This window comes from Sylvia atricapilla, chromosome 6 (genome assembly GCF_009819655.1).
Source record: "Sylvia atricapilla isolate bSylAtr1 chromosome 6, bSylAtr1.pri, whole genome shotgun sequence".
Lineage (NCBI taxonomy): Eukaryota > Metazoa > Chordata > Aves > Passeriformes > Sylviidae > Sylvia > Sylvia atricapilla.
This window is the reverse complement of record NC_089145.1, coordinates 36,666,289-36,809,081: the sequence shown is the minus strand read 5'-3', so window position 1 is coordinate 36,809,081 and position 142,793 is coordinate 36,666,289. Positions and strand designations below refer to the sequence as shown.

At 46.2% G+C, this 142,793-nt stretch overlaps 5 protein-coding genes across 5 annotated transcripts; all 5 read left to right on the top strand.

The window, feature by feature from the left end:
* The first annotated feature begins 38,646 nt into the window (after positions 1–38,646).
* On the top strand, positions 38,647–40,362 carry LOC136363102 (inositol 1,4,5-trisphosphate receptor-interacting protein-like 1). The gene has a single exon (XM_066322191.1). It carries the CDS (start codon positions 38,647–38,649, stop codon positions 40,360–40,362), a length of 1,716 nt encoding a protein of 571 aa, XP_066178288.1.
* Positions 40,363–41,921: 1,559 nt separating this feature from the next.
* LOC136363101 (inositol 1,4,5-trisphosphate receptor-interacting protein-like 1) lies at positions 41,922–43,637 on the top strand. Its single transcript, XM_066322190.1, has one exon. It carries the CDS (start codon positions 41,922–41,924, stop codon positions 43,635–43,637), a length of 1,716 nt encoding a protein of 571 aa, XP_066178287.1.
* A 1,558-nt stretch (positions 43,638–45,195) lies between these two features.
* On the top strand, positions 45,196–46,931 carry LOC136363200 (inositol 1,4,5-trisphosphate receptor-interacting protein-like 1). Its single transcript, XM_066322278.1, has one exon. The coding sequence runs from the start codon at positions 45,196–45,198 to the stop codon at positions 46,909–46,911; it is 1,716 nt and encodes a 571-aa protein (XP_066178375.1). The 3' UTR covers positions 46,912–46,931.
* Positions 46,932–48,471: 1,540 nt separating this feature from the next.
* On the top strand, positions 48,472–50,207 carry LOC136363199 (inositol 1,4,5-trisphosphate receptor-interacting protein-like 1). The gene has a single exon (XM_066322277.1). The coding sequence runs from the start codon at positions 48,472–48,474 to the stop codon at positions 50,185–50,187; it is 1,716 nt and encodes a 571-aa protein (XP_066178374.1). The 3' UTR covers positions 50,188–50,207.
* Positions 50,208–77,388: 27,181 nt separating this feature from the next.
* DDHD1 (DDHD domain containing 1) lies at positions 77,389–140,456 on the top strand. Its single transcript, XM_066321532.1, has 12 exons — positions 77,389–78,088; positions 91,998–92,171; positions 104,252–104,380; positions 106,054–106,201; positions 117,032–117,138; positions 117,464–117,570; positions 127,200–127,462; positions 128,824–128,899; positions 133,568–133,717; positions 135,460–135,712; positions 137,603–137,782; positions 139,909–140,456. Exons 1-12 carry the CDS (start codon positions 77,398–77,400, stop codon positions 140,088–140,090), a joined length of 2,460 nt encoding a protein of 819 aa, XP_066177629.1. The 5' UTR covers positions 77,389–77,397; the 3' UTR covers positions 140,091–140,456.
* Positions 140,457–142,793: the final 2,337 nt, after the last annotated feature.

Sequence of the window (142,793 nt, the reverse complement as noted above, 5' to 3'; positions counted from 1 at the left end):
AACCCATTCAATGCATCTTCCATCAGTGGCTCATGTTGCAGCTCTCTTTGTTGGCTGAAGATCTTTTGGAGATCCCACCTGGACCCTCAGCTAGCTGGAAGCTTTTCTGGAACTTTGTCTTCCTGGCATCAGGCAAGTGATTTGAATTTTGCCTGATTTCTTATTTCTAGAATAAGAATCCTACCATTTAAAGGAGCTGTTTTCCAACAGTTAAGGTGTGTGAGGTGCTCCTGTGAGGATTTTGGGTCAGGAAAGCATCTTGGCTCAGGGAGCAGAAACATCCTCAGCTTTTGAAGTGTCACTGGTGTGAATACACACAGTAGAGCAAAGGGGTCAGCAAAACCCACATGATAAATAACCAATAAATACTAGAGAGCAGCAGGTACTTGTGCAGAAGCAGAAACCAATCCAGAGGCAAGCAGACAGCTCAAATTCATGAGCCGAGATAAAGCCAATGCAGAGCTTGACCTGCCTTGATCACAACCCAAGGAAGACTTTTATCAGATGTGTTTAAACAAATCCCTTCAGCGATTCCTGACTTGTGTCAAGGGAAAAATATATTTTGTCCCTGAAAGAAAACTCTTACAGTTCCTCCTAAACTCACCAGTAAATCAAGACAAGCTGGAGATCTCAACTTGGCAGCTGCTGGTCTTCATTCTACTCGCTCAGCTGAAGGGGTGTCTCAGCTTTTGGGGGGCCTGTGCTTGTGCAAAGCAGCAGGACCAGCTCTGCACAAGGCCCAGGCAGTACAGAGGCATTTTGAGGAGCAGACTGACACTGCCTGAGGTCCCAGAGTGCGTGGCATGGCCAGGAGCCTCTCTCTCCACGCTGCCTGAGGTCCCACTGACTCCAGCAGGGAGCACATCAGCCAGGGGCTAACCTTGCTCAGCAGCAGATACCAGTGTATTTTAATATAAAATTAGTCCCCAGGCAGACTGGAACACTCTCAGACACTGGCAGGGAGCCAGACCAGTTCCAGATCAAGCTCCATACTGGAACAGAAGTTCTCTTGACTCAAGGAGCCCAGAAGATCAGTCAAGACCTAAAATACAAACTCAAACTCTTACTCCTTGTCTTCTGCTGTGGAGACTCATTCAGTGAAGTGCCAAGAATCTGGAGTGGAAGGGAATCATCTTTACAGATGAAGTGAATTTCTTCAGGCAGCAGAACTGGTGGCTGCAAAGAGATTTTCAGATATGGTCACACAAATGGTCTGAATCACCTCTGGCCTGGATCAGGAATAGTGTGGAAGCAGAACCAGGGCGGTGACTCTCCCACTGTTCTGGGCACTGATGAGGAACTTTGAATAATGGGGATAGTTCTGGGGTCCTCACTGCACGAAAGAAATTACAGAATCATAAAATGTTTTTTGAGGAGCTGGAGCATGTCCAGAGAAAGGAATGGAGCTGGGGAAGGGCTTGAGCACCAGGAGTGGCTGAGGGAGCTGGGAAAGGGGCTCAGCCTGTACTGAGGCTCATGGGGGACCTTGTGGCTCTGCACAACTCTCTGACAGGAGGGGACAGCCATGGGGATTGGGCTCTGCTCCCAGGGAACAAGGACAGGACAAGGAGAAACAGCCTCAAGTTGTGCTGAGGGGGGGGAGGTCAGGATGGGCATGAGGAAGAATTTCTTCCCTGAAAGAGTGGTCAAGCACTGGAATGAGCTGTCCAGAGAGGCATAGGATTCACCACCCCTGGAGGTGTCCAAGGAATGACTGGACGTGGCACTCAGTCCTCTGGGCTGGATGACAAGGTGGAGATTGTCCACAACGTCTACTCTGTGATCTTGGAGGCCTTTTCCAGCCTCAATGATTCTGTGATTCCAGGAAGTAATCACCCCTGAAACACAGAAGGGGAGGAGCAACAGCACAACCCTTCCTTGTGTCAGCACAAAGCCCTCACCACAGTCACAACCCAGTGCCCTGACCTCCCGTGGGGCCACATCCATCCCACCCCCTGCCCCTCAGAGGATGTCACCACTGACACTGATGCTCTACCCCTCAGGCAGGATTTCATCTTCCCAAGATTATCCCAGACTCCCATTTGGCCACCCCATGGCTCCCATCCCCTGCTGGGTACGTTCAGCCTGTGTGATTTGTCAGAGGTCAGCTGTTGCACTCCGGCAAACTCCCGCAGCCTCCGTCTGGAGTTCACAGCTATAAATAGGGGCTTTCATAAGGCAGAGCCTGCACAAGTCCTGGCACAAACAGTGTGGAACACTCTGAATGAGCAGGGTTTGATGGGAAGAGCCTGCTGCCTGCCTGGCTTGGCAAACCCCACAGCCCTGTTTGGGATTAAACACTCAGATATCCAGCAGAACGAGCTGTTAGCCTGGCTGAGGCCATTCCAGCTTATTTCATAAGTGACTTAGACAGATGTTTAAAGGATTTATGTAAGGTTGGCTGAAGTCAAACACAGGTGTAAGAGATGAAAGGGGAATGGGAAAAATGCACTGTGATGATCATTTTTCCATTTCTCTTTTTTTTTTTTTCCCTGGCTGTTGATTCTAGTGCCCTTTCCATGCAATGTCTGTGCTGTGAGTCACTGAGAAAAAAAAACCCAACAAAACCAACAAAAAACCAAAAAACCCCTATTTTTATTTACTACCAGTAAGGAATGAGGTTTTACACAAAGTTGTGCTGTAGCTGTACTCTCTTCTCCTTTTTCAGCTCTCCAGTTTATTTTTGCTCTACTTCAGCCACTTTCTGCTCACAAGATGTGCTGAGCAGACATTGCCACTCTGAGGAAGGGGAGAAAATTAAAGATGTGGAAATTCACTGCAGCCTGCTCATTATTTGCCTTTCCCAGCATGTAATACAAGAGTTTCATGCCTGCCTGTGCCAGCCTGGCCTCTGGACACCTCCAGTGGTTATTGGATAAGCCTTCACATCTTCTTGTGTGGTTCTGGAACTCGCCAAGGTGGGTCAGCAACAAAGGAACTGCGCTGTGGTTCTTTAAGACCCTTCATACATCACTTGCAGCCTTCCCCAGAGCACTGCACAAGGATTTTGTCCATGGGGTGAAAGTCCCACCTTGCACCAGGTTTTCTGTCTTAACCCAACTTGGCACCCCCCAAGGGAAGCTCTGGTGCAGGGGGATGGAGAGGAAAGTTTCTGTAGCCCTGGGGTGGATGGCAGTGGGTGTGTTGGAGCATCCCTCTCCAAGGAAATCCCTACATGTGACTGAGAAGGGATTGTAGGACAAACACAGCCCAGCCCACTGCTTTTCCAAACAACATGGAGCATCTCATCTCATCCTACTGGGCTCTCTGTTGATTCTAAAGTTTGCATTGGGATCAGGCCTTGAAATAGCACTCACAAATCCCTCACAGGCATCTGTGATCCCATCCAGAAAACAATTACTCCCTCTCAGCTTTCTAGGTGCAGGAGTCAGTGTTCCTTGGCATGCTCTGGACACATCTTGGGCACAGTTCAGGTCTGGAGCCCTGAAGTGATGATGGGTATTTCTAGGGGATATTTTGGTGATCTATCAAACAGTACCCAAGAAGGAAAGGCAAATCCCTGGGATCCACTCGGGAGGGGTGAGCCATCCACCTGTGTTAGCTGGGAGCATCCAAAGGGTGGATGGCTGAGGGACAGTGTCTGCCTTTTCCAAGCCCCATTTCTGTGTCTCCCCTGTGCATTTTGCATTCTCACCTTTACAGATAAACCCATTCTGCAGTGGTGCAAAGCTTAAGGAGATGCAAAGCCCAAGGAGGAAGATGGAGAAGACTTTGGTCCCAGAAATACTTAAAGGAGAAGCAAGGGAGGAAAAGAGCACAGCTCATGGGCAAATCCACAGGAATCATCCCCCCTTGTTAATTCCAGAGCCTGAAACCCACAGGTAAATGCAGAGCATCCCCATCCTGCAGCTGGCAGGGAGGGCTGGAGGCACCGGCTCAGGCAGCCGGGGAAGGTCACCGGCGGAGGCGGCGGCAGCGCCAGGAGCTGAGCTCACATCTCCCAGCTCCCCAGCCAGTCCCCGACCCACAGGGCCATTTTTTCCTCTCCGTTCCGCCTCATTAGCACCAGTAAGCACTTCTGTCATCAGGGACACGCACACTCTGGTGGGGAGTGTAACAGAAATGCCTATTAATAAATGAAATAATACTTTCCAGTTTTCAAGGCTCTTGGTGGCGGCCGCTCAGCAGCCCTGGCTGAGTCAGGCTCTTTTATTTACACCCTCAGCCCTGCCAAACCTGTTGTTTGCCATGGCCTGGGCTTGTCCAAGGACATACCCGGCTGCTGAAGGATTGCCTGGAGCTGGCCGCGCAGGCAGCCCCAGATGGGGACCTGGGAGCCAGTGATGCCCCTGGTGCGGCGGGAATGGATGGAAGAGCAGCCACTGGGGAAGGGGCCCTGGGCTGGGCTGTTCCAATGGGAGGACAGGGGCAGCTTCATAACAAATGTTTTGTGTTAGCCCTGTGAGCCTCCAGCCCCATGGTGGGGATTCATGTGCCGGCACGGAGCTGGGGCTGGGGCAGAGTTATTGCTCCATTCTCCTCACAACAATGTCACACCACGGGACGCGTTTTATGGGGACATTAATCCACACAGCAATGGCCTGACTGTGTCTCACCACCCGAGGTGTGTATTAGCTGCCTCTATAACATAGATTCTAGTGGGTTTTATTGCTGTTCCAGGATAAATCCTGGGGTTTAGAGCCTTTTAAAACTCTCCTGTTAAGCTCTATTCTTCCAGGTCCCAATCCAGGTAATGATGGAAAAGCCCCAAACCTCCTCACCCTTATCCTGTCTCTCAGTTGATGCCCAAGTCAGCTCAGGCTTTGCAGACATCAGAGATTTCTGTATTTCCTGGAAGAAAACAAGGATAACAAAGGGATTTGGTATGCTCCTCCTTCTCTTCTGTTTATGCTACAGCTATTGAGACCCAGTGCAATGAGTTTATCTTGTTGGCCAGGACACCCATAACTGCATCCAAGACCTCTCTGCAACCAACACCTGAACTGCCATCACCTTTTGTATCCTGAGAGTCAGCTGGGAGCTGCTCCCCTTGTCTCTCTAGTCCTTGCTGAATCTATTACTACAAGAAGAAGGATTAACAGGAAAGGAAAATGTTCTGCCCTGAGGAGGTATTAATTTTGTCAAGATAGAAAGAAATGAAAAAATGAAAAGCCCAAAGCAAATGTTTTGGCTAGTGAAACAGAGCTGAAAATCATCAGGAGCTCTCATCTGGCCTGAGTGAGGCATCTGTGAGGTACCTGTGGCATCACTGTGCCCCAGGGCCACTCTGCCATAACACAGGGGGCCGAGCCATGACTCTGTCTTTTAGCTACAACTGCAAAAGTCCTCTTGGGAACTGCCCCCACAATCTGTTTAATTTCCCTTTTCACCAAACTCCCCCCATCCACTGCCTGAGGATCAGGCATTTGCCATCAGTGTCCTTGTTCTTTCCCCCATGCCCAGCCATCTCCTTTGGGAAGGTGACACACTGTGGTTGTAGGGGGTTGGTTTTCAACTGCCTCACACTCTTCCTGTGCTCATCCCACCCAGCTGGATCCATCCTCCCCCTTCTGGAGGAACAACCCAAAGCATTCTGCACACCAGAGACCTCCTCAAAGAGAAGTCATTTCCTTGCTGAGGACCAAATTGCATTAACTCATTAAAGGCTGCACATCTTGACCCAGCTGCCACTATTGAAAAGGTCTCCACTTAGCATTTGAGAGGAATGTCAGCAGTTCAGATGCCTAGTGAAAGCAGGGAAGGGTTTGTCACTCTAACCATGCCAATGGCTAAATTCCCTGTCCCTCTATACTCCAGGGAATGCCAGGCCACAGAATGCTGCCCTCTTCCTGCAGTGCAGGGTGAAAATGGCACCAGCCATGGGATAATTTGTAGATAGGGAGAAAAGACTTGGTATTAGGAAGGTGATCTTGGAGAATTTGTTATTGCCCCATCCCTGGAAGTGTCCAAGGAAAGGTTCGACAGGGCTTAGAGCAATCTGGGATAGTGGAAGGTGTCCCTGCCCATGATAGGGATTTGGAACAAGATGAGCTTTAACATAGCTTCCAATCCAAACATTCTGTGATTCTATGATTTGACCATTCTGCCTTGGACTTCCCAGATGAGCAGGACAGACTTTTGGGATCCCGCCATCATCCCAAACAGAGACAGTGACAGTTGGCCTTGAGTCATCTCTGACAAACACTGGCATGAATTCTTGGCAATTCTCTGTCACACTGAAGGAAAGCTTTAAGGAACAAAATGGTCACCCATTAAACAAATACCCTGGAGATCCTGACAGCAGGGGCTTCTGCCTGGGAGCAGAATTACTCTTATCCCAATATTCACTTTTAGGCTGTTGGTCATTCAGCTCAGAGAGGCCAGATCAAAGTACCAGAAAACCATAAATTTTAGGACAATCTGTTTTTCATGTTTATGAGGACAGCCCCAGACTAAATCTCTCCTGGGCAGTGTCCACAGGGGCATTATGGTTTCCTTCTTAGGACTTTCCATCCTGGATGATGGATTCAGTGATCACACGTGGGGTCTCCAGGAGATTGGCTTTTGGGGAGGTGACCAGCCAGGGGGGTGGTTATGTTTTGTGCCACCAGCCACAATACTGGTGACCCCTGCTAAAGTGGTGGCAAGAGATCCCAAAAAGGGACATTTTGTAGTAGGAACAAGAGGCAAGACAAACTTACCAGTTCCAGCTTGCGTGGCTGACCAAGAACAGAATTTCCACTGGAATTTTATTTGGGATACCTCCTACATTAATGCAAACACTTTTTCTCTACACAAACACACTGGATTTCTGAAATTCTGTCCATTAAGAGCTTTCCTGAGCATGGAAACTGGACTCAACCAAATCACACCTCTCTGCTGTCCCCATCAGGTTTAGGAGATACTGTTTGAGGATCCTGTGGCACAGAGGGAATGTGAAACAGATCTGATGCCTGAAAGCTCTGTCAGGATTTCCTCCAGAGGTCAGTAAGCCTGGCTCTGTATTTAACTCTTATTTAACAATACTCCTGTGGAGAGGAGCAGCACACATCTTTTCCCATCTGTTCTTGGAGGAGGTGGAACTGCCAGTGTCATGGAGAGATGTCCCACCAGCTTATGAGCACAGGCTGCAGAGGGAACCTCAATACAATAGTATTCCAAGAATGAGAACATTTCTCCCACTGCTGCCCCTTGGGATGCAGAGGAGTCACCATACAAAATGCAATTCTTTTCTGGCTGGGAAAAAAATAAAAATCCTGAACAACTGCAAGACAATAGCTGGGCCCCATTGTCTCCCCTCGCTTTCAGGAGACATGTGTGGGAGATGTGTGAGGCTTCCCTTGCTCCACACTGAACTGGCAGTGTCACAGAGAGCTGGATTCTCCTCTGCTTTGTGTCCAGGGATGATTATGGAAGCTGAAATCTCACTTTAGCCATGAACAATCTGTGAGGGTTAGCTTGCTCTACTGCTGGGTGCTTATCTGGTTTGGTTATCGGAGGGACAGGATTTTTCTCCCTCATGGAAAAGTCATTGACAAAGGAGAAAGGAAATGAAGCTGCTGTTGATGATGAAGCTTTGCCTGCATAGTGGTGGGTTTGGCAGCTCTGGACTTGATGGACTCAATCTCAGAGGTCTTTTTCAACCTTAAAAATTTTATAATTCCATCCTTCCCACCTCAGTCTCGGTCACTGGCCTTGCACAATGATCACAAGATGACACTGTCTTGGCTTCCAAATAGTCCCAGATGAGCCATTTCAGCTGGTTGCATACTTGCATCCCTCTCCCAAATGGCCACACCATGCACATTGCCCTTCAGCTTTTTGCCAAGTTTGCTTCATACAGGCCAGAAAAACCAAAGAGAAAAATAGCTCCCAAGAGCTTCATCCTGCTCTGCAAGTGTGTCTCTAGTTTCTAAAGTAAAGAAAACCTCCAAGAAGCAGGATAAAGTGAGGAGAATTACTTCCAAATTCTGGACAAAAAGAAATTTTGGGCCTTGAGGTAAAATAAAAACTGTTCCAGGATGTTTAACAAGGAGTAGGCTTGTAGAAGACCACCAGCACCAGTGATGTGGGAATGAGAGCTGGGTTATCCCCGCAGGAATCTCTCCTAGCTGATCTCTTTAGTGTTCAATGAGGAGGACATCACAGTTCTCTTGGTATCCTTGGATAAAACCTTCTCCAGGCCTTGGACAGTGGAAGAAAAAGGATGAATCTGAATTAAGCAGATTTCTAACCTTCTGCTGCAGGGGAAGGGTTAACTTTAACCCTCATAAAGCAAATGGAGTCACATCAGTGACCTCCTGACCCCACCAGAGGGTGGGGAAAGGAAGGTCATCCAAGAGCTGTGTTCTTGAAGCATGCTCAGCTCTGGCAGTGCTGGGGTCTAATGAGACTCTAAATGTAGCAGAACCTAAACCTTTGCCAGAGGAAGACTTTCCTAAATCCCAAAGCTTACAGGGTTTTCTAGCACAGCCCAAGCCCAAGGCCATTCCAACTCATCATCAAAGATCTTTGGTGCAAGAAGTACCAAGAAGGGGTGGAATCACCCTTGCTCTATTACTGACCACTTCTCAAACCCTACCTTGGTATCAGGGAGTTGAGCCAGGAGATATTTAGCTTCAGGACTGGTTCTGCCTGAAGTTCAAGCTCAAACCACTCTAATCAGAGAACAGCATCATTTAAAGCCCAGGTTTGGATGGGCTGTGGTTCAAAATAAAAAGTCCCCACTCCATGTTGTGCTTCCTGTGGAATGTGGCTGCTCTTGCAGCACATGGGATCCATGGGATGTAGAGGTGGATTTGTGGGCCACTTGTCTGTGAAAGAAGGACTGTGCAGTTTTTGTTTAGTCTGGTTATAAATGTCATACGTTATATATCCTTCACCATTTCCTCGTAAGACCACTTTGCTAATGGATATCTGCACCAGGAAACTTCTGTGGCTAGACAGCCAAAATTTTACCTTCTTCACTTTCAGCCCTTCCTTATAACACTGTAATTCCTCAGGATTTATGTCATTCCAATATTTGTTTCATTCTCCCCCAGTTGCTGCTCGCCAAGCCAGTGATATTTCATTTATTTTAATCTTTCTTCCAGAAATTCCATTTTTCCAAGCAGAACCTTGGTGCTGGTTTTTTTTTATTCCCCTGATGTTCATCTCATTTGCCAAGGGAAGACTAAGGCACTTCTGCATTATATTCCAAGTGAAAATTATTTTGTTAGTACAGTGCACCAGGCTAAGAGAAGAACTTGTCTTAACCAGAGCTAAACACCCAGCTCGCTTTTTAACTTTGGTAACTGTGACATAAGAACTGAAACTGCTGGATCTGCTTGGTTTCTTTTTTAAAAAAAAAAAAAAAAAAAAAGAGAGAGAGAGAGAAATTAATAAATTGAGAGATTTGGGGTTTTTTGGTATTGCTGAAACTACTCACATATAAGCACCAACAGTGTCATGTAACACAGACAAATCTATTTTTTGTGGAATAACGAGAAGGTCTCTTTTTTCAGGATCACATAGATCAGTTACATGCATTCTCTACTCGTTGCCATTTATAATTTTGTGTATAAGAAATTTAAACTCTGGATTGTGCTGCCCTGTGTGGAGGGGAACACTTGGCTGAATAAACCTGACAAACTGTTACATCAGACCCTCAACAGGCAATTACTAATTATTGAGGGAAATTGCTTCATACATCAGTCGATACATCATGTTGAAATTATTTTAACATTAAAGGGGGAAAGATCAGTTTGGATAGGTGTGCAGCCATATTAATAAATTATTTTGGGGTGCTTCCTGCTCCATTTGCATTAGCCTTTCCTCAGGGGGTAAGATTTCCCTTTGAATTTTGCTGAAATATTGTCGAACACACCTATGCTTGCAAAGGATTTGACTAGTGAAAGGGAAGGGGGAAGTCAAGAACTGGTTATGCTTGTTAGCAGATTTAAAAATCACTTATCGCATTTAAAAAAATTACTAGCAGAATTTGATGAAATAAAGAGTTTGCAAACCTCTCCATAAAACTGTGATTTTCTTTGCATGGTTAATTTTGCTCACTGGAAACTGAGTTTTCTGTAAGACAGATTTTTTTTCTAGAAGCAGAACATTGAATCTTGACAGAGTTGGGAAAATAAAACAGATAAAACAACATCATGTAGGTCTCTTTTAAGACACAAAAAATATGTGCTTTAGCATTTTTTTTAAACAGGTTTTGCCTTTTTTTTTGAGCAATCTATAATCCACTTTCCTTTTTTCTTGTCAGAAAGAGAGAACAGTCAGGAAAACTCGTGTTTTAAGAAGTTGGATCTGAATTCCTGGATGGATTCTCCTCAGAAAACTGTACTGACAAGGAAGGACATTAATGACCTCTACAGAGTGATAAAATTAACTAAATAACTTTATCCTTTCTTTTGTAAATAGGATTGTGACTTTGGTTTTCACGCTTGGGAATAGGGTAACTCCACCAAGATGAATATCCCTGTTAAAGGGGAAGACCTGAAATTCCACAGCAGGCAAAGGAGATCCCTTGCCAGGGAGGTTCTTGGTTTGTGGCATCTTGGCACAGTACAACTGGGCTCCAGGTGTGAAAAGGGACCTCAGAGTTTCCCCTGGGGTGGCTCAGGGTGAGTGATGGCTGCACAGCTCCCCAGCACTGCTTCCCAGGTCTGCCCAGAGCCGTGTGTCTGATTTTCCATCTCTTCTGCCCTTGGGAATGCAGCCATTTATCCTCCTGCTGCAGGAGGCTATTCAGCCCTTCCCTCCTGGGCAAAGAACCCTACACACAGCCCCAGCCCCACATGTTCCCCCTGGGCCCTCACCCCACACCACGATTTCTCCATCATCTTCCTGCCCCTCCCTTCAGCTCCGTTCCTCTTTCATCTCCAGTTTCTCCTCCCTCATGGGCTACCTTTCATTTTCAAATGCTCATATTCCAGTCCCTCCTTCTCTGGTGGAAACTTTAACAAATGCACCAACATCTGCTACAGTTAGTCATCACACTTAATGTACAGGATATTCCAGCTGGCTTCACTCTCCTTTTATTATGTATTGGAAAGAGGTTTCATCTGTGCTCCTCTGGCTTGGCCAGACACACACCCAGACTCACCTCCACGTGGTGTGGACACAGCTGGGGGTACCATGGGGTGTCCCTTGGCCACCTGCCCATGGTCCAACACCCCATCTGCTCTCCTGTTGCCCACAGTGGGACGTGTTTGAGTAAGTAAGGTGCTTCTTTGAGAAGATGTGATGAAGGCAGCCTGAGTTGGAACAGCGGTAGAGAGAGATAGACTGTTCAAGCAGTTCCTGATGGCTGGAGATGGCACCAGCCTGCATGGCAAGAGCTCCTGGCTTGGGGTTGGATATGGAAGCTTGTGATGCCTGCAGGCTTTCCAGGCAAATCATTAAAAGCTCACATTAGCAGGGAATCAGTATTTTTCCAACACTGAGTGCAGAACAACCACCCTCCATCCCTGGCCCAGGGAAGATGCTCTGTTGTCTTCGCAAAAAAAAAAAAAAAAACACAAACTCAAAATGGAAGAAACCCCAGTCAAAGACAACATTTCATGTAAAAAATAAACAAGAATGACCTCAGACACCACCACAGGGACTTTATCCACAACAGACTGAGAACACAAAAGCTGCACAACTGCGTTGTTGGGAGCTGGGGTTGCCTGGAGCATCAGGTGAGGGCAGCTGAGAGGAGAGGAGAACAAATACATACCTTCATTTAAAAAAGAAAAATATAAAGAAAAAAGAATTTATGAAAAATCTGGTGTTTGGGTTAAAGAACCCCAAACATATGCTCCCCTTTTTCCTTCCAGCAAGTGTTCACCAGTTTTCTCACAGCACAGTGGTTAAACACTGCCAGCCATGGAATGCTGCGTGAATTTTGTTCAGAAAAATACATTATTAAAGGAAGTAGCCCCAAGATAAGAGCAGAAAGCACAAATTAAAACAGAAGAAGGCACTGAGGATTTAAAGACTTCTAGGTGCACGTCCTGACATGGGGGCCTGGCTGGAGAATGAGCAACTGCAGAGTGCTTGAATGACGTTGGTCCCATCAGGTGTGCGCTGAAGAAAAACACAACAGCAACACACTGAGGCCATGAACACCCCAAAACGAGGCTTGCAGCTGACTTCACACATGATTTTTATCCTTGGGAGTTTCCAGCTAATTCCCTTTGCAAGATGAGTGGTTTATTTGCTTTCCTAGATAAATATGGACCCACATCATGCACTTGTTCCCCCGACAACACTTTACAAAAGGAGCATTTTTCTCAAGTGTTTGATCGTCCTCAGAAAAGAAATAGCAGATGGTTAACACAGTTGCCGGCTTTCTCTAATTGTAGGTGAAATCCCCGGGTCAGGAGGATTTCCAGCTGCTAATGGATTTTCCTCATTTTGGTGTGAAATCAGTAAGCGTAGAAACTGTGCTGCCAAACTCTGCTCTATGCCTTGGTTTAGGGTCTCTAAATGTTACCCTGGGTAAATAAAAGCTGTGTTTTTAGTAGATTTGAGGGCAAATTTGTATATTCTTGCTAAAAAAACCATTTTTCAGTCATATTTCCTTTCATTGCCCAAGAATTTCCCATCTCCTTCAGAGACCAGCAGGTTACATTTTCTTCCCCGTGAGGGTGGGAAGGCGCTGGCACATGGTGCCCAGAGAAGCTGTGGCTGCCCCTGGATCCCTGGAAGTGTCTAAGGCCAGGTTGAGGCTTGGAGCACCCCGGGATAGTGGAAGATGTCCCTGCCTACGGCAGGGGTGGAACTGGATGGGCTTTAAGGTCCTTTCCAACACAAACCACTCTGGGATTCCATGATAAAATCAAAAACGAGGGTGATATAAAAGCAGCATCTTTAGTTACCAGATACAATTCAACCTGTTGAAAATGAGCAGGCAAGAGACAGACTCGTAGAATTGTTAAGGTTGGAAAAGATCATCAGGATAATCAAGTCCAGCCATCAGAGCAGCACCACCCATCCCATGTTCACAATTAAACCATGTCCTCAAGTGCCACATCCAGATGTGTTTTCAACACTTCCAGGGACAGTGACTGCAACACTGCCCAGTCCGTTTTAATGTTTTATGACCCTTTCCATGACAATTTTTTTTTTCCTAATAGCCAATCTAAACTTCTCCTGGCACAACTTAAGGCCATTACCCCTTGTACTGTCCCTGTTCCCTGGGAGCAGAGCCTGACATCCCTTGCTGCACCCTCCTGTCAGGGAGTTGTGCAGAGCCAGAAGGTCCCCCCTGAGCCTCCTTTTCTCCAGGCTAAAACACATGGTGGAGTCCCCATGAGGTCTGGGCTCACATCATTGATCTTTGCTGGGATCTGGGGTACAGTGGAGAGGTACAAAGGAAGAATTTCTTGGCTGAGCTCAGACTGACATGTGCAGAACGAAGCTGGAAGAAATACCATTTCTTTATTCCAGAAGACTGAGACTGTGGGACAACAAAATGATGGAGCTTATCTGTGTGATCGATGAGAAGGGAATCCAAGTGAAATCCATTTATGTTTGAGCTTGGTGCTTCCCATTTGAAATATTGACAATAAGTGGAGGAGTCATTCCATTTAGAGAGAGTGACATCATCACAAATGGAGCTTAGGATGTGCTCCATAAATTTCTCTGCTTGCTGCAGGTGACAGACATTGTCTTCTAGGAAATGGAGGGTGTTCAGGGAAGCCGTAAATAACTCCTGCACTGCTATAACCACAAAGTTTGACACAACAACATATAAAATAGTCCAGAGAGAAAATGTTGGGAAATGGCTGATTTAACCATGAAGAATTCTAGATACTCCTTCAAAAGAGTAAAAAGTGTTTGAAACATGCAATGGCAAAAAAGATCTTCCAACATATTGAAATTCAAAAGTGAGAATAATTTCCATGTGGCTAAAACAAAATGGGAAAATGAAGATAATTCCACCAGAAGAAAGATTTATCTGTTCCTGAACTCATCTGTACGATGAACATTGTCTGACACTTGAAATTTGGTAAATGTTTGGCAATCACCCAGTTTATTTTTGAAAATTCAAGATATTATTAATTCAAGTGTGCTGTAGTAGTGCCTCAGGTGTCATGATGTGCTTCACTTAATTTCTTGCTTTAATTTGGTGCTGGAAAATGCGGAAAAATGCAAGGAGAGTTTTATTTTTACTTCATAGTACACTTGAAAACAGGTTGCTGACTTAATGCTGTGCAGTCAAAATGGATCTATTTCTTTAAAATAATCTTAATATGCTTAGTCTATATCACTACCTAAAGTCTGGTACATGGTAGAGCAAATCACAACAATATGAAGATTTCCAATTTCTTAAAAAAAATAGGAAGCTGATAAAACACATTACGAGTGTTGATGTGAATCTGCCACTAAACAAGTTGAATTTAGCCTTCCTCCTCTCCAAAAAGAAACATTAACTCTCACATACAAGGAAACCTTGCTTATTTAAAAATAATTTTAAAAAAAGACTGCAAAACTTAGCACTGTGGAATGAATGTCTTCTTTTAGCAAAAACAACCCAGCGAGGCCTGGGAGAGTGACAAACCCATGCAGGTTTTAACCAGATGACCTCTGAAAATGCCTCCTAATCCAAACCACTCAATTCCAGGTTTGGAGGGGCAGCAGAACGGGCTCAGTCATTTGCTGGTGTATATCAGCTGCTGATCTGCACCAGCTCCTGCCTCCTCCCTGCACTGCCATTGTCTGCACAGACACGCTGTAATTTAAGCCAGCATGTTACTGTAATTAAAAAAATACACAAATGACAGAATTTGACTCAAACCCCACCACCCTTCATGGTTTACATTTCCTACAGAGGGAGTTAACTGGTAAGATGTACATGTTTATTGGTTTCCTTCTTTGTGCTTTTACAAGTATTTTTCTCTTTGATGATCTAAACCATATGTTGAGGTACTTTGGAGGATTATTTTATCAGTTTCTCTGCAGTATGAGAGAAATACCAGGGCAGAGCCCATAGGTTTGCACACATTCAGGCCACTAAATCATCCCTCGTTCCTGAGCAGTCCAGCTGCCATATTGATAAATAGTCCATGTCACATTAATTTAATTCTGAATCACTCTGAGGCATCGTTTTGTTACAAATATAAATTTTGTGGTGTAATGGAATGTGTTAAGCCTTTAACAAATGAACATTTAATGGCCACTCATGAAAAAACATAAATAATCAGGAATAAAATTAGCAGAGTTGGTAATGAGCGGATGGAGCAGCATGGCCTGGCCCTGGGAGCTGGGATAGGTGGGAGCACCATCCATGTTTGCTCCTTCCCCTTTGGAGGCTTTGACAGGGATATAAATACCTGAACCTGACATGCAAGGTTCTTTTAACAAACTAAAATCTAAAAAACAATCTGCCGCATGACTTTTGGTAATAACTGAAAATACCTGTCCTTCCCTTGATTCCTCTCTACCTTTAATATACTGTACATATTATTCTATATTATATGATTATGCATTATTATAATACTTTCCAATAGATTTTATTGCATTATTGTTATATTATTACGTAGGGATATGATTTAGTGATGGGCTTGGCCATGCTGGGTTAATTGTTGGACTTAACAACCTCTGAGAGCTCTTCTAACTTAGATGATTCTATGATTCTACAATTCCATGTTGCCTTTCAATTATTCTCTTCCACTGAACCCTGCCAATGTCCCATAGTCAGAAAGAAATTAATATTCTCATTTTATATGTATAAATACATATATAGGTATTTACTCTCTTTTTCACTGAATAACCTATATAATTTGGGTTTTATTGAATATTTATTATTTTTTATTGAATTATTGCAGCCAGTACCTGTTAGAAGCAGAGGCTTTCCAGCTGCTCCAGCTTTACTGGACTTATGCACATACCATTTTTTGGGGAAGCCACAACCTCAGTGTGCAGGAATGGAGATCCAATGGTCCTTGGGTCAACTTGAGGGCAAGATGTTAAGCACAAAGGTGTTGCCTGATTAGTGGCAGTCACTGGAAAGAAGTTTTAGCATCTGTGACTGTAGGCAGTGTGTGGATTTCAGCCAAAAGGCTCTCTTTAAATATCAAAAAAGTATCCCTAAAATTGCAAGCCTTCAGAGACCACGGTGCTGCACAAAATGCCAAGAAAAACAACACATAGTGCATAAATCTGGAACAATCAATTACTCCAGCCATGAAGGGACCCAATGACAAAACACTTACCTAAATGCTTTTTGTTTGCATTAACATTTACTCAGGAATGATCTGAAAGCCTCAGTCACTTTACCTTTATATCTGTGTGCATGTGTGTATTAAGGGTTCCTGCACGGCTCCTGAATGGGAATTCCCATCTGTGGGATGGTGGGGTTGGTCAGACTCATAACTTCTGGGACAGGAAAAAGGGACAAAAAGGGGGACATTAAAGCACCCCTTGGTTTCTCTGCTGCTTCTCTGCCCACCAGGGATGGCAATTTGCATGTGGCTGAATCCATTCCCTGGGCTTAAACCCAAACATTTGAATGCTGAGGAGACCTCTCCTGATTTTTAATTCATAATCATTAAAATTCACATGTGTTTGAGTTGGAAATCACCGTGGTTCTAATTCCATCCTCTGTTTGTTTGGTACCATCCTCCTCTGCACTGACTTGGCCAGAAAGGTGATCCTGGTCCTGGTTCTGGTCCTGGTGAATACTTCCTGCTCTGTGTTTTCCTCACTGGAAGCATGTGATGGTGATATGTTCTCAAGCTCCACTGTAAATCAGCGAATCTCTCTCCCAAGGATTTGCTCACGATTTGAAAATCTGACTTGAAACAATCCCCTTTCCCCCAGGGCACCATATGCAACTTCAATATATTGGTGGCGAAGGAAAATATGCTGTGCTTGGCGTTAACAATTCCCACTCTAATTTACCAGACAGGTGTTTCGGAGGAAAAGCTCATCTGGCAAGGAAAAGGAGGGTCACTGGGTTGGGGATTATTTTTCCTTCCTCGTATTTTCATTAAGGGGGCAGGCTTGCAAACAGTTGGTAGAAGGAATTGCTCTGGGGAATGTTGTCCCCCAGATGAAGAGAGGCTCAGGAGAAGATGGCAGTGCTTGCTCAGAAAGGGCCCAGCCAAAATTCCTGCTTTTGTATGAAAAAGCTCCCTCATTATCAGAGGTGACCAGTGAACCAGACTGGCTCCAGTGAGCACCAGGATCTTGCCCTTCCCCAGAGAAGCAGCCATTTCTTGAGACCTTCTCCAGGATGAGCAACAACTTTACTGGTCCTGAAACTTGCGACTTGCATTCCCTGTCAGCCAGCCAGCCAGCAATTTCTTCCTTAGAGAGAAAAAAAAAAAAAAAAAAAAAAAAGAAGAAAAGAAGAAGAAGAAAAAAATTCAGCTAAACTAAATGAATCCTGTTCTGAGAGCTAAATATGGTCAGGACATCTGTGACCTCCCCCAACTTCACCCTGGCTGAGCGAGGACAATAGCTGCCATGTGCCACCCTTTGTTGTTGAGCCTGGAAAAGATTCCTAATCCCAGAATAACACACGCGTGGACCCATGCACGTAGGCACACACAAAAACACACACTCCAGTACTGCTAAAACTTGGAATTCTCATCCAGCAGGGAAGAGCTGGCAGCAGGGCAGCGTTGGGGGGATGAAAGAGCCCCCCCTTTGCTCCATAAAACCCATGTGTACACTAGGGGTTTCCTTTCGTCTACAGATGTCCATTCCTAGTGTTACAAGGTGCAAATTCCGAGGTTGGGCAGGCGCTGGGAGCTGTGTTCTCATGTTGAAATGCCGGTATGTGGTCCGCGTGCCTCTGATCTCCAGAGTTTCCTAGCATGACATCTTTCATCATCATCATCAAGCCAGAGGACGCAGATACATGTGGTCACCAGATTCCCTTTCAGCAGGAAGACCTGGCCGCATCCTTCACCTCCCTTCTTTCCCCCATTCTTTAAAGCTGCTTTTTCCCGGCTTTGCGGGATACCTGGGCTCACGGCACTGAGCCAAAAGCTCCACTGTTAAGGGCTGGAAGGAGGTGGTTTGGCCAGCACAGCTCTAACCTCTCCCTGCTCCTTTAAAGGGGATGGGCGAGGGTCTCCCCGCCATCCCCTGCTGCTCGGCTCGGCTCATTTTGCTCCACGTCAGGAAACGGTGGCCTTTTCCTTGGTTTTTTTTGGAAGGAAGTGGTTAACTCTTCCTTCACCGCCCCACGATGGGATTCATTTGCAAATGCCCTCTTCAATCAAGAGCAAGGCGACCACAGAGATGGTTTGTGTGGGAGGGAACCAGGCTGGCTGGGAAGCCTGTGGAGAGCGGCCATGACCGCCCGCAGCGATGGCCCCCTACCATGGGCACTCCCTCTTAAAGACATCTCTGCCACCCCACTGCTCCCGGTCCTACAGGTGCAGGGTTCCCTGTGTGGGAGATCTCCCTCCAGGGCTATCACTTGCGTTCAGGGAATGTTTCTGATTCACATCAAAGTGAAAGCTGCAGCAAGCGTGCATCAAGTCAGCTTTGGCAGGACTCATGGCCCTCCCTTTATTTTTTTTTTCCCAGTCCTTTTTCTTGTTGCTGCTCAGCCCTGCAGAATGTAATTAAAAAATGAGCCATTTATAAAACAAATGTTTCCGGGAGAAACTCCCCTGAACACCCGTGTCATAAAATTATTGAACACAGCGTCTGAGAGCGTTCAGGATCCAAGATTTCCTCGGGGCTCACCCTTATCCATTATTCTGTCACTGTTTCAGCTGGGTGGTGACATTTTACTGGCGGCACCCTGTTCCTCTCCAAAAGAATTTGGTCTTTTGGCTGTTCTGTTCAACCCTTGGTGTCCTCCTCCACCTGCTAAAACCATGGTGGGGATGCAGTGAACCTGGGACCGCCTGGTTTATCTCTTACTCCCCTTCCCAGAACATCCAAAGGGACAGAGGGGGATGATGATGTTCCACCCCACCCCCACCCCCCCACCCCCCCCACACACACATACATAATAGTGACATTTCAAGGGCTGAGCAAAGCAGTGTGACTTTCCCAGCTAGGATGTCCTCTCCTTTTAAAAATGCTCATAACTTTTGCTCAAGGTAAACACTCTGAGCTGGAAAGTCCCACATTTCACCCTCCACTGGGACCGGTTTTGCCCAACGCCTCAGTTCCCACCAGAGCACCATATAACTCGCCAGAATTTCCAACACATTCTACAAAGTGCTTTGAGATCCCTGCCAGCTCCCTCTCTGGTCCTCTGGAGCAGTCCAAGAGGCAGATATTAATCTTAACAGCTATATGCTGGCCAGGCCCTGGTTGCCTAAGAGATTCTCCCTGAATTTATTTATTTGGATTTATTCAAAAGAGCATAAAAAGGAACACTCCTCCCAGACTCCAGGCTCACCAGCCATAAATTACAAAAACAACTACAATGAAACCACCCACAGCACCTCCCGCCCCTGACACGACTGTTTTCCTCCAACACCCGGCTCTGCAGCAGCAGCGTCCAGCTTCCCTGCAAGCCTCAGCATTCCTGCCTGGAGATGTTGACTGCAGGTGGCCCAAGGATTGGTGCTTTGGGAAGTCCTGTCCTCACTCCTTCTTCAGAGCTGCTGGGGTAGCACTTATGTGATATGTGGAAGAAGCTGTTGATGTGATTTCCAGAGGACAGGATGATTGCCCAGCACTTTTAGAAATCCCCATGAACAAAGCAAGAGAGAATTCACGTGGGGCAGGGTTGGCCAGAGAGACTTCAAGAGGTCCAATCCCTGCAGGTCTTCTCATCCACCAGTCTGTCCAGACACATGGCTAAATAACTTGTTCTTGAAAACCTCTAGTGATGGAGTTTCCACCTCCTCCCACACTAGGAATCCTGGTTTTTGCCTTTGGAAAATGTTTCCTGAAGTCTGACCTTGGTGAACCTTGCCCTTGGCCTAATCACTATATCTGCTGGCCCCAGCAGACACAGATGAACTGCTTCCTATCTCCCATGCAGTGGGGAAATCCAAAATACATGAAGGCTATTATCATATTTTCTCTCCATTTTCTCCTCTCTAGACTAAACAACCCCAAATTTCTCAGTGCCTCCTCACAGGTCATGTTTTCTAGAGCTCTGATCCCCTTTGTTCTTCCCCTCTGGATCCTCTCCAAGGACTCTGCATCTTTTCTCAAGTGTAGTGCCAAAAGCTGGATTCAATATCCCAGCCGAGGTCTTCCTGGAGCTGTGTGGAGCAGATGGATAACTTTGCATGTTTTCCTGCAAGCCTGATGTGTGTTTTGCTCACAAAAGGCAGAGCACTGCTGGCTCCTCTTCAGCCCATGATACCCTACGCCCTCCTCCAGTGCACCCCAGCCCCAGACAGGATCTGTTCTTATCAGCAGAGTCCTCAGTGACTGAAGGTTTTTTGGCTCTTTTTGCCACTCATGCTGAGCTTTGGCACTTTCAGCGATGTGGGAGCAGTCCCTGGAGGTCTGAGTGTCCCAGGGCCATGCTCCTGCTGAGGGAGGGCAGACAGCCTTTAAGCATAATGTCATGGATTCCCATCAAACATTCCTTGGAGCAATCTGGTTTAGTAGAAGATGTCCCTGTCTATGGCAGGGGGTTGGAACAAGATAGTCTTAAGGTCCCCTCCAACTCAAACCAATATTTTGCTTCAAAACCCAAAGGTTTTGCCCAACAGGGTAAGAATTTTCCCAGGCCTTGTTTCCTTCCCTGGTGCAGCTCTACCCAAATCCCAGAGGAATGCTATGGATGCTATGCTGGCTTGATTTTGGGGGCTGTACTCATCTAGTCCATGTTTTCCATGCCATGCCAACACATCTTAAGGACTACCTTCAGCCCTGGGATGTGGAGACCCCTTGGATTCTGTCTGTTCTTCCCTCCAGGCCCATCTTTGCCTTAGACAGCTGTGAATGAGGAGTGATGGGATGGCCACCATTGGATGGGAACCCTGACCTATAGGTCCAGATGCCCAGGGAAGTTCCCAGCTGGGACCAGGGCACAAGATGAAGTTCATGCACTTGCTATGTTGGACTCCACCACATTTAGTGACCAAGCTGAAGGTGTCACAGGGCACATCAGCTGTAGGTGGCCACATGGTGTGGAAAATTATGGAACCACAAAATCTTTTAGGTTGGAAAATACCTGGAGATCATCAAGTCCAACCCATTACTTGATAAAAACAAATCCACTTGGGCTGAAAGGAGCATCAGGAGGTCCCTAATCTGACCTCTTAGCTCAACCCAGACCTTCATCCAGTCAGTCTCAAAAAACTCCAAAGGAGACTGCACAACCTTGTGCCACTTACTCTGATGGTTGACTCTCCTCATCATGAGGAAGGTTCTTCTATGTATCCAGTAATTATATTTGTGGATCACAGTGTGTTCTCTGTGTGATTTATTCAGTCCTCAAACCTAGACACAGGCCTAAATGAATCCTAAGACCTCAGTTTTAGCTCTACTGACCCTTCGGCTGCCACTTTTATGCAGACCAGAGGCACAAAGTGGGATTTAGTGACAGGTGGGAATGTGCATGGTCCAGTGGCATCCAAGTCACCAGGACAGCAGAAGGATGAAGCAAAGAGAGGGCACTGAAGGAATGGTGTGCCTGTTCTTCCACAGTGGGGTTTGGTCCTGGGTGGGGGTTGGGATTTTGGGGCCCTGAGCAGCTTGATCAAGTGGGTGGCACTCTTGACCATGGCAGGGGGATTGTAACAAGACCATCTTTATGGTCCCTTCCAAGCCAAACCATTCTGTGATTCCCTAATTTTGTTGCAATTTTGAAAAACAAGCAGTCTTAAACAGAGATCCAGGCTGAAGTGGAAGCTGCAGGTGGAGTAACACCATTACAGAAATGTTGGCCTCATCCCAAGCCCCAGGAGCTAGGGTCAGAAAAATCAGAATTAAATTGCAATGGGAAAGAAATCCAAACCAGTCCAGGGTGTGTTCATTCAGGATATTCTTTCTTTAACTCTGCCCTACAGTCAAGAAATAATGACGCAGTTATAATTCGAGCGTGGTTGTGTTTGTAGCCCTTGATTAGATTCAACTAATTAGATTCAACAAAGATTTTTCTTTCTCTCTTCTGTTTTCCTTAATGTTCTTCTAAGTTACAGTGTCATTTTGGGCAGATGAAGGCTGCCAAACAGTTAATAAACCGACCAGCAAATTCTCATAAAGATCAGCTTATTCTGCCATGTGTTGTTCCCAGAGCTCTGGGAAGGTGGAGCAGGGCAGGAACAACATCCACCTTGCTGACAGCATTGTCTAAATCCCCTGGATTTGTGTTTGGGTTTAATGATGGACCCAGGAAGTGAATTGCTTTTTTTTTTTTCCTGCTATGTGATGTTATGATCCATTTTTCGTACCAGAGTCCAAGGAGCTTAGGGCTGGAAATCCCAGCCCCACTGGATGCAAATGCAGAAATCGCCTGACCCTGTCCAACCAAGTCTCAGCTTGCTGAAATTAAAATTAAAAACATGGTCCATAAGATAGAAAGAAAGTCTCAAGAAAGCCTCTTAAGCAAGCGTGGCTGCACTTTTTATTCAAGAGAAAAGCAAAGTTCAGGAGAAAATAAAAACACCTCAGTGTTTTGCATGGCTGATCAAAGACATCTGGAAGATTTAGAAGAAAACCCAACAAGCTGCTGCAATTGATAAAAAAAGATTAGTGGAGAGCAATTTTCTTGGAGATAGCCAGGAAACAGCAGAATAACAGAGAGCAGAGAAAGGGATCCACCCTGAGGTATCCATATTCATGACTGACTCCAACAAATCCAAGAATATCCTGAGCTGGAAGGGACTCACAAGGATCATGAGTCTGACTCATGGCCCTGCACAGGACATCCCACCATATGTCTGATAGCCTTGTCCAAACACCCCTTGAATTCCATCAGCCTTGGGGCTGTGACCATTCCCTGGGGAGTCTGTTCCAGTGTCCAACATCCTCTGGCTCAAATCTGATGAAAACTCCACCAGGTCAGAGTCCAAACCTAAATGCTAAGGAAAGTCAGGAGACCCACTGGGAATTAGAGGGCAGCTTAATACACTGAATGTCACTGCAATAGATCCATGGTTCAGAACGGGCAATCATCAATACAAGATAAACTATTTACAAGAGTCAGAAATAACTTGAAGTGATATAAATTCAGGGGTTTTGTCTCACTGAAAGGTGCAATGACCACAAGGTTTCAACTGAGGACTCACAGGAAGAAACGTTAGATTTCCTAAAAGACCATTTGAGGTGTTGGAGGAGGGAGTCCACCGAGACCTCCAGAAGTAGGAGAGGGGCTAAAAGGATGAAGTCAGCAGGGACAGAAATGGGAGAAAAGCCGTATGTGCTAAGGAAATTCCAGGAGCAGTGATGGTAACAGCAGCATTGGCTCCAGCTTCCTCAGCTACTTCTTTAAGGTGGGAAAGAAGGAAAAGTGGGGGGAAGATGTTCTTAGAAGAAGAGAAGGCTTGGCACTGATGGGGCTGTGGACTCCTCACCTGAAACTCCCTGAAACCATGACATTCACTCAAAGAGTAGCATTTTATAAAAGCTAATTTTCTGGTCTTGATAGCAAAATTTTGAGTCTTGAAAGTGATCTCAGGCTTCACATCTTATTTGAGAAAAGTTTTTACACAAATACTGAAATTCTCAGTCACATGACTCCAAGAACCGAGATATAATGGTAGGCATTGAGAACTCCTTGATTCCCCTGGATCATAATGCATTTTATGATCAGATAATAAATGGATTTAGGTGCTGGCTCAAGGCCAAAGTTCATTGATATTTGTGGATGTGGATGTTGTGCCTGCCCCATCCCTGGAAATGTTCAATGCCAGGCTGGATGGGCTTCAAGCAACTTGGGATAGTAGAAGGTGTCCCTGCCCATGGCAGGGGTGGGACTGGATGAGCTTTAAGGTCCTTTTCAACCTGCACCATTATGGGATTCTGGGATTCCATGAACCTGTCAACACCCAGCCTTACTCCAAATGTTTCAAGTAGGGACAGGGGGTTGGCAGTCCCCAAATGACAGTGGACAGGAAGAGATAAAACTGGCACAGATTAACTGAACTGCTTTTCCCAGAAAGAGCAGCAAGGGGGATTCTGAGCCAGGACCAGCCACAGACGGACACCAGGTCTTCTCTGGATGAGAGGGTGAATGCAAACAAGAGGCGTCACACATTCTTCTGTGCATCCCTCACCTACAGCTGGGCCCGAGGTGGCCAGCTTGCCGCCGAAGGGAAGGGTGTGTTTGTGCAGCATCCCAGCTTCCATGTGGGCCATCCCAGAGCCAAACTACTGTTTGATTAATCAGCCCTTCGATCCAGCTCCCTGCCTCCCTCCTCGTGCAAGGAGCACGATCCGAACAGCACGCACTGCTGGCCTTCAAGGGCTGGCTGAGGCAGCTCCTGATAGCGCTGTTTATACAGCTTCCCGATGGAAACAATGTGGATTTTATTAAATGATCCCATTAGTGTTTCTCCATGCTGTCATTGCAGACTTCAAACGATGATTTATGTTGGCTCGTAGGTCTTTGTCCTCGCACCGAGAGCGGCATCCAAGGACAAAGTGTTCCGGGACAAGGGCGGTGGGAATCCTGCTGCTCCGGCTGTGCAGCCATGCCGGGGTCTGAGCCCCCTGTGCCACACGCCAGGCAACAAAGGGGACCTCTGGCCAGCCAAAGACAGTAACATGAGGTACAAGCGGACACCTGGGACCGTCCTTCCACTGTGTCAGTCTCCCACACGGATGACTTAAAGGGAGAGAGGCACAGCCCATGGAGACTCAACCGCAGGCAAGGTTTTTACACTATTTGAAGTGGGACAGATCCTTTTATTCCAGAAAAATTGTACCTGTTTGTCACCTGCTGGTTCTTAGCCCTAAGAACTACATCTATACTGCCAGGCTGGTTTTCCCACTATTTTTTCCATTTTCCCACCCCATTATTCCCTGGCTGATTTTATCCCCCAAACCAAATTTGCCTGTTTTGCATGCATGCCGCTTTTCACCTCAGGAGTGAAGCAAAGAATCCACTCAGTGAAGAAAACACAGCTATGGAGTGGAGGACTGTCCCCTTTGGGACATAAAAGCCACAGACATCCACACTTGGACAAAGCAAGCTGTGGCAATGCCAGGAGTGACTGTGCAGTCAGTATGGATGGAGCCAGGAGTACATTCCCCAGGGAATCCTTTACATGAGCTTTGAAAAGTTTCAAAAATGCAAAGCCCATTCTTTCCAGAGTACTCTCCTGTGTTGCTCTGGTGTGTGCTGAGTTTGTGTTGAGGTTGTGGGAATGACCCAATCCTGAAATGCATCTTCCCATACTAAAAAAATCCAAGGCTTTTGCTGGCAGACACCACTTTTGTATGTGTGTCCAAGGACTTTGCTCTCAAAGCTCACCTTGAAGATCCACCAGATGACTTGGTTACTTGCTCTCTCTGCCAAGTGGGCAGAGAGCTCAGTGCCCTCATGCTCATCACCTCTGGGTAAGAGGGTCACAAAAACACATCCAGCAACTCCATGGCCCTGTGAGCTGCTGAAAAATCAGGCAAGAAGGTCTGAAGCTGCTTTTCATGCACATGGGATGGCTGAGTGAGCCTGCTCCTCACCCTCCTGTTTAAACACAACCTCTGCCCTCAGCTGCAGCGAGAGTATTTCACCCTGTGGGATCTCCCAGGGAAGATCTTCCTCTTTAGGAAACTGCAGTTGGACTGGATATTGTGAAGAGGTTCAAACCTCCTCTCTCTCACCCATGTAAAGTCACTGTAACCACTGTAAAACAGAGCTTTCAAGTTTTTGGAGCCTAGCCTGTGACTTTCCCACTGTTTTTGTCAGCACCTGCACACACCAAATGTTTCTGTGCCTAAAACATCACTACTGAGAGCTGCAGAGTGAAGTTGTAGAGGGGATCTGGGGAGAGCCTGTGCAGGATAGTAAAAGTGCAGTTCAGTCTCTAGCATATTTTTGGTTTAAAAATCACCACATGCTGTAAGCAAAAGTCAGAATTGAACCAAACAAAAATGTATTTTATCATCCACAGGTAAGTCTAAGATCCTGAAGCATCAAGAGGCTTTCCTTGCCCAGTTTTGGAAAGATCACATCTCTGAGCTAAAACCCCTCTTGTGCTTCTTGTTTCTTCTTTATTTCTTAGTTTCTTTTTTTAAAATTCTTCTCAGGTCTTCAGTTTATCAAGCCATCATCTAGCCAGGCAGGATTTGACATCCATAGCACTGCAAAAAACCTTGGACCAAACTCCAGGAGCTTGTGGCAATGCCCAGAGCAGCTCTCCAGAGACTAGCTGACGAGGAACTGGGCAGAACCGTCACTTTGCACACTGTGTCACCTTGCAGAGGACAGGCACCAGCACAGAGCTGCTCGGCTTCCCTCCATGCTGGCCACTCAGCTGAGTGATGTGTTTCTGCTTCTGGTTGCAGACAACGAGGGTCCAAAATCTGGCAGCAGTAACAAGAAAATGGAACAGCCTTGCCTTTCTTCACATGAGGCCTGCTGTGTCTGGATTTCAGCAGCACTTAAAAGACCACCAAGCCAGCACATTTCCTGCCACTCCAGTGAGAAATAGAATGAAAGCCCAACTCTAAGATGTCCACATGAACATGCTCGAGTGGGGACAAATCACAGAATCACAGAATAGTTTGGTGGGAAGAGACCTTAAAGATCATCTCATTCCACCCCTGCCATGGGCAGGGACACCTTCCACTATCCCGGGTTGCTCCAAGCCTCATCCGACCTGGCCTTGGACACTTCCAGGGATCCAGGGGCAGCCACAGCTTCTCCGGGCAACCTTCTTCCAAGAGCTGTATCCAAAAAGGTCACAGAAGTGCCCACATGCACTTTGCAGGTGAATCCCTCACCTGGGCAGGGAAATGAGCTCTTCTCCGATGGGTCTTGCAGGGAAATGTGTCCCCAAAGACAGCATAAAGACTGCCTATGTTACTACGGGCTAGAGGAACCCCTGAAAAAGCGAAATACAGCTGAAGGGAAGAATGTATTGGGAAGGGAATCATATGGCCGGCTGGGAAACGCAGGGCTTTGAAAGGGGACGGGGCGGGACAGGAAGAACATTCCTTTGTCACTACAAAAGCCTCGAGCCGCTTGGGAAACATCCGCCGAGGCCGCCTGCTCGCAGCCCGTGGCCGGCAGTGCGGCTCCTGTCACTGACGGATGCTGCGCCGTGCGGCCGCAGGCTCACCCCAGACCACCACTATGGATGGAGAGGGATGAGGTGCCCGGAAAGAGGCAGCCTGAGCCCCAGATGCTCCGGCTGGAGATCGCCACGTGTGCCGGGTGGAGGTATCCGCAGGCAGCGGGGTCACCTTGCCCTGTGGTCACCTTGCCCCGTGGCATGGAGAAGGAGGGAGAGGGGAGTGTGCTGCTGCTGCTGCTGCTGCAGGGGTGTGTTTTGCAGGTCCATAGGGTGCTCATTTCTCTGCCCTCGGAAGATGGGCAGAGAAACTGCAGTTGGTTCGTGCTTTCAGCTCAAGCAGGGTTTTACAGCTCCCTCCTACCTTGCCGTGGGGTACAGAGGGTTGGCACCAGCATCAGAGTAGGGCACCTTTCCACCACCCGGTTGCTCATCCCCCTGTCCATGCATCTGCTTTGCCACGCTGTTTAATTAATTTGTCTGTTCTTCCCCAAATTTCTGAATTATTGTCAAAACCAAGGCTTGTGGATACATGGAAGTGAAGAATTAAACCCCTCTTCTGCATCTCAGGCTGGCAAAATTACTTGGGATGTCAAGGCCAATTCAAATGACCAGTTGAGAATAGGAACTGCTGAGCCAGCCCCTGGCTCCCCCTTAAGCAGCACAACTCCCTACACTGACTTCTGCAGACACCCAAAAGAGGGGACCAACCCTGCTCCCTCACTGCTGCATGTAATGCCACCAAAATTGGCATCAGGACCATCGTGCAGTGGGTTGGTTTTTCTTATTATTTACAAAGAACTGGCTCTTCCTTTTGATAATTATCAGCCCCCCTTTGAAGTCTTTTGTCTCCACAGATGTTTGCTGCTACCTGGAGACACGTTACTGTCCCAAATTGCTGAGGACAACCATGAAGAGTCACAGTAGAGAAGTAAGCCCACTGCCTCCTCCCTGGCACTAAACCACACAGGAAAGGTCTCTGCTCCTTCCTAAACTGGGACAAAACTCCCAAGTGCCAACAGAGTTTGTGTCCTGCAGGAACAATATTGAGTGAGTTCTTGTTGAGAAAGCATTAATGTTCTGAGCCCCAGGAGACCCTGATTGCAGCACAGGTGGGAGCAGGGTTTCATGCATCAACACCACCTGGGGCTGAGTTGAGTCCAGCATCCCCAGAGCTCAGTCTTTCCCACATCTGGAAAAAGGAACTGGAGAAGGTGCAACAGCTGCCAGTGGGGATGCAGGCAGAGCATATCTCACCCTTGGCAGGCAACAGGTAGGAAGCAAATTTCTCCTTTTGTTTTCTCATCCTGACCAGAAAGGAAGATTTTTGGAGCTGGTGGGAGAGGCGTGATAGTTTAAATCAACAGTTTGCTGTTAGCATTGCAGAAGCCTGCTCTGCACATTACCTGGTAAACAAACCATGCTCTGAGAAAGAAAGGCCTGTTTATAAAAGCTCCTCTTGACATTTGCCTCCTCAAACATAGCAAAACATGTGCTAGGAATAGATGCATGAATGATCGAGTCTGTTTTGAGTCTCGTCTCTTCAACAACCAAGGAAATCCCTATGTACAAACATTTAAACTGGAACATCTGGAGCACAGTAATTTTATCTTGAAGATCCACATCAAACAAACCTGCAGCTCAGCCCAAGAAGATCCACAAATACTTCCCCAAGGAGACTCCAGTCTTACAACTCGGGTACCAGGAGACCTCAGATTTGAAAGAAAGATAATTCAGCATCTCTTTATCCACACCTGACAAGTATTCCTTAAGAAGGCATTAGCATGAAATTACCGCTCTTAGTCAAACCTAAAGTGAAAGAGATTTGTCCCAGTTATCTGGCCCAGACCTTGAAATACCTGCTTTTAAATTTACAACTCAGAAAGCCCCATGCATCATTTGCAGGCAGAACTTTACCGGAGAAATCTCACTTTGGTTGCACTTTTTCTGTGCAGCTGAACTGCTAAAATAAGCACCCAGCCATATATAGCACAGTACGCTGGCACACACAGCGGTGGGGAATGACTGGATTCAATTTTCCATGGAAGATGACAATTAAAATTGCTTTCTTTGGTATATCCCATCCTTTCTGTTGTTTTTTCTGTTCCCTCCAAGCGCAGAGTAAATTTAGGACTCTGAGCTCCTTTTCCTTCAAAATCTCACTTCCAGTTTCCATCTTATTAAAGACATGACTTAACTTTAATGTGTGTAACATAAACGGCATCGTAAAGAGGAAGAATTAAAACAGCATGGGAACACTGGTGGTTTCAAGAGGGGGGAAAATGGCACAGCTTCTTTCCTTTTGGGTTGTTGTTGTTTACCTAGTGGATAAACCTCGGCGTTCTCGCTCCTACCGAATGCTTCGCCTTGCCTTGCAATAATTGGGAATTCCACGTTTTTCAAAGTTGTTACTTTATATCCACAAATAATCCATCTTGTCAAGTCCATCTCATCCATCGAAGATAAAGTTGGAGCTGAGTCACTGCAGACATCTGGAGAAGGTTCATTACTTGTAATTGCGAGCCCCTCTGTTAATGCACCCCATGAGAAAGGAGCTGACAGGCTGCATATTTCTGCAAACTGTTCCCAGAAAGAACCAATTTCCTGACTTCCATGTGGTGTCAATAATATAGGCATGAGATGGAGCAGTGCTTATGAAATATTAAATCTGCTTACAGGACCCAGCTATAAGCAAATTCAGACCACCTGGGAGATGGAGGTTTGCACTGGGTATGTGGAGTTTGGCACTCACCTGGTACATGAGATGGGCTCTAATCTACACATTATGGCTTATTTACCACAAAACTTCCTGACAGTAGTGCAGGGGGAAGGGAGAAAAAAGGTAGAGGGTGGAGGGGGTGAAACACATTTCTTCACGTTTAGGACTCAAACCTTTCAAATCACTGACATTATTAAATTTACTATCACATGCAGCCAGAGATCTTATTATTCATCGGCAAAAAAAAAAAAAAGGCTGATATTTCATGGCTTTTGAGTTAGATCATTTTGGTTCATGCCAATGAAAACAAAGCATTAGTGTTTTGATGTTTTAATATAATGATTTAATTCTCTCATTGATATTAGAATCCAGAAACACAACAAACACGAAGACCCCTTCAAAATCCTTGAGTCAGAGCAAAGGCTCTTAAATCACTTCAGCACTCTGACCTCCTGTTTCACAGAGTGGATTTTATGCCAGGGACTTGGAGAAGAAGGGGTCCTTCCCAAACGTGCAGCATGACAGTGCTAACCTGCCTTTGGCGAGCTTGCCTGTGTAAATTGAAAAACATCTGGGCTCTTTTTGCTGGCAAAAGCAGCAGGTCCTTGACTTCAGAGCAGAGCCATCAACTTGAGCTGCAAACTGAGCCTTTTTCAACAATTCACCCCCAATTTTCCACTCTCTGGGCACTGCTACTCAGGAGGAAACCCAGCACCCCTGGGCTGGGAGCAAACATGGAGATGTGGGCATGAGGACAAAGAAATTTTAATGGCATTAGTCCACCACCTATGTTTCACTCCCCTGTGCTCAGGGCTCGGGATTAAAAGTGGTCTCCATTTTCTCCAGCAGGAAATAAAAGACAGTTTTCCTCCAAGGAAGATGAAAGGAAGAATCAGAGCAGGAACAGGCTTTCAGCAGAGCAACAGGAAGATGCTAGCAAGCCTAATGGGGACATTTTGCTCTGTGCTACAAGAGAAAATCACAAAATATTAAGATCATAATCACAGAATGATTTGGGTTGGGAGGATCATCTTGTTCCAACCCCTTACCATGGGCAGCAACACCTTCCACTATTCCAGCTTGCTCCAAGCATCCAAGCTTGATCCAACCTGGCCTGAAACACTTCCAGAGATGGGGCAGACACAGCTTTTCTGGGCAACTTGTGCCTCTCCACCCTCACAGGGAAGAATTTCTTCCTAAAATCTAATCTAACCCTGCCCTCTGTCAGTGTGAAACCAAAAATATGGGTAAAACATCACATGGGACTTACTAGAAACACCTTCCATGAGGAGAAGCTCTCCGAAAAGACAGAGGTGGTGGAAGATGGGAGATGCATGTGGTGCTGCAGGCTGGGTAATACAGTGATATTACCCACTGTAATACAGTGGGTAGATACAGGACTTGGGTAATACAGTGGGTAATACAGTGGGTAGATACAGGACCCAGCCAAGTTGGCATCTTTGCACCAGCTTTGCCACATCCACCCCATTTCTGAGAGGCCACAGGGAGCACCCCTTTCCTGCTGCTGAGATCCTCTGCTGGGGCACAGCGCAGGACACAGAGGTGTGGGTGCACGTAGGCCTTCCCATCTATTCATTTCATGTGTGAGGAATGGGGCTATTTTTGGGTTACAGCCTCTTTGCTGCAGCCAGGATCTGTCAATGGGACGTGACTTACAGCACCATGGGACAGCTCTGCTCCCTGTGCTCCCCTCACACAGCAGGAATGTCTCTTGTTTTCTCTCCTCCAGACCATGTCAGAGCTGAGAGCATCCAGCCGGGACAGCTGCAGGCACAGAGAAATCAGGCAGCTGCCCAAAGCAGCCAGGGCCTCCCCGCCTGTGCTGGAGTGCAGGAACACTGCTGGGCTCCTGCCACTGAGGGAGAACTAGGAATGAGCATCATAACTTCCTGCACCAGCAGCCACCAGGGCATGCACAAAGATCTCCCATTCCCCGTCCTCATCCTGACTCTCCTCCTGAAGACCACCAGGCACACATTGAGAAACTCTGAGCTGGATTTGTCCCTTGCCACACTGCTTAGACCTAAAGGTCTGGAGCTGTATGGTGGATTTTTTGGGTTTTCTGCCATGTCCATGTCCTTCATCCTCCATCCATAGGTTATTTCTGGATGTAAAGCATAGAGTGTGTTTGTGATGATCAAGGCTAAAATCTCTCCCACGTCACATAGGCTGAGCCTGGGGTTGGACCCTATTTTTGGCCTGGTACAGCTGTGTTAGAGCTGGGCTGAGCGGGTGCAGGACCTTGTCCAGCCCCTGCCTCTGGCTATGCACAGGAGCAGGTACAGGTCAGGCTTTGCTCGTACACTCTGGTCCCCTGGGCTTGAGGTAATACTGAAGTGAGCACCTGCAGCTTTGTAGTCACTGGGATGCTCTTCTTGCATGCCTCATCCCTGGCTTTCCACAGAAATTCCACTGACATCATCCAAAACCTGCAGTGAATAGCACTTGCTGGGGTTTATCCACTGAAGCCTCCACTTTTTCTATATTGACCACCTCAATCCAAATTATCAAAGTGTTCCCCCAAACTAGATTTCTTTCCATACTGGCCTTCGCCCTCTTGCTACCACATTTTCCCAGCAGGACACAGGGGATTCTCCCAGTCCTGCCTCCAGACCTTGGCTGTCCAGCAGGGCTGTCTCTGTCCAGGGCTCAAAACCAAACACTTCTGCTCCAAATTCCATCCGAGGTGGTGATGCCTCCTACAAAGCAGGATTTTGTCTGGTGAGGACTGGCATTGGTGCCTGAAGTCTGGAACAGGTCCAACATACTCATGGAAACAGTCTGTCTCAGCCTGTATCAAGCCAAAGGCAGAAAACACAGGAGCAAGGCTTTGCCTCATTTTGTGTTTTTAAAATCAGAACACATACAAGCAGAGTTGTTTTTACTCAACAGGGAAGCTCTAGCCATTACCTCTGTCATCTTCTGTGTCTTTGTAATGGCCGTCTCCCATCTCCTGCTGGTCACTAAAGAACCTGGGCCTGTGACTCCTGCATCTCCAAAAGAAAATTCAGCATTTAAATTTCATTGCCACACACTGGTAACGTCTAATGTTTCATGCTTCTCATGCAATGGGTGTCCTGCACTACCTAAATCAGATTGTTTAAAAATGTTAATACAATAAATGCATAAGGTCCTTTATGTTCCTCAAAATAATAATAATGATAAAAAACAAGTTCTGGTTTAATAAAAGGTGGAATCTGTTGCTCCTGAGAGCAATGATTCACAGCTGGAATAAAGAGAGTTGAGCCCAGCTGTTTCTACTATGAGGCCATATTTCATCCTTCATGTTTCCACAGACAACTGTCCTTGCAAAGCCCAATAAATTCCATCACCTCAGCTGGCCAAACAACCACCATGGTCAGGTGGGGTCTGGCCAGCTTCCAGGATACTAGCCAGCTTCTGGAGCTTCATTTTACCTTCTCTTCTTCCAGTGAATACCCACCACCACCATAACTATGAATCATTGGCCTGGTCAGCCCAGGGCTAATTTTTGCATCAGCCAGGAGGAGCTGCTCTGCCTGACTGTCCATCTCAGCCTCAGCACTGAGACCCCAAATCCTCCATTCTGGCCCAGTCCTTTGGTGCTGAGCATAAAAAAGTTGTCCAGACAGAAACGGGGAGGAAATCTTGCCAGCCATTTATCACCTCAGCAACACGAACTTGGTAACAGGCTGTTATCTTTGGTAGAAAGCAGCAGCAGAAAGGAGACACCAGATCACCAGCCCCAGGTCATGCCCCTGGTGGGTGTCTTCACTAGTTATCAGTGTCTGCAGCTCTCCAGGAGCTCAGGGAGCAGGGATGCTCCTCCTCACCTGCAGATCATTATACCCATCCACCCAAAACCACAGCCAACTGTGTGCTCCTGCCCACCAGAACCTGCCAAAGTACAGGGTGGAATTCTTGGGTAGGCGTCTCCTGCAGGGCCAGGAGCTGGACTTGATGATCCTTGTGGGTCCTTTGCAACCCAGGATATTTCATGAATCTAAGGCTTTGGCCAGCCCAGGTTTGAGCCACCTCCATGATCCATGCTGATTTACTCCAAAACAGGCCTTCCTTCTGTCCACCCTCCCAGTGCAAGAAATGTGTTGCATCAGCCCCAGCCCCCCTGCTTGTGTCTGAGGATCACGGTGACCTTCTCAACATATTTCATGGAGTATTATAAAACATTATCTGTCAAAAAAACCAAAAAACAAAAAACCCACCAAAAAAACCAGCCCAAACCAAAGCAATTTGGGCAATGATGGCCTTTTGTTCCAGTTTATCCTGCACCAAACTCCATAAATGGCAACTCTGAACATTTCCCAGACCTTCACAGTAGAGCTTGGAACTGTCTCTCTGATTTATCAGTTGGTTGTTTCATGACACATGCATTTCTCCTATATAATCCCAGTGTTTTGCTTATAAGCCATATTATAACTGTGAATCAATCTTCTTTATTTGAACATCTAGGACAGATTCACACATCATTTCACCATTAACTAGGATAGACTCAGCCTTGCAGATCTTTCAGGTTTCAAGCCTGGCTGTGTTGTTTCAGTTCTTTCTGCTGCCTGTGTTTTGTGGGGGAAAAAAAAAAAAAAAAAAAAAAAAGCCAAAAGCCAGACTTCGGGGCTTTCTGTTGCAGCTTGAAGAAGAACACAGGTTATTTCATCACTGGTTGCGAGACATGTGTTACCCGGCTCATTAATTCACACAGTTCTTGTTTTCTCTGCCTTTTTCATGCTGATGTGATACATTTGTGAAGTCCAGGGTTGTACTACATATGATTAATGCTGCAGTAAAGTCTAATAAACTGAGATTCCAACAAAAAAGTGTGAAAAATGTAATCTCTAAAGTTCTGAAAGCTCACATATGACAAAACCCATAAATCACCCCAGAAGTAGTCATTATGGTGAGTTACTAACTAGATTATACAGCTGCATTTGTCATAATTTCCCATTACGTAGAGAATAAACCTATCAGGCTGATTTATGGCAGAGGGCTCCACAATATGGGAACTGGGACCTGTGCTGTTCTGTGGAAAACGATGAGAAATGTTGTGTCTACTCAAGCGCTGAATGGAAAAGGAAGGAGGGGAGATAACTGTCATTTGAAAGCACTGATTCAGGGCCAAGGACTTCAGAGAGGAGTCAGGCTTACACCCATGGGCTGGCAGGAAGAGTATCCACCAACCTGCCCCAACACCACCAGCAGCACCAGAATGTGCTCTCCACAGGTGGAGGGAAGAGGGGAGATAGGACATATTCTGAGGGGGCCAAAGTCAGTCATGGAGAAATCACAGAATCCTAGAATGGTTTGGGTTGGAAGGACTCTTAAAACCATCTTATTCTAACCCCTGACATGGGCCGGAACACACTAGAGAGCTGAATGCCTGGCTACTCAGGGGATACTCATGGTTTTGACTGTGGAGCAATATTGGGAGCAGATGGTATTCACCAGACCTCAGACCACAGGCAAAAAGGTGGGCAAATGTGGGACACATCCCAATGGCCTCCCTGGTGCAGCAGCCACTGAAGACCATGGCAGCTACACAGATGCTTTTTGCTCTGCAATCCCTTTGCACTCAAACGCCATGCTGGGCATTTCACCAGGACTGGCAGGTCTGGCTGGGCAGGAACGGGCAAGAGGCACTGCTCTTGTAACCTCTATGGGTTCACTGGGGACACAATGAGGATTCTGTTCATCTCAGACACAATAGGAGTGGCCAGTCCTGGCTAAGACAGCTGTGTGATTATTATGCAAAGTTGCTCAAGTTCTCTGCCAGGACCATCCCTCTGCAGCTTCTTGATCTGAAGGAGACGGGAAGTGGTTTGGCTACACTTCTTTATCTCTAATATCCAATGAACAGGTTTCAGAGAGGTCTTAGGGTGGTGGGAACCAGGCATGGTCAATCAAAAAAAACTGAGCAACCCTCACTCAATCCCACTCACAGAAGAACCAGTCACATTACAAAAGCATCTCTGGTGTTTCATAGTTGATATTCTGTATTATATTTCATATCATTGATTCTGTTCTTTTCTCTTTGACAAGAGCTCAGCAAGGGCTTCTGCCTGCCTTCTGAAGGGAACCCTAGAGGGGCCTTTCCCTCCCAGAGGGGCTGCACTTGGTGGGTGCCGGGGCTTTCATTGCTGGGCCCACTGGGAGCCCCTGAGCTGGGGTGGGGACAAAGGGCGGGGCTGGCCCAGCTGTGATGCCTCAGACCCATGTGACATCAGGGGAAGGTGTCACAATGACAGGAGCTGTAAAAGGCCCCCGCAGGTAACGCTGGCCCAGCACAGCCTGGGCAAGCAGTGAGTGCACACATGGCGGGGCTGAGCTGGGCCAGGGCTGGGGCACAAGTGCCACACCCGGGGCTGCATTGTCCCCCTGCATCCAGGGCCAGCCCCCCGTGTCAGCGCCTTGGGTAGACCACGGAGCTCCTGCTGGCCCACGGGGACAGGCCTTGCTGCCTGCCAGCTGCCTGGGGCCCTCTGCTTCCTGCCCTCACATCCCTGCGCCTCCAGGCCTCGCTTCGGCCACCACAAACTCCCTTTGGTCTCCCCACTGAAAGCCTTGTCTCTCTCCTCCTGCAGACCATGGCGCACAAATCAGTCCTTGCCCTGGTTGCACTGCTCGTCTTTGCATTGCCACAGGCCGTGGACAATGGTTTGGATGAGGATGCCAAGATGAGCGCTGAGGACCTGGAGCAGGCTACCCCTGAGCCACCTGACCCTCCATGGGGACCCGTGCTCTCTGCAGCCTTTCAGCAGGGGCCCTACTGGGCTGCTGCTGAACTGCTGCTCCTGCCTTTGTGCTTCTGTTTCAGGCGTGCAAGAACAGCCATGAGGCAGAGAGCAGCAGCCCGGCGAGCTGAAGCAGAGGCGAGAAGGCAAAGAAGGGAAATGGAGGAGAGAAGGCGAAGGAATGAAATCGAGCAGAGAAGACTTCGGTTTAAGAAGAGGTTCAGAGACTTGAAGGAGATGTGGAACACCATGAAAATGATAAGGAGGAATATGGCCAGGCTGATTGGAATAATTAGGAAGGTAAGCAGGAGAGTGAAGGTAAGCTGGGCAGGCTTTTGGAGGAGCCCACACAGTGGCCTGTGTGAAGAAAAGCTTCCTGCTGGAGATGCTCTGTGGGCTGGCCAGGGTGAGCTGCACATCTTTGTGAGCAGCCAGCGCACAGAGCTGCGCTGGGGCAGAGGCTCAGGGCTCCTGCCAGAGTATGCCCCTCTTCACTGTGTCTCTAAACTGTATCTGTATTAACTGCATCTATTAATGCTCTTCCCTGCAGAAGCCTTTCAGTTACCCGAGGATAAAGCCAAGTGAAGGACGGTCGGACAGGACAGACAGAAATTGATTTAAAGTCCTGATTAGTTTAGAAATAATTTAGATACTTTAGTAATTCTATTAAACATGACTTCAATGTGTAGTACAGCTATTGTACAATATAATAGTAATACTAATAGGAACAAATACTAATTCTATTAGAACAAGAATACATTCTAGTCTAATAATTATAATTCGTAGTAAAAATTACTGCAAATTATGTGAATGAACAACAGCTGAAGTGAGTTAAATTTTTGTAATATGAAGTAATTCTGCAAAATCTTCAGTATTCAAAAAACATCATCATTGCAATAATTACTATATATTTTGTAACAGTATACAAATGAATTGTTAATGTCACGATGACTATAATTATTATTTGTGATTGAAAATATTTAAAATACATGATTGTTTTTTCAAAATTACACTGACTACCCTTCCTTTCCTGAGGAACTCCATTCCCTCTAAGACGTTCAGACAGCGCAAATTTACAATAAAGGCAGTTCTTGAACAAATGCTGTGTCTGTGAGTGTCCTTGGAGGAATGTCCAAAGCCATCCAGTTCTACACCTCTCCCAATGGGCTAGCACACTGTTCGCCAGGCCATGTTGCTCTGAGGCCCATCGAGCCTGGACTGGAGCACTTACAGAAACAGGGAAGCCACACCTCCCCTCAGCAACATGGGCCAAATCCTCACGGCCCTCACAGCCAATATTTCCTTCCTAACAGCCCATCTCAGCCTGCCCTCAGTCAGTAGGAAGCAGTGGCCCCAGTGCTGTCCCTGCAGACCCCTATACAGGGCCCTTCGGACGGTCTCCGCTAGGCCTGGTACAGGGACTTATGCTGATCTTCAGGGTCTTTTTCAACCTTGCTGACTCAGAGATTCAAGTGCAGCACAACCAGTGAGGAATCAAAGCTCAGACTCAATGATGATCACGGCTGCCTTCCAACATGGATATCTAGGAGACTGCCAATGGAGGGCAGATGAAAAGAGATCCAAAAGAAAGAACAATGGGAGCTCTTTTGAATCTTTTCAAGATTCACTCAAAGGCAGCTTTAAGCACTACACCAGGGTCACTCTGAGGGGCTGAGCCAGGGTGGGGACAAAGGGTGGGGTTGTGACGTGCTGTGCCACCTGTGACATCTCAGGCACGTGTCACAATGGGGGCAGCTGTAAAAGGCCCCAGCAGGTAAGGCTGGCCCAGCATTGCTCCGGAAAGCGGTGAGTGCGCACGTGCTGGGGAGGCTGGGCTGGGGACGAGGGCCGGGCCAGAAACGCTGCACCCGGGGCTGGGCTCTCCCCCTGCGTGCAAGGACAGCCCCTCCTGGGACAGCCTTGGGCAGGCCACGGTGCTGCTGCTGCTGCTGCCGCCGCCGCTGCTGGGGCAGCGGGACAGGCCTTGCGGCCTGCAGCTGTCTGGGGCCCCGTCCTTCCTCCCCCAGATCCCTGGGCATCCTGTCTTCTCTCCAGCAAGCAGCAGTTCCCTCTCCCCCCTCGTAGCCTCACGCAAGGTCTTCCTTCCATCCTCCTGCAGACCATGAATTCCGTAGTATTCCTTTTCGTGCTGGTGAAGACCCTCAGCCAGTTCCTGCAGCCTGTGGGTGATGTTTGGGATGAGGAAACACGTCTGCGCATGGAAGCGCGTGCAAAGCGCCTGGAGTGGGAGAGGATTCGGCTGGAGCAGGAGGTGGAGCAGCTCAGCCCGAAGCAGGTGCAGGTCTGGAAGCCCATGGCTGTTGCTGTGCTCCTGGTGCTTGTCTTGGTCCTGTGGCTCATCGGGTGGAAAAGCAGCCTGAGGAGAGAGGAGCCTGAGGAAGAAAACAGTGGTGCAAACGAAGAGCAAGTCCAAAACGGGGATGCAAATGAAGGAGACGATGGTGGAAACGAAGAAGCCGATGCAAACCGGCAGGAAGACAACAACGTGCAGGAAGCCGGCCACGTTGCTGCAATCGAAGGAGGCATGGTCCCTGCAGATGAAGGCAGCGATGCTGGGAGTGAAGAGGAAGTTGGCGATGCCGCTTTAAATGAAGAGGATGACATTGTAAATGAAGTCATCAATGATATTGCAAATGCAGCAAACAACAATGACGCGGCAAACGGAGTCCAAGGAGAGGACAATGATTTTGACGATCATGTTGGAAGAATTCTAATGGAGCGCATAGAGTGGCCTGTACAGGACCTGCAGAAAGGCTGTGAGTGGACAGCTGAGCTCATGGACAATTATATAGCTTACTTTGGGCTCATCTTGTCAAACAGTTTCTACCCAGTCCTGCCAAGAGCCATCGGGGTGGGCAGTGCCTTTGAAGGGTGGAGTCCCCGAGAGCAGGATGTTGTGTACCGTGTGCTCATCCCCATGACTCCTCCCCGAGGCCACAGCTTCCACCTGGAGCTGGACTCTGCAGGGGAGAGGCACGTGAGGAACTTCCGTGTCCGTGTGCAGCTGGAGTGCACCTGCTCGAGGGAGCAGCAGGAGGAGAACATGCTGTGCTTCCTGCACCACCCCGAGGAGGAGCTGAGGAGCAATCAGGATCCCAGCCTCCTGGACACCCTGTGCACCGACTCCTACCTCGACGTGCACAAAACGGCCCGCTGGTTCTACCAGCTGGTGAGAGCAGTCTGGCCAGCTTTGCCTCAGTCACACAGCTGGCATTTAAAGCTGCTGCCCTCCAGACGCTCCTGCCAGATCAAGGTGACCAACGGCACAGAAAGCTTCAGGATCGAGGTGCTGTTTGGGGTGCAGAGAGATGACTCACACATCTTTGTGAGCAGCCAGCCGAGAGAGGCCTACACCCCAAGCACAACCTGGCCTGAGACTTATGCTGTGGCAGAGACTGAGTTCTTCGAGCACATTGCCAGGCAGGCCCCCCCTGACAGTTTGCACCTCAAATGCCTGCAGTTCTTCACCCGTCTGCAGCTGGGCTTCGGCTTTTCCACCTACACCACCAAGACCATCGTCATGCACCTGCTCAACATCGAGCCCGTGTCATCGTGGCGCAGGAGAGATTTGCTGCTGCGGCTGGTGGATATCAGCGAGAGCCTGCGCCTGTGTGTGCAAGCAAAACGCCTCAACCACTTCATCGTGGGCAACTGGAGGCTTCCTGGGGACATCAGATTGCCCCGAGATGTTCAAATGGACAAGAGAAACAACCTCTTCCATCACCTGGCACAGCAATCGGCCGCCCACAGGCAGGCGATCAGTGAGTACCAGGTGCTGAGAAAGTGGTTCAAAAGAATCCTTCTTGGGCAACGCTGAATGAAGGAAGGGGAGCAGCCATGGTTATGAGCACAGAGCTGTGCTCCGGCTGCTCACACCTGGCAGTGGAGACCCACCTCCTAGGGCAAATTTGGTGCTTTAAGGAGAGGAGGATGCGGGCAAAGGCTCTGGTGAAGGCCCCCACGGCCTCTCCTGCTGCCTCAGCAGGTGGAGGGCCATGGGAGGATTTATTCTACCTCCTTGTGTCAGATCATTTTCCAAAAGAAGGCACCCAGATCTGCACAAAGCCCCGCTCATGTGTGAACTCTTCCACTCCTAAAAGCGCACATGAAGAGAGCGCACGCCATGCATGCAAGAACAAAGTCACCAAACCCCACCTGCAACATGCAGCTGTTCCTGGCCTTTGAGAAGAGCCCAAAATGGGAGCACGAAAGGAGGAGCAATGTGGGACAGAAAAAGAAAAAAGAAAGAGGGCGAAAAAACCCAAGAGGAAAACCCAGGGCTGCTTGCCTGGGATCATTCCATGGATGGACTTTCTCCTTGTCTCCGGAAGGGAGACCTTTAGGTCAGCATCGGACCAAGCGTGTTGGAGCTGACCTGAAATTTTTTTTATGTAAGAATGTTGATTTTTTTGTTTCGTGGAGAGACATAGATATAAATATATTTTGTTTTTGGTTTTGTATATAGAAATTATAAACGAGACAGTTTTTCGATTAATACATTGAATCGTAAAATACAATAAAAATACTAATACAAAAATATCAGGAGACTAAGTATGTAATTATTATGTAACGATTAAAAGTAATTCCAAACAGTTGTTTAGGTAATGATGCCATATGGATGTGGCATTTGGGGACCTGGCTGATGGGTGCAGTAGGTAGCGTTAAGTTTGCGGTTGAACTGGGTGATCTTCAGGGTCTTTTTCAACCTTGCTGACTCAGAGATTCAAGTGCAGCACAACCAGTGAGGAATCAAAGCTCAGACTCAATGATGATCACGGCTGCCTTCCAACATGGATATCTAGGAGACTGCCAATGGAGGGCAGATGAAAAGAGATCCAAAAGAAAGAACAGTGGGAGCTCTTTTGAACCTTTTCAAGATTCACTCAAAGGCAGCTTAAGGACTACACCAGGGTCACTCTGAGGGGCTGAGCCAGGGTGGGGACAAAGGGTGGGGTTGTGACGTGCTGTGCCACCTGTGACATCTCAGGCACGTGTCACAATGGGGGCAGCTGTAAAAGGCACCAGCAGGTAAGGCTGGCCCAGCATTGCTCCGGAAAGCGGTGAGTGCGCACGTGCTGGGGAGGCTGGGCTGGGGACGAGGGCCGGGTCAGAAACGCTGCACCCGGGGCTGGGCTCTCCCCCTGCGTGCAAGGACAGCCCCTCCTGGGACAGCCTTGGGCAGGCCATGGTGCTGCTGCTGCTGCTGCCGCCGCCGCTGCTGGGGCAGCGGGACAGGCCTTGCGGCCTGCAGCTGTCTGGGGCCCCGTCCTTCCTCCCCCAGATCCCTGGGCATCCTGTCTTCTCTCCAGCAAGCAGCAGTTCCCTCTCCCCCCTCGTAGCCTCACGCAAGGTCTTCCTTCCATCCTCCTGCAGACCATGAATTCCGTAGTATTCCTTTTCGTGCTGGTGAAGACCCTCAGCCAGTTCCTGCAGCCTGTGGGTGATGTTTGGGATGAGGAAACACGTCTGCGCATGGAAGCGCGTGCAAAGCGCCTGGAGTGGGAGAGGATTCGGCTGGAGCAGGAGGTGGAGCAGCTCAGCCCGAAGCAGGTGCAGGTCTGGAAGCCCATGGCTGTTGCTGTGCTCCTGGTGCTTGTCTTGGTCCTGTGGCTCATCGGGTGGAAAAGCAGCCTGAGGAGAGAGGAGCCTGAGGAAGAAAACAGTGGTGCAAACGAAGAGCAAGTCCAAAACGGGGATGCAAATGAAGGAGACGATGGTGGAAACGAAGAAGCCGATGCAAACCGGCAGGAAGACAACAACGTGCAGGAAGCCGGCCACGTTGCTGCAATCGAAGGAGGCATGGTCCCTGCAGATGAAGGCAGCGATGCTGGGAGTGAAGAGGAAGTTGGCGATGCCGCTTTAAATGAAGAGGATGACATTGTAAATGAAGTCATCAATGATATTGCAAATGCAGCAAACAACAATGACGCGGCAAACGGAGTCCAAGGAGAGGACAATGATTTTGACGATCATGTTGGAAGAATTCTAATGGAGCGCATAGAGTGGCCTGTACAGGACCTGCAGAAAGGCTGTGAGTGGACAGCTGAGCTCATGGACAATTATATAGCTTACTTTGGGCTCATCTTGTCAAACAGTTTCTACCCAGTCCTGCCAAGAGCCATCGGGGTGGGCAGTGCCTTTGAAGGGTGGAGTCCCCGAGAGCAGGATGTTGTGTACCGTGTGCTCATCCCCATGACTCCTCCCCGAGGCCACAGCTTCCACCTGGAGCTGGACTCTGCAGGGGAGAGGCACGTGAGGAACTTCCGTGTCCGTGTGCAGCTGGAGTGCACCTGCTCGAGGGAGCAGCAGGAGGAGAACATGCTGTGCTTCCTGCACCACCCCGAGGAGGAGCTGAGGAGCAATCAGGATCCCAGCCTCCTGGACACCCTGTGCACCGACTCCTACCTCGACGTGCACAAAACGGCCCGCTGGTTCTACCAGCTGGTGAGAGCAGTCTGGCCAGCTTTGCCTCAGTCACACAGCTGGCATTTAAAGCTGCTGCCCTCCAGACGCTCCTGCCAGATCAAGGTGACCAACGGCACAGAAAGCTTCAGGATCGAGGTGCTGTTTGGGGTGCAGAGAGATGACTCACACATCTTTGTGAGCAGCCAGCCGAGAGAGGCCTACACCCCAAGCACAACCTGGCCTGAGACTTATGCTGTGGCAGAGACTGAGTTCTTCGAGCACATTGCCAGGCAGGCCCCCCCTGACAGTTTGCACCTCAAATGCCTGCAGTTCTTCACCCGTCTGCAGCTGGGCTTCGGCTTTTCCACCTACACCACCAAGACCATCGTCATGCACCTGCTCAACATCGAGCCCGTGTCATCGTGGCGCAGGAGAGATTTGCTGCTGCGGCTGGTGGATATCAGCGAGAGCCTGCGCCTGTGTGTGCAAGCAAAACGCCTCAACCACTTCATCGTGGGCAACTGGAGGCTTCCTGGGGACATCAGATTGCCCCGAGATGTTCAAATGGACAAGAGAAACAACCTCTTCCATCACCTGGCACAGCAATCGGCCGCCCACAGGCAGGCGATCAGTGAGTACCAGGTGCTGAGAAAGTGGTTCAAAAGAATCCTTCTTGGGCAACGCTGAATGAAGGAAGGGGAGCAGCCATGGTTATGAGCACAGAGCTGTGCTCCGGCTGCTCACACCTGGCAGTGGAGACCCACCTCCTAGGGCAAATTTGGTGCTTTAAGGAGAGGAGGATGCGGGCAAAGGCTCTGGTGAAGGCCCCCACGGCCTCTCCTGCTGCCTCAGCAGGTGGAGGGCCATGGGAGGATTTATTCTACCTCCTTGTGTCAGATCATTTTCCAAAAGAAGGCACCCAGATCTGCACAAAGCCCCGCTCATGTGTGAACTCTTCCACTCCTAAAAGCGCACATGAAGAGAGCGCACGCCATGCATGCAAGAACAAAGTCACCAAACCCCACCTGCAACATGCAGCTGTTCCTGGCCTTTGAGAAGAGCCCAAAATGGGAGCACGAAAGGAGGAGCAATGTGGGACAGAAAAAGAAAAAGAAAGAGGGCGAAAAAACCCAAGAGGAAAACCCAGGGCTGCTTGCCTGGGATCATTCCATGGATGGACTTTCTCCTTGTCTCCGGAAGGGAGACCTTTAGGTCAGCATCGGACCAAGCGTGTTGGAGCTGACCTGAAATTTTTTTTATGTAAGAATGTTGATTTTTTTGTTTCGTGGAGAGACATAGATATAAATATATTTTGTTTTTGGTTTTGTATATAGAAATTATAAACGAGACAGTTTTTCGATTAATACATTGAATCGTAAAATACAATAAAAATACTAATACAAAAATATCAGGAGACTAAGTATGTAATTATTATGTAACGATTAAAAGTAATTCCAAACAGTTGTTTAGGTAATGATGCCATATGGATGTGGCATTTGGGGACCTGGCTGATGGGTGCAGTAGGTAGCGTTAAGTTTGCGGTTGAACTGGGTGATCTTCAGGGTCTTTTTCAACCTTGCTGACTCAGAGATTCAAGTGCAGCACAACCAGTGAGGAATCAAAGCTCAGACTCAATGATGATCACGGCTGCCTTCCAACATGGATATCTAGGAGACTGCCAATGGAGGGCAGATGAAAAGAGATCCAAAAGAAAGAACAGTGGGAGCTCTTTTGAACCTTTTCAAGATTCACTCAAAGGCAGCTTAAGGACTACACCAGGGTCACTCTGAGGGGCTGAGCCAGGGTGGGGACAAAGGGTGGGGTTGTGACGTGCTGTGCCACCTGTGACATCTCAGGCACGTGTCACAATGGGGGCAGCTGTAAAAGGCACCAGCAGGTAAGGCTGGCCCAGCATTGCTCCGGAAAGCGGTGAGTGCGCACGTGCTGGGGAGGCTGGGCTGGGGACGAGGGCCGGGTCAGAAACGCTGCACCCGGGGCTGGGCTCTCCCCCTGCGTGCAAGGACAGCCCCTCCTGGGACAGCCTTGGGCAGGCCATGGTGCTGCTGCTGCTGCTGCCGCCGCCGCTGCTGGGGCAGCGGGACAGGCCTTGCGGCCTGCAGCTGTCTGGGGCCCCGTCCTTCCTCCCCCAGATCCCTGGGCATCCTGTCTTCTCTCCAGCAAGCAGCAGTTCCCTCTCCCCCCTCGTAGCCTCACGCAAGGTCTTCCTTCCATCCTCCTGCAGACCATGAATTCCGTAGTATTCCTTTTCGTGCTGGTGAAGACCCTCAGCCAGTTCCTGCAGCCTGTGGGTGATGTTTGGGATGAGGAAACACGTCTGCGCATGGAAGCGCGTGCAAAGCGCCTGGAGTGGGAGAGGATTCGGCTGGAGCAGGAGGTGGAGCAGCTCAGCCCGAAGCAGGTGCAGGTCTGGAAGCCCATGGCTGTTGCTGTGCTCCTGGTGCTTGTCTTGGTCCTGTGGCTCATCGGGTGGAAAAGCAGCCTGAGGAGAGAGGAGCCTGAGGAAGAAAACAGTGGTGCAAACGAAGAGCAAGTCCAAAACGGGGATGCAAATGAAGGAGACGATGGTGGAAACGAAGAAGCCGATGCAAACCGGCAGGAAGACAACAACGTGCAGGAAGCCGGCCACGTTGCTGCAATCGAAGGAGGCATGGTCCCTGCAGATGAAGGCAGCGATGCTGGGAGTGAAGAGGAAGTTGGCGATGCCGCTTTAAATGAAGAGGATGACATTGTAAATGAAGTCATCAATGATATTGCAAATGCAGCAAACAACAATGACGCGGCAAACGGAGTCCAAGGAGAGGACAATGATTTTGACGATCATGTTGGAAGAATTCTAATGGAGCGCATAGAGTGGCCTGTACAGGACCTGCAGAAAGGCTGTGAGTGGACAGCTGAGCTCATGGACAATTATATAGCTTACTTTGGGCTCATCTTGTCAAACAGTTTCTACCCAGTCCTGCCAAGAGCCATCGGGGTGGGCAGTGCCTTTGAAGGGTGGAGTCCCCGAGAGCAGGATGTTGTGTACCGTGTGCTCATCCCCATGACTCCTCCCCGAGGCCACAGCTTCCACCTGGAGCTGGACTCTGCAGGGGAGAGGCACGTGAGGAACTTCCGTGTCCGTGTGCAGCTGGAGTGCACCTGCTCGAGGGAGCAGCAGGAGGAGAACATGCTGTGCTTCCTGCACCACCCCGAGGAGGAGCTGAGGAGCAATCAGGATCCCAGCCTCCTGGACACCCTGTGCACCGACTCCTACCTCGACGTGCACAAAACGGCCCGCTGGTTCTACCAGCTGGTGAGAGCAGTCTGGCCAGCTTTGCCTCAGTCACACAGCTGGCATTTAAAGCTGCTGCCCTCCAGACGCTCCTGCCAGATCAAGGTGACCAACGGCACAGAAAGCTTCAGGATCGAGGTGCTGTTTGGGGTGCAGAGAGATGACTCACACATCTTTGTGAGCAGCCAGCCGAGAGAGGCCTACACCCCAAGCACAACCTGGCCTGAGACTTATGCTGTGGCAGAGACTGAGTTCTTCGAGCACATTGCCAGGCAGGCCCCCCCTGACAGTTTGCACCTCAAATGCCTGCAGTTCTTCACCCGTCTGCAGCTGGGCTTCGGCTTTTCCACCTACACCACCAAGACCATCGTCATGCACCTGCTCAACATCGAGCCCGTGTCATCGTGGCGCAGGAGAGATTTGCTGCTGCGGCTGGTGGATATCAGCGAGAGCCTGCGCCTGTGTGTGCAAGCAAAACGCCTCAACCACTTCATCGTGGGCAACTGGAGGCTTCCTGGGGACATCAGATTGCCCCGAGATGTTCAAATGGACAAGAGAAACAACCTCTTCCATCACCTGGCACAGCAATCGGCCGCCCACAGGCAGGCGATCAGTGAGTACCAGGTGCTGAGAAAGTGGTTCAAAAGAATCCTTCTCGGGCAACGCTGAATGAAGGAAGGGGAGCAGCCATGGCTATGAGCACAGAGCTGTGCTCCGGCTGCTCACACCTGGCAGTGGAGACCCACCTCCTAGGGCAAATTTGGTGCTTTAAGGAGAGGAGGATGCGGGCAAAGGCTCTGGTGAAGGCCCCCACGGCCTCTCCTGCTGCCTCAGCAGGTGGAGGGCCATGGGAGGATTTATTCTACCTCCTTGTGTCAGATCATTTTCCAAAAGAAGGCACCCAGATCTGCACAAAGCCCCGCTCATGTGTGAACTCTTCCACTCCTAAAAGCGCACATGAAGAGAGCGCACGCCATGCATGCAAGAACAAAGTCACCAAACCCCACCTGCAACATGCAGCTGTTCCTGGCCTTTGAGAAGAGCCCAAAATGGGAGCACGAAAGGAGGAGCAATGTGGGACAGAAAAAGAAAAAAGAAAGAGGGCGAAAAAAACCCAAGAGGAAAACCCAGGGCTGCTTGCCTGGGATCATTCCATGGATGGACTTTCTCCTTGTCTCCGGAAGGGAGACCTTTAGGTCAGCATCGGACCAAGCGTGTTGGAGCTGACCTGAAATTTTTTTTATGTAAGAATGTTGATTTTTTTGTTTCGTGGAGAGACATAGATATAAATATATTTTGTTTTTGGTTTTGTATATAGAAATTATAAACGAGACAGTTTTTCGATTAATACATTGAATCGTAAAATACAATAAAAATACTAATACAAAAATATCAGGAGACTAAGTATGTAATTATTATGTAACGATTAAAAGTAATTCCAAACAGTTGTTTAGGTAATGATGCCATATGGATGTGGCATTTGGGGACCTGGCTGATGGGTGCAGTAGGTAGCGTTAAGTTTGCGGTTGAACTGGGTGATCTTCAGGGTCTTTTTCAACCTTGCTGACTCAGAGATTCAAGTGCAGCACAACCAGTGAGGAATCAAAGCTCAGACTCAATGATGATCACGGCTGCCTTCCAACATGGATATCTAGGAGACTGCCAATGGAGGGCAGATGAAAAGAGATCCAAAAGAAAGAACAGTGGGAGCTCTTTTGAACCTTTTCAAGATTCACTCAAAGGCAGCTTAAGGACTACACCAGGGTCACTCTGAGGGGCTGAGCCAGGGTGGGGACAAAGGGTGGGGTTGTGACGTGCTGTGCCACCTGTGACATCTCAGGCACGTGTCACAATGGGGGCAGCTGTAAAAGGCACCAGCAGGTAAGGCTGGCCCAGCATTGCTCCGGAAAGCGGTGAGTGCGCACGTGCTGGGGAGGCTGGGCTGGGGACGAGGGCCGGGTCAGAAACGCTGCACCCGGGGCTGGGCTCTCCCCCTGCGTGCAAGGACAGCCCCTCCTGGGACAGCCTTGGGCAGGCCATGGTGCTGCTGCTGCTGCTGCCGCCGCCGCTGCTGGGGCAGCGGGACAGGCCTTGCGGCCTGCAGCTGTCTGGGGCCCCGTCCTTCCTCCCCCAGATCCCTGGGCATCCTGTCTTCTCTCCAGCAAGCAGCAGTTCCCTCTCCCCCCTCGTAGCCTCACGCAAGGTCTTCCTTCCATCCTCCTGCAGACCATGAATTCCGTAGTATTCCTTTTCGTGCTGGTGAAGACCCTCAGCCAGTTCCTGCAGCCTGTGGGTGATGTTTGGGATGAGGAAACACGTCTGCGCATGGAAGCGCGTGCAAAGCGCCTGGAGTGGGAGAGGATTCGGCTGGAGCAGGAGGTGGAGCAGCTCAGCCCGAAGCAGGTGCAGGTCTGGAAGCCCATGGCTGTTGCTGTGCTCCTGGTGCTTGTCTTGGTCCTGTGGCTCATCGGGTGGAAAAGCAGCCTGAGGAGAGAGGAGCCTGAGGAAGAAAACAGTGGTGCAAACGAAGAGCAAGTCCAAAACGGGGATGCAAATGAAGGAGACGATGGTGGAAACGAAGAAGCCGATGCAAACCGGCAGGAAGACAACAACGTGCAGGAAGCCGGCCACGTTGCTGCAATCGAAGGAGGCATGGTCCCTGCAGATGAAGGCAGCGATGCTGGGAGTGAAGAGGAAGTTGGCGATGCCGCTTTAAATGAAGAGGATGACATTGTAAATGAAGTCATCAATGATATTGCAAATGCAGCAAACAACAATGACGCGGCAAACGGAGTCCAAGGAGAGGACAATGATTTTGACGATCATGTTGGAAGAATTCTAATGGAGCGCATAGAGTGGCCTGTACAGGACCTGCAGAAAGGCTGTGAGTGGACAGCTGAGCTCATGGACAATTATATAGCTTACTTTGGGCTCATCTTGTCAAACAGTTTCTACCCAGTCCTGCCAAGAGCCATCGGGGTGGGCAGTGCCTTTGAAGGGTGGAGTCCCCGAGAGCAGGATGTTGTGTACCGTGTGCTCATCCCCATGACTCCTCCCCGAGGCCACAGCTTCCACCTGGAGCTGGACTCTGCAGGGGAGAGGCACGTGAGGAACTTCCGTGTCCGTGTGCAGCTGGAGTGCACCTGCTCGAGGGAGCAGCAGGAGGAGAACATGCTGTGCTTCCTGCACCACCCCGAGGAGGAGCTGAGGAGCAATCAGGATCCCAGCCTCCTGGACACCCTGTGCACCGACTCCTACCTCGACGTGCACAAAACGGCCCGCTGGTTCTACCAGCTGGTGAGAGCAGTCTGGCCAGCTTTGCCTCAGTCACACAGCTGGCATTTAAAGCTGCTGCCCTCCAGACGCTCCTGCCAGATCAAGGTGACCAACGGCACAGAAAGCTTCAGGATCGAGGTGCTGTTTGGGGTGCAGAGAGATGACTCACACATCTTTGTGAGCAGCCAGCCGAGAGAGGCCTACACCCCAAGCACAACCTGGCCTGAGACTTATGCTGTGGCAGAGACTGAGTTCTTCGAGCACATTGCCAGGCAGGCCCCCCCTGACAGTTTGCACCTCAAATGCCTGCAGTTCTTCACCCGTCTGCAGCTGGGCTTCGGCTTTTCCACCTACACCACCAAGACCATCGTCATGCACCTGCTCAACATCGAGCCCGTGTCATCGTGGCGCAGGAGAGATTTGCTGCTGCGGCTGGTGGATATCAGCGAGAGCCTGCGCCTGTGTGTGCAAGCAAAACGCCTCAACCACTTCATCGTGGGCAACTGGAGGCTTCCTGGGGACATCAGATTGCCCCGAGATGTTCAAATGGACAAGAGAAACAACCTCTTCCATCACCTGGCACAGCAATCGGCCGCCCACAGGCAGGCGATCAGTGAGTACCAGGTGCTGAGAAAGTGGTTCAAAAGAATCCTTCTCGGGCAACGCTGAATGAAGGAAGGGGAGCAGCCATGGCTATGAGCACAGAGCTGTGCTCCGGCTGCTCACACCTGGCAGTGGAGACCCACCTCCTAGGGCAAATTTGGTGCTTTAAGGAGAGGAGGATGCGGGCAAAGGCTCTGGTGAAGGCCCCCACGGCCTCTCCTGCTGCCTCAGCAGGTGGAGGGCCATGGGAGGATTTATTCTACCTCCTTGTGTCAGATCATTTTCCAAAAGAAGGCACCCAGATCTGCACAAAGCCCCGCTCATGTGTGAACTCTTCCACTCCTAAAAGCGCACATGAAGAGAGCGCACGCCATGCATGCAAGAACAAAGTCACCAAACCCCACCTGCAACATGCAGCTGTTCCTGGCCTTTGAGAAGAGCCCAAAATGGGAGCACGAAAGGAGGAGCAATGTGGGACAGAAAAAGAAAAAAGAAAGAGGGCGAAAAAACCCAAGAGGAAAACCCAGGGCTGCTTGCCTGGGATCATTCCATGGATGGACTTTCTCCTTGTCTCCGGAAGGGAGACCTTTAGGTCAGCATCGGACCAAGCGTGTTGGAGCTGACCTGAAATTTTTTTTATGTAAGAATGTTGATTTTTTTGTTTCGTGGAGAGACATAGATATAAATATATTTTGTTTTTGGTTTTGTATATAGAAATTATAAACGAGACAGTTTTTCGATTAATACATTGAATCGTAAAATACAATAAAAATACTAATACAAAAATATCAGGAGACTAAGTATGTAATTATTATGTAACGATTAAAAGTAATTCCAAACAGTTGTTTAGGTAATGATGCCATATGGATGTGGCATTTGGGGACCTGGCTGATGGGTGCCATAGGCACTCCTAAAAGCACACACGAAGAGAGATAAGGGCATACATTCAAGAACAAAGTCGCCCAACTCCACCCGCAACATGCAGCTTTCTTGGCCTTTGAGAAGATTCCAAAATTCGAGCATGAAAAAAGCAAGTATGTGGGACATAAAAGGAAAGAGAAACAGGGCAAAAAACCTAGAGGAAAACTCAGGGCTGCTTCCCTGGGATTAGTCTATGAATGAACTCACTCCTTGTCTTTGGAAGAGTCACATTTAGGTCCACATTGGACTGGCTGTATTGGAACTGATCTGAAATTTTTTATATATAAGAATCTAGATTTTTATTTTTTACATATTTTGTGTATACCTGCTATATACTATAAAGTTCATAATTTATCATACGGAATAGTAAAATGCAATAAAAGAAAATAAATTACTAATGTTAATAATGTCCAAGATACAAAATTTAAATATTATAGCATGATAAAAATAATTTTAAGGAGTTGAATATGTAATTATGTTTAAATAATGATAATAGAGTACATACTTAGTGTCTCTATCTGTTTGGCCACATATTAATGCTTTTACAGCCTTTATGTCTAGAGAGATTTTAATCAAATAAGTATATTTTTAATATATATAACATATAGATAATATATATACACTATATATATCATACATTAATATAACTGTGTAATATGTGTGGTATATCATATGTATATATTACATATATTATATTGGTTTTATATATAAGTAAAGCCATATCTGGTGTTACTATCTGTTGCGAGCAATCATAATGCTGTATATTTAGTGCATTTATGAGAGGCAAGGTGGAAACTGCTTTGCTCTTGTTTAATAAAATGCAATATTGCAGAATCTGGAGCATGCAAGACTTTATTGATCGCACCCAGACCTATAGCACTGGTGGATATCATGTGCTGTGGATCCGGGCTTGTGAACTGTCTCCTTGAATTCAACCAAACTCACGGTGCTGGATTGGCTCTAAACACAAACGAAGGCCAGCCACCCCCAGCGCCTCTGATCACAGGGTCACAGAATGGCTGGGCTTGAAAGGGTCCATAGGAATTGTCTTGTTCCAGCCGTGCTGCCGAGGCCAGGGACACCTTCCACTATCCCAGGCTGCTCCCAGCCCCATCCAGCCTGGCCTGGAACACTGCCAGGGCTGGGGCGGCCACAGCCGCTGTGGGCAGCGTGGGCCAGCGCCTCAGCAGCCTCAGAGGCCACAGTTCCTTCCACATGTGCAGCCTGAGCTGGCTTCTGTCAGTGGGAAGCCGCTGGCCCCAGTGCTGTCCCTGCAGGGCCCCTCTGCAGGTCTGTGCTGGGCCTGGTGCAGGGACTGCAGGCCGCAGGAAGGGCCCTGGAGAAGCCCTTGGAGAGCCCTGGGGCCAGGAGTGCCGCCATGAGGGCAGCGAGCGGGGCCGTGTGTGCGGGAGGGCACAGGGCAGGCTGAGGCCGCGCCAGCTGGAGCAGGGAGCTCTGAGTGCACAGAGCCCTGGGCTCCAGCAGCTCTGCGTCCCTCGGGGCTGAGGCAGCTGCCCGGCACAGCCGGCTGGGGACACGCGGCCACCCCGGGGACACCGCAGCGGGACCCTGCTCTGGGGCCGGGCCAGGGCACTGCAGGGAGCGCCCCATGGGGCTGTGCCCGGGGACAGGGCTCTGGGAGCAGGACAGCAGGGACAGGGGGAGCAGAATCACCGCCTGGCTGCCATGGAACAGGCCTGACAGGCAGGCAGGATGCATGGCAGGCAGGAGTCTCCATCCTCTCTCTGCCCACCTGAACGGCAGGAGGAATTTTGCTAAATAATACCTAAGTAGACAGGGTGAAAATGTGGAGATACAAGGCAGAAATTAGGCAGAAGGCAGCAAATTTAGGCAAATTATCAACAAAAGGGCCAAAAAGAAGAAAACCTTCTTTCGTAGTCTTTCAATAACGTGTGCTCTTCCAGAATCTAGATTGTGCACATTCTTCTTGAGCTCAGCCAGGCCTACAGTGCTGAATTGGTTCTGATCTGAAATTAAGTCAATTTGCACCCAGCTCTTCTGCTCCCTGAAGAGCAGAAAAACAATTGGGCAAAGGGAGGTGGAAGTGAGACCATGCTGCCACTCATCTGCAAAGTAGGAGATGGTCTTTGAAGAGCAATCCCTGGAGCAAGCACAGTCTGTGCTCACTCTAGTGACAGCTAGACCAGCAACAGGCAAGTGTAACCTGAGCAAAACACCTTACCTCTGTGACACCTGGAAGGCGACTTGAGAGATGTTATCACTGAGCAATACTTTGATCTACCAGGTGGGAGCAAAATGAAGTGATGCCACTTGTTTTTCAGATGACTTCTTCACTCCAAGCTCTCCTGGCCCACCCGAGCCCTCCTGTGACATCCAGCTTTGTCTCAGATTCCCATCCCAGCCAAGCAGCTGTAGAGCTGAAATCTACCTTGAAAAACAACTGAAATAAACTGAAGCTGAAGAAGAAACTTTCTTTTGTGGCAGACAGAGAGGTTTAGCCAGACAGCAGAGCCCTCTTCAGTCCAGTGATGGGTAGTGAAGAGCTGGTTGAACCAAAGTGACCTTGCAGGCACTGGCAAGCTCCCAGTTGAGCCAAACTAGGGTTTATCTGGTATAAATTGGGTACAACAGGCACCAGTGTCTGCCAGACAAATGCACCCAGTCATTGCAGCTCTCACTGTAGGTAGAAGACAAGAATCAGTCAAAAAAACAGAGGGTGGGAAATGCATCATGTAATTAAAGATAGCAATTCTTGGAAGAAGGATTTTTTGCATAGAGAAATTTGGAGTGGAGAAAGAAAAAGAGGGGGGAAAGGGAGGGAACTCACACTCTAAAGCTAATCATTTATTTTTTTTTTTAAAGTGATCTGGCAAAACATGTCATCATGTGACAAGGTATTTTCTCTTGCAAACAGGTGCAACACAGTTTTAGAAATATTAAATCTTAAGAGGTTTGCATTGCACAATAGATGGCAGCCAGAAAGCATGTTGATATTTTTTGGCAGTGTTTCAGATGTCATGGTATTTTTTTTTTCTTTAAAGCTTCCATCAGCAGGAGGCAAAGCCGTGCCAAGGAAAAGGAATCAAATCTGGATGCAGCAAGCCTCGCATTCAGACAGAGGCTCCCTGCCAGATGCTACGGGGCCAAATCGGAAACAACCACACTGAGTTCATTATGAAAACTGCATAATCAAAAGCCTGCAAAAAGGCAAAAAAAATCTATTTAATACTTAGGTAAATTCTCAACTGTTGAAAAAGATTTGAAGAAAAATTCATCATAATCCCCTCTTCCTTTTGAGGAATTCCTCCCTGTTCATGAGGTGTCCATGAGATGGCAGGAGTGCACTGTCCTGCGGAGGTCGAAGGACCATCACAGTGGTGACATTTCCACACCAAGAATCTCACTCTGGCTTGTGGGCACTGCAGACAAAACAGTGATTTATCTTTCTATGTATTGTTAATGGAAAGAGATAAGGAAGTGGCATCAATGGGCACATCTTCAGAGAAGAAATCAACTGGTCCAGTTTCCCAAGGGTGAGAATGATTGTTTCACAGAAAGATTTGAATATTGGAAAGGACCTTAAAGTTTATCTCATTCCAACTGGAAGAGACATTTTCCACTAGCCCAGGTTGCTCCAAGCCCCATCCAGCCTGGCCTTTCACTCCTCTTGCTTTCAGCAGCCTCTTGCTTTGGTTGACAGGACTCTGCTCACTGCAGATCCTGGATCTACAAATTCATCCCATGCTGTGCACAGGAATTTGTGACTAGGCACCACAGAACTGAAAGAATGAGAAAAGGACCCAGACATCTGCCAGAAAGAAATCTGCAGGATGGGATTTAGAAATCACAGCCCTTGTATTTATGGCTGGGGATGACTGTGGAAACAAACCCTCAGGGGTGGCCCAGTTTTCAGCTCTTTTTATGATCCCAAGTTCTCACACAACTGGGGCGGGCGCAGCTGTGAGCCTGCCCCTGGTCAGACAGGATCCATGGCAGCCCAAGTTCTGTGAGCTGGGCCAAGGGATGGGCTGGCAAGTTGTGCAAGTGCTTCCCTGAGCCAGGCTGCAGAAGCAACATCTCAACAAGAGATGGGTGCTCATGTCTGAAGAGATCTCAGAAGCTGCCTCAACAGTTTCAAGAGAGCAGGTTGCATGATGGAGCTACACTTTGCATGCCCTTGGTCTTAAGTCAGGACATCTTCCAAGATTTTCCAAGATTTTGTCCACACTACCCAGACTGGAAAGTAAAAAGAATTAGAATGGTTTGGGTTGGAAGCTATGTTATAAATCATAAAGTTCCAACCCCACTTCCATGAATCACTGCATCAGTCTCACACTGGATCTTCTCTAGCAGAGGGTATAATTGGCATGTTACAGCTCACAGCTCTTCCCACTGATCCTCTCACTGCCTTTGCCCTGGGGGAGCAGAACTGGAGCAGTTTTGCTGTGCTGGCAGCTCTCTGTGCACTTGTGAGCTCTCACTTACAGTCACTGCTGTGATGGAACAGGTCTGCCTCATACTGAGCAGAGGAGGGGGGCTTAGGAGCTGCTGAGGGAGAGACTCCAAAGTGTCACTTGATCTGTATGTTTTAGCACAGCAAAGGCCCATTCCCTTTCCAGTGTCCCATCTCACAGTAAGCTAGGCATTCCCAGTGACATCACTGGAGCCTGCAAACAGCTCTGCTGCAGGGAGACACTGCCCTCTGCAATAACTTTTCTCAATGCATCCTTTCAATTTCTTGTAGATGTGGCGCTTGGGGACATGGGTCAGTGGTGGCCTTGGCAGTGCTGGGGGAATCATGGGACTCAATGATCTTAGAGGGCTTTTCAAACTTAAATGTGTCTGTGATTCCTTACTTTCAAATTTTTTGAGATTTTCCTGTCTTTCAAATTCCACAGTTCACAATCCCTGATGTGATCTATAAGATCTCTTTACTGTTTTTTAATTCTCTCCTTCTCCTGCATGTGACATCAAGTGATATCACATAATCAAGTGGGATCCAAGCTCCTGGCTGCAAAACCAGTTTCTCATCGAGACTCAATGCATTCCATTGCACAGGTGAACCATCTCCAGAAGCTGAAGTTTGTCTGCATCCATGGGCAGTTGATGGTTATGGACAATGCTCTGAAAACAGTGGAACAGGAACAGTATGAATCCATCAGTGTGAGACCTGATTAGAAAGAAGTTATTCCCTGTGAGGGTGGTGAGGTCCTGGCACAGGGTGCCCAGAGAAGCTGTGGCTGCTCTATTCCTGGAAATGTTCAATGCCAGGCTGGAGCAACCTGGGATAGTGGAAGGTGTTCCTGCCCATGGCAGAGGGTTGGAATGAGATAGTCCATTAAAGTTCTTTAAAGTCCCTTCCAACTCAAACCACCCCATGATTCCATGATATGGCTCCTGAGAGCCCACAGAGCCCCAGGGACAGCAAGGGGATGTCATTGGGATGCAAAAACTTTGAAGATGAGAGGAGAATGGGGGAGGGAATTGTCCTTTCCTCCTGAGGACTGTACCTTTCCCAAGGTTAGTTCCCCATTTCCAAACTAAATGCAAATCCACAGGTCTTGGCACTCCTTTTGAGTGCTAATCTTGAACCTTCAACCTGACTTGAATCACTGCTGCTCTCTTCTGTGTTTAAATAAATTATTAGAAAACCTCTCCCAAATGCATACATCCCATCCTAGTGCCCCCTGATGTCAGAGGGAAGGTGCCTGGTAACGTTGCTAGGCCTTGGATCAGGCCTCAGAAAAGCAGCTGCAAAATATAAAGCTGCAGGCTCTGAAATTCATCTTTGCTTTAACTTGGTCTAAACCTTTGTAAATTACTCACAGTGGGTCAGGGGAAAGAGAATTGAATAGCTCTGATCTGGCTGTGTTCCCCTGTCCCATAAAATCAGCTTACACCCTTCAGAAAGAGGAAAGCTCACTAAAATTCACCCACAGCAGTGGCAGCTCCTATCCCACAAACCAAATTGTTTGAGAAGTGCAGAAATCATTGTGATGTTTCTTCACCTTTTTCCAGGGCCCATAACCATTTCCTCCTTGTTCTGCTCAGCATTCCCCCTGCAACTCCTTCCTACTGCCTCCCAGTTGCCAAGAAATCCCTCCTGCTGCTGTGAGAAACATGAGAGTTCCTAGGAAATATCTCCTCATGGTGTGTGAAAGCAAAGGGGGAGAGGAGCAGGGATGTTTTCTTCTAGCAGGAGATATCATGGGCAACGTGGTCATCTTGGGGGGTACCACACTTTAGGGGTTGGGTCTGCCCTAGCTTGTGATGTGGATAAATCATTCCATCTTCCTCTAGCTCCAGTTGTGCCAACCAGCACAATAAAGGAATTACAGTCTGAATACTATTTTCCTTTGTTCTTTAAGGTGGTTCTGAAGTGGCAGGTGCTGCTACCTGGCTCAGCTGAGAAACTGCTCAGCTTTTGTCTTGATTATCAATTCCCCAGATGGGAGAACAACAGCTCAGTGAGGAATTACAGAGCTGAAGGGAGTAAAGATGGGCAGTGATGGCTGAATACCATGTGAAAATCTCCCACAGACAGAAATATGGAAATTTTAGCATGTTTTCCATTATGCAAAAGGCAGAATTCCCATGCAGCATTGGCATATGCAGAACAACTGGGGAAGGTGGGGATGGAGTATACCAAGCTGTCCTTTCTGGGGAAAGCAGCCAAGTGCATTGACACTTCTCATGTAGGCTGGCTCCAAACCCAATGGCTTCACAGCAGGATTTCCAAATTACTACTCTGACAACACCATGTGCTTCTTCCACAGTCTTAAAATCCACCTGTGTAAGTGATCATTCCTTCCTTCTTCCAGGATAATTAATTTCTACCCTAAATTGCCCCTTTGCAGTTCACATTTCTCTGGTCCCTGTGAGGACCTTAACAAGGCTGAGAAACCTCAGGCCTTCATCAAGGTATTGTTCAACAGCTTGTGAATCCTTTCTCAAATCTTGGTGGGGCATCTCCACCAGAGCTTTGCAGAGCCTGAGCCCAAGCAAATTGCATTGCAGGGATGAAGGGCACCCCTGGGCCTGCTTAAGGTGCTGCTGAAATGTGGTCACACATAATCAGCCATTTAAATCAGCCAGCTCCAGAAGGAATTGCAGGCAGGAGTGGTGGTGGCACGAGGTGGATAGAGCATCTGGCTCCAGCTCCCTGTTGAATTAAGTGTCAGAGCAGACTGGATCCTAACAGTGGTGTTAGACCAGATGCTCTGCTGTTTTCATATCAGCAGGGATTACGTTGCTTAAAACCATTTATTTGATACTGACTAATCGAGGAAGGCTCAGAGGAGTGGGGAAATGAAAGAGGTAATCAGATATTCCAGAGCTTGGAGCACACATGCAAAATATTCAAAGCCAGCACGGTGCAGGTGCGTATTCCCAAACGTGGACTGGGTTGGCAAGTGACTTGGTTTTCCATTGGAACTACTGTGTCTGCAAAGGACTTCCCAGGCTCCAGCTGCCATCTCGTGGTCACACAAGACATCTGCCTATTTATTTTTTTCCCCTCTGATTACCACCATTCATGGCTCAAGTAGTACTTTTCCAAGATGGGTAACATCAAAATTTTCTGGGAAATGTTTTTCCCAGGAAAGCCCTGGTCGGAAGCATTATATTCCCAAATTGCAGTGGGTTTGACCTTTTCACCACACATTAGAGAGGATACTTTATTTTCCATTGTGTGGAAAGTAGTGATGTTTAGAAAAGTGGGACTTCAAGGGAGGGGGCATGTTTAACATCCCTTGTCGTCATTGAAATCTCCAGGGAATTTCAAGCAGTGTTCAACAACACTCTCAGGTCTGAATTTTGTTGCTGTCTTTCCCTGTTTCCTGATGGATCTTCTCTTGCCCAAGATCTTGATCTCGAGCAGGGGGGGTCTGGAGGGATGGAGGATCTGCAAAGCCAGTGGGCAGCTGCAGCAGGCCCTCTAAGCTGGACTCACTGTCTGTTACTTCCTCTGAGCACTTCCTCCAGCAGCAGATCCCAGAGCCATCTGCAGCCCCAGAAAAACCAGCAGAGCTTTGAAGAAGATCAGAGGTGCATCTGCATGGAATAGCTTGCAGTATGGAGAGTCCCATGGTAACATCCTGGCTCTGGGGAAGATGATGGGAGTTTGGCTAGGTTTGCAGCAGGACCAAGATTTTTTTTTTCCCAGCCTTGTTCAGTGTGACTCAGTGTCAGCAGGACCCACAGCTGCTCTAGGCATAAAGCAAGGCACGTTCCAAAAGCTGCTCTGGTCCAGAAATTACCTTGTGTGAATAAACACCACGTGGTACTCTGCTCCCTTGTCATAGAATCACAGAATGGCTTGGATTGCAAGGAACCTTTAAAACCCATCTCATTCCACCCCCTGCCAAGGGCAGGGACACCTTCCACTATCCCAGGTTGCTCCAGACCCTGTCCAACCTGGCCTGGAACACTTCCAGGGATGGGGCAGCCACAGCTTCTCTGGGTAATCTGTGCCAGGGCCTCACCACTGTCAGAGCCAAGAATTCCTTCTCAAAAGCCAAGCCAGGATCATGTCCTGGCAGGACCCCTGAACCAGCTGTTGTTACAAAATGTTCATGGCTTGTTGTGCAAGGTCCTCAGAACAGAAAAGGCCACTTTCTTTTTATACAGTGTTCTTGTTTAGAGTAGATTTTGGGTCAAACTTTCACAGCATATGATAACAATAAAATCCAAACATTTTCCCTTGCAAAACTGGGATCTGAAAATAATAAAATGAATGGGACCTACTGGCTGAAATAGGGCAGTAAATGTGTAAGGAGAGAAGAGGTCACCTAAACTGACTTCTAATGCCCCAGAGAGCTGACTGGGTTACATGTCTTCAGAATTGGGTCAAATTTCTTCACACAGAGAGTGGTTGGGCACTCAACAGGCTCCCCACGGAAATAGTCATGGCCCCAAGACTGTCAGAGCTCCAGGAATCTTTGGACAACACTCTCACGCACATGGTGTGGCACTTAGGGTTCCTGTGCAGGGCCGGGAGTTGGACTTGATGATCCTTGTGTGTCCCTTCCAAGACAGGACATTCTGTGTTTCTAAGAAATTTCATTGTCCAGTTCATGGGGGCTGGAGTAGGACAGATAATGGGGTCTTTTCTGTTGATTTTATTTTGATATTTTTTGTTTCATCAAAACATACACACATGCAACAACAAAAACCACAACAAAAATGCCAGAGACTTGGTCCCATCAAAATGCACATCAGGTGCACCAGATATTCTAGGGTGAGCCCTGATCATTGCTTCTCACAGGCTTCATCAGCCACCTTGTTTGTGCAGGAGTGATGCCAAGTCCCTGTAATCTCCTTTGCATCTCACACTGGCCAACCAGTTCCTTCTTATCTCTTCTTATCCTTCTTACCTTCTTCCTGAGCAGATGAAATCATATTTCATGTGCTTTGCTCAACTCAGAGATAAGTCACCAGTAAGAAAGGAGGTCAGATGCCAGGTAAGCAAAGTTTGCTGCAGGAATGGCGGAAAAAACCTGCATGACAACACCAGTGAATTTGGCCTCAGGAAAATACCTGCAGGGATGAGCTTCAAAACACAAAATATCAGCAAACAGGTTTTGCAGGGCATTTCTACCCTTTGGGGGTTTTGTTCTGCCATCGATCTTGACCAATAGATCTCATCCTCTCCTGGTGATTTCCAGCCACTAGAACAGCTCCAGCAATTTCTGAGCTACCCTCCTGCAGAGCTGAGAGGCTGGTGAGCTGTGAGGAACCTCTTTGAAGACAGAATCATGGACTTCTTAGGGTTGGAAAAGCCCTCTAAGGTAATTGAATCCAACCATTCCCGCAGCACTGCCAAGGCCACCACTGACCCATGTCCCTAAGTGCCACATCCACACAGCTTTTAAATCCCTCCAGGGATGGAGACTCCACCACTGCTCTGGGCAGCTTCTGTCAGGGCTGGACAAAGCCTTCCATGAAGAAATTTTTCATAACATTGAATCTAAACCTCCCTGGACACAACTTGTAGCCATTTCCTCTTGTCCTGTCCCTGTTCCCTGGGAGCAGAGCCCAATCTCCCTTGGCTGTCCCCTCCTGTCAGGGAGTTGTACAGAGCCACAAGGTCCCTTCTGAGCCTCCATTTTTCCAGGCTGAGCCCTCTTCCCAGCTGCCTCAGTCTCTCCTGGTGCTCCAGACCTTTCCCCAGCTCTGTTCCCCTCTCTGGACACGCTCCAACTCCTCAATGTCCTGTCATGAGGGACCCAAAACTGCCCTCAGGATTGGAGGTGCCTCAGCAGTGCCCAGCACAGTGGGAATATGTGGGTGCCTATCTCATCAGCATAGTTGTCTTTGTGCACCTTGACTTTGGAGCTTAAACAGGTGGCAGAGGGAAAATCAGCCTTTTTCCATTCTCTGTCTGGGCTTGGTGTGAAGGTTTAACCAAGTTCAACTCTCTTGCAGTGCTCTCCAAGTCAATGCCAAGTTTGGGCACTGCTCAGCAGTTGCTGGGAACATCTGCCTGTATCCCAGCAGGGTTATGCAATGGCACTGATGTTTTTCAGCACTAGTGGTGAGGAATCTCCTACTTTCTCCGGGCAAAACCAACTTTCCTGAGACATAACCTAAGATTTTATTGTAAAGCCATGGAAGAGTGAGCCATGTAATCGGGGCTGTATGAATGAAATTCCAGCCTGTAAATGCTCGGGCTGCACACTCCTCACACTGGTTTATGAGCTTCCCTACACCATGATCCCGATGCCAGCTCGTGCCAGCCAAGGCCACAGCCAGTTTACTGCACCAGGCCCTGGTGTGCAATTCCCTTCCCTTCCAAAGAGGTTTTTTACAACAAGCTTCATCTTGCCAGGTGCCACACACTCCCAGTTCCCATGAATTTGAGAGGCAGCTCTTGGCAGCCTGCAGGGTTTGGCTCATGCTGTATGAAGGAATGTTTCAGCATCTCTGGCACTCGGATTAACAGACTCTGTGCTGCCAAGCAGAGCCAAAGCCGACTCGTCACACCTTTGATTAGACCAGTCTCAGTCTGATTAGTGTTGCCTAATAAAATAATTTCAATCTTTAGTCACTACCTTCAAGAAATTCCAATTTTTGCACTGAAATAGGTCTACGTGCTCTTTGCGGAGCAAGGATTCAGGTGCAATTCCAATTCCTCAGGACTACAATGTATTTCTCATTATTTTATGCTCTACACGATGTCTTTAGGATGGATTATTTTAGGAAAAAAAACCTCCACCAAAGGAAGGGTTCTGATTGCCTGCATATTTCTTTTCTTTCATTTGAAGTCAGACTCCTGCAGAGACAAAAGGCACATCTAAAAAGTGCTGATTTGTATGTAAGGCCCAGAAAAGTGGCCATTTTTCATAATTAGCCCTACTCTGTATGGATTTCTAAAGCCTGTAATATTTCCTGTTTCATAGAAGCTAAATGGCATGAAAAAAAAATCAGCATTTTACCAATAGTGATGCAGGACTCTCTTTCCATGAGCAACTCTTTCTGCCAAAGGGCAGATCTGGAAATGAAAATGTGGAGATTGGATGGGAAAAAAAGCAGTGTCTCATCATCACAGGATAGGTTTGAAAAGTCTGCTTTTAATGACTTTTGTAAGGAGCCACAGGGGATAGGAAGTTTAAATCTCTGATCCCTCCATCACATCCTTTTGGACAATGTTGGATGTGCAGTTGCTGCAGATGGGTTCCAAATGCTTGGGATGGTCTTGCTGCAGAAAAACCAGTGAACTCCAGTACAAAAAAAAGAAATACACCAAAAATAAATTAGACTCCTATGGCAGTAATTTAAACAGTTGGCAGCTTTTTATCAATCACTATTTATCTACCATGGAAGTGCAGCCAGCTCAACTGTACTGACACATGTCTGAGCTTGCTTTTCGTGGACCATGGACACAGTTCCAACCAAAACCGAACAAACCTCCAGCCTGAGCTGGTTGGAAGGTCTACGCATCCATCTCCTGCCTCCCCAGCACTGGTGTTCTCCTCCTGCCTAGAGGGGAGAGGACAGGACAGGAGTAGGATTGCAGGAGACACAAACCTTTCCTCTCAGCCCTTTCTTGCAGTGGTGTTTTCACCACAGTGATTTTTTCCTTAATCCTTCTCTAAGAGGGGCCTAAAGACAGATGTGAGAGAGGGAGCAGCTGTTATTTGGCCTGGGGATACCTTCTGATCTGGATTTACATCCAGACTCTGTCAGAGCCCCATGTACCCTCCCACAGACCATTAGATCATTCCATTTCGCTTTACTCTCTGCCAATATGTTTAAATACTTCCTTTTTCTTGATTTTTTTCAGTTTCTCCTTGGAGTTTGCACATTTTGGGGAGCAAACATGGTTGCACTTCTCTGTTTAGGACCACACCTAGGCCAGTGATTCTGTCTTGGTTAAGACCTTTAAATCATACATAATCATATTTATTAAGAGCTATTAAAGCCTCCTGAGCATTCTAGATATGTTATCACTTGAGCAGGTATATCTGGATCACCAGCTATGCTGTTGCCATAAAATGGGGAAAAGAATGATCTGAAATAAATAAACGTCATCTGTACCAATCAAATTTGACACAAGAGCTATTTCAGATCTTAAAGAAGAGTTAATCCAGGCTGAAATCAAGCCAGAAGGAAGCTGAATTTCCAAAATTTACTGCCTTGACACATCCTTGTAGTTGTGGTCGGTTTGCTGAGGGCTTAAGGAGGAAGGGACTGTAAGGAGACAGTTCAGGTGATCTGTGCTGCTCTGAAGCATCAAAGAGGTTGTTTTCAGAGTGGCTGTGTTTGCTCTTTGCATTTCCCTGTGCTTCTGGTCTCCAAGGACCAGCTTGGTTCCTGCCAGCTCCCAGGGGATCCCTCCTTCCTCCAGGAGCAGGCGTGGGGAGAGGGCTGGGTGCTTGTGGGGCAATCCTTCCCCTACCAGTTTCGCGCCTCCAGGGCACTGGATGGGGGATGGCTGAAAAGGGCCAGCTCTGACTTTTGCAGTGGGTATGGAGGGAAACCCACAGCAAGCTTGGATGAAGGCAAAAGAAAAGACCCTCATGTCATTTTCCCATCCCTGGAAGTGTTCCAGGCCAGGTTGGATGGGGCTTGGACCAACCTGGGATAGTGGAAGGTGTCCCTGCCCATGGAAGGGGGTTGGAATGAGAAGGGTTTTTAGGTCCCTTCAAACCCAAACCATTCTGTAGTGTGATTCTGTGGTTCTATGATTCTGTAAGTTCTATGATTCTGTTATTCTCTCTTCAGGGTGCCAGAAATGCCTTAGGTACCAACAGCTGCGCAAAATAAAATTAAGCAAGAGCACATGAAGCTCCTGGAGAGGCTCCTGCTTCCTTGACTGAATCAAACCCTCAGAGAAGCTCACTAATGCATCCACCTCAAGCCACAGCATCTTTCAACTTAAGCACTATCGACTGATTCATAACAGGCACCTGGTGGCAACAAGGAGCTTCTCCTGGATGCTGTGAGCAAAATGTTTCCAAACTGAGCTGATGGAGTGAACCCAGAGGGGATCAGCCTCTTGTCAGAGGATGAGGCCACCCCCAAAACCAGGAGCAGCAGAGCTGTGGGGGGAGTGTTTTGTTGATGACAAGGAGACCCAGAGATGGTTTTTGTTCCCCAGTATATCCATCAGCTGAAGCATCCACAGGCCACATAGAGAGGAAAAGCTGGATGTGAGGGAAAGGGAGGCACCATGGCCCTTGGAGAAAGCCACAAGGCAGAGGGATGTTTTCCCTAAGTGTAGTGTTTAATTTGGATGGAATAAATGAGCTTGAGCAGACTAAGAAAATAAGGAAAAATTAATTGACAAAGGCCTTTTGCACCAGTGTTTGCCATGAAGTGACCAATAAAGGAGGAGAGATAATGTGTTTGCAGTTTCCTTGTGTAGCTGACGGAGAGGATCCATGGAAAAAAGCCCAGATCCCTGCCTTTCCCCAGGCAGTACTTGCAATAGATTCTTCCTTTCTTTCTACAAAAAGGTTTGGTGAAAGCAAGGTAAAGTAAAGAGAAAAGACTAATAAAAATAGAAATCACTGCTTGATTTCAACTGTCATTTATGATTTGGCTGCCAGGGAAACAGATCTTTTCCCCATCTTATCAGCAGCCCTGAAACCTGACACATTTTTGCTAGCTTTGGCCTCTTTGCTGGGGTATTTCTTTTCCAGCATCCAAAACAGATACAGAAATTACAACAGTTGCAAAATGTGGATTCTTGGCTGGCTTTGCCTAGACCTTGAGAAAAGAGAGAAGGGAAGCATATGGAATTGATGGAGAATTTTTAAAAATTCACAAGACCAGTAGCAATCCTAGAATTTGAGAGTGGTGGGGCTTAGAACAGACCTTAAAGCCCATGTCATTCCACTCCCTGCCATGGGCAGGGACATCTTCCACTATCCCAGGCTGCTCCAAGCCCTGTCCAACCTGGCCTTGGACACTTCCAGGGATCCAGGGGCAGCCACAGCTTCTCTGGACACCCTGTGCTGGGGGTTCACCACCTTCACAGAGAAAAATTCCTTCCCAAAATCCCACCTAGCCTGGCTCTCTGGCAGTGGGAAGCTGTTCCCTGTGTCCTGTCCCTCCATCCCTTCTCCCAAGTCCCTCACCAGCTCTCCTGAAGCCCCTTTTAGGCACTGGAAGAGGCTCTGAGCTCTCCCTGGAGCCTTCTCTTCTCCAGGCCAAACAATCCAAATTCTCTCAGCCTTTCCTTGTGGGAGAAGCGCTCCATCTCTTTGGTCCTCCTTAGAGGACTCACTCCAAGATCTCCATGTCCTTCCTGTTCTAGGGACTCCAGAGCAGGACACAGCATTGCCTGTGAGGAGGGAAAGGGCCCTCCTCAAGCAAGAGAAATTGTGCCTCTCATTTTGAGCCATGTTCAGGTCATAGAAGAAGCAGCAGAAAGGGCAGAACGTTTTGCTGGGTGACTCTTACTGGAGTCTGGCTCAGATATGAGGTAGTGAAAGGTCCAATCTTCTCTCCATTTTCTTGAGGACCTGAACAGAAAGTGATGGACAAACAAACCCTCTGCTCAGGGTTTTCTCTGCCCAGAGAGCTCTAACTGCACCATATCCACTTTGTCTGACCATGCTTTACCTCCCCAGACCACAACCTGTGATCCTGGCTGCCCACTCAGACCAGGAGGGGTGGGAACACACAATGTAATTTTGGTTTTATTCTCCCCCCCCAATCCGGAACTGCTCACTTAAAATCAGTGTGAAAAGAGAGCAAGGCACAGGACATCATGGCCTGGATAAGGATGTTCACTTCACTAAACCTGTCATTGCTCATGCTGCTCATCAGGCTGATGGCAGTGCTGACACCAGCTCTGGCACTGTGTCACCAGAACCTCCCTCATGAAACACAAATCCCAGGTAACAGCCCAGTGATAAGGCACAAACAAACCCTCAGATCAGGGCGTGAAATCAGATGCAGTGAGAGTGACACCAAACGCGTGCTCCTCCCTCACCCACCCGAAATTCCACACCTGTTCTGAGCCAATCTGAAAGGGCAGATGCCTGTTTTCCAGAGCAAGCACCTCTTTGGGGAACAGGGAAATGATCATTAAAGACATCATCGGTTTGCAGATCCACCCTGCTGTACAAATATGTATATGACTGAAAGTTTCTAATTCATATATTGCCCTGGAGGGAGAAGGCTACTGTGACTTGGGATTTAAATAAACAACCAGCCTTTACTTGGAAGCCTTTGGGACAGTTTGGGGTATGATTTAACCCACTAAAGAAAATACTCTGAAAGGTTTTGGTTATGGCATTTGAGCCAGCCCAGGGACAGATCCACAGGCAAGAAGCAGAAGGAGCTCAGTCCCCTGAGTGGCCACACACATCCCCATCCCTGGCACTCAGGTAGGAGGCCTTGGAAATACTCTTGGATGTCACTATTAATTACATAAATGAGAAATTCTGGGACTGTACATGGATGGAAGTGAATGCAAATTGATGAGAAGCAAAAAGTTTGTTTCACAGTGAGATGATTGTCTGCCTCTGCAAAGAAACAGGGAGGAAATCTCCTCAAGTGGCCTTTTCCATAATCCGAGTCTTTGGAAGTTTTCCACCACCAGAGTCAGGTTTCCTACCAGAGTCAGATTTTCTACCACAGGAGGATTTTCCACATCAGATGCTTGTTCTTTCTCTCTCTCTCTTTTTTTTTTTTTTTTTTTTTTTTTTTTTTTTTTTTTAAATCCCTCTGTACCATACAAGCACAGACTGCCTCAATTCAGCCCATATGATCTTGGAAAATGTGAAAGTTAAATAAGTTTAACTGGAAGGAGCTCGCCTCCTCTGACTTTCCCTGCCAGGCTGTTCTCTACTTGCTAAAATAGAACTTCCACTATAAATAGAAAGGAGATCTCCTGCCTGCCCCACTGGCTTGACTGAAAGAACCAAGAACTGAAAGAAGTTGGCCTTCAGTCCCTCTCAAAACTACAGTTCAATCCATCTTCCAGCTATGACATAAAAGAGGGGACCTTTTAACGGTGGAAAGGAATAATTTGGCGCTGGAGGCAGAACAAAGCAGATGGAATATTCATCAAAGAGCAAAACTGGAGTGTCCTGTAGGATTTGAAAGATTTTGATGGAAGCACTTCATGTAATGAGTGAAATATTTATAGCTGGAAGTGGTCCCAGGCACCACCTGATGGTCCAGCAGCTCAGGACAGATGACAGCAGGGTGGCTTTGGCTGCACAAGCCTCCTGCACAGTGACACACTGCAGCCACAAGCAGCAAAGGCCCCACTCTACCTCCTAAAGCACGAGTCACGAGGCCGTTCCCTCGGGGCAGTGTGACAGCAAGATGATCCAGGGTCACTCACCTGCTATCAGGTGACACCTCACAGAGACTGCAACGTCTTCATCTCTGCAGATTCATGCAGAATTAAAGGTCTTCTCAATCAGTGGCTATTTCAGTCGGTATTTAAGTCATACCTGGCTTTATGTAAATATTTCCAGTGCTGGCCTCATGCTGGGAGATATTTCCCTCAGTGCTTCCATCGAGGAGGGGATGATGAGCATTACTACCATGCTTTCCTAGAACAGAGTGTACCACGAGGGCTGGGTGATACATTTAATATCTCTTATGATTCATTGTGCATAACAGTCATGGCAGGCTTGACCCAGAAATACATCCAGTGCATTGGGATCAATTGACAATAATAAACATTTGGGAAGGGAAAGGATGAACCCCAGAGAGCAGGTGAATTTTTAACCTTGCTGAAATCAATGGAAATTCTCACACCAGGAGCAGCAAAGCCAGGATTTCACAAATGATCTCACTGACAGTGACCTCAAAGTCATTTTTAGTGCCAAGTGTTCCCAGAGTTCTGCGACTCCACCACTGCTTTTGGATATTACTGAGACAAACTATCCCTGTGTAACCTCCCAGGCCTTGTGACTCTGGCCCTGAGGGCATTAAAATGTCATTTTTCCTCGTCTGACCCTGCTCTCAAGATCCTCAGCTGTGAACTTTGGCATAGCCCTACACCTCTACAAAACCCTCCTCACCCTGGCCCTGTGTATTCCAACCTTGCTCCAAGGGAATGAGGGAGTAATTTTCATTTGTTCCTTTTTTAATCTCTGTGTGCAGGAGCTTTTCACAACTTGTAACCATGTCTTGTTCTTGGCTTCTCAGCCACCCGTCAGACAGAGGATTTTGTGCAGAATTAAAGGAGTTTTATTTTTCCTTGTGGTGCTTCCAGCTCTTGCTGTGTGTGTTGTGTCCTTTCAGATGCCTGACAAGCAACATGTGCAGGAGAGACAGTGACCTCTCACTCTTTACTTCAGCATCTACAGACAGGAGCTTTCCCATTTTCCCAAAGTTCTGGGACGGTTTCCTCTGGAGCATCTCAGTGCTTTGTCTTCTGGTTGTCACTGTGAAAATACAGAGCCTTTGTTTCCAGCCTTGATCCCTTCAAGTCCACAGGCAACACTGACTGGAATGTTACACAACACCACTGCCTTTGTCCCTAAAAAGTATCTGTGTCACCTTCATTTATTGTTCTTGGACCTACGAACAAAACTAATTATTTGCCCCCTTTGTGCCCAAACTCTCAGTATCTCCTCTGGAAATAAAAATAACAGAAAGAAAACCAAAATGCAAAGAAATAAGTTTACTCTCAGATTATTTTTTAAGAGATTTGGCTAAATTAAAGACCTGAAGAAAACGAAACCTTGATGAATCTCTGCATCCTGTTTCAACTGGTTGAAAACACCAAAACCACCCTTTCTACATTATTTTCATCCATCTATTCACCATCTCTAGCAAGGAAGAGAAATCAGTGATCACAATCCCTCTAACACTGGCAACTGCCCCCAATCCCAAGGCCAAGAGACACATACAATGCTCTCCTGGAAGAACAGTTTGGAAAGAAGGGACACATCTTAGGAGTGAGGTGGCATCATTTAACCCTGTTCACAGAGCTGTTGGCATCCTTGGACATGGCACGCCTCAATGATCTGTGAGAAGTGGAGAAGGGCTTGGGTTTGAAGGGCTTTAAGTATCTGAAGGAAGGGATCAGAGATGGACCAGACTCTTCTCAGTGCTGCTGAACAACAGGACAAGAGGCAATGGGCAGAGAATGGAACACATAAAATTAAAATTCCATCTGATTATGAGGAAGAATTTTATTGTGCAGTGATTGAGCACTGAGCAGTTGCCCAGAAAGGGTCTGGAGTCTCCCTCACTGGAGATATCCAAGAGCCACCTGCACTCAATCCTGACTAAGAGGCTCTGGGGGGTCCTGCCTGAGCAGGGGGCTTGGACCAGGTGATTTCCAGTGGTCTCTTCTAGCCTGAACCAGTCTAGGATTCTGTGATCCCGTGGTGCAGGACATGCATCTGGATTGCAATCCCACTTATGTGAGAGGTATTTTAACCACCTCTGTGAGCCTACCTTGCAACCAACTTTTCTGTAGCAATCCTCAGAAAAACGCTCCTGGGATCTTGGCTAGAAGATTTGGTGCAGCCCCAGATTTGAAGCTTTTATACTTTTCACATTTTTGTCCCCTTCTTTCCAGTGGGACAGTGCAGGACCATTTTTTTAGAAAAAGAGGGAGCAATAATTCACATCTCACATTGCTCTGACAATATTATTTTCCAGGCTCACAGTCAGAAACTCTTCCTTTATCCCATCAACTTTGGCCAGGTTACCTTACTCCAAGGACGAAATCCACAACTCTGGAGATCCAAGATGAGGTAAGGAGGAGCCCAGAGTGGTGGCTGAGCCCACACCAGCAGCACATCTCCAGTTCAGCCCTCCTTTTGCCAGGAATCTCTCCGTGCCTGTCTTTCCATGAGGCTCACCTGCACAAGGGTGAACTCTTAATACCAGGAGTTCACCAGATCAAAGCCTGAAAGTGTAAATATTTGTCTCAGGGATCATTGCTTTCTTCCTTTGTTTGCCCTGGAACAGGAGTAAAGGAATGTGGATCTGTAGCTTTGGAAGAACATTTCAGATCCAGCAAAAGGCACTTTGACCTTGGCCTAAGAACAGTGCCAATAGTGCTGGTGTTCAAGGAAAAGAAAAAAGTAAACAGACAGACAAGCCTCACATGTCTGGCAGCAGAGAAAACATTCACAAAGGGGATTTTTCCCTTCTAAACCAGCCACACAGTTAATGTTCCCTGTGCAGAAATTATCACATTGTATGCAAAGATTTTTTGGAACTCTGCCTTATATGATGAACAATATTTTAGCAGAGTTCAGTTACCAATACTCTCTGTGTATCCAAATATATTTGGATAACTGTGAAAACAAACAAACCAAACAAAACAAAACAAAACAAAAAAAAAAAAAGGCAGAAGCGTTCAATAAATATTCCCTGCCTGTATTTGGGACAAAGTTGAATGCCATTTCCACGTTATATAATGATGATGAAATGCTTCCTACCCAAACAACTTAAAAAAGAACATCAAAAGCACAACCAACACTTTCAAGCCAGCCAGTCTAGAGGACATGCGTGTCACTTGCAGAGCCGGCTCTTCAGACGGCTGTTCTCACACCAGGGGGGCATGTGAGAGTTTATGAACAGCCTAGGAGACCATTTCCAAGAAGAAAAACAGCACTGAGTCAATATTTGAAGAGCGTGACTCAGGTGAGTCCACAAAATTTGGCTCGTCCAGCACCGCTTCTGACCCTAGTATGATGGAGTGGTTTGTACCAGCTAAGGAGGAGATGAAGAGTGGGGATGTAATGGAACAGCAATCAGCAGTTTTCATGGCAAATGGTTCCTGTCACAGAACAAACTTCATCTTGTTCTTTAATAAAATCACAAGCACAGTTGGTATCAGGAATGGTGTTGACTCAGTGCAGTGCAATACCCTGATTTGAGGAGGAAAAACATAGACAAAATCAATGAGAGTGCATAACAAATGGTTTAAAAATAGCAAATGGAAAGATCTTAAAGTGGCTTGGAAATAAAGGATTCATCAATGAATAAAGGCTGTTTCTAATGGACTCTTGCAAGCACTTTCACTTGTGCTATTCATTGTGCTTTATGTAGGAACTGCAGGAAAATAAAAGTTGATCACATCATGGGAGAATTTCCAAACTGTAAATAGTTTCACTACTTAAAATTGCACTGATCAGAGCAGTTTATTTGTAAACCAAGTGCTGCCATGAGGAACATCAGAAGAATTTGGTAAAATGAGTTCAGAGTCATAGAATCATTAAGTCCGGAAAAGCTCTCCTGGATCACAGAGTCCAACCATTCCCCCAGCACTGGCAAGGCCACCACCCGTGTCCCCAGGTGCCACATCCACATGGATTTTAAATCCCTCCAGGAAGGAGTCCACTTCTTAGGCATACCTTTTTTTTTTTTTTTTTTTTTTTTTTTTTTTTTAAGTAACAATAAAATATTCAGAGATTATTTGCAGAGCATTATTCTTTTGGTTACACACATTCTCACTACTTTTCCTTTTTCTCTTGGACAAAGGGAGATTCTTTGGAGCTTCTCATGGACCTTCTTATCTCTTCCCCAGGAAATTCCCAACTGTATTGAGTCTGCAGAGAGAAAACATGGATAAATATACATATACATATACATATACATATACATATACATATACATATACATATACATATACATATACATATACATATACATATAGTGGTCTTGGAAGGGACCTGTATAGAAATTCACAGTGCTCTATAAATGACTTTTCAAAATAAGGGTAACTTGGCTTTAAGACTTCCACATTTATTCCACTCAAAGGAAAATTTCCTCCTCTGATGGTAAATGAAGTTTATACTTTTGGTCTTATTTTTCATTTTATGTAACTCTGTGCTAATGGAACCCTGAGTCCCATGTCATGCCAGAAAGTTTCAAGCTCCTCCACATCTGTGAGCTCAGAGCTGCCAGAAGTAAAAATGGGGAAATACTTCATTATCAAGTTCAAATAAGAGAAGGCTGGGCTTCCAACATCATTCATACCAGCCCACCCCAGCCAAGACCTCCCAAAATCAAAGTGAAATCCATCAGAAATCATCCAGGAGGGTCTCCAGGCTCTGGAGTTCCCTTAATTTTGCCTTTAATAAACTGTTTTTGAGGCCATGTGTTCTCATAAGTCTCCAAGGAAGAACAGTCTCATCACAACCCTCCATGCTGTGGTTCAGCTTGATGAAGATGATGATGATGATTGTGATCAACATTTGGTTCTCAGCTAGGTCTAAGGTCTTCATCCTAGACAAAAGGAGGGTCCAGGTAGAGCTCAGAGCCCCTTGCAGGGCCTAAAGGGGCTCCAGGAGAGCTGGAGAGGGACTGGGGACAAGGGATGGAGGGACAGGACACAGGGAATGGCTTCCCACTGCCAGAGGGCAGGGATGGATGGGAGGTTGGGAAGGAATTCTTCCCTGTGAGTGTGGGGAGGCCCTGGCACAGGGTGCCCAGAGAAGCTGTGGCTGCTCCTGGATCCCTGGAACTGCCCAAGGCCAGGTTGGACAGGGCTTGGAGCAGCCTGGGATAGTGAAAGGTGTCCATAGTAGGGGTGGAATGAGATGAGTTTTAAGGTTCTTGTCAGCCCAAATCATTCCATGATCTGAAAGAATACATAAGACAGGTAAAGAACATTTGGAGTGCCCCTTGTTCATTTGGACAATCTTCCAAAATCTCCTTGATCTCAGACAAGGAGAAAAAGGAAGGAGATTTTGAGTAGCATGACGTGAAGGGTGAAACACTTGTCAGAGGAGAAAAGGTGTTGAAACCACACTGGCATTGATGGAAATGGGGATAAAAAGTGAGAATCCTACAATCTGTGTTCTAAAACTCCATCTACAACGTAATGCACATTCCCTTCTTCTTCCCCACTGTGGAGAAAAATCTGGGACAAGGCTTCAGGGTGAGGTTACCTCGTGCAGCTCATTAGAAATGCAAAAGATAAGTTAAACAAACAGATCATGTCCCCGTTGCAAAAACAATGGGGCCAAACACCCTGGCACAGCCTCCTCTTCTGGCTTCTTGCTTATTCTTTGTTTGTCTCCTCTCTTTTCCCTCTTTCTCCATTTGCAAAGGTAGAAGAAGCACGCTCAGAGCTCCTTCAGTTGAATTCACAATGTTCTTGGCGCTTTTAGGGTTGGAAAGCGCTGCTGATGCATCCAAGGATCCATGTGCAGCATTTCAACAGGATTTTAATGACTCAGGGAAACACCACGCCAGCAGTGAACATTTTTAAAAGCTTCACCTCCCCTTCCAGCCTGAACTCAATCTGGCCTCTCTCTGGGTTTTAACACACTCCATTAACAGGATTCCCCAGCTGAAAGTGAACGTAGGAGGTGGAGCACGAGTCTATTTTTGGACCTCCAACACCATGCAATGCACAGAAGTCCCCTCGTCACTGCAGACTGGAGGATGGAGACAAGCAGGATGTGTGGGAGAAGGGGGAATTAGGGAACACATGCTCTGTACCCTGGTGGGTTTTTTTTTCCTCCCAACTGACAGTGGGGGGCTGTGAGAGGGGTTTTGGTGAAAAATCAGAAGGGGAATCATACACAGAGACTTTTTAAGTCTCTGACACAAGAATGTCCATGACACTCACACACACATTAGCTGTCTTTTTTGGGGGTAAAGCCCCCCATCCACCATAGGCCAGCACAGGGTAATCCACAAGCAGAGGTGACATCCAGTCATCCTGTTTCCCCTGTTCTTACCCTAGAAAAGGTGTGCAGGTGTGTGAAGGCGGGGCTTGGGCAGCAATCAGTGCACAGCTACAGCCCCTGCCGGGTTGTTGGTCACAACAATCCCATGGAGTGCTCCAGGCTGGAAAACTGCACTGTGGAAAAAGATCTGGAGGTGCTGGTTGAACATGGCCCAGAGTGTGCCCAGGTAGGCAATAAGGCCAAGGGCACCTGGCTTGTATCAGCCACAGAGTGACCAGGGCAGTGACTCTCCCCTGGGCTGGGCATGGTGAGGCACCTCCAGTCCTGGGGGCAGTTTGGAGTCCCTTAGAAAAAGGCATTGAGGGGCTGGAGCGTTTCCAAGGAAGGGAACAGAGCTGGGAAGGGTCTGGAGCACCAGGAGAGGCTGAGGGAGCTGGGAAAGGGGCTGAGCCTGAAGAAAAGGAGGCTCAGGGGGGACTTTCTGGTTCTGCACAGCTCCCTGACAGGAGGGGACAGCTGGGAGGGAATCAGGCTCTGCTCCCAGGGAACGCGGACAGGACGAAGGGGAAACCACCTCCAGTTGTGCCAGAGAGGGTTTAGGTTGGATATTAGGAAGATTTTCTTCACAGAAAGACTTGCCAGGCATTGGAATGGTCTGTCCAGGGAGATGTTGGAGTCTTCATCTCTGGAGATGTCCTAGGAAGGACTGGACATCGCACTCAGTGCTCTGGGCTGGGTGGCAAGGTGGGGACTCAATGGTCTTGGAGGTCTTTTCCAATCTAGATGATTCTGTAGGGTGTAACTGGCTGGTAGGCACAGAGCAGCACCCTGGCCTGGCTGTGATGTATGTGGGGGGGGACATTGCACACACAGGGGTGACAGAGGTGCAGGTATCAGCTCCCTGCCCATCCAGGTGTCTCCAAGACAGCAGTATCACTCTACCCTCCTCCCTCCTGGGCATGTTGCAAAAAGATAGGGGTGTCTCATAAACAGGTGACCCCACCCCAGTAAGCCAGGGTGTGTTTCTGGGAATATCTCCTTCCCACACCAACCCTCAACCCATGGGAAAGGGTGCTGAGGGGGAACTGGCACCCTGGAGGTGATCCATGGCTGCCCCTCATCAGTGGGGTGTGTGTTGGGATGGGGAGTTGTCCCACACAGCTGTAAATCCTGGGAACCCTCTCTCATCCTTTGGGGCTGCCAGGTGTTTTATCACACAGATAAAACATTTCAACACCCCCTCCTGCTGATTACCAGGTGTGAATTGGGGGTGGAAGCAACTTTCTCTCACACACAAACAAGCGCAGGTGAACCCCACTTTTCCAGTTTTGGGGCATAGTGAGAATTTAAAGGACTGGGGTTTCTCTCACACAAAGGTGACTGCAGGTGGTTGAGCCCGTGTTCCTGTGCAGAGTGACAGCAGCAGGAGTTCTGAGGTGTCAGGAACTCCACCTTAGCATCAGGATGAGTGCTGGGGGTGTTTGGTATCCCCGACAAGGCAGCAGGATGAGTTTTGGGGTATCAGGTACCACCAGGAGGCATCAGGATGAGTTTGAGGGGTGTCTCACCCCTCTCCTCAATCCCCCCTGGGGCTGTCAGATGTGGTCCCCTACACATGCACACACACAAGGGCACAAAATGTACTTTAAGAGCATCTGTCACCCTCATGGGAACACCTCCGTGTCTTGGGGTCATTGGCCACCCCATAGAGGGTTGTGTCAGCAGCCATAAACACCAGCTGTGTCTCAAGGTGTCACACACAGAGGGACACAGGCCATGTCTGAGGGTGTCACACACAGATTTACACGTTGTGTCTGAGTGTGTCACAGTTTTACACCAAGCATGTTACACTGTGTTTGAGCACATCACACTCGGTGTCACATGCTGCGTCACATACAGGGTGTGATGTTCTGTGTCTGAAGATGTCATACACTCAGTGTAACACGTGTTTGTGGATGTCACACATAGTGTTACACTCTGTGTTACACACTGTCATAAGCTGTCACAGTGTCACACGCTGTCGCTGTTACACACTCATGTCACACACTGTCACATGGTGTCAGTCACACACAATGTCCCATGCTATGTCACACACTGTCACACTGTTTTACATGCTGTCACACAGTCACTGTCACACTCAGTGTCACCCACTGTCTGTGTCACACACTTGGTGTCATGCTGCCTCTGTCACATGCTCAGTGTCACACACTTGCAGGGTTACACTCTTTGCCACACACAGTGTCAGACCCTGTGTCACAGACTCACACTGTCACGCTCTGTGTCACATGCTACATGTGACACGTCTCTGTGCCACACACTACATCCCACACTCTCAGTGTCACATGCTATGTCAGCGTCACACGATGTCACACAGTTACACTCAATTGCACACACAATTGTCAGAGGCTGTGGCACACACTCAGTGCCACAATGTGTCACAAACTCTCAGTGTCACATGTTATGTCCCACACACTCAGTGTCACAGACTGTGTCACACACTCTCAGTGTCACACACTATATCCCACACTGTGTCACCCACTGTCCGTGTCACACACAAAGTGTCACACTGTCACAGTCACACACTGTGTCCCACACTCAGTGCCACCCGCTGTCTATGTTGCACAGGGAGTCACACTGTGTCACATACTCACATTGTCCCACACTCTATGTCACCCGCTGTCCGTGTCACACACTCAGAGTCACACTGAGTCACACATTAAGTGTCACACACTATGTCTCACGCTCAGTGCCACACGCAGGGTCACACACTAAGTCCCCCACACTCTATGTCACCCGCTGTCCGTGTCACACACTCAGTGCCACACTCTGTGTCCCATATTCAGTGTAACACACTATGTCCCACACTCTATGTCACCCGCTGTCCGTGTCACACACTCAGTGTCACACTGTGTCACATATTCAGTGTAACACACTATGTCCCACACTCTATGTCACCCGCTGTCCGTGTCACACACTCAGTGTCACACTGAGTCACACATTAAGTGTCACGCACTATGTCTCACGCTCAGTGTCACACGCAGGGTCACACACTAAGTCCCCCACTCTCAGTGCCCCTCGGGCCGTCCCCGCCGCGTGTCCGTGGCCCCGTGCCCCGCCCGCCCCGCCGCCGCTCCGCCCCCGCCCGCGTCGCGCCGCGCGTGACGAAGCGGCGCCGCCCCCGCCCGCTGGGAGCCGGCGGCGGCTGCGGCAGCGCGGCCGGGCCGGGGCAGCGGAGCGGGGCGGGCGCGGGGCGGGGCGAGGCCGGGCGGCCCCGCCGGGCAGGGAGCGCTGCGGCATGGATTACCCCGAGCCCGGCTCGCCGCAGGGCGCTCGGCACCTGCCCGGCCAAGCCGGCGGCTACGGCAGCGGCGGCTACGAGCGGCCGAGCCGCGGCGAGGAGGAGGAAGCGGCGGAGCAGGAGGAAGAGGAGGAGGAGGAGGAGGCGGCTGCCCGCGCCCGCCCGCCCCGCCGCCCGCAGCCGCTCCGCGCCGCGCTCTCCACATCCTCCTCCGAGGGCGACCCCGAGCCGGCGGCGCCGCCGCGGGAGCGCAGCCTCAGCGACGAGGCCGCCGCCGGCGACTTCGACTCGGCCGAGTCCGGCGCGTCTCTGCGGTACTCGACGGGCACGGGCGGCGAGGGCAGCGAGGGCGAGGGCGCGGGGCTGGGCAGCAGCGACAGCGGCGGCAGCGGCTTCTCGCTGGCGGCCACCGCGCTGCCCGAGAGGCGGCGGCCGGGCGGCGGCCGGCCCCGCTATGAGGTGGTGCGGGAGCTGGGCGCCGAGGAGGTGCGCTGGTTCTACCGCGAGGACCGCAAGACCTGGAAGCCCTTCATCGGCTACGACTCGCTGCGCATCGAGCTGGCGTTCCGCGCCCTGGGCAGCGGCGGCGGCGCGAGGGAGCCGGCGGCCGTGGAGCCGGTGTGCGTGCGGAGCGGGCTCTACGAGGTGGATGTGGCCAGCGCCGAGAGCTACCCCGTCTATTGGAACCGTGAGTGCCGCCGTGCCGGCCGGGGGGAGGCGGCGGGGGCTGGCCCGGGGTGCCCCGTGGTCCCCATGAGGGATGCGGGGCATCCCCGGCGCGCGCGGAGCCTGCGCTGGGTGACCCCGCCGCGGGGACACCGGCTGGGACACCGGGTGGCCGGGGCTGAGCCGGCCGCGCTCGCTGCCGGTGTGCTCCTTTACAAGGGATACAGGACGAATTATCCAGGGAGAGAGGACTCGCGGTGTCCATCTCCAGCACGTATCTGAGCGAGGAGGCACTGGGAATTCCCCTTCGCGGCGCTGGGCATCGCACCCTGCCAGGGACACTTGTAAGGATAAAAAAGACTTGGGCATCCCTGAGAGAGGGGACACTGGGCTGTCCTCCCCGAGGATGAGCGGTGCCCCCCAGTCATTGAGCACATTCCAGCCACTTCCAGGCAAAGGGAACTGAGCATCTTTCCCCTTCTCGGCTCCCCGTGCACACAAACCTGAAGGAGATGATCTGGGGTGTGCACACCTGGCACCAGAAAAGGGAGGTCTGTGCATCTGCTCGTTTCTTGGCATGTGTGGAAGAAAGTGGGTGGCAAGGTGGCTGAGAACCTTCTTATGCTCTGCTTTTCCTAAGCAGAGGGTTGAGTGAGGGTGGATATTCACCTTCAGCACTCTCCCAATTCCCTCCCTGCACACCTTTCCTTCAGAAGAAGCAGAGTAGAAACATCAGTTGTTTGTCCACTCCTCCCTCCTCCCCACAGACGTGTCTTTGATCCCTCATCTCCAGTGAGGAATGATTGAAGAGAGCGTTGTCCCTGGCTTCCCCTTTGTGACCCTTGTCCTTCCCACTAGGGAAATTATGATCTCGTGCTTCATATTTTTCTCATCACTGGGAAGGGCATGAAGTGTGATTTCTCCTCCTTTCTCTTGGAGGAATTGCAACAGGCATCTCATACATACATAATCCTTAATTCCTACCCTTCCAATAGAGGGAAATTTTTTTCACTCCCTCAACTTCAAAATGAGGTGGGAATACACCTCCTCTGCCACACTTCCCCTGCATTCCTGTGTCCTTTGCTGGAGGACAGGAGACGTTGTGGAGCAGAAGTGAGAGGGGGGCAAAGACCCCAGCTCCCTGCACTTTTCCTCTGGTGTGAAGGGCTCCCAGGGTCTTGCTGGACAAGTGAACCCCTGCTTTCCTGAAGCTGACAAGCTGTGCCACTGCTCACTTGCTGTTCCTGAGCACTTGCTTTCCAGCTGCATTCCCTCAAGGACAAGGGAGATGTGTGGAGTAGAGTGAGCTGCAGAGGAGCTGAGCATGGGCTTGGCAGAGGGGCAGGCAGGCTTCTCTCATCTTTAGACTCAGGGGAACAGCAGAGCTGTTTCAGAGATGAAAACCGCGGCTTTCTGTTGCTTTCCCTCTTTATTTATCACCCTCTTTAGAGGAGGGAGGTCCGTAAATGACAATACTGTGTGGTACATTTCACTTGTGTGACAATTTGTCTTTCAAATCATCAACCTAGCAGACAGCCAGTGAGCTCCAGGAGCGAGCAGAGGTCTCAGTCCACACGAGTTCTGAGCTAAAGGAGCCTGGGCACAGCTTCTTGAGCAGAAACTGGAGCTGCTTCTCCGTGTCACCACTCTGAAGCCCCTTGCTGTTGGCACCTGCCACGTGGTTCTTGGGAAGAGAAGATGCAGGACATGCAGGGAGGAGGAAAGTGCTGCCATCCCTGTAACTGTGCCATAGGGAAAAGGAGCCAGCAGAGCTGCCAGGTGAGGCAGGATTGCTCCTGGTAATGGGAGCAAGGAGACTGCGCTCGTCAGCAGCTTAAAGGTTTAATTTCTTGACACTGTGCCTTGTCCATTTTGGAAGCTGATTCAGTCTCATTAAGCTTGAGGAGCAGATGTTTCAGATGACAGCATAGGCTGTGCGGGGACCATTTCTGGTGCTGGGAAGGAGAGATTCCCAGAGGTTAGCACCAGAGGCAGGGGAGAAATAAACTCCTGGGCCTGAGCAGACTAATGACGGGGATGATTTCTAGTCCTCAGAAAGCTGATTAAGGGCAGTGCTCAAGTCTTTTCTTATTAGCACGTCCAGTCCTTTGCAAGGCTGAGATCAACTTTTGGTCTTTCAAAGGTCTTCTGGTGCCTTCTGGTTTAACTTCCTTACTGCACATTTCCTGGCCTCTATTCCCTATGAGTGCCTTTCTCCAATTATTCCTGACTGCTGCATCCAGATCTTGAGAAAACAGCAAGGTCAGATCTCAGGAGTCAGTCTTATCTGTGCCTTTGAAGGCTTTGGTGGAGCCATAATTCTCATATTATTTCTGTTTGGTAGCATGTGTGCAATTCTGGGTCCAAAGGGTTGGCTGCTGCCCTGACGTGGAAGTGTCAAACCAGCTCTGAGTAAGGCAGGAGAATCCTCTCTGACCACACAAGCGTGAGGTATGATGAGTACAACTGACTTAAAATGTGCTGAGGTGCCTGTTGAAGAGTACAGAAACTACTGGCTGGTTTTGCTGACTCATGCTTCAGCTCAGAGCAAAGGTCAAAAGCGTTCCTCTTTGTTATTTTGCCCTTTTTTCTGTATGTGCTGGACTCCAGGGCAGGCTGCTCTCACACAGCCACCACACTGAGCATTGGTTCCTCAGCTGACAATTCCTGGGGCATCACAGTGCCAGGGAAATGTTGGTTATAGCTTGGCATGTGCAGATTTTTTTTTTATAAGTATATCTGCATTTTAAGCTCCCTACAGGATTTGTAGGTAACATCAGGAATATCAGCCTGAGTTACAATTTGAGCAGATTAATTACTGAGAATTTTATCCTTACCTTGTGACCTCTGGGATTTATTTAATTAGTGCTGCAGAACCAGCAAGAAATGGTGCAAGAGGATGAAAATTATTAGCACAGGCTTTCAGATAAGTCAGTAATTTGGAGCAGGGCTGCTTCTTGTTTTCTGTGGAGATGACAAGTGTGATATTTTATACAAGGGTCTTCTGTTTAAATCTTAAATTATCCAGCTCTTTTCAGCCCTCCCAGCTGAAGAGGGCTGCTTTACAACCATTTTGCTGTGGAGTTTTCAAAATCTGGTGTGAGTCTTTTAAATCTGTGGCCTGTGAATTTTTGGGTGACTCTCTCCTGTTTTCTGGCTTGTGGGTTTGTCCCACGCAACCATTGTCCTGTCAAGTGTTTGCTTTTTCCAGGCTTTTTTTCATGGGTACATTGTCAAGTTGCATGTATTTATTTAAATTACTCCATTCCCAGACAAGGGTTTGGTAAGGTTGGGGGGGGTTTTGTTTGTCTGTTTTAATGTATATTATTTCTCTACCTAACAGCTGTTAAAATCTATTAAGTAAAAAGCCTGGTTTTGTATTTAAAAAAAAAAAAAAAAAAAACAAAAAAAACAGTTTTTCACTAGAACTATCCCTGAGTGAAGATGTACTGATATAACAGATATTTTACTAACTTTAATCTGGAAATACCTGTGAATACAGAGTGGACCACTGGGTCTTAAAATTAAGATCTCTCTACTCAGGCTGGAATTGGGCTCCTTTAAAGAAACATTTTAGCTGCCTTCTGATCAAGATGAAAATTAAAGGTTTGGAATCAAGAGTTTATCATTGTGACTTTCATTTGGTTACTCTGGTTTTAGCAGTGCTTCTAGTCATTTTACAGCACACTTAGAACATCGTTTTGGTGTGCTGGATAGTCTTTGAACTTGATTGATTAAATTTCTTTTAAATAAAGGACCTTTAGATTGAAGGCTGAAGTCCTGAATACTGTTTTATATGGCTTTTTTTATCTCCAGGTGTGGAATTCTTTTGCAAATAAATCACTGACAGTTTACTTTATAAAGGTGAAATGTTGCTTTCACTATTCAAAATCTTCCTGTCTTCTCCTTTTTTGCATCTGGTTTTGCTGTACCATCCTTTCAAAAACATCTCTAGCTTAGTTTATGACCAGTTCCTTCCTGACCAAAAGCCCTGGAAGTGTTTCAGACCAGGCTGAGCAGGGCTTGGAGCAACCTGGGATTGTGGAAGACAACCCTGCCCATGAAATGAAATGAGCTTTGAGGTTCTTTCCAACCCAAACCACTTTGGGATTCTGTGAACTAACACACCTAGATGAAATAACTTTCAGATTTGCAGTGTTCCGTGTATTAAATCACGTTTGTTTGTGTGTACGTTCAGGGGTTTTTGTGGCCTCTCAGCAGAGTGAGCTTGGGGCTTCTGGGATGTTTTCACCTGGCCAGGGTTGAGGTGCCAGCACTTGGGATGTGTCTCTGAGGGCGAGTTTCTTCCCTGCCCTAGCTTTTGTGTTTTATTTAAACATATTTAATCAAAGTTAATCTGTTGTCTTTCTCCTTTAAATGGGACCAAAATCATTCTCCAGTGGATGGTTCAGCTACAGCAAAGTAGCTAAGGATGGACATGGCTTAGAAAGTTGTGTTTGTCTTTTGATGTGGTCCAGCACTTTTCCTGCTGGATTTGGTCCACAAGGACAAAGGCAGGAATATTCGGATTACAAATTCTGGGCTGTTTTCTGCTGTAACTGTGGCAGCAGGAAATGTTTGTGGGATGAGGAAGATGACGAGTTCTGCTCTGACTTTATTCAGGCTTGAACATGGGATGGACAGTGTTGAGATCAAAGGAATAGGATGGGATTTATTTTGGATTAAGGACCAGTGATAGGTGAATTTTTGGGAAAACTACACTGAAAGCGGAGACTTTTTCCAAAGCTCTTGGAGGAGCACAAGGATGTGTAAGAGCTGGCATGGTGCCAGTTGGTGAGCAGAAGGCCTAGATGGAAAAAGCCCTGAAAAATCTGCAAAAGAGCAAGATATTAAAATAAGAAGCATGAGCAGTTGTCTCAGAGATGTCTGTTTGGTTGAAAACAGCGAGGGTGAAGGAGTGGTTTGAGTGTTGACCAGAGAAAAGGTCACTGGTGTGATGTGATCTATTGTGAATGGGCTGTGAGTGGCTGGTGTGGAGCTGGAGAGGAGAAGCTCCACAGATAATAGATGTTGCCAATAGCAGGATTAGTGAGCACTGGGATGAATGGAACAGAAGTGCAAGTGGGATCCCAGGCAGTGAAATTTATGGTGAAAGAAACTAGATTTTTTTTTTTCCCAGAGAAGCTGTGGCTGCCCCTGGATCCCTGGAAGTGTCCAAGGCCAGGTTAGACAGGGCTTGGAGCAGCGTGGAACAGTGGAAGGTGTCCCTGCCCATGGCAGGGGTGGAATTGGGTGGTCTTCAGGGTCCCTCCCAAACTAAACCATTCTGGGTTTCTGTGAAAATCATGCTGGTTTTCTGGTAGGGGAAACCGTGTACAGGGTTAGAAAAAATGGAAAGAAAACTCAAACATGGAGATGATGGGGTAGGGAATTCTGGAGTAGATGGAAGAAGGAAATGAGTTCAAGAGGACAGCACAGAAAAATAATCCCTGTGGTGCAAAAGGGAGGAGTTGAAGCCATCCAAGGGCATAATAACCTTTGCTGTCATCTTGTTCATTAGTGGCAGGTCTGAGGTGTGCGCTGAGGCAATCTTGCTCTTCTTTATTTTGGAGGCTATTTCAGGAACCTGTTGTTCCACCTGTTTTTGTGTGCTCGTGGAGCTGGGAAACACAGCAGTGTTTTCAGAAGGCTGTGAGGGTGGGATTGTGCAAGAGCCCTGTGGCTGGGGATGGGCTGGGAGCACACATTCATTTTTAGGTGTTCATGTGTTGGTCATGTGGCACAGGAGCTGTTCTTTTGTGGTTTTAAAAAAATGCAGATCTCCCTGTGGGGGAAAAGAGCTGATAAGGGGCAAACTCAGTGGTTCTAGCAGCAAATGCCAGCGGTGGAAATGCTTCAGAGCACTAGGATTGAAGTTTAATGAACTGTTTTAATGGATAAGAATTCAATAAAAACACAAGTCTAAGTTTAAAACTGCAGCCCATTTCATGTTTTGACAGTCCAAGGTGATTTTTTTTGATGAATGCTTCCTGCTTGTAAAGGGAGTTTTTAGGATTTTGGCTTGGACCATCAGGATCAGGTCTGTGAAAAGAGCAATTGTGGATATGGTAATTAAAATGTTACCTTAAACCAGGAAAATCCTTCCTGAAAAACTTAGGTCATGGAGCCAGGCTGGCAGAGCTGGTCGTGTTCATCTGGTGAAGAGAAGCTCCAGGGAGAGCTCAGAGCCCCTTGCAGGGCCTAAAGGGGCTCCAGGAGAGCTGGAGAGGGACTGGGGACAAGGGATGGAGGGACAGGACACAGGGAATGGCTTCAAATTGGAAAAAGGGAGATTTGGATGGGATATTGGGAAGGAATTCCTGGATGTGAGGATGGTGCGGCCCTGGCACAGGGTGCCCAGAGAAGCTGTGGCTTCCCCTGGATCCCTGGAAGTGTCTAAGGCCAGGTTGGACAGGGGTTGGAGCAACCTGGGCTAGTGGAAGGTGTCCCTGCCATGGCGGGGGGTCAAACTGGATGATCTCGAATTTCCCTCCCAATCCAAACCATTGTGGGATTGTGTGTTTTGGGATGATTTACAGCATTGATGACTTGGAGCATATTCATCACTTTTTGTGGAGTTTCTTCTGTGTTTGACTGGAACCAGCCCCAAAGAGCATAGCCTTTCATTCCTGATTGCTCAATTCATAGCTTAAATGGATTAAAAACAGTTCTGGGAAAAACAGTTTTAGGCTGTTGCTGGAGTATTTCAGGCAGTCTTGGTAAATCAGAGGCAATTCCATGTTTGCAGCAGAGCAAAACATCTATTCCTGCCTCTGGGATCCAGCATTGGAGGAAACTCTTGAGGCTCTCAGGTTTAGCTGCTCTGGAAAGAAAATCCCACCTGTGCCAGAATGTGCTGAGTTCTCCATATAACTCAAATGTAATTACCCCTGGAATTTACAAATTGCTTCAAGGGAGCAACTGAGAATTGCTGGGTGAACCAGCAAAACGATAATTTTTACTGCGCGGTGAATGAAATCTCTTTTCAGCTCAGTCACAGGCTCCAAGTTTGTGTCCCTCTGAAGTTTTCTGAGGCTGAGGCTTCACCCTTTCAAAAGTTCCTCTGCAGGACTTGTTCCTTTTGGGGACAGGTCGCACATGTTTGTGGTTGAACAAAGAGAGGTCACCAGGCTGGGATCAAACAAGTGATTCTATTTATTTAAAAGTCAGTCACCTGCTGTGTTCTGAAATAGTGTGAGAGAGAGCTAGAAAGGTGTGCAATGTTAAGCTTTTTTTAAAAAAGAAAAAAGTTTAAGTGTGTTAAGTTAGGTAGCAAACATGAAATAATGCAGTTTTAGTTTGGGGCTATTTTATTGCGATACCACCATCCTCACAGACGAGAATTTCTTCCACATATCTAAACTAAATTCCAGTTCTTTCAGTTTGAATTCCTATCTCCTAAGTTCCTGATGAAATATACCCAGAATGTGATTTTAGGCTTGATATAATAGGAATGGACAACAAATTTTTAAAAGTCTTAAAAGTTTTAAGAAATTCTCCAACATCTAATATATTCCTTGATGTTATTCCGGAATATTTTTTTTAATATTTATTTATTCCTATTTATATAGATAGGCACTACCACAGGTTGCTCAGAAAAGTGTGGGTGCCCAATCCTTGAAAGTGTTTCAGGGCAGGTCCTTGGTAAATGTATGAGCACCTCACTATATAACTCACTTTCAGTTTTACATGTCACATTTGTAGCCTCAAAATTGCCTTCAGTTTGTGCAGATAATATTCTCATATGCTGCAAATCGTTTGTCCCTGTAGTAAGAAGGAAGTCAAATTTGAGGAAGTGTTACAATGCCGAAAAGCAGGAATCTGAAAGAACTACGCTGAAAATCATCTCGGCCTGGCAGTGTTTTGTAAGCTTGTGTTTCTTGCCTAACTTCTTGGCTTTGACCTTGGAGAGCTGGGAATTGTCAGTTTGAGTGAAACACCAGCTTTAATTGAAGTTTCTGAGCCTCTGAATATTCTATGAACCTTTTAGATCTCATTTGTGGGTAAATCATCATAAGTGTCTTGGGACTAATGGCTGCAGAGTGCCAGGAGTGCCTGGACTTGGCCAGCAGTTCTTACCTCTGTGTTATCTTAGTTTTGCCACACTTCATGGTCCCCAATCAAAGCAGGTGAAAAGGGGTCGTTTGAGCTGTAAAAAATTGGAATTTAAGGCTATGCCCTGTCCAGCATGGTGGTGGCAGGAAATGAATGATAGAATTGATGTCTTAAAAGGGAAATGAAGGCAAATTCTGTTCAGTTGTGTCTATGTTCTGATGCATTAGCCAGTTTTTTATTCCCATTTATATTAGATATGATCACACAGATTTCAAGATCTTCATGAAGAAGGAGTAGCTGGGTTATACACATGCACTGCACATGCATGCAGTAGTTTATATGTCGCATATAGGGTTTTTTTTAACATAATTCTCGTTATTCAGAGGATTTTGGTGATTATCATAAGGCAAATCACTCATGTCCTTATCACACCATTAATTACAGCACTTGTATTCTTTTATTCTTTGGATTTTCAGGGGGGGAAAAAGACCTGTTTGTGCAAAAAATAAATAAATCCTTTGTTGCAGAGTAAATCTCTTAAACTGATTTCCTCTAAAAGTGGTAAAATACGTGTGACTAATTAAAATTAAGTGGTTTTCATCTGCTTTTAATCTTCACCATTCAGATTGATTTACAAATTCTTTTATAAATAAACCGTGGTAAATGTATAACCAGTCAAATATGTTGATATCTTTCAGTCTGAAGCACTGCCAGCTGCAGATTATATGGTGTAAGACTTAAGGCAGTAAAGAAATCAAGGCAAATCCTTTCCTAGGGATTGAGATTGCAGGGATAAGGATAAATAACACTTCATTTATAGAATTGGAATTCTGTCTGGACAAAAAACTAAATTACAACATGATGTAATTCCAGTGTCTTTAACTCTTCCATAAAACAAAAGTAGCTGAAAGAATGTAGTTTAAGCTGTCTGAAATATGAGTATGCAAGACATGAATGAATTTATTGAAGGTGGATAAGTGAGTGCTAAAAAACTGATGAAATTGGATGCTGAAATGGCAATTTGGGTTCATCACTTTTCAGTGCTCTTTACTGTCTAAGTTTGCATCAAGTCTTGTGGATTACACATGGGAGTTTTTCAGTGACAGCCTGTGTGCAGGATTAAACAGAGGAGCTGTGGTTAGGAACCTCTTTCCCACAGTCACAGATTTTACTGAGAAATCTCTTGTGTGAAATTATTTCCCCACTCCATCCAGAGTATTCACAGAATTCCCACTGATGCACTTCCCTGTCTTCATTAACTGAAGTGCCACTTGCCTTTGGAGCTGGTCACCTTTAGAATTTGATTGTCGTAGAACTAGAGGTTGTCAGAGTCATGGGATGGTTTGGGTTGAAGGGACCTTAAAGATCATCCAGTTCCACTCCTTTCTTTCCATGTGCTGGGACACCTTCCACCATCCCAGGCTGCTCCAAACCCTGTCCAACCTGGCCTTGGATACTTCCAGGGATCCAGGGGCAGCCACAGCTTCTCTGGGCAATGAGGTGTGCACATTGGATGCAGTGTGTACATTAGTAGCACATCTCAGAGAAGCTACTCTGCAGTCAAGGGACAGCTTTAGTCCTGCTGAAGGTCACTGCCACTTTCACGTGTTTTGTTAAGAGTAGACCAAAATTTTAAGGATCGCTTTTGAAAGTGTTACTGAATACGCAGAGAAATAGTGCTGAATAGTCCCTGGAATCCCAGAATGGTTTGGTTTGGGAGGGACCTTAAAGCTCATCCAGTTCCACACCCTGCCGTGGGCAGGAACACCTTCCACTGTCTCAGGGTACTCCAAATCCCATCCAGTCTGGCCTTGGACACTTCCAGGGATCCAGGGGCAGCCACAGCTTCTCTAAGTACGCTGTGCCAGGGCCTCTCCACCCTCACAGTGAAGGATTTATTCCTAAGATCCCATCTAAACCACTCGCAGCAGCTGTTTCTGAGATGAAAATACAACAAATGCATGAGAGGCTACAGATCCATCCTTAGAAAAAGGCTTAGAAACCAGGGAAGGCTAAAATATTCTGGTACTCGGAGCTGTGTGAAGGCTCTGGGCCTGTGTTGGGATGAGTTCAGGGTGCTTCACTTTGCAGGGCCATTAGTTCTCCTGCAGAATCAAGCAAAATCCATGCTTTCTGTAGAAAAGAACAGACCTTAAATCCCATCTCATTCCACCCCTTGCCATGGGCAGGGACACCTTTCATTATCCCAGGCTGCTCCAAGCCCCAGTGTCCAATCTGGCCTTGGACACTTCCAGGGATCCAGGGACAGCCACAGCTTCTCTGGGCAACCTGTGCCATGGCCTCCCCACCCTCATAGATAGAATTTCTCCCTGATATTTCCCTCCTAATCTCCCCTCTTTTAGTTTAAATCCATTCCCTGTGTCCTGTCCCTCCATCCCTTGTCCCCAGTCCCTCTCCAGCTCTCCTAGAGCCCCTTTAGGGCCCTGCAAGGGGCTTTGAGGTTTCCCTGGATCTTCTCCAGGTGAGCACCCCCAGCCTGGCTCCGCAGGAAATGTTATTTTTGCTGTGCTGTGATCACAGATTTGATTATCTCACTGCTGCAGGGCCAGGTTCGGTTCTCTGAGAGCCAAACCGTGCTGCTGATGGCAGGAAATGTCATTTTCTGGCTTCCTCTTCCTTCCTGGTGATTTTCTCTTGAGGTTTCCCTGTAGCTCGGTGTTCAAACTTGCGCCCTCAGCCTTGTGATGGGAAATAAAAGCAGTTTGTGGTTCAGGCTGGTTTGGCTGCTCAGAGAGTGTGCAACCGTTTAAAGGAGGGAATGAGAGAGGGGGGGAAAAGGCAATTTTTTTTGTTTCCCCAAAATCCCACATAGCTGGAAAACAGGATTGCCTCACTTGGGTTTTTCAAACCTCCATAATTGTCTTTAGGTCTGAAAATAATTTATAAAGGGTGAAAATATTTGTATTTATATTTATGAACACCCTTTTCAGAGCCAAATATATTAATTTATTCCCAAACTCAACTGTTCTGCAGGGCTTTTATCTTTTTTTTTTTTTTTTTTTTAATTTCCAACGTTTTTTCCTGGCTGAGCGTTTCTGGGAAGGGCTCAAGTCATGTTTGAGAGCTGCTGTTGAGTGCTGTAGACTGCTCTTGTAAGGACCCACTCTGGGAAAGTTTCTCTCAGGCAAAAAGAGCCTGAAAATGTTTATTTTAATACTTTATGGTTAGAATTTTAGAAATCTGTAGGTGGAAATTCCCATGCGAAAAACTTGAAGCCTTTCAAAACTGAAAAAGAGGTGTCTTGTGTTCATTTAGTTTGGAGTACAAAGTCGTATTCATATGATTATTATTTAAAAAAACATATCTCTGCCTGTGGATTCAGTGAATGGAGCCTCATCAGGCTGCTTGGTCAAGAATTAAGGAATTGCTCCCAGATTTTCCCAGTGAGGATTAACATCTGACGTAGGCCTGTCATTGCTGCAGCCACAATGGGAGCCTTTATCTCCCCTCATATTTCATTTCTTCCTGCAGACAGAGCTTTGTTTAGGAGGGCAGGATCTGTGTGCCTTAGATGGGCTGGAAAATGTGGATTTCTGGCAGGTGTAAAATGTCTGGGAATACAGCAGAGGTTAAGGAAAGAGGCTGCTGTGTGTGGGGACACTGCTGTGGTTAACACTCAGTTTAGGAAAACTGAATCCTCATCTTTCACCCTCCATTGATGGGCTGTAGACTCCAAAGTTAATCTGAATTTTCACGAAATAATTGAATTTTCTGTGTAACTTGCAGGCGCTGTTGACTTCTGCATTTTACAGCCAACTCAGAACTTTGTTTTTTTCTGATATTTCTGAGGATTAATTTCCACTACACAACCACACCCTTGGAACAGCCCAATCTCTTTATTCAAGCTGGTGGATCACGAGCACCCACAGCATCAGGAATTCAGCACACAACCATTGGCTCCTACCTGGAGTAGCTATTTTAGGAGGGCAAACAGCAGCTGAGTGGCAGAAATAGGTCTTGCACTACTTCTGTGTTTTGGTCTGGCCGCAGGACCTGAGCTGTCCCTGTTCCACAGGGGCAGAGCTGAGGGTGCAGGGGGATGGGAGAGATTCAGTGAGGGGCTGGGGAGGGGAGAACCAGAACTTCCAGAGCCTGGGAAGGAGCCCAGGGTCTATGGGAAGCTGGGATGAGGGAGCTGGCGATGCTCTGAGCTGTTATTTTGGGAAGTTGTCATGACGGGCTGTTCTGTGGGATTCCCACCCAGGAGAGCTCAAGGAGGGCCAAGTGAGGGAAGTTCAGTGGGAGTCTGATTATCTGCTTTATTCCCTGCCATGAGTTTTCCTGCTATTCATCTTTCCCTGCCAGTTGTGGCAGTACCAATGTCAAGGTGCCTCAACCCACCTGTGTGCCCTCTGTCTGCCACAAAGGTGAGAGGAGATTGTCACTGCCGGGGCTGTGCAAACAGTGTTTTCTTCTAAATCTGTTACAGCAAGGGGTTCAAATCTGGCTTGGGAGTCTTTGGAGTGTTACTTGCCCCGTGTGGAGATTATTTCGAGGTTATTTTCCTTTTATTTCCATGGCTTGTACATTCAGTGGAATGAGGGATGAAAAATTCAGAGTAGTTTAGGGTTCTGAGTAAATTGTAGAGGTGTTTGAAATTCTCTTCACATTCTCATCTGCCAGCAGCTGGTGTGGAAGTGACTTTTGGGCACAGCAAGCACTTGTGGTGTGTCTATAGGGGAGGGCAGCACAGAACCAGGAGTTTTTGTGACCTGAGGCACTGCTGGTGCTCACAGAGCATTGGAACCAGGCTAAAAACTACTGTCTGTGGCTGGGTCACCTCACCCAGCTCTGGTGAAAGATCAAAGAGATCCCTTCTGTGCTCTGTAACTCTGAAATCTATTGTTTAATGTTTAATTTTCACCTGAATTCCATTTACTGCATGTTTGCATCTATTGTTTCTTTTCCAATTTGTCCCTACCAGATTTTTTTCCATCTCCAGGTCAGAACAGATCTTGGTGCAGCGAAGCCTGGCTTTTTCCCCCCTCGTCTTCTCTTTTTTTAAGCTTTTTTTTTTTTTTTTTTTTTGGTAGAGTTCTTACTTGCTTTGTAGAGCTAAACCTTTATGGTCAGTATAACACACAGGATATTTGCTCTTGGCTGAGTCAGTCTATACATACACACACACACACACACACACATACACACATATATATGTACCCTCCCAGTGTGCACTGGAGGTCAACTGGTCCCATTGCTCTGTGCTCTCAGCAGACCCAAATCTGTGTTGATCCCATGAAAACTTGGATTTGGGATTTTTGAGGCTTGTGGGGCGCAGGCACACACCGTTTCTCTGCTTGATTTTCCAGATGTAGGAGGAGAAATTCAAAGGTCAGTCACTACAGGTGTCGCCGTCCCAGCTTGTTTGCAGGGATGGATATAAGAGGGGAGTTTTTGCTCCCTGTAGTTAGTGGGCAACAATTAGACACAGTTTGATGCAGAATAAGTAACAAGTTGTATATTTTTTAAGAGATTCCTCTTTTGCCACCTGCACAGCAAATGCTGAGCCTCCACTTTCCTCGTTTGGAGAACCAAAACTGAAAGAAGAATGGCAGTAACCAAAATCAGCCCTCAGTAAAAGACTGGTTTTAATTAAAAGCAAACAAACAAACAAACAAAAACAACACCAAAACCTTGCAACTTTAAATACCACCATTTACGCTAATTGGTGCGTAGTTTGGATTGTTGGAAGTGCCCTGGAAGTGTCCAAGGCCGGGTTGGACACTGGGGCTTGGAGCAACCTGAGCTAGTGGAAGGTATCCACCTTCAGGTTTGCAGATCACACTACATTTCCTGCTGTCAGTTTGTGATTTGTTGCATTAAAAATCCTCTTTTTTGTGTTGGTTTTTTTTTAGAAACTGAAAAGATCCCTGTAATGCGTGGACAGTGGTTTATTGATGGCACTTGGCAACCTCTGGAAGAGGAGGAAAGTAACTTAATAGAACAGGAGCATCTCAACCGCTTCAAAGGCCAACAGCTGCAGGAGAGCTTTGATATGGAAATATCCAAACCTGTTGATGGGAAGGAGGGTAAGATTGTTTAGATCACTATAATACATTTTTTTGGACGCTTGGGGTCTGCTTTTCCTAAGTAAGAATGTGATCTGTGTTGGTTTTTCATCCTATAAATTGGGGAACATCAGTTTGTCTCCCATTTTCCAGTGTAGGATTTCTGTTGCAGTACATTTGGGGAACGCTGTAAAAATCACAGTCATGGAGGAACATCTTGTTCCCGTTGTGTTTCATATCTTCTAATTGTGTTTGAAATTGCACTTCAAACTAAAACCTCTTGATGGGACAAGAGGAGTCAGTGTCCAGAGGCAAACTGGCTGATAGCTGTGTGGCCAGCCACTCTAATTCTACCCTGAAGGGAGTAGGATCATTTTTACAAATCACATTCCATTTTCTATTTTTTATTCAGGCTGGATTTATTAGTTTTCAGCTGCAGTAAATCTCAGGCATTCATTCTGTTGAGGAAGTCCTGACATTTTAATGAGCAGGCTGAGGATGTTCAGGTAGTGTTGCTGGAAATCTCGGTCTGCTGCACGGAACATTTTTGAAAACAAATTTCTGAAATCAGTGGTTTATTACTTAATGCACACAGAACAAGTATTGCACAGCAAAAATTCACTATTATTGCCCTTCACACTTTCGGCTGTCGCTTTTTCGAACAATCTACAAGCCACAAGCTGCAAGTACAGAGGGCCCTCAAGATATTTTAGTAGGGATTTGGCTGTATTATTCCTTTATTTCTTTAAAGAAACTACTTTTAAAGTGCAGATGTGTGCAAAGCAGTTCCACAGTGTAGGAATGGCTGTTTTGGCCATGAGATCTTATGTGTGAACTGCACAACCACTCAAGTAAAACCTTGTCAATAAATTGGAAGCGCAGCAATACTCAGGATAATTCTGTAATTACTGTAAGGAAAACCAAAGTGACATTTGTTGATTTAGGGATTTTTTCAGCATTACAAAGAGTTTCTAACTCCCCTTTAAAACTAGTGAGGAGTTTATGAATATTTGCTTTTCCTATTTGTGCTACACCAGACCAAGGCTGCAGAACAATCTTCTGCTTCAACAGCTCTTTCAGAAAGTTGCATGAAGTGGTGTGACCCCGAGCCACAGCACTGTGCCTGTACAAACACCCTTCTGCAAGGCACTTCCACCTGTATTTCTGATTTATTGTCCCACAGGCACAAAGCTCAGGGTTGTTAGTGACAGGGATTTATGAGTTTTTACATGGAAAGCAAATCTTTGTGGTTTCTGAGTGCTCCCAGCCTTTGGTAGTTAATTTTTGAAGGAAGGAAGAATGGCTTCAGTGGTACTTGGATTCTCATTACAGAGTAAATAGGAGAGATCAGGGTTGGGTTTCTTTTCAGATAATGTCTGGACTATGGAACAGAAATTTTCAGATTTGATGTTGGATGGACTGGGGAGAGTAATAAGAAAGATATGAGCACTGATGTTTATAAAAACGTAAAAGATTAGAAAAAAACCCCTCCAAATTCAAGTGCCAGTGCATTTTCTAAAACCAAAGTTAAAAAAGAAAAAAGGCAAAAAAACCCCCAAAACAAAAAAACATAAACCTAGGGAAAAAACCCCAAACAAAAAACAAGCTATGTATGGCATCCCTTCAGTGGAATATCTGTCAGGCCACCAGTAGTTTTCAACAGGGTTTTTTGGTAGTAATAGGAGACTTGCAGGACAAGCTGACAGAGTGTGTAAAAAGTGATTTTGTCATTCTAATTTGCCTCTCAGTACCTCTTGGGTCCTCTGGCATCCACAGTTGCCATCTGCAGTGTCACTGGGAGAAGCTCTGCAACTTGCATTGTTGCTGGTGAAATAAACATAATTAGCTGAATTCAGTTTATAAATCTCTTAAATGCTCCAATTTGTTGTAATTGCATCCTGTATGAAACTGGTTTTGGTGCCATCAAGGTTTGCAGGTACCTGTTATTTTTAATCATTGAAAGTTGAAATAAATCTGTAAATATCCATTGGGATGCAAAGTGACTGTTCCCAGTGCTGTGATAAAGCCTTGTAAGGGATGAAAAACTGGCTGTGTCCTCTGATTCCTCAGCAAAATTAATATAAGCTGCTGTAACAGTCCCTTTGTATCAAGAATTACTCCAGTGATTAAATTTATTAATTCTGCTCCTGGATTGCAGCATGTTAACAAGGAAATAACCAAGCTTCATCCAGGGTTTTTGGTGGTGATAGGAGGGATAAATGGCCCATTATTAAACTCCCAATCCAAGCAAACCTTTCTCTGAAAGTGCAGAATTATTCAGGTGAAGGGTCTCCAGCCTGCAGCCTACAAATAACATCCTGCCCATGCTGATGTGTTGTGTTTTTTGGGACACAAGGAGCTTTAAATGCAGAAGGGAACTGAAAGCACAGATGACAGAGTGATTCCCCAAGCTCCGTTTTCCATGGAGCAGCCTGGAGATCACTCCTTTGCTGAGCAAACTGGAGCTGCATTTTGATTTTCATCCTTACAAAGTATTGAATTTCCTGCCTTGCAGAATGAGCTTGCTTTATGATGCCTGATGCTAGTGACTCCTCTTGGTGCCTGATCCTCTTCAGTGCACCAGATAAATTATCATTATAATGGCAGGATGCAGAAATGGGGCTCTTTATGATCAAAAGGTACTTGGGCAGCAGGTCAAGGGAGGAGATTCTCTCCCTCTGCTGTGGTGAGACCCCTCTGAAATTCTGTGTCCAGCTCTGGAGCCAGGCTGGGAGAGCTGGGGGTGCTCACCTGGAGAGAAGGATCCAGGGAAAGCTCCAAGCTCCTTCCAGGACCTAAAGGGACTTCAGGAGAGCTGGAGAGGGACACCAGTGTCGCAATGAATGAGCTTAAAATTGACAGAAGATTTAGAAAGTGCCTTTTCTTCATACTTAGACAGAAAATGAGTTCAGCACCTATCTGAAGTAGCCCATCAAGGGAGCAGCATTATCCAGAGATTTCTGACATATCCAGGCTGTTGTCAGATAAAACAAGACCAGTTGAGTTCTTGTTATCCATTGCTCTATGGCCTTTTTCGGGTTTATTTGTTCAGTGATGATGAAGTGAAGCTGAAAGCTTTATTTATATGATAGGAAGGTAGGAACAGATAGAGCTCTTTGTATTTGCACAGAGGGGTGCTCAAAATTCAGCTGGAAATCACCCAAGCAACCTGCTTCAAACCTGAAATTGGAGCTGACTTTGAAGTTGTTTCTGATCTGTGGAGAGGATTGGAACGGATGAACCCCAGCAGTTCCTCTGCCAGAAAATATTCTGTGATCAAGTCTGTGATTCCATGAGAGAAAGACAGAAAGGAAATCCTAATATAAATAGAATTATATAAATAAATAGAATTAATATTTCAGTGCATTGATTTTGAGACAGCAGAACTCTACTGCTTTTTTTTTCTAAACAGATTTTCAGCGTGTGGTCAAGGCCACAAAACCTCTAAAAATTGCATTTGGAAGAGCCGATTTTTTTTCCTTAGCTTTCAAATCGTATTTTCTCACTGTATAAAAAGTTCATATAGATTTTTGGCACAGCTAAGTTAACCTTTAGATGGAAAAGTCCTGTTCATAGAATTGGAGAGTTGTGCAGGTCAGGAGGGATCTCTGGGGATGCTCTGATCCAACTTCTTTGCTCAGAGCCAGGGATCTGATGAGAGCAGGTTGCTCAGGATGTTTCCTGTGGGATTTTCAGTATCTTCGGATAGCTTCTCTGGGCAGCTAGTTCAGTATTTTACCACCCTGACCATGAAAAGCAATTTTTCTTCTACTTTCTTTGAGATTCCTGTGTTCGTTCTTCCTGAGGGTTGCATTCCCCAAGCCAGGAGAATATTGTAAATTAAATTATACCATGGAATCCCAAGTGCTGTAGCTACAAGCCTGATTTTCTTTCCCCTCACCTCCCCCAGAAGTGATGTGCAACAATAAATACCTTTAATTTGCACCTGTACTGAGGCATCTGCTGACAGAGCTGTTGGGATGACTCTGGCAGTGACACAAGTGTGGAATGTCACTCATTTTACTGCATCAGGGAGTGCTCAGGCCTGGGGCCATGCAGGACAGGGCAACAGGAGATTTTGTGTAATCTAACTTTTAACCATTCTCTTACACTCTTTGGGGGGAAAAAAAGAGTGAAGAAATTGAGTTTAGGACCTGACACTTCTGCTACAAAATCTGGGTTGTTCTTTGGGGTTTTTTTTTATATATACATTTTAGTTCTCTCTAGAAATGTGACTTCTTTATTTTTTTACCTAAAAATGGTGATACTAATGAAAAAAAATGACATCCCTTTTAAAAATTTTACTTTGAAGCTCAGTGTTTTTACTTTTAGTTCTCTACTACCTCCCTCCCTTCTCCCTCCCTTCTTTGTTCAAATGGAGAGGATATAAGGAGAAATCAGATGCTGCATGTCTTAAGAGAAAGCATTCCCAAGGTACAGTAATTGGAGATTTCTTTTTTGTTTTGGTTTTGGTTTTGGTAGTGCTCCTGGCTTAGGAAACTTCAAAATCTAGTTTGCTTGTCTCAGTTAAATGTTAGATTTACATGCTTCAGTTTTTTGAGCTGTATCCATGCCATTTCCTTCCGAGGGGAAGGAAAAAGCATCCTAAAGCTTAGAGGAAAAGTAGAAGTGTTGTGAGTCCTAGAGAAAAGTAGATGCTCATAGTGTCACGCAGTAAATCTTACTAGAATTGTTTGTGACTGATGAAAACTATAAACATTTTGTTTCTTGCACTCTATGTGTGTGGTTTGGCTTTTTCAATAAAATAAAAGTGACTTTTTTTAGGTTTGCAGCAGGCCTGGTATGAGATGAATTCTGTCAGAGGAGGAATGGAGGCTTTCTACCAGATAATGTTTTGTTTGCTGCTTTCTTTTGGATAATAATCTTTAATTTTATGTTATAATTCATTCTTGCTGCAGCTTTGGAATGAAATGAGTCCCTGGACAAGGGGAAGCTGTATGGAATATAGCTAAAGGCTGCTGTGCTGCAGAAAACCACCCTGACCTTTGCAGCAGCTGATGTCGTGCAAATTTATTCCATAAAGTGGGAGGAGATCTTACAGGAGCCATTAATGATTGCAGAAGGCTCCAAAGTTCTTGTCACTGGGCTCTCTCTGCCACCATTAAAGCCAGGAGTGATTAAACTTTCACTGACTGTGGTTGTTATGGAGCTAGATTTCTAAAATCTTTAATTTAAAATGTAAATGAACATGGTAGGTTTAGAGCTGCTCTTGTCATACCTTGTATTCTTGTAGCTCATGGGGATGTTGTGAACTCTGAGAATTTATTTTGACATGCTTGAATATTTGCCTTTTGACTTCCTTTAATTATTTTTTATGTGACTGGGTTCAAATGGAAAATGCCTGAAATCAAAATGTTTACAACTCAACGTTTTCCTGCTTCTTCTCACACAAGGAACCCAAGTCTGTTAAGGGTGAATCAATGTAACTCCAGCAATAAGAAAGGACTTCTGCCTTTTCTTTTGTAAATTGAAATTGGGAAATCAATGTTGTATGGGGTTTTTCCCCTCAAATCATTTTCAGTTGTGGCAATGAATGTGCACAAATTGAAAAAAAAAATTGAAATTAGGTGATTGTGTTACAGATGGTGACACTGACAAATTGAGAGGTGGTGGAGTGCAATGTAAAAATGACAGCAATGTGAGACATTTTTAATTAAGAGAAATGGCCTTTTTAATGGCTCTTTAAAAAAAAAAAAAGTAAGAAAAGGTTATTAAATCTACAGGTTTATGTACCAGAACCTGAGAGTCATTTACAACAGCAGCCAAACGATTCTCTCAACTCCATGTACCATGTGTCAGGCTTTTGTGTGGCACCTGCTGCTTGCAAGACAGATTAATTTAAAAATCCTTGGGGAAAAAAAAGGCAGGAGAGGTTTTGAGACAGTCTGTATCCATCCTCTGGTCTTCACCCTGGCTGGAATGACAGTGCCTTTGTCCTTGGAGGCAATGTCAGCCCTGAGCACTTCAAAGATGCTTTTCCCTGCATTGATTTTGACTTGAGCACCATCATACTCTGGGGAGAAAAGATCCACCCTGTGCTTTGGTCTTGGCAGGTGGATGAAAGCACCAAGTAGAGAAGCAGGTATTTAGCTAAAAAAAGGTGTTTAATTGTGAGCAGTTGGCCCCAGGAGGTGTTCAGCTCCTCGAGCTGGGAGGATGTTTCCATGGGCACATCCCTGCCTTCTCCACAGGATCCTTGCCATGAGCGTAAACACTGCACGGATTCTGCTCCTCAGTTATTCTCCATTCCTTTGACTCAAGATGAGTCAAAAGCCTAATTGAGATCCGGTTCTGTGTGGCTTTAGGAATATCTGCGCTGTGATTTATGGTTCTTTTTTCATATTTCAGCTTTTCAGGGGGATTTTTTTCCCCTCAGTGTTCGTCTCTCTCAGTGAAATTGGAGGTTTGTATGATAATAACCATTGATTTCTTCAGCTGACAGAAATCCTTTCTTGATCCCATCTTCCATCTCTAGCAGGGCTGAGCTTTTCATGTGGTCACACTGTAGGTGTCTGTCTTGGTTTGTATTCCTGAAAAATGTTTCATTTCTAAGTTCTGGCTATAAAAGAACCCAACATTTGGCCTCATCTCCATGGACTTGGCCTTCAGTCCCAAACTGAAATCTTAGAAGGGCTTGGGCTGGAAGGGACCTTAAATCCCATCTCATTTCATCCCCTGCCATGGGCAGGGACACCTTCCACTATCTCAGGGTACTCCAAATCCCATCCAGTCTGGCCTTGGACACTTCCAGGGATCCAGGGGCAGCCACAGCTTCTCTAAGTACGCTGTGCCAGGGCCACACACTGGCCTCCACCAGTGGCCTCCAGAGGCCTCCACCAGAGGCCTCCACCCTCACAGTGAAGGATTTATTCCTAAGATCTCATCTAAACTACTCGCAGCAGCTGTTTCTGAGATGAAAATACAACAAATGCATGAGAGGCTACAGATCCATCCTTAGAAAAAGGTTTAGAAACCAGGGAAGGTTAAAATATTCTGATACTCGGAGCTGTGTGAAGGCTCTGGGCCTGTGTTGGGATGAGTTCAGGGTGCTTCACTTTGCAGGGCCATTAGTTCTCCTGCAGAATCAAGCAAAATCCATGCTTTCTGTAGAAAAGAACAGACCTTAAATCCCATCTCATTCCACCCCTTGCCATGGGCAGGGACACCTTTCATTATCCCAGGCTGCTCCAAGCCCCAGTGTCCAATCTGGCTTTGGACACTTCCAGGGATCCAGGGACAGACACAGCTTCTCTGGGCAACCTCAGAGTCTCACCACTCTGAGTAAGGAATTTCTTCCTTACATCTAATCCAAATCTCTCTTCCTTTAGTTTAAAAACCTTCCTTCTTATCCTGTCTGTCTCCCCCCTGTGTGGAAAGTTGTTCGTACTCTTTTAAAAGCCCCCACCAAGTTCTGGGAGGCTGCTGTAAGGTCTCCCCAGAGCCTCCTCTTCTCCATGCAATTGTGCAGGGTTTTTTGCATCTGGGGGAGATGCACCTACAGAGAGATGTCTGTGGGAATGCTGCCAGTGTCAGGGAAGTGCCATGTGGAAACAAATCCATGGGAAGTCTGGTCCAGAGGGAGATTTCTGTCCCCGTGGATTTATGGGGGAGATACCCTGGACAGTCAGATCTCAGTGGAGCTCAGCACTATCCCAGCCTGGTGCCCTGTTGAAACTCCTCAGGTGTGGAATTTGTGCTCCTGGAGGATACAGCAGGCAGAGGGATAAGCAAAGAGAGATTCCTCTGTGCCTGTCCCCTTGTGTCTTGGTTGGGAAAGAGGTGTCTGCCAGGAAAAGCCAGAGCCTCCCTTGGAATGGCAAATGTAACCCCCCTGCCTCCAAATTATTATAATTTTGAAATTAAGGGGCTTTCAGGCAAAGATGTGGGAATAGGAATAACAGTTCTTTACTAGGAATATTAAAAAATACAAATGTAGTAGTACAAAAAACAAGCAAACAAACAAAAAATCCTAAAAACACTGACAGAATCAGAATACAACCTGACACCCTGTTGGTCAGGGTGTTGGTGTCAGCCCAATCCAGTCCTCCTGCAGTGACAGATGTGGCTCTGTTGGAGCAGAGATGATCCTGGGGAAGGGTCCAGTGGTGCTGAGATGGGTCCGGTCTCCCTCTGGGAATCCAGTGCAAACAGGCTGTGCTGGTGTTCTGAATGCCAGGTTTGATCCAGGTAGGAATGCTGGGCTCCTCCCCCTGGCTGGAGCCTCTCCCAATGGGATGCTGGAATTGTATGAGCCATGGAGTGAGCCTGGATGGCCCATGAACAGCAGATATCCCCTGCAGGGAGGATGGGTCCTGGAAGAGATAAAGAACATGGCCCCACCTGGTTTAACAGCTGCCATTAACAGAAGACAAAACCAGAAACTCCCCTCTCGGAGTTATGTGGAATGGGTTATGAAAGAGATAAACACCTCCCCAACCGGTTTCAACAGCTGGGAATAGAATACATACTTTTGGTTACGTATTGCAACCCAAGACATGCTGCCTCACCTGAATTCTGGGCTTGAGCTCCCTCAGCCAGGCAGTGACACGCTGTGGTGGCTCCCTGACACACTGTGACACACCTGGTGGCTCTCTGACATGCTGTGACACCTCCTGGTGTGCACAGCCCCCAGGCTGTCAGTCTGAGCCCCTCTGGAGCTTCACAGGACACTGCTCCTTCTTCACAGAGAACGTGAATCCTGTCTCTCCTCATCCTCAGGAAACATCATTTTCCCTTCTTCAAATTCAGTTTCAAACCAGCAGTGTCAGTCCTGGATATCCCATGCCTGCAAAGCACAGTTTGAATATTTTGCCTTTTTTTTTTTTTTTTTTTTTTTAGGATGTTTCTTTTCAGACTGCTGTCAAATCCTCCCGAAAGACACATTTTTGTGTTCCCTCTCTCACTGTTAACACCCCCTGGGGCTGTCAGCAGCAGAAGCTGCTTTTGGTTGCACTCTCAAGGTTTTAATAATCTCTTCACTGTCAAATAACCACAGAATCGAATCCTAGAAATGTTCAGGCTGGAAGGGCCCTTAAATCCCATCTCCTTCCAGTCTCCTGCCACGGGCAGGGACACCTCCCACTAGACCAGGTTGCTCCAAGCCTCATCCAGCCTGAGGAAAAAGGTTTGTGGGCTTCACATCCAAGGTTTGAGGATGATCAGATGTCACAGTGTTTATAGAAAAATAAAAGTCAAGACAAAAATCTTACTAAAGATTTTTGGTTAAAAAAAGGGGGGGGGGGAAGTTCCAAAGCAAAGCGGGGAATGTGTTGGTGAGCAAAATTTACTGAGAGAATCAAAATGAAATGTACATATGTCAATTAAAATTCAGAATTCATTATCTTAGTGGCAAATTGGTAGATTCTCTGAAAAGTGTTGTCCATATGCCTCTTCTGGATCCTGCCACTTCCCTAAAAAACTTGTGATATTTTTGTGGCTAAAGGAAAACTGAGAAGCAAGGACCAGCACATGATTTTTGTTGTTGTTGTTCTTGTTGTTCTGTTTCTTTATAGAAAGGAAGAGTTCATAGTTCAAGAAATTGATGGAAATTTATCTCAGCATGAATGCAGTGTGTACATTAATAGCACATCTCAGAGAAGTTTCTTTACAGTCAAGGGAGGAGTTTGGTCCTGCTGAAGGTCACTGCCACTTTCTTGTGGTGTTTTTTTAACAGTAGACCATATTTTTAAGGATCGCTTTTGAAAACGTTACTAAATATGCAGAGAAATAGTGCTGAATATTCCCTAGAATCCCAGAACGATTTGGTTTGGAAGGGACCTTAAAGCTCATCCTGTTCCACCCCCTGCCGTGGGCAGGAACACCTTTCACTATCCCAGGTTGTTCCAAGCCCCATCCAGCCTGGCCTTGGACACTTCCAGGGATCCAGGGGCAGCCACAGCTTCTCTGGGCACCCTGTGCCAGGGCCTCCCCACCCTCACAGGGAAGAATTTCTTCGCAGTATCCAAACTACATCTCCCCCTCTTTTCCAGTTAAAAGCTATTCCCTCTGTGCTATCTTTCCATCCCTTGTCCCCAGTCCCTCTCCAGCTCTCCTGGAGCCCCTTTAGGCCCTGGAAGGGGCTCTGAGCTCTCCCTGGATCCTTTTCTTCTCCAGACTGAGCACCCCCAGCTCTCTGCTGGTGACATTTCTTTAGATGCAGCTCAGGACACATTTTGGCTGCAGAGACACATGGCTGGGTTGTCTTGATGTCCTCATCCACCAGCACCCTCAAATCCTTCTCCTTGGGGCTGCTCTCAGTCCCTTCTCCCTCCAGTGTGGATTTGTGCCTGGGATTGTCCTGACCCAGGCGCAGGACCTCGCACTTGGCCCTGCTGAACTTCCTTTGAAGTGCTTTGGTGCTTCCACGTGTTGTAATTGATGTTGATATTTCTTCCATGTCCACATTCAGGAAGAGCATCATAAAAGTGAGGAATTTGTTCTTCCCAAGTGGGAATAATAAGTGCAGCATAGGGAAAAGCCACTTGTTCCTTTATGTGCCTTCCAGTAGAGAGGCTGGACTCAATTCCAGAAGGAATTTGAGGATTACTCCTCCACAAACTGCTGTTTTTTTCTAGTAGTAATAAGAGATTGAACCACATCTCTTCCTCCTCTTGTTTTTTTGGACACTGAACACAACACCCTCCAAAGGCATCCAGCTTCCATCCCTCTTCTACCAGCTTCCCCAGGATCATACTCTGAGAGGGATTTTGCAGAATGCAGATGGAACAATTCTTGAAGACCTCCTGGACAGACCATTTCTGCTCTTCAAAGTCAGGCTTATTGCTTTCCACTTCTTGCTCTGTCAGTGTAAAACAACGATGTAATTCCAGTTATTTTGGTGAATCAGTTGTTTGCCACAACACAAGGGCTAATCCTCTCTTAATCCCTGTGTTACTTAGAGATTTTGTTTAGTTTTTCATCAGTCTATGTCAAGTCTGTCTGCTTTGGCAAAGAAACAAAAAATATTGCAGGAGAGGGGTCACAACATTTGGCTGAGCATGGCTGGTTTGTGCTGTAGCAGAGTAAAAATTGGAAATGGTGATGGCTCAGGCTTTCTCAGAATGTTTTTAGAAGAGTATAAAAAATTCATTTGGTTGATTCAAGGAGGAGACAGGTTACAGCTCTGCTTGCTTTGGAAAAAACAACCCCAAAACAGCCCTTCTGGGTGTTTTCCATGACTTTGGACTTTCCAGCAAGAGCAGTGACAGTAAAATCACCATTTCTTTGGTCACAGGGCTATTGCTGTTGTCAGCTCTCCAAATGCTGTGCACCCCACATCCGGCGAGACCTCAGCAGCGAATTTTGGTGAAATCCAAATTACTCTAACTCAGCTGTGGCACTGCTTGCCTCCTGCAAGCTCCAAGCCCAAGATGGTTTTGATTTGCATCACAACGTGCCTGTTGTTTAATCCTGACAGTCAGGCTGTGTGTCATGAGGTTGGGCCCGCAGCTCAATCAGTTCCAAATCTGGAAAAACACAATTAGCACACACAAAAAAAACCAACAAAAAACCCCGACCGCCGGAGCTCTTGGTGGCTTATGAAAGAGCTGAATTCTGTTCTGTGCCAGAAATTGCTCATTCAGAGGCTGACTGAGCTGCATTTCCAGCTCTGAGATATTTCTGAAAGGGAAGAAATGCAACAGAGCCTTCTAGCAAGGGAGCCTTGAGAGTTTCTATGTTAGAGCAGGGAAGCTCTCGTGGGAGAAAGGGCTGAAATTCCATTTTTTTTAGTGGTGAAAATACCTGGGGCAGCCGCCTGGTCATCACACCCACCTCCAGTATTTCAGGATCCATTACCTTGCCCCCTTTAAGGAAATATTTTGGGTACTTCCCACCTCAAAAGGAGGGTGGGAGGGGAATGATGTTAAGGGGCCTCACAGGTGGTCTTCAACCTCCTGCTCAGATTAAATCCAGCTGTAAAATTTCCTCAAGGTAAGAAATAACACAAATTTAGGTGTAATGGAGCTCTAGACTTTAACCTATGTGTAAATCACCTTTCTCTCTCTCTGTCTTTATTTAAAGAGGTTTTTTTTCCCTCCCTCTTCCCCACCTGAATTCAATATTGTTCCTTTTTGCTGCAGCTATTCATAGTCTAAAGCTGAGCCGAAACCATGTGGACTGGCACAGCGTGGATGAAGTGTATCTGTACAGTGATGCCACCACATCCAAAATTGCAAGGACTGTTACACAAAAGTTGGGGTTTTCCAAAGGTAAATCTTTCCCAGGCTTTGTAAAGAATATGGTAAATGCCAGCATTTGATGCTTGTTGCTTTAACTCCAAAAGGATATTTCAAATTTTAACGGGAGTAGCCCACTTTGGCCGTTGCATTTTTTACTTCATATGAGTATTCAGAGTCCTTAGCTTTTGTAAGTAATTGTAATTAGATGTGAATATTTTAAAATTTTGTTTCATTTACATTACATATTTGATTTAGTATATTTTAATTTTATTCCATATTTTGATGGGTTTGGATGCAGCAGTTAGCACAACATAATAAATACATGAAAATATTATAGTGGCAGAGTCCAGAAGATACTAGAGAATTAGAATTATTCCTGTAATAATAAAAGTATTACAGTTCCTTTTGCAATCTTAATTTTACTGCTGGGTGCTTACATATTGTGATGCATTCCTAAAATACATGACCATACCTTCCCTCTCCCCACCTCCATCCAGCCTTTTTCTCTGTTCATGAAACAGAAGTATGAACTGACAGGAAAGGGCATTTAGACAGAAATTATTTCCAGTAGGAATTCAGACTCGTTTAAGCTCAAAACTCCCAGTCAGAAAGGCAGTAAAGCTGAGATGGTTGGAAGAGAGGGTGGTGACTCTCCAGGAAAAAGCAGATTATTGCCAGCCTAGAAGATGGGAACTTGTCCTGTGCAGGACACCAGAACAAGAGCCTACACATCTGCCCTGTAATTAATGCCCTCTTATCCCCCAGGACTCCTGGGTGAACACTTAATTAATGTTTCCTAAAAAAAAAAAAAAAAAAAATCAGTGCTTCAATTCCAGAAGAAATGGAGTAATTTATCCAGAACACCATTGGGATTATGTGTAATAAATAATAAGATCTGCCCTAAATGTTTTGTAGGGGAGAAATATCAAAGAGAAGTTCAGTAGTAAACAAAACCTGTCTTGAGTGAAAAATGCCCTTAGTGGGTTTAGGGTGTTTTCCTCCTCTTTAAAACCAAAACCAAGTTGTTAGTTGCAGTTTTTGAGGCCAGCACCAGTGCGGTCCCCTGAGGATCACTAGAGGGGGATGGAGGCACATTGTGCCCTTGGGTTTGTCAGCACAGCAGGGAGAAAATGCCCACATTTACCCTGAGGAACTGATTTTGGGATTGGCCACTGAGCTGGAGAACGAGGAGGGAAATTCAGGTTAGATCAGCTCAAAGTGGAGCAAGTTTGCCCTATCAAAATGATAAATTTTAAAGCTTTTTCTCTTCATTGGGGTGGATAAAATGAAGACACTTAATCACTTATGTGGCCAGGTCATTTCCATGTTCCTTCCATATTGGGGGAGTAAGGTGGGAGAGAAGGAATTTCATGGATTGAGACACCCAGTAGAAGAGTTTTGTGTTGGAATAGTGGGTGCACAGTTACACAACTGTTTTCTGAAGAGGTGTTCTTCAAAACATACCTGAAATGAATTCCTTTTGCAGTGGAAATGGCCATTGATATCACCTGGCTGCTCAGATCTTTCAGGGGTTTAAAAGTGCCTATATTTAAAAATAGATGCTAATCCTTTAATTTCATGATTCTGTATTATATAATCTGATTTTCAGTGTGTTGTCCTGAGAAAAGCCAAGCTTCTGTCAGCAGATGAGAGCCCTGCACTTGGCAGAATGTCACTGATGTGGGATAATGTTGTTCTTGCAGCTTCAAGTAGCGGGACAAGGCTACATAGAGGCTATGTAGAAGAAGCCACCTTAGAAGACAAGCCACCCCAGACTAGTCACATTGTGTTTGTTGTGCATGGCATTGGGCAGAAAATGGACCAAGGAAGGATCATCAAAAACACAGCCATGTGAGTGCTTTGGAATGTTTGAAGCAGCCTTAATTGTAAGGCTGTTGTGAGTGACAGCAGAGCTTTTGGGTTGGGCTGATTCTTGCCCTGTTTTCCTTCTCCTCTTCTCCTGAGTCATTAATCTTTTGTGCTGTGGGTACACTATTTTTTATGTTAATTGGGATGTATGGACTTAGGGAGAGCAGCTGTGAGCCAGGAGAGCAAAGGTTTATTCTAATTTTATCACCAGCACTCGTGACTTTTGGGGTACTGGTAAAGAGCACCAGGGGAAGTTCAGCTTGGACATCAGGAGGAATTTCTCCATGGAAAGGGTTGTTAAGCGTTGGAAGGGGAAAGTTTGGAGTCCCCATCCCTGGAGTTGTCCAAGGAATTCCTGGATGTGGCACTGAGTGCTCTGGACTGGGGACAAGGTGAGGATTGGGCACGACTTGGACTCGTTGACCTTGGAGGTTTTTTCCAGCCTGAAGGATTCTGTGTGAAATTCTGGCTTCTGTGATTGGTGGTTTTGCTGAGCAGGGTGAAGTTTCTCATTTGATCAAAATCAAGGGGAATGTTGTTTCCAAGTGGTGCCTGGGTGAATTAAGTGTGCAACAACTGTGAAGTAACTGAGCAGAACATTTTTGAGTAAGTGGAATGGGAAAGTTAATTTCGGAGTGGAATCTCTCAGAGCTGTTCATTGGAATAATGGAAAGCAAATTGTAACCTTTAAAAGAAGGGGAATTGGGAGATACAGGAATGTTATCATTCCTAACAGGGCAGAATCCATTCAGGAATGAAGCTGTTGCTGTGAGACTGCTTGTGGAGTTCTGTGCACAGAAAAGCAAAATGTGACCAAAAGGCTGTGAAATCTCTTCACTGAATGTCTTTTGTGAAGAGTGGTTTGCAAATGGCTCTTGGGAATGATGTTTTCCCAGAGCTTGGGCTGCTCCATTCCTGGGAACGTTCAAGGCCAGGTTGGGGTCCTGGCCTTGTGAGTGGCATCCTTGCTCGTGCCAGGGCTTGGAACTTTATGGTCTTTCGGTCATTTCCAACCCAAAGCAATCTGTGATTTCATGCACCTGAAAAGATGGTTTTGAATCTTAGAAAAGCTATGAAGTCCTGATGACAGCTGTATGGGGGACAAGATGGCATTGAGGAATCTCTCATTAGCTGAAAGAGGAGGCTGGAGAGGTGTTAATTACAGATCTGTATGGTTCAGTGGGTGGGTGTGTCCCAAATAGCTCCAGGTTCCAACAGAAACACTGACAAACTCAGTGGCTCCTGGGAGAAGCGCTGGCATTGCTGCTATTTTGTGATGGGAGCTTTGTCACCCTCCCTTTGCCTCCAGAATGACGCTCCAGGTCAATGCTTGTGTGCTCTGTTCCATCCTGTCATCAGCCTCTTGTGTCCCCAGAGCTCTTTGTGCCACTCCAGTGTCCTCTGGGCTGCCAGGGTAAACCTTTTGATGTCACTTGGGTGTCACTTGTCACCTCCCCACCCCATCTCCTGCCACTTCACTGCTCTGTTATTCACGTTGCTTTAGAGCCAGCAATCCAAAGCAGAGAGAAAAAGGATCCACAGCCCTTGGTTCAATGTTAGCCACCAAATTAAATGTGAAAACTTCAATTTTTGTTGGGGGAGTGGTGCTGGGAATGCAGACAGCCTCAGTATAAGCTGCTGTTTTAACAGCGATCAGAAATAAAACTTCGGCCTTGGAATCATTAAATTTTTCATGCTTTATCTTTCTCCCTCTTCCATTTTCCATAGATACAGGGGTTATATGGGAGGATTAACTTCAGCTCAGGTCACAGTGCAGAGATGTTCATTCCATAAGTCCTGCTGTAATTGGCAGCCCAGCACATAAAATACTTCCTCCAAAAGGGACACAAGACTTCATCAGCTTCAGTAAATCTCACTCATATCCTCAAAAAATACCAGACAGCATTACATAGCCTTTTAAAATGCTAATTATTGGCATAAATTGTGCATTCTGCGCAAAATTTGCAAATTAAAACATCATTTTAGATTGAAGTATCTTTTTTTTTCTTTTCCTTTTTTAATTTTTTTTTTAAATAACGACTTAAAACTTATCAGTGAGGAACATCCCATATGTTCCAGGGAGAGATTTCAGAAGGAATGTCTGCCAAGCTCTCACAAGCCATACTGGCACTTTCTGTTAACACCTTCATCCATGATATTTGTGTGGTTGGTTGGTTTTTGGGGTGGGTTTTTACATGCTTTTCCATTAGGGACACTGTGGTGCCTTTTGATAAAGAAAATTAATAAGGAAAAGTGTTTTTTTGACCGTTCACACTTTGAAGTTGAAACTATGGACAGAAGATATCAGTGGGGCCGTTTTTTGCCTTTTAAATGCACATTTTTTTAGTAGGAAACCTGTAGCTGGACCCCACCAGAGCTCATTTGACACGTTCTGTCCTCAGGTTACCACCTCAAGATGAAGCTGGTGCAGCTCACACAACGCTGCTGCATCATTAGGCAGATCCTGCTGGTTACAGAGGCGAAAACAGAACCCTTGTCCAGGGAAATTCCAAATTATCTGCACTAATTTCATTAAGGACTGGAGCTTAATCTCTTCATTAGGGTGGCTGGTTGCTGTGGTTGCAGGGTGTCCTGTGAGTGGGTAAATGGAAAAGCTGCATTTTGTGGATGCTTGGATGAGCAGGTCTGTGGTGGATGTGACATAATTTTGTTTCTTCTCTGTGTAGTTAAACACATTTATTATCTAAATGTAGCACAGCAGCTGGTGCAACAAGCTGCTCCTGTCAGCACTGATATTCACTGGGAGCTTGTCTGGGAAGAGACAGTCCCTCCTCCAGGCTGGAACAGGAATTCAGCTGCCCCAGCATGAGCAGAATAATGTGCTTTGAGCTGTGTTGGTAGCATAGGGATGGTTTTTTAAGGGACAAGGCTTTGTAGTCTGTATTTCTGCCCAATATAAATATTATTTATGCCCAATATAAATATTATTTATTCCAAAATATTATGGCAGAATGTACTTAATTGAAAGGGGGTTTATTTGCCATCAGGTGCAGAATCCCAGAAATCCTTGATTTGTGAGAAGGGAGAGTGTTAGCTTTTAAATAAATCTCTTTGGGATGTCTTTTTACTGTCCACACTCAGAGATTGTTATTTGGAATGTGTTTCGTTCATGGAGCTTCATCTCTGGCTTTGCTGAATTTGTGGGTTAATGGAGGGAGAGATATTGTTACATGTATTGAGTACAATTTAGAATCATGGAATGGTTTGGGTTGGAAGGGAGCTTAAAACTCATCTCATTCCTTTGACAAGGACACCTTCCATTATCCCAGGCTGCTCCAAGCCCTGTCCAGCCTGGCCTTGGACATTTCCAAGGGAAATTTCCAAGGGATCCAGGGGCAGCCACAGCTTCTCTGGGAATTCTGTGCCACAGCCTCCCCAACCTCACAGAGAAAAATTCCTTCCTAATCTCCCATCCATCCCTGCCCTCTGGCAGTGGGAAGCCATTCCCTGTGTCCTGTCCTTCCATCCCTTGTCCCCAGTCCCTCTCCAGCTCTCCAGAAGGTTCTCTTCAATGCCATTTATGTCACCCCAGATCACTCTCTTCTCCAGGCTGAACAATCTCAACTCTCCCAGCCTTTTCTCAGAGAAGAGCTGCTCCCTCCCTTTGACCATTTTGGTGGCCTCCTCTGGACATTTAGGAATGTCATTATCCATGTTCCCAACCTCATTTTCAAAGCTCCTGTTGTTTCACCTGACCCAGCTGAAAGTAAGACCTTTTACCTGCCCTAGGGAGGATTCAGACCTTTAGGCTGAAGTAAATTTCATCAGCTCCTGAGATTGGGGGATGAGGGAAGTGACTCTCCTGTGTTTTTCCACAACAGCTGCAGTGTTGTGTCACTTCTGGGCTGCTCTCAGCCTGAAGATGGGCTCTGCCTCTGTCTGAACCTCCTGTTTGGATTCCAAAATCACATTTGTCTGTGCTGCTGTTCATAGCACAAGAATTGCTGCCTGGACCAGCACCAGCATCTTGTCCTAATCACCAATTACATATTTATTGCAAGTCCCATTAGAAAGCATTTTAATTGTGGATTATCATTAGGATAAGTACTTTGGAATAGCTATTTTGGTACATTCCCATTGATATGCAAGCCCAGGCAGAGCCTCTCAGAAGCCCTTCACTGCATTAATGTGTGCTTCTGGAATCTTAAGTGAAGATTTTCCCCTTTATAAAATCTTTTCTATAATTTTAGCTCTTCAGGTATTTGGTAGCTTTATGTTCCATTTAAATGCTTTCATTGCATTAAATACATATTAGATGCTTGGTTTTCATCCTTTGGTGCAGGTATTAATTCTGAATTAAGCACCCAGCTGGTAAATATTGGCTTACAGGTTTCAACTTGAGCTTGTCTTGCAAGAGAAGTTCAGGCCAAGAGGTAAAAGGTGATAGTTAGGGCATGGAATGCTTTTGGAACAGCTTGTTTTGTGAATATTTATTACCTAACGCTTGGCAGCGTGTTGGACAGGAGCTGTAGCAGCCTGTTCAGGATTTGGGTGTATCCCCAGGGCTGTTCCCATTCCCAGCCTCCCCCATCCCTTGTTTCTGCCCTTTCCCTGCCCACACCATCACACCTGTAAACTGGATCACTCCAGTTGGTCTGAAAATGTGGGATTCCATCTGGAAGATGGGAGTGAGGGTTGTGGGGTTGGGAGAGGGCAGCAAGGACAGGGAGTGCCTGCAGTGCTCTGTGCCAGGCACTCCCCGCAGGGCAAACCTTCCTGCCCTTTGGGAAGAGAATCTGGAGCTCCTGGATCTCCCAGGATTGCCCCAGGATCAACCAACAAAGCAGCTTCAGTTCCTCTGATCATGCAAAATCCTGTTACTCTTCAGAAGGATGAAGTATGAATCCCAGTCATGGTTCCTTTGTTTGCATCCCAGAGTTTCCATCTCTCCTCTGAAGCAGGATGAGCCTGTGTGTGTCGTGGAGCAGCAATTTTCACAGCAATTTCCTGAGAGCAGCAGAGAACAACAGTGGCAGAACATGACTCGTGTCTTGCAGTTGCTCTTTGAAATCCGCCCGTGGCGAGACTGGAGTTGGCATTTCTGCAGCTCAGCTTTGGGAAAAGTGCCACTCTCCCATTTCCTCATCTCTCAGCACATCTCCCTTTTTATTACTCATGGCTGCTGCTCTCACTTCAGCTTAGCAAACTTAGCCCAAGCCAGCCCTGAATTTCCTCAGTAAAGTGGTATTATTTCCTCAAAGAGGCAGTGAGAGCTGTGCCCTCCCCTTTGAGGGAACTCCAGGGTAGTGAGAGCAGTTGGGGAATGATTTAAAACAACCATTCACCAGTTTTGTCACCAAAATCCAGGAATGGATCTCCAGGGCTTTGCAGGGAATAGTGAGAGTTGAGGTGGTTTTTTTCAGAGAACATTCCATTGCTCTCTCTTAGAATCAGGGTGATGAGATAAAGTGTTATGACTTTAAGCTGACACAAAGGGCAGGTTTAGATGGAGTATTAGGAAGAAATTCTTCCCAGTGAGGATGGTGAGGCCCTGGAACTGAAGAAGAGGTTGCCCAAGTGGCTGCCCCATCCCTGGAATGTCCAAGACCAAGTTGGACAGGGTTTGAAGCAACCTGGGAACGTGTCCCTGTCCATGGCAGAGGGTGGAACTGGATGAGCTTAAAGGTCTCTTCCAACCCAAACCATTCTGGGATTCAGTGATTTTATGAAATCAAGAATTCACGGTAAGTGGTTGGCGTGTTTAAGGCTTAGATTAAAGACCATTCCCTATGATCTCATTGATCATTTGACTGAAGAGAGTCTGCAAAGATAACCTGAAATTAAAATGAATAGTTTCTTCAAGCTTTCAGGCATTTTGCCGTGTTAACATCAGCATCAGTCTACAAAATTTGGGCAGTAGCTGAAGCAAATTCATCTTTTTGATTTGAGTTTGCAACTATTCCATTTTTAATGGAGTATTTGTAAATCCTACACAAAGCTAGTAGCATGAGATTAAAAAAAACACACGGTAACTCTAAATATGTTAACATATCTCTGGAACATACTCACTTAAGCAAGGATGTATATCTGTGAGAATATGGGTTTGTTATTTATTATTTTAATCAAGGAAAGGCAGCCAGGCATGTTTTATTCATGGTGAAAGTACCTATTTTCAGGCTGTTACTTCTTGCATGGAAAATAGCAGTGTGTCAGAATTCCTTCTAAGGTGTGCATTAGTGGGGTTTTATTTCTTAGAAAAACCATAAATTAGAGTTGTTTCCTTGTGTTTCAATGCATGGCTTGAAGTAATTGTTGCTCTGAGGTCAGTATTTCAGCATGCATTTGTATCAGGTGAATTCTCTGCCTGTTTAGATGAGGATTTATGACTTCAGTTTGTGTTAATTTAACAAGTGAGTAGAGGGATTTGGCATCTAATAAAGTTCAAAAAAGAAATTTATTTTTAAGAGCCAGAAGAAGAAGAAGAAAAAAAAAAAATCCTATCTTTATAGCAGAAGAGATGAGCAGGTGTGTGTGCTGGGGGCTTGCCTGTGTCTGTAGCTGCATTGTCTGGAAATTACACGGAATTTTCTGCTGAATTTCTGCCAAACTGCTGATCAGAATCAGTGGATGAAGTGGTGCAGTGGCACTGGATGTAGATGAGGTGGGTTGCACTGGGAATTTCAATGATTCCTGTGAGCAGAAGATGGGTGTGCTGTTGCTGCTGGGAGATAATGAGAGGATAAGTGCAGCTCTGACAGCCTGTGACACCAGTGAGGTGGCAGGTGACAAAAATGGGTTGAAACTGAGCTTTTGTGCACTTGTGCCAGGGTGAGTTTTGCAAGCCCTGAGGAAGAAATGTGCAGAGATGAGGTTTGGTTTTCTCATGGAACTGAGTGATTCTGTTTGTTCACGATCATTCTAGCAGGAGAAGGCTCCAGGGAGAGCTCAGAGCCCCTTGCAGGGCCTAAAGGGGCTCCAGGAGAGCTGGAGAGGGACTGGGGACAAGGGATGGAGGGACAGGACACAGGGAATGGCTTCCCACTGCCAGAGGGCAGGGATGGATGGGAGATTTGGGAAGGAATTCCTGGCTGGGAGGCTGGTGAAGCCCTGAGGTTTTCCAGAGAAACTGTGGCTGCCCCTGGATCCCTGGAAGTGTTCCAGGCCAGGTTGAACACTGGGGCTTGGAGTACCCTGAGATGGTGAAAGGTGTTCCTGTCCATGGCAGCAGGTGGGACTGGATGATTTTTTGAAGTCCCTTCCAAATCAAACCCTTCTGGGATTTTACAAGTTCAGGACTATTGTGCTGGAGGCAGGACCACAGCTGGGCAACCTCAACTTCCCTGAGGTGAACCCACATCTGAGTAAAATCATTTACATTTCCAAGGTTCTGGATAAGGACACAAAGTTTTTAGGAGGGGAGACCCAAAGCTTTTCCCAAAAGGTTTGGCAGAATTGCAAGGCAACATTATTTTCTCCAAACTCCTGTTTCTTGCTTTTATTTTTTTTTTCAAACTCTCTTGAGTAGCTTGTGAACAACTTTAATAAGAACTGAACCCTTTCAAACAGCAGAAAGCTCTTTAGTTGTTGTATTTAAAGATGTAAAGATTTAGGGATGTCTGATAGCTGTTCCTCCACAGTATTTCCAGCTGCTACTGGTGTATAAATAATGTGGATGTTTTTTCCTGCTCTAATAGGACTAGGTTATTTGCCATTTCCTTCACTTCAAGTAATTGTTGCTGTGTAAAATTCTGTGCTTTGTTCATACAATATTTCTATGCTTTTACTGCTTTTAAGCTGAGCAGCTTTAATTTTCTGCTTGGCCAATTTCCTCCTAAATTTAACTCTTTCCGAATTCCTCTTTGCTGGTGTCAAGCTTGAATCCCAGCCTGCAGCTACAGTGGGATGGGAAGGAGAATTGGGAAAAGGTAAAACCCATGGGTTGAGATGAGAACAGTTTAATAATTAAAATAGTAAATACTACTACTACTAATAATAATAATGGGTGGGAAATCCAGAAATAAGTCTGGGTCTCCTGGGCATATTCCTCCCCGGCTCCTTGTGCAGCTCCTTGTTGGCAGAGCATGAGACACTGAGAAGTTCCTGATTTAGGGTAAGCATAACCAGAACAACCAAAATACCAACATTATTCTCATCCTAAATCCCAATCATGCTGTACTAGCTACCGGGAAGGAAATTTTCCTAGTCAAAACCACCTCCTTCATACAGAGAAAGTGAAGCTGACTTGGCAGTACCAAGGAGTTGTGGACATTTTCAAAGATCTCCTTTATTTTGCTCACTCAGGAATGTTCATATATTCACTGGAATTTTATCTTATAATCTAGAAATTCCATGCTGAGGTTGGACTCTCACATGTCCTGTTGTGTGTGAGGGTGGTGGGGGGGTTTTATGCTTGGGCAAGGATGGGTCAGCTCAGGCCTTTAAATCAACCCTGATTTAAACAGATCCTTTTGCTGATTTTTTTTTTTCCTTTAGCATGGGAAGGATATTCTGCTTTATTGAAACCTTTGCCATGTCGTTAGACAAGCATCCAGAAGATTAGGAATGCAATCACACCAGGCTTTAAAAATAGAGATGCTGAGCAGTTGCATTTCTTGGCTGTTTGCACAGGCCTGCAGTAACTGCTTTGGGGAAAAAAAAAAAAAAAAAAAAAAAGATGGAAAGGATGCTACTTCCCTTTCCCCTTTTTTTTCTCCCTTTCCCCTTTTTCTCTTCCCTTGCTTTTTTTTCCTCTTCCCCCTTCTTTTTCCCTTCCTTCTTCTTTCCCTTTACCTTTATTCCTTCCCCCCTTTCCTTCCCCCTTTTTTTTCTCCCTTTCCCCTTTTTTCTTTCCCCCCCTTTTTTCCCTTCCCCCTTTTTTCCTTCCTCTCTTTTCTTCCCCCTTTTTTCTCACCTTCCCTTTTTTCTCCCTTCCCCCCTTTTCTCCTTTCCCTGCTTTTTTTCCCTTCTCCCATTTTCCCTTTCTCTTTTTTCCCCTTTTTTCCCCTTTTTTTCTCACTTTCCCCTTTTTTCCTTCCCCCCCTTTTCCTTTTCTCCTTTTTTTCTCTTTCCCCCTTTTATTCCTTTCTCCTTTTATTCTCCTTTCCCCAACTTTCCTTTCCCCCTTTCCCCATTTCATTTCCCTTCCCCTTTTTTCTCCACATTCTTCCTTTTTTCTTTCCTTTCATCAGAAAATAAGTGTCTGTGATGGAAAAGTATTTTCACTGCCTCTCTCAAAAACATGGTACAGGATTAATCTGCTTTTTTAGTAGCATAATGAACTTTTCCTGGAGGGAAAAAAAGAGAGGAAGAGATAATTTTAGAAAATGTTTGTGTGGTTTTTTGTTTTGTTTTGTTGTGGGTTTTTTTTGTTGTTGTTTTTTTGGGTTTTTTTTTTTTTTTTGTGGTTTTTTTTTGTTTGTTTGTTTTTTGTTTGGTTTTTTTTTTTTTGTGGGTTTTTTTTTTTGTTTGTTTGGTTTTTTTGTGGGGTTTTTTTTTTTTCCAAACCATTGACTTTCATGCCCCTTCCTACCCCATCTTTCTCCTTCTCAAGACAGAGTTTTGGCAGAGTTATTCATATAGGATTTTTGGATAATGCAGGAATGCCCAGAACATGGAGCAGCTGAAGCAATTCCTGTCCCAGGTGTTGGTAGTGATTTATCCTGAGCTGTCTCATTTCTCCTGAAGAACAGAGGAGCATTAATACATGCAAGGAAAGTGCCTCAGCTCAGGAATTAAACTCACTAAAAAGCTTTTGGACAGGTGGAAGTGCAGGTGGAAGATTAACATCATTGTACTTTTGATTGTAGAATTAACTAAAAGGGGTTTGCTTTGAAAATAGTGGGGAAACACATGAAAACACTGAAATAAATAAATAAACTTGATGCTTGGAACTGGGAACCAAGTGCTGGAACTCAGCACTGGAATTGGATTTGGTTTGTTGTGTTTATCTTCAAAAATGGAAATACTGTTGGGGCCAGGGTTCAGGTGAAGGAAAGAAAGGCAAATAAAACATTTCCTCACTTTGGATGCTGAGTGATGTTGATAGAATGCCTGGATTTTTAGTATTTTGTCTGATTCATAATGGTTTTCCTTTTTCAATGATGGGTTTTTCATACAACACAAATAAAGTAATTTTTAAAGGTTTTTAAAAGAACATAGCTTATCATTATTCCCATTTCCCCCCAAACAACAGAGAGGGTCAGAGATACTTCAGGGTTGAGGTATTTTGGTTTTTTACATCCCTTGAGAGAGGTGCAGCAGTGTTCATGTTCAGATATGCTGTAAAAATGAAGTCTTTTAAAAGCCTCTCCATCTGCTCCTGCAAGTTAAAACACTCATAAGTGATCCTGTTTCTCACCCTTGGAGCTCTCAAGCCTTCCAATTCAGTATGTAAAATTAAAATAAAATTCTGCTCTTTCAAGCCATATTTTTAAGAGTTTTCTTTGTGTTTAAAAGCACTGAATTGTCTTGCTTGTATACTGATCAAATGGTCGATTTCAATGAATTCTAAATTTCAAAGCAGAGATGAAATTCTTAATTTTCTATTTTCTGATTTTCTAATTCTTTTCTGATTTGCTAATCCTTACCTTTCATATTCAGCCCCAAACCCACCAGAATTAACAGATACACTTGAATTGAGTTTAGATGGATTATGTTAAACCCATACTGTGATACATTCAGACTCTTTTGAGCATGCAAATGCACAGAATTTGTTCATTGTATGAGGGTTTTAAGTATTTCATAATAAAAGCTTGAAATTGAGAGAATTACATGTTTTAGTAGGGATGGAAAAGCAGTAATTCAGGAAATGTGTAGTCTTTACAGGAAAACATCCATTTATTTTTTTTGTAGGATGCGAGATACTGCAAGGAAAGTGGAAGAAAAGTATTTTTCCAATCTTGCAACACATGTGGAGTTCCTTCCAGTGGAGTGGAGATCAAAGCTGACCCTCGATGGAGGTACAGGACTCAGTTCTTTTGCTGCTCCAGCAGCTGCAGAATTCTCCCTGGAACTTTCATCTGTGCTCTCTGCTTGTGCCTGGCTTGGATTTTTGTTTGGTTTTGTTCATACAACTTTGAACATTTCCGTCCCTGGAAGTGTCCGAGGCCAGGTTGGACACTGGGGCTTGGAGCAACCAGGGATGGTGAAAGATGTCCCTGCCCAGGGCAGAGGGGTGAAACCTGAATGATCTTTCCAACCCAAACCATTCCATGATTCTATTTTATCATTCTCCTGGATGTCATTTAAGTCTCCTTTTGTTTTTTGGGTGTTTTTTTTTCCCAGACACTGTGGACTCCATAACCCCAGATAAAGTGCGGGGTTTACGGGATATGCTCAACAGCAGCGCCATGGACATCATGTACTACACCAGTCCTCTTTACAGGGATGAGGTAAGTGTGGAAAACATGGTTTTGTGTAGATTTCACTAGAGCAGGGCACAGAGGCCGAAAAAATCTGGATTTGGGAGCATCAGGGAAGTTCCCTTCTAAGAAAAACCTGAGTAAAGGGTGTTAACACTTTGTGGGTATGTCATGCTCACCCACAGTAATCAGAGCTTTAAGACTGAGAGGAGAAGAGAGACAGCAAAAAATACAATCCATGTCATTTATTTAGAACAGAAATGTCTAAAATGGTTTGGTATCAACAGCTGAGAAATGGGAAGGGGTTTAATGTTGTTCTTCTTAATTTCTGCACATTTAGAGCAATGAGAGTCCACAGAGCTGAGGCTGTTTTCACAAAATGCATGGATATTTCTCACTTCATTTCTGCTATTTCTGAAGACAGATATGATGGCAGTATGAATGCATTTATGTGCACTTGCCTTGCAGGGAAACCAAAATGATCAACAGTTCCTCAGTTTATTAGGGGCTGTTTGTATCCTGGATGCTCCCATCCTACCTTGACCCATTTGTGTAGCTGTTGAGCGATCCCATGAATCAGAGGAGAAAAAGCCAGGAATATGATCATAAATTACAGTGGCCAGAATATATGATGTATATTGTGATATATCACAATGTATATTGGGATATATCACAAGTTATATAATATTATATATATGATATATATTGATTTATATATGTATATATATGTGTGTGTGTGTGTGTAAATACAGTGGCTTAAATAAGTAATTATAACCTGAATAAAATGGACAGTGCTTCACCCCAGTAGCATCCCTTGTGTATCACACTGGAAAAGCCCTGTGAGGCTGTTTTAGGATTAATTTCTGTAGGAATTTGAGCTTTTTTCTGTGTTGGCTGTGTTATGTATGGAGTAGTGTTAATCCTTTTGCAGCCTTGGTACCCTGAGCATGGTTAGACTGGGGCAAGGTGAGACTTTTGAAGTTTTATCCTGGGTAATTGATGCTACCTTTCAGTAAAATTAGGTGTGTTTTAAGTCCTTTAGACTGGCAACACAATTTTCAAACTGAAATCTGTACCTTTCTTCCTGCTCAGTAATGCAGAATTCATTGATCAGGGCTCTCCACTGTCTCTCAGGTCTCCCTGTCTGAAGCTAACCAATGAACTTCTGTGGCAAGTGATGGAAATTTCTCTGGCAGCTTGAAAACAGATATTTTTAAACTGCATTAGAGGCTTGGCATGTCTGTGGACATCTTATGGGAAATGGGTTAGTGAGTAAAGTTCAGGTGTGCTGGCCAGCAGTGCATGAAAATTTAATTCATTGCTCAGTAGAACTGTGGTTTTACAGGTTTGTCACCATCCCCTGGGTGTGAGAACTGGCATAGAAGGAACGTGCTTAGATCTGATTACAAAATACTAAGTTGGTTCTTTTCATCAAGTCAATTTCCTTGAAATGTTTGCAACAATACACATATGTTAGTCTTCCTTATCCCATTTTATTTTCTGTGACCTAGCTTAGCAGAGTTTAACACAACAGTGTCAAATGGAGCATCCTCCTGGATGGTTTTCCCATCTTCAGTGTGTTTTTCTTGTGGCACTTTGCTCATTCCAGCTCAGAAATGAGCCTTGTCTTTGAGGATTCACATGGTGACACATTGCTCAGAATTAATGTCCCTGCTCACTGCTTTATCACCCCTACACAATTCTTTGTGTACTCTGGGCACTTCCAGTGCTTTCCACCCAGAAATCCTCAAAGGATCTCAAAAGGAGCTAATTAAACTTCCCTTTGCCCCTGGGAAATAAATTGAGGATTGTGGTGAGCTCGGCCTAGAGAAGAGCGAAGCTGATGGCTCTCAGCAGCCACAGAATCCCAGCCTGGTTTGGATTGGAAGGGATCTGAAAAAACACCTTGTTCCACCCCTTGCCATGGCAGCAACACCTTCCAATATCCCAGACTGCTCCAAGCCTTGTTCAACCTGGCCTTGGACACTTCCAGGGATCCTGGGGCAGCCACAGCTTCTGTGGAAGACCTCAGGGCCTCAACCACCCTCACAAGGAAGAATTCCTTCCAAAAATCTCCCATCCGTCCCTGCCCGCTGGCAGTGGGAGGCCATTCCCTGTGTCCTGTCCCTCCATCCCTTGTTCCCAGTCCCTCCCCAGCTCTCCTGGAGCCCCTTTAGGCCCTGCAAGGGGCTCTGAGCTCTCCCTGGAGCCTTCTCCTCTCCAGGTGAACATTCCCAGCTCTCCCAGCCTGGCTCCAGAGCAGAGGGGCTCCAGCCCTTGAAGCATCTCTGTGGCCTCCTCTGAACTCTCTCCAGCAGCTTTTTCTGCTGTTGGGGATCCCAGGGCTGGCAGAGCATTCCAGGTGGGCTCTGCTGTGACCAAGGCAGGGACAGAATCCTCCCCACAGTGCCAGGGTTGACACTGTGGGCTGGGAGCACCCAGAGCACAATGTTTGCATAGAAATTTTCTTTCTCCTTTCAAGGGTTTTCCCCACACAGAAGTATCACAGCTGCTTCTTTCAAACTCCTGCCCATGCTTTAGGCAGCTCATTAAGGGGTTTGCAGGTGGCAGCCCCTCTCTCCTTCCAGGGGAAGGAGCCTGGTCCTGTTGGTGTCCCAGGAGGGCCCAGAGCTGTCCCGGGGCACTGGGTTGCTCATCTGAGCCCTCCCAGAGCGTGCTGGGTGACCCCCTCTCTGATTTCAGCTATTGTTTCTTCTTCTCCAGTGTGGCAGGAGAATATCCAAAAGGTGCCTCTGACTTGTGGCATGTGATGTGATATCAGACAGGCATTAATAATTCAGCACAGCACCATGAACATCCCAGTCTGGTCTCAGACTGCAGCCAACAGATTCAGCTGGGTTGTTTTTGTGGGAGAGAATTGTGCTGTATCCTCCTCTGTACTAAATCCCTCTTTAAACATTACCCAGATGTAAGAAAAAAGCAATAAATTGATATTCTGATGCACACAGGCCTATTTGTAAATGAACAATCATCTCACATTCTGCACCTGACCTTACTGGGCCATCTGTGGTAACGTAATCTTGGGTTTTAGTGTCCTCAGTGGGTGACTTTCTTTCACATCTGTGTCACTGGAGCTTCATATTTCTTTAATAATAAATGCTTGCAACACAGACTAATTGTTGCATAGTAAATTCAGAGTTGTCACCTTCGTTATACTGTTAAGTGCCTTTTTTTTACTGATCTTCCCTGTACTTACTTGTAATTGTAATTCTGTGAATTATTGATAGATGTCTTGGCAGAAAATGCCTTTACTGCAGGATAAATATAATTTACATCCATCATCTCAAGATTTCTAAGGATTTAGTGCAAATATTGCACCTTAGAAGTGGAGAAACCTCAACGTCCACCTTCATGGAATAATTTATGTTGGAAGGGACATTAAGAATCTCATTCCAATCCTCCTATCTCATCACATCTTCCACTAGAAAAGGCTGCTCAGAGTCCTGACCTTGGAATGGCTTCATGGCTTCGCCTTTTACACATATTTAAAAAGAGAATTAATGACTAACCTCTTGAAATTTGGGATAAGCATTAACTTTTACCAGAGCTTTCATCCCTCTTGGGTCGATTTGCAGTGGAAATCCCATTCTCTTGTATACTCCTTTCCGCAATAAAAGGCAGCTGCTTCAGGTGTGTTTGAAAGCAAGATGGGAAGAAGGATATTTTAAGCTGAGATTATTTCAGGACCGGTTTTGCATATCCTGTTGAACCTAATAGTGAAGGAGCTGCCTGGCAGCACTTCCATGGCTGGTTTAATTAATTTGATTGCCCTTGAATGTATTCTCAGCTTTATAAAGTGATTGGTTAGTGGCTGTGCCTGAACCTAAACTTCATCTTGAGCACAGTGACTTGTTAGAAATGGGTCAGGCTCAGCTTTTCAACAGCAAGAGGGGTCCTGGGAGAGAGACTCAGGCAGATCCACAGATCCTTCTTCTGTATCATCCCTAAGAGACAGAGCCCTTCCCATCTGTTCCCACAGCCATGGGTCGTTCTGGCCTCTCATCTGTTGTTGTGACACTCCTCTGGCACCCATCAGTGATTCCATCAGGGAATGTGACAACTGTTGTCTCCTTGGGGGTCAGCAGCCTCCCCAGCTCTGCTGGCACGTTCTCCTGGGCCGCATGGATCACAAACTCCTTCATCCTCACTTCCCCAATCCTTCACAATCCACCCTTGAGCTGCAGCTCCCCCCTTGGCTTTCAAAGCCCCTCTTCCCCCTCCAGCTGGCTCACACTCCCTGTCGCCTGCTGGCTGAATTTCAAACGAGTTTGCTGCACTTTCTCCTGAAGTTCTCTTGACATTTGGAAAGAGCTGCCTGCAGAACTCACTGTTCCTCAGATCTCCTTCACATTCCTTTCCCTCAAAGCCTGCAGGAACAGTCCTGCTCTTCAGGCTGGGGAGGGGGCAGAGGTCAGGTATCCTGCACTCCCTTTCCTTAGGTACCTATCTGTTGTTTTATTTTTCATGGGCTTCACACTGTTCATGTGGGAAGATTGGCCAGGGGGAGAGGATCCTGTGGAGACAGCACAGAGAAAGGAGCAGCACTCACTATGTTCCTGCTGTGCTCAGGTGCCAGCAGGGGTTTTCTGCTCCCTGTTCTCTTGAAAAAAAAATCTCATTTCCTGGATATGGAGAGGAAAATGTAATTTTCTACACTGGTAATTTTGGTGTGCGCTGAAAAGCCCCTTCAACCTCAGCAATCTGAACGTAAAATGGACTAGGGGATGGAGTTCTGGATCACCTTGGTGTGGGTCCAGGGGCAGTTTGTCTGCACACACATCCCAATTTCCTTCTGCTTTGCCAGGAATATGCCATCCATGCTTATTTATACTGGTGTCTTTAAGGCTTCTTTTCCTCAGAGGAGGTTGAACAGCTGTTCGGGATGCTGGTGCTGGAATTTTGAGGTTGAGCCGCTGTTTGGGGTGCTGGAATTTGGAGGTTTGGGTTTTTCCAGTTCAGCACAGGATGCTGTTAATGCTCTGCACAAAAGGGCAGCAGCTCTAGATGTCTCAGTCCTTCCACAATTTCTTGCTCCCATCATGATCCAGCAACTCAGGCTTGTCCAGTACCCAGGGGCTGATAAAAGATGATTCTGCTGCCCTTTTTGTCAGTGCTCTCCAGCCTGAGGTGACAGGGATTTGTCACCTGACTCAGAATCCCCATCTTATCTTTACAAAACCCAGGCCTGTTGCCACCAGGATTCCTGAATGGATGGGGTAGGCTGTTATTTTTTGATTTCTTGGAAGCCATGTGCCAGGCAGGCACATAACTGGGAAAGCAAAGGGCATTTTTAGCCTCATCAAGTCCAGCCTCCTGCTCCTTGGTCAGCACTCTGGTTTTTTGCTTTCCCCTGGAATTGCATGGCCCTCAAGCCAGCTCCTCATGAATGTGCAGAAAGACCATACCTTGCTCTGCCTTTAATTTCTTTTCTGAAGGGCAGGGAGCTTTTAACCTCAGTTAGTCTGAATATGAGCTGCTGCCTTCTGAGCAACTTGATCCTGCAGGCTCGAGTTTCCTGCAAGGAGGATTTACTGGCAAAACTTCAGCTGATAAAGAGAGATAATCTCAGAATGGTTTGGGCTGGAAATGATCTTAAAGCCCATCTCATTCCAACCCTGCCATAGGCAGGGACATTTCCACTGTGCCAGGTGACTTCAAGCCCTGTCTAGCCTGGCCTTGGACACTGCCAGGGATTTGAGGCAGCCACAGCTTCTCTGGGAATTCCATCCCAGCCCCTCCCCACACTCCCAGCCAGGAATTCCTTCCCTATACCCCATCTCTTTTCCCGTCTATCTGTGGGAAGCCATTCCCCCTTTTCCTGTCACTCCAGGCCCTTTCTTTGAAATATTTCAGTGTCCTCAGACTGTTGCTAAATGAGCACTGAGGTAGGAGGGCCAGCTGGGAGGATGGGATTTGATACAGCTTTTCTGGAAGAAATAGGAATTGTTCCCTGTGTTACAGTGTTTGATCTGCTCAGAAACAAGCAGGTGAAGGGGCTGCATTCCCCTGCTCCCTCTGGAAGAGCTGGGGGTGATGGTGCAGAGCAGCTGACAGGAAAAAGCATCAACTCCATTAACTGTTGCCTCATTTATTCTTTTGGGAGGTGTTTGAGGCTGTTTAGTCTGTGGGAGGAGAAGCCTTAGGAGATGGTAAAATGGGTTGGGAAGAAACTCAAGGAATCTCAAAGCTTTTTGTAAGGAAAAGCCCTGTAGAGACCTGGGATGGAGAAACAACTCCCACTGTCCCCAAAATGTGCTGGAAACTGGGAGAGAGGGTGGAAGTGGGGAGTTGGAAAAAGAGAGAGGAGTCTGGTCATGCTGGATTCCACTATTCCCACCATTTCTGGGGATTTTTTGGGGGTGATTGCTGCGCTCCTGTTTTTAGGCAGAACCAGCAGGTGCTTCCCAAGCACATAATAGATCCCATGGACCAGAGGTTTGGGGCTGGCAGGGAAACCAGTGGGAAAAGGATTGGTTTCAGCAGGAATTCCTTGGATGGAGGTGAATGGAGAGCAGGAGAAGCTGTCAGGATGAGGCTCCTATTACCTGTAACCCAGCCATGAAATGCAGACATGGAGCAGCTTCTCTGGATTTGGGAGGCTGAGGAGGGAGTTGTTATTTTGTTGTTTGGAGTTTTGGTTTATTTAATAGTGAACCTTCAATTAAGACCCTTTAGAGGCAGTAGGAACACAAGCTGTGCATAGAAAGATCAGCTCTTAAAAAAATTTTTATAGTGATTCCATTCAGGAGGGAAAATTTGATAAGCAGTTGTATTTTTCATGTTTAAATCCAAAACGAAAAAAATTCACTGATTTTAGGCAATATAAAGTCACTTAGTGTCTTTAGAAGGTATTTTTACATTTTAGGACATATCAAGCTGTAACTACAAAAGATATGGAAGCAGTTCATGTTGCATTTACTGGACTAAAACCCTGTTCAAACTTTCCTTTCACAAGTTGGAATATTTTATGCTTTTTGAGACTAAGAAAGCAAATCAGGATTAAATCATGGAATGGCTTGGATTGATGAGGACCTAAACATCACGTAGTTCCATCTCCCAGTAAATACTACCTTAACTTCATATACTGCTTAACCAAACAAGTTTTAAGCTAGGGCTTTAAATGAATATTCATTTTCTTTTTGGTTCCTTTTGTTTTTCTCTTTTATTTTATTTTTTCCCTTACTCTGCACCACAAAGATTCAGTTTCTAATCTTAGGACTGGCACAGGACTGTTGGCAGGACACCAACATGTATAAAGTGCTCACTGCAGGTGGAGGGCTCCTGGTTTTGGCAGAGCAGCAAACCAGACCATTCACAGTGCCTGGAAATCTGGAGCCTTTCCCACAGCAGAGCTTCCACTCCGCAATTACCTTAGGGATTCGGAGTTTAGGAATGATCCCCATCAGAGGATTTGGTTGAATTCAGTGCTTGGACCCTGATCTGCAAAATTGCAGATGTGCACCTACTTGGAAATCCATGGACCAGTTCTTAGTTATGTCCATGTTTGTGCCTGATTTTCCAGTTACAGCAAGTTTTTAAGGAGGAGGAGGATTAAAAACAGAGTTGGACTCAGTGTCCAACCAGAATTTTCCAAGAATATTCTGTTTTATGCCCTCAGATTGCAAGATCAGATCTTTATAATGGGAAAGCCATGATGCCAGAAGATTATTTACCAATTCTTGGCAGGAATCCTCAGTTTGATTTCAGCTGGTTCTTGCTGTTTTGTGTTCTGGGTTTTAATCAAACCCTTTTTAAATGGAGAAAATACCAGCCAGCCACAGCTGTCCTGACTGACATTTTCAGCTCCAGCTCTTGCTGAAACCTCTGCCTGTTTGTTCATGTGTGAAAGTTTGTGCCCACAGTCTGTGTAGCCCCAAATGGAAGAAGAGGCAGCACCACAGTCAAAAATACTTGAAAATGGGTGTTCTGATACTCCTTTCTCCAAGCTGCTGCAAGACTCTGATAATCATTTCACAGTGCTCCAGGCAGAGGTTTTGTTGTATGGATTCTCACTCAGTAAAATGTGTATCAAACACTGGCACTTCTGGTGCCATTCATATTTATATTCCGTAATGACTCAGGCTCTTGAAAAATCATGTTGAAATTATATGTTCCATAGCTTTAATTTCCCCTTGCTAACAAGGGAATGATTTGCACTCTCTTGTTTATCCTCCTCCCTGCCACAGCCTGGAAGCATTGCTCAGTTTCCACGCTGAGTTTCACAGGCAAAGCTGCTGCTTTTTTTTTTCTTTTTTCTTTTTTCTTTTTTCTTTTTTCTTTTTTTTTTTTCTTTTTCCATTTTTTTTTCCTCCCTTTTTTTGTTTTGTTTTGTTTTGATTTGATTTTTTGGGGAGGGGGTTTGTTGGTTTGGTTTGGTTTGGTTTTTTGTTTTTTTTTTTGAGGTTGGGTTTTTTTTTTGTATTGGTCCATTCCCAAATCTCATGGTTTCCAGTGTTTCTCTCTAAAATACTTTCTGGGAAGCTGTACCTTTTTATCCTGCACTGTAGGGTCTGGAGCAGATAAGCTTCTCAGAGACTCCATGAACAACAAATGACCAACATTTATTTATTTATTTATTGCTGTAGTACTGTTGGATCAGTCTGTGATGTTCAAAAACCATGTTGCACTCCTGCTTTTCCTCAAAAATCCCTCCTGGAAACTATAACCAGCAAACTGGGTTTTTTAAGCATTGTTTATATCAAATGTTCAAATTATGGTTTTGTTTGTCTCTTCTTTGCCTTTTTTCCTTCCATATCATCCTCTTACCTGAGAGGAGGCTTTTAATTTTTTAGCAGCAACATTTCATTCTGATTCCTCGGGAATAATTTCCAGCAGGTGCAGGAAGGGAAGAAGGACAGGAAGCTGCCTCTCCTTTCAGGCAGTGGGGAGGAGAATGAAAGGCTTGATGAGTCCAAGCCTGCTTTACTGAGACCCAAAAGCAATTTGAGGATGTTTTCCCAGAACCCATCCAGATTCTCCCTGCAGTGTCTGAGCACATCCATTTTATTGGGCATTTTATTTCTCTCTTCCAGTCTCCTTGTTGGTCACAGTGATAAAGGAAGAAGGGGGTATGAGCTGTTTAGTAGGGTGATGCCAAGGTTTATGGCAGAGATGTGAGTTGATTCCAGGTCAAGTGTGGTTCAGACTACTTCTATCCTCCTTCAACTAAAAAAGGAGCTCTTGATACCGGAGGAATGCTCAGTGCAGTGCTGCAGGAAATGGAAGAGAATCCAGCATGAAGTGAAATACAATACAGACAACAATCACTGTTGTGCCAGTGAAAACCAAGTGCTGCTCACCTCAGAGGGTGCTGCTCAATGCTTCAAGCACAGCTTGAACCTTCCAAACATTTATTTTGATGTGTTTATTTCAATCTGATGCCTTGGGCTGTGCAGTTTAGCTGTTTTAGGGTTACCATGTGTCCTATGTGGTGGCTGCTGGTGGCTCTGGAGGGGAGGGATGAACCTCTGGAGTCAGTGACCATCAGCCAGCAGTTGATGCTGATCACGCTGATGGCCATGGGATTTAATCTTCCCAGCCTGAGTTAACAGGAACGGGGTTAGTGTGGGATGGAGAACATTCCTGAACATCAACTGGAGCAACAAAATGTTGACACTAAACCCTGTGTTCTCACCCAGCTGGTGAAGGGGCTGCAGCAGGAGCTGAACCGCCTGTACTCCCTCTTCTGCTCCCGGAACCCAGAGTTTGAGGAGAAGGGAGGGAAGGTCTCCATCGTGTCCCACTCCCTGGGCTGTGTTATCACCTACGACATCATGACTGGCTGGAATCCAGTCAGGCTCTACGAGCAGCTGCTGCAGAAGGAGGAGGAGGAGCTGGAAGAGAGTTGGATAAGCTACGAGGAGCAGCGTCTGCTGGAGGAGCTTTACATCACCAAACAACGGTAATGCCCCCACTGCCAGGGATCCAAGGAGATAACCACATCCCTGGGGAACGCCCTCTGGGTGTCTCCAGAACCCACCAGGGCTGTTATCTTGGGTGGCTGGTGGTGTTCTGCTGGGGCTGGGTGGTGAATGCTAAACACAGCACAGGGAGCTCTGAATCCACACAAACTCATGGAACGGTTTGGGTTAGAAGGGTCCTTCAAGAGCATCCAGTCCCAACCCCCTCCCATGGGCAGGTTGCTTCCCCCTTCCACGGTCCCAGGTTGCTCCCAAGTCTCATCCAACCTGGCCTTGGACACTTCCAGGGTTGGGGATATTTGTGAGAATCTAAAATTAGAGAATCCCATTAGAGAATCTGAAATTAGCAACTTCAGTCGTTCAAGTTTTTTTTGTCATGATTCATGACAAATCATGAATCACAGGTTTTTGGTTCCTTCTTGAAACCAATCTGAGTGTTGAGGGTACTTGGGAAGCATTAATTATAGCAGCAGCCCTGCTGTGGTGGGGATCAGGATGTGTCTCACTAGGGATGGGTGCAGGATGTCTCTGTCAGCTGCAGGGCTGGACTAAGGGTAGGATTTCTGAGAAAAGGGAAGTTTAGAAGCCTAATGAAGTGTTGCAGTGTGAAAATGACCCTTCAGGCATGTCACAAACATATAATCAGGGAGAAAAGGCCATTTTCACACTTGTGCTCTAGCTCCTTAGGCATCCTCTGAAGTGCTTCCACATAAATCCCAAGTATCATTTCAGAGAAAGAGTGTCTCTCCCTTCAGTGAGCAATTCAGTGTGAAATGATGGAAAATAGACTGCTGACATCCTGTAACCTCTGGAATTTACTGGGACTGGGAACAGTTTTACCCATCCATATGTGTGCTTTGTATTGTAGCTGCTTTTTAAATTCAGGCCAACTAGAAAAGCAGGTGAACAACCTTTATCATGGTAGTTGAAAAGGTGGGACACCATCCTCCAGAAATTCCACCTCCAGAATGCCCAGACCATTTCCTGGGGCTTTGTTGTTATTTGGGGGGGTTTAAAACAAAATAAAGCAGGTGATTTGGCTGCAAAATCACCAAGGAAACGGGAGGTGAGTCAGCCACTCCTGAGGAAGGAGGGTGGGCAGATTCTTGGGGTGGTGAACAGGGGAATTGTCGTGTCTCGATTGATTCCTTCTGTGGCCAGAGAAACAGGATTTGACAGACATTGATTCTTAATCAGTTGAGCTGCTCCAGGAAATACTGACACCATCACTCTCTCTTCCCAGCAGACAAAAACTGTTGGACCCCCACAGGAATGCCTGTTTGGATCAGAGAGGTTAAAGCTGCATTTTTTAATGGATCTCAGAAAGATCTCTATTTTCTAGGTTGAGAGAGATAGAAGAGAGGTTACATGAGTTAAAGGCATCCACCATATCAAAACCACCTGTCTTAAAATTTAAGGTATGTATGTTTAAGAGGTTTCTACTGATTGTTTTCTGCTTGCTGTAAAAATACACCTGTGGTATGAGTCATTCTGCTTATATTTATTGTTTTTCCCTAGACATGATTTTGGCAGAATAATTTAGATGTTGGATGAAGTGTGTGGACATACATGTAAAAATGTTGTTGTATTCATAGATTACTGTTATTTATTGCAATTCTATATTTGTAGTATATTTTGAGTAACCTGCTCTAGTAGGAGATGTCCCTGCTCTTGGCAGGGGGCTGGAATGAGCTGAGCTTTAAGGGTCTCTTCCAACCCAAACCATTCTGGGGTTTTGTTATCTATGTTTATATGAAATTACATGTAAACATAGATGTAAATACATAGATTAGAAACATATTTAATACATAAACCTAGTTACTATATTATACACACACACACAATTCTGTGGGAAGGTAAAAACCATTTGGCAGATTACATCAATCACATATTTTAAACAGTTTCACTTCTACTCCATTGAATAATCCATCTTCCTTGGGGACTCCTTCTAACATGTCACATCTCTGAGCAAATCTGATTGAATTTCCTCCAGGAGTGGATTTCCCTTCCAAACTCTTCTGCTCTGACAGTTAGCACACTTTCAATCTCATGAAGCAGATTGCTTGCTAATCAGCTGTACAAATTGCTAGAATTCCTTATCTTTGGGAAAAACATTTTCCAGCTCCTGGGTGGGATGTGCAACACTTTCTAGTTGTTCAACTCCATCCTGAAGTATTAAACCATAAAAAATGTGACATGATAGATGAGAGTAAAATGGATTATTGTTTCTTAACTTGCCATTTTTCTTTCCTTATGAGTTCAGAAGGGCTCCTGGATGCCAAGGTCAATGTTGAGCTATAAAATAAAAGGAAAGCAACCATACTTCATGTTGTCACAGCCTTCTCCTTTTCATCACTGCCTGAAAGCATGTGTCAGGCTATTATCTCTTCCATCAAGGAAGCTGGAGTCAGGCTGGTCCTCCCCCACTTCTGGGAAAGATTATTCTTTACTCAGTTAGATTTAAACGGAAGGGGTTTTGGACAGTTGTTTTTCAGATGGAGAGGAGGAAAAAAAAAAAAAGAACAAACTTTAGATAAGGAGGACTTTATCTACCTAAATAGATGGGCTAGATCTGTTATCTTCAGGTGACATTTCCACTGCAGTTCATATTTTTTTCTTGCCCTTAATGACAGGGAGATGTTTTGTTTCTGTGAACCTTCACACTGGTGACTCACATGGCTTGAGAAAGAGCTCCAGAGGGAAAAGCTTTCCATGGAAATGATGGCACGGCAGGGTTTCAGCAGGGTGACTGAAACAGGATTGCTGATCAGCAGACCAGTCCAGCTCACTGAGGGTGACTGGTTTGTTGAAAGAGAACAGCCTTGTTCCACCAACCATCCCTTGGCTCTTCATGCCATCTCTTTTATGGACTGAAAAAAAATTAGGGTTCCCAGGATGAGACAGAGTTACTAGTGCCACATGAAGGAGAGTTGAGCAAGCACAAAGGTTGCTTTTGGCAAGAGAAATGCAAGAAGAAATACAGCAGCTTGCTTGGTTTGTGCTTCATATTAGAGGAAATGAAATTATTGACTCCATGGGGAGGAAAAAGCTCACAAAACATGAAGATTTATGGGGTGTGTTGTACTGTAATAAAATACTGGACAAGCCACCAGAGAAGAACTTGAAGGGGAGAGATCTTTGTCTCTCTTCCTCTGCTTGTCCTCAGATGGGATCGTGGAATAACCTGCTAGACCAAGAGGAGCTGGGGGGTTAAAAACAGAGCAAACACCCCATTGTAAATTTAAGGTTTAAAATCACAAGATTTAGAATTTTCCCCACCAGCCTTGTAAGAGGAGTTGGAGTTGAAGGGTGAGGGGCTGAAGAACACAGGAGCATAGGGATGAGTGTGACACCAACCCCTTTCTGGTGTATGAAAATAGGAAAGTTTTTATTGTAGGATGATTTCCAGTCATGGCAGGGGAGAGGAGAGCAGGATGTACCTCAGTTGCTTCTTAGGACTGACATGGAAATCCCTTTAAATGTCGCCTTGCAATGTCCTGGCCCAAAATACTTCAGTGTTCCTCAGCACTTTCCACGCAGTTGAATTGCAGAAACTCCTCTGGAGGAAGGTCCAGCCTGAACCTCATGTTCCTTTGTGCCCAGCACAGAAGGGCTCTGCTGCCTCACTTCTGTTGACTCATTCAACTTTTTTTTACTTAATTATGAAAACACTGCAGTGCTAAGTTGAATGGATGACTCCTTGGCTCAGCTTCTGCTTAAAATACAAATAAATTCATTAGGTCTTCTGTTTATGAATCATAACCAGAGAAGAGTGCTGCTCTCAAAGGTCATTTTGTAAACATGTCTCCTGTGTTGTTGAACATTTGCAGGAAAATGCCCCACTCCTGATTCCAGGAGAAACACCAAAACTAATGAATATTTTCTATAAAGATTCTGATCTTCTATTCCCAGTGGGTTTTATAATACAGCAGCCTGATCTTCAGCCACCTTGCAACAGCACCGACAGTAATGGCTTCAGCTTAAAGGATTTGGGGTTTAGAATTGTAGAATTGAGGTTGGAAAAGACCTATCCACCACTAAACCAACATCCCCAAGTGCCACATCCACATTAAATCCCTACAGGGATGGGGACTCCAGCACTGTTCATCCATAGAAATGATGGGACAACAGTGGTACAAAAGCCACACACCATGTAACCACTGAAACCAATTACCTTTTGAGGGTCTTCCCATCTCTTTCGAGTGTCCTCTGCTAAGGACAAGCTGGCAGGCACTGTTTGATTCCTCCCTGAAGCAGAACAACCATAATTGTGCCTTTCAGATGCTTGACACAGGAATGTCAGAGGGACAGAGTTAGAGGTTACTTATTCAGTTTAAAAGACTGCACTGGGAATGTCTCTTTCTGTTGTGTTTGAAGATGAAAAAGCTTTTTGTCCAAGCTGCCAAAACACAAGATCTGTGTATAACTTGGGTTGAAGAAAGGAAAGGAGCTTTGCACCAAAGAGACAATTTTCATGACAGGGCAGTGCTGTGCTGCACATGACATGGAATAACCATGCTGAAGGTCTAGTTTTTTTCTTTTTCCATCAAGTTGGGACTTCTTTTGGAAGGAAGAGGGGTGGTACTAGTGCCAAGACAGAGGAGGAGGAATGTTTTGTGCGACACTGGAATCCAGGAGATGAAAAGGACCATTATTCCTATGTCCTCATTCCATGTGCTGACATACAGGGAAGGCACATGGCATTCCAAGGATCTAACACGTGCCTTTAGCAAGAATTCAGCAGTTTCACTTGCTGCCTGAGCATCTGATTATGGTAAAATTAATTTTTCAAGTAAGAAAATAAAGGTTGAAAATTAATTTTGACTTAGGGAAATGTCTTTTACCACCAAGTTTTCCATTTGATGGTTTTAGGAGGTGATGTCTGAAGGTTGGTAGTGGGGGATCAGCATTGAATTCTGACCTTGGGTTGGTTGTAATGACCCCAAAATGTAGGTTCAGTGACTTCTCAGATGTGACAGCTCGGATTTACTCAGTTGGTGTTGGAGACAGGACTTGAGAGTGAGGTCACAGCAGCTTTGGGTGACATCAGAATGTCTCAGTGGGCTGTGCCTGCCCCTGGGACATGGTGGCACTGGTGACAAGCACCATTCTGTTCACTTAACCCCAGCTGTGTTTAGCAAGAAAATCATGGAGAAGTTGGTTAGGAGAAGAATGAGGAGGTCTGACAGGTTTGGGAAACTCCAGGAGAAATCAGACTCATTTCTTTTGTGTCTCCCAAACCCTTCTTGCTCCATCCTTTCCAATGCTGGTGGACCTTCTCTGAGTTCAAATATCCAACTTGATTTTTGGTTTTAGCACCTGAAGATGCAGCCAAGGGCAATTTAACCCTCATTTACTGTTTCTATGGTGTTCTTCCCTGTTTCATTTTATCTTCCCTTTTTGCCAGGGTCAGGCTTAAATGCTCGAGACAGTATTTCTTGTTTAGACTCAGATGTTTATTAATTCTTATCTATGTTACAGCATCACAAACCATGAGTTCTACAGCACTTCAAGCTAACAAACTAAAAAATGGAGCCCTATCTCTCACTCTACAAGGCTTTTTGAGAATAAACTGTCCAATTAAGAAATAACACCTAATTTTTTTTTACTTTTAACCAAATAACCAGCCACCCATGGCCCGCAATACAGATTTTTCTATCTAATTACAAAATACCACCCAGGAAGAAGATGGTGAAAAAGAAGGACTTAGCCTACACCCTAAAACCTCCATCTTGCTTTATAGATATTACTATATTCTAAAACCTTAAACTCTAAGTTTTCCACCATGGGGAATTACACACTTCTATTCAAACTGCAGACTCATAATCCCAGTGCTGTCACTCAATTTTGGGAGCCTTTTCCAAGGCCTCAGGTCAAAAGCAGTGTTTTCTTGGGGGTCAGTGCCTGTCAGCACAGAAAGCCTAAAATTCTCCGTGGCCAGAGTTCCAACACTTCCCTGTTTGGACTGGCCAAGACTTTGAGTCCCTGTGTTAAAGCCAAGAAATGAGGCCGAGAGAGAAACCAAATCCAGACATGTTAGGAGGCAGTGTTCCATTCTTATTGACTTGGATGAAATCTCTCCCCAGGTTGAGAATTTCTTCTGCATGGGATCCCCACTGGCAGTGTTCCTGGCCCTGCGTGGGATCCGTCCCGGAACCAGCGGCAGTCAGGACCACATCCTGCCCAGAACCATTTGTAACCGGTTATTGAACATTTTCCACCCAACAGATCCAGTGGTGAGTCTTTAATTGCAGTCTCAAGTCTTTCACTGTGCCTGGTTTTGAGCTCTGGGATAATGTGGGATCTTCAAAGTGTGTGAGTCAACACCAGTGTGTTCCAGCAGAGGATTATTTGTTAATGGTTATTATACAATGGCTCGGGGTTTGGAACAGGAGAATAACATTTTCTACAAATAATTGCCATAAATAACATATTTTTTGCTTCTCTCTTCACAGTAATAAGCATAAGATTTGGGATTATTCTGATTTTTTTTAAAGAAATAATCCTTTTTCAGACAAGGATTTTGAGTTTAACTTCCTGGCTTCCATTAAAACAGCACCTGTCAGAGACATTTTTGCTGTTCAAAAAGGCTTCACAAGCAGTTTACAAGATAATACAGAAAAACAAAGACTGGGTTTTTTTTTTCCCAAAGGATCCTAAAAGTAGAAGTTTGTTGATAGTATTTGGAAGAGGATTTTTGGTGTAGCTTTGCCTTTTCCTTATTCCACAGCAGCCAGCGTTGGCTGTTACCAAATCAGTTACTGGGACTTTTGATCTGCATCCCCTTGGTAACTTCTTCGATGCAAGTCTGAAGTGGAATTTCATGTACAACAGCAATTTGGGGAAATTTTCCTATTTAAAGGAGCTGAATTTAAGTATATTCAGACTTCAATCCAAACATGGTCACGTTCAGCTCCAGCTACTCCAGAATTTTCCTGGGTTATCAGGGACAATTGGTTCCACTGTGCAAATAGTAACTTCACTTAGTTTTAAAATAAAGAAATGCGGTATGCTTTCCTATGTCTAAGTGGACAAAGAGAAATAAATATTTTTCAAATAAACATAACTCGTGGTTTGCACAGGGGTCAACAAAGAACCATCAAAGAAAATGTTTACATAGCCAATTCCTCTTGATTTTGTTAGAATGAAGCTTACATGGAGTTTGTTGTCTCAGTAAAACTATCTGTGAGTAACCTGTGTGTTGGTAACAACGGGTAGTACACTTGCTGTAATACAGGTGTTGCAGAGATGTGCAAAAATGAGCTCACAAGCAACTGTGCAGCTGATAAACCTTCTAGGTTGTGAAACTGAAAGTGAATCTGACCATAACACTGATGAATTTCTGCATGTGGCCAGAATGTTTTTAGCTCCTCAAAAGTTCATCACACTCTAAGGGTTCCCAGCAGCCTCTCAGAAATGGCTTTAAAATTTAAACAAAAATCTAATTTAAAATTAGTGAGATGGCTTGATTGGAGGTGTTTTGAAAAAGCAAAAAGGTTTTCATTAAAGTGAAAATAACAAACTATACAGAACAAAAGAATAAAAGCTGTGCAAGGTGCAGGGAGGTTCATTAAACCTGCTAAGACACCCCGAAAATGCAGTGAGCGACACCATGCTCTCTCTTAAGTACTCAGTTACCTAGGAGGGGTGTTTGGCTTGCTGCCCAATAGAAAACAGCTACATTTCTTGAGGAACAGCTAAAAGATCCAACAGGTGCTTTTGTCCTGGCACTGGGACAGTTATGGTGAAACAGCATGGAAGTTTATGGTTCATCTTCCTAATAAGTTTAATAAGTGTAAAAACACTTACTAAAGTGTGGGGATGTGCTGCATCATAACACCAGCCCCATTTCACCTTCTAGGCTTTGCCTTGGACAGACATTCTGGATTTGTGGTTGGGGATAGCTCTGGATGGGAAGGGAAAGCAAATTTTGGTTTTTTCCCCCAGGATTGATCTTTGCCCTGAATTCCCCTTCCAGGCCTACAGGTTGGAACCCTTAATCCTGAAGCACTACAGCAACATCTCGCCCGTGCAGATCCACTGGTACAACACGGCCAACCCCCTCCCTTACGAGCACATGAAGCCAAGTTTCCTGAACCCCAGCAAAGAACCTACCTCAGCCCCGGACACGGAGAGCGCCTCGGCCGCGCCCAGCCCCACCACATCCCCGGTCATGGTGCGGCGCCACTACGGGGAGTCCATCACCAACATTGGCAAAGCCAGCATCTTGGGTAATGTCCCCTCTGTCCCTGGGCTGGGATGGGACACGTCCCATTGGGTTTTTAACCTCTTTTCTTCTTGGTGGTAGAGCCAGGATTGATACACAGGAGTTGTGGTTTCATGTTCAGACTCTGTGTTTATTATTTGTTATCTATATTACAGCTCCACAGGCCATGAGTTTCAACAACATCGAGTATTTTGGGTAAAGTCCCCTTTGTACCTGGGCTGGGATGGGACACCCTTCAGGAGCTTTGCTGCTCCCTGGGGTTGGGGTACAGACCTAAGGGAACTCAGCTCTGGAGATGGGATGGCAGAGATGGGGGTGTTCAGCTAGAGAAGAGAAGGATCCAATGACACCTTGGAGCTCCTTCCAGTGCCTAGAGAGGCACTTGGGACAGGACACAGGGAACAGCTTCCACTGCCAGAGGGCAGGGAGAGATGGGATAGAGTGAAGGAATTCTTCTCTGTGAGGGTGGTGAGGCCTTCAGGTTGCTGAGTACCTGTGGTTGTCCCTGGATCCCTGGAAGTATCCAAGGCCAGGCTGGACAGGGCTTGGAACAACCTGGGATAGTGGAAGGTGTCTTTGCCACAGCAGGGAATTAAAACTGGATGAGCTTTAAGGTCCCTTCCAACCCAAATCATTCCATGATTCTATTCCTGTCCCCTGCACAGAATCAGAGAGTGGCTGAGGTTGGAAGTCACCTCTGGAGATCATCTACCACAACCCCCCAAATCCCTGCTGGCAGAGGTTGGTTTCAGTGAGGTCTGTAGGTGTTTGGCTTGGTTTAATCCTAGCTGACATTTACTTTGAAATAAAAAACAGTTTACGTGCATTGGAGTCAAAGCTTGGGGGAGATGATGCAGTTCAGGCAATTGCTGCCTTATTTTTGTCTGCCTTATTGAAGTAACATCCTAGTAATTTAACAGTTTCCACTCTGCTTCATGGAAAAAAAATTAAATTAAGGCTTATCTTCTGATTGCATTTTTTGGTATTGGCAAATAGCAGAAAAATCACACCATGTAACCCATTACAGTTACCTTTAACTCATGATTCTACAATAGGAAATTCAGGCTGGTTTAATATAAACTCTGTTCATTTCTGGCTTTCTGAGTCAAAATAAGCCCTGATTTAAATGAGCTTAAATTCCCTTCGCTGGAGCTTATACTTGATCGTGCACTTGCAGTTTTTGTTGACTCAAGGCTTTTCTTTAGCTCTCTGTGTGGGACTGGGGAGAAGCCTAGTGCCAGGAGTCTTCCCAATTGAATCAGAATATAAAAGCAGTTTTACCTCAAGTAGAAATATGTGGTATTTCAGAGCAGAATGGCTTTTTGTGGGGGTGTTTCTATAGTAACTTTAATGTCTTGTCCATGAGGTGGCAGCAGAGTCAGGATAAAATACGACAAAACTACTCTTTAACTTTTATATCCCTCTTCCTGAGCAGCCAAAACAGTCCTTTTAAAGGATGATGTAACATTTTTAAAGGTCTGTGAGGGCAGTGGAACGTTTAATAAGAGAAATGTCTTAAATGTGCTAATGGGATAATGCAGAAGGCACCAACGTTGTTAGAAAGCATTTTTTGTCTTAGTCTTAGAATTCATGAAAGAGGAATCAAAACATACCCTTCAAAGTAGCAGATTGCTCTCTGCAGATGTATTTCATGTGGCTTTTTCCTCCTAAATACAGCTTCCAAATTACAGCTTTTGCTGGCACACGAGATGAGTTTGGGGATAAACAGAACCCACTCCAGCCAGATATTCCCAGCCTAGGGCAGCACCAGGAGCATTTTCCTTCACTCAGCTCCAATGAACAGGTGCTGCGGTGACTTTAACTTGCAGTGACTTTAATTTTCAGTTTGACTGATGGATCTTGGGTTGTTTTTTCCCCTCTGTGCTGGGTGCAGGAGCTGCAAGCATCGGGAAGGGCCTCGGTGGGATGCTCTTCTCCAGGTTTGGCCGGTCCAGTGCCACACCCCAGACCATGGAGACAGGAAAAGATGGACCTGAGGGGGATGAGAAGAAGGCCACAACTGTTGGCACCCCACCTTTGCCACACAGCAGCTCGGGATTCCTCGAACCCACAAGTGAGTGATGCCCTGGACCCTGTGGATCCAGGGAAACAAGAGTGGGATGGGGGGCTGGAAATACCATAACTGCACATGACAGGGTTTGCTGTTGTGGGTTTGCTGTTGTGGGTTTGCCACAAAGAATAAATATTGGATATCAAAGCCAGCTTGGACAGGGCTTGGAGCAGCCTGGGATAGTGGAAGGTGTCCCTGCTCATGGCAGGGGTGAGTGAGATGATTTTTAAAGTCCCTTCCAACCCAAACCATTCTGGGATTCTGTGAATCTGTTCCTGGGTTGGATTGGAAGGGAACTTAAAGCCCATCCCATCCCACCTCATGCCATGGGCAGGGACACCTTCCACAGTCCCAGGCTGCTCCAAGCCCTGTCCTGCCGGGCCTTGGACACTTCCAGGGATCCAGAGGCGGCCACAGCGTCTGTGGGAAACCTGTGCCAGGACCTCCCCATCCTCACAGCCAGGAATTCCTTCCCAATATCCCATCTATCTCTGCCCTCTGACAGTTTAAACCCTTTTTTCCACCTAAATTTGCAATTCCCCCATCCATTTCCCATTCTGAAGCACTCTGGATTTTAGGACACGTATGACTGGAAACAGAAACTGCCCGTGTCCTGATCTGAACTGCTCAGAACAGAAAGTGCAATTTTAGCAGCTGGATTTTTTGAAAAGCAGAGAGGTACTTCCTTGCAGGAAATTCATCCTTGGATTTATTTCTGAACTCCCCCTTGGCACTGTTACAGGATACAGGGGAATTTTTTTTTTTTGCAATAGAAGGAGTCCTGTGTCCTGTGACAGCATTCACATGATGGGTTGCTGTCTGTTCATACTAATTTCAACAGATAACCCGTCTGAGTCAGTGTTTGAGGGCAGGAAACTTTTGGGTTAGACGTGAGGGAAGTAGAGCAGCAGGACAGGGAACATCACGGAGCTGCTGAGGGAGGGAGTTGGCACACTGAGGGCTTCCTGCGTGGATCCCACATCCCTCCGTGCTGGAAACCCATCCCTGCTCCATAGAAGGAGAACATGGAGCAGAGGCCAGCAGGGCTGGGAGCTGAATGATGCAATCCCCACCAAAGGCTGTGCTCACAGAGGGCTGTGGTGGGGTTTGGCTCCCGCCCAAGCTCCCGTAACGGCCTCTCAGAGTGCCCTTCCTGCACAGCCACTGGGGTTTTTTTGGATAAACTCTCCTTCTTGGAAATGACTCTGGTTGTCTGCTGGTGTTCCAAGGCTCTGGCTGCCTGTCCCTGCTGTGGAGTGGGGTGATGCTCCTGGGGAAACGGGGAGCTCTGTGCCGTGTCTGCTGGCGCTTGTGCGATCCTCCTTTCCCGTCCTACTCCAGCCAAGAATTAAAATTCCTTCAAACTGCCTTTGATAAATGGCTGCATTTTTGACTCAGTCTGGGGCTTTGGCTTTTGTAGCTCAACAGCTTTTAGGGGTTTTTTTGTCCTTTTTTATTTTATTGCTCCTCGTGGAGGTCTTCTGACCGCTGAAGTGCCTCAGCAATAGGTTAACATGGGCCCAGTTAAAATGCAGTGGTAATTGCTATGAATGTGGCATTAATCAAAGCAGCCATTGAAATAAAAGAGGAACTGCTGAAATATACTTGGAATAATCAGGATCTTAAAAGGGCAGAGCTGTGAAGGACGACTTTACAGGAAGGGCTTGTAGTGTTGGGTGTAGTCTCCTTGTATAGACACTAAAAATGCAAGAAATCCATTTATTTCAGAAAGTTTCCTACTGGGGCCTCAGCATTTGCTGGATATTTCTCTGTAGCTATCATAACATGTATAAATAAATAAATATATTTACAGAGTTACTATAAGGAAAACAGCTGCTTGAAAAAAAACCTGAGAATCAAAGAATCATTCAGGTCGCAAAAGACCGCTAAGAGCAGGTTTAGTTTCCCCTTTTTTTTTTAACGGAACTCAGTAACACCCTAAGGTTTGTGCTAAATGCACGAGATGCATTAAAATGTATTTCTGTGTTACTAAATCTTGATTTAGTTGAGTGCCTTGTGAAATGTAAGCACAGAGATGTTGCATGTGTTGTTTGTGTAACAACAGAACCAGAACCCGAAACACTGTGGTGTTTTTGCAGCTCTAACATCCCCTCTTGTTCCTTTTCCAGTGGAGCTGGAGCACAGGATCGACTTTGAGCTCAGGGAAGGTCTCGTGGAGAGCAGATACTGGTCTGCAGTCACATCCCACACTGCTTACTGGTCATCTCTGGATATTGCCCTTTTCCTCCTCACCTTCATGTACAAGCAAGACCAAGAAGAGACTGACAAATCCAATTTAGACACTATTTGAATTTTTGACTGGGGACAGGAGAGGAAATTTACAAAACCAATGGCACTATGTGGATGTTTGACTGCAGAGCTGCAGGACCTGTGGCATGGAGGTTTCAGGTTTAAGTGCATGTTTGGGGGCGGTTTTCCTATTTCTCAAGAGGAGAGGTTATTTGTATTTCAAAGCACTTTATAGTTTTCAACGTTTTGCAGTGCTGAATTAAGCCTGAAAGGACTCCAAATTCCTGTCAATGTGGACTGTACAAAGAGCCAAGACAGCATTGTAGCATCCTGTGAGCAGTTGTGCTTGGGTGACATCCTTGTTAATGACCATAATTGCTGTTTAGTTCATTAAACTATTAAAAAAACCAGTAGGTTAAAAAAAAAAGGGGGGAAAAAAAACCAACAACAAACCAAACCTAAATTGATTTCCATTAACAAAAAAAAAAAAAACCTACATGTTCAGTACAAACCTAAACCTGCCATGTGCTGATATTTTATGTACCCATGGATAACAAGCAGTGGTGTCATTTCTCCAGGACTTTATTCAGCTCCACATCCAATTATCCCCACAGTGGAAGCCCATTCTGACTACCGGCTTCTGAGGGCCTATCCTATGTGACACATTTAGAAACTAATGCTGAAGGGAAAAAAATTTTAAAAAAGCATGAGGCAAATATTTGAAATACTGTAATTATAATTTATTATTCTCTCTGATTGTTTCATTTTATTCCAGTGTATAAAACATTACTTTTTTTACTGATTTCTTTTGACATAATTTAAGAACCACATTTATTTTCTACAGTGTTAAGACTTTTTCTCAGAAATACATATCTTTGTACTACTATTCAAATGACTATATGGACACTGTGGCACACTTTAAGTATTTTTTCATTAAAAATAAATATTTGTGGTTTCACACAAATGACATCAGTCATGTTCTTCTCAGAGGTAAGTGCCTTTGCTTTTTCAGGTTCCAAGTGTTTCTCAGGCACATTAGATTGGTTTGCAGAGGATCCAGCTGTCCTTTGTTTACCATAATTAAATCCATACATGTGTGTGTTTGTATAAAAACATATGGATGTGTATATTTATGTGCAGGGGGAGAGACGGCACCATAAAATAAACTTGGTGAGGCCTGAGAATACCAACATTTAGATTAGGTTTGTATCTGAAACTAATTCAGAAGTCAAGAGGGAAGTGTTGGGATGAAAGGGAATAATCTCCAAATAAAACACTGGAGGGTCATTGCTGAGACTTTAGAACAACGTGGAAGGCTCTGGAGCAGAAGTTTTGGATATTTACCCTCCGAGCTGCCTCTGCCTGCGGTATTTATGATCTGGATGGCACATGTGGGAGCTGCAGAGCCTAAGCTTCGGTTAAAATAGCAAAAAACTCAGCCTGTGTTGTTGGTGAATCGTTGTGTTCTCAGTGTAAACAGATATGGCAACATCAGCCCAGAACAGAAAACCCAGAGTTCCCTGTCTGGGGGGAGAGGGTGGCTCTTCTCCCAAACTGTATTTATTTGGGCTGCTCCTTCCCTGGAAGCATTGGAAGTTAGGATTCTCTGCTGCAGTTAGGGATTTAGGAATAATTCTGAAGAGGGAAAAAACAAAGAAAAAGGGAAGGGAGGAGTGGAGGGGAATGGGAAGGGAAAACTACACAAACAGCACTGCAGTGAACCAATATCCAACATTCAGATGGTGGAAAGGACCTTGCTTTGGTGTGGATCTGTGAAAAATCCCATCTGGCCTCCAAGAATTAGAGCTCTCCTGCCTGACCTGTTTACCCTGGTGGATGAGCAATCCCAGGAAAGGAAAATAACCCCCTGAGAGGAGGAAACCTCTGCTCCAGCAAAGGGACTTGTGTTTACAAGACTGGGCTCTCCAGATAAGTTGTTTAATCAGCTCCTCCTAATGAGGACAACTTAAACACAAAAAGGAGAATCTCCTTTTATATTTAGAACGTGCAAAACTTCTCCAAATGTGCATGGTTGATGTTTCAGGGCTTTCAGCTGGGTTGTGGCCCTGCCTTCTTTTCCCTTTTCCACCAAGAGATCCTCACTGGATACTTTTTTAAGGGCTGTAAACAAAAGGGGTTAATTCCTGCAATTCTTGTGGTCTGTGGAAACCCTGCTGTTGTCCAGGACATGTTTCAGATTTATGGAATAGCTGTTCCCTGGCCTCAGAACATGCTGGTACTTGCTGACTGCTCTCCATATAAGGGAGGAGATCCGACTTTTAGGTCCGTGCCCCTTGGAAAATCGGGGAGAAGGCAGAGCTGAGGAGTAAATCACACTGCTGGGAGGAGAAGGGATAATGAGAGCCAATACCTGATTATCCCTTTGTGTTTTTCCTGAGTTAATGGGTGTGTTTATTTGTGATTCTGCCCTAATTAGCAACTCCCCGGACCACCTACTAATCTCCCAAGCTGAATTCCAAATATAAAACACACCTTGAAAGCATCAATGGAGATTTATTTTAAATTGTATGCAGAGATGTTAAACAGGCTTTCATCTTTTTAATCCTCAAAAAACATCCCTCATCCTGCTGCAAAGGTGAAATCCTCTTTGCAAAGCAGATGGTGAAGGTGGTGGGAGGGTTGCCCCATTTCTGTTGTGTGGTGCAGCACAGAATTCAAGTAGGGTCACGTCTGCTGCTTCGAACTCTCTGGTCAGATGCTCTGTGGCATAATGTGGAGCTGGAATGTCCTGGCTTCCAATTAC

Coding starts and splice junctions, on each gene's coding strand:
- LOC136363102 (XM_066322191.1), top strand. CDS start 38,647: ATGAATTCCGTAGTATTCCTTTTCGTGCTGGTGAAGACCCTCAGCCAG.
- LOC136363101 (XM_066322190.1), top strand. CDS start 41,922: ATGAATTCCGTAGTATTCCTTTTCGTGCTGGTGAAGACCCTCAGCCAG.
- LOC136363200 (XM_066322278.1), top strand. CDS start 45,196: ATGAATTCCGTAGTATTCCTTTTCGTGCTGGTGAAGACCCTCAGCCAG.
- LOC136363199 (XM_066322277.1), top strand. CDS start 48,472: ATGAATTCCGTAGTATTCCTTTTCGTGCTGGTGAAGACCCTCAGCCAG.
- DDHD1 (XM_066321532.1), top strand. CDS start 77,398: ATGGATTACCCCGAGCCCGGCTCGCCGCAGGGCGCTCGGCACCTGCCC. Junction 78,089..91,997: donor CTACCCCGTCTATTGGAACC/GTGAGTGCCGCC, acceptor GTTTTTTTTTAG/AAACTGAAAAGATCCCTGTA. Junction 135,713..137,602: donor TGGCAAAGCCAGCATCTTGG/GTAATGTCCCCT, acceptor TGCTGGGTGCAG/GAGCTGCAAGCATCGGGAAG.